The 126,299-nt window shown below is 36.7% G+C and overlaps 2 protein-coding genes across 3 annotated transcripts; one reads left to right on the forward strand and one right to left on the reverse strand.

Moving 5' to 3' along the window:
• Positions 1 to 35,764: 35,764 nt before the first annotated feature.
• Positions 35,765 to 120,974, forward strand: LOC134530892 (phosphoserine phosphatase). Of its 2 annotated transcripts, none has more exons than XM_063366171.1 (6): positions 35,765 to 35,855; positions 96,828 to 97,021; positions 98,415 to 98,549; positions 103,920 to 104,065; positions 106,568 to 106,729; positions 120,562 to 120,974. In XM_063366171.1, exons 2-6 carry the CDS (start codon positions 96,882 to 96,884, stop codon positions 120,648 to 120,650), a joined length of 672 nt encoding a protein of 223 aa, XP_063222241.1. In that variant the 5' UTR covers positions 35,765 to 35,855; positions 96,828 to 96,881; the 3' UTR covers positions 120,651 to 120,974. The 2 variants fall into 2 exon arrangements, with proteins under 2 accessions (XP_063222241.1, XP_063222240.1); XM_063366170.1 differs by lacking the exon at positions 35,765 to 35,855 and adding an exon at positions 87,941 to 88,124.
• Positions 85,246 to 88,118, reverse strand: LOC134530891 (uncharacterized). Its single transcript, XM_063366169.1, has 2 exons — positions 87,872 to 88,118; positions 85,246 to 87,560 (listed from the first exon to the last, which is right to left on the reverse strand). Exon 2 carries the CDS (start codon positions 87,555 to 87,557, stop codon positions 86,070 to 86,072), a length of 1,488 nt encoding a protein of 495 aa, XP_063222239.1. The 5' UTR covers positions 87,558 to 87,560; positions 87,872 to 88,118; the 3' UTR covers positions 85,246 to 86,069.
• Positions 120,975 to 126,299: the final 5,325 nt, after the last annotated feature.

Below are 126,299 nucleotides of genomic sequence, written 5' to 3' on the forward strand. Positions count from 1 at the left end.
TTTATTTATTTTTTGCCCTTACCGGGTTCGAACCGATGACTTCGAGCTCCATGTCGTAAATGTATGTTTTTTAAATATTTTTTATTTAAATTTTATTAATTAAATTTTTTATAAGTTTTATTTTTTTACTTAAAATCGGATAATGAATAAAGATTTTCAAGATGGCGGCCGTAACGGAAATTGCAACGGTGATGTCATATGCCATGATGACATAGTCCATGATGACGTCAGAGTCTTATCGGAGGCTGTAGACATGGATGCTTAAGCCTCTATATGGACAAGGTGTTCTTTCTAAGGCAACGTGACTTTGAGGTTTTTCGAAATCCTAATTTTTTTGAATTTTTGAGGAATAAAACGAGAAAGTTTTCCTCAAAACGGGAATTTTTGAGTTATGTGAGTTGTTTTTGAGGAATTTTGAGGAATTTTTGAGTCCAAGATGGCCGCCGTGACGTCACAATCCAAGATGGCGGAAAACACCACAATACCACCGCCTGGCGCCTGGTGCACGAGGAACTATTACATACTACTAGTGGTCTTTGTACCCGTAAATTTACGTAGATAACGAAACATTTATGTAAATCCCTGGATAATTTGTAACCAGAGTTCGTCATAAATATAGAAAAATCTTGAAAGTACAAATGGATGAATACACAAACACATAAAAAACAAGCCAAAAACAGTCGATGTCAAAATTTAAATGCTTTGATGGCACAGAGAACTTGAGTACTTGAGAGTAATTAATCTGAAGAAATATTACAGCACAACGACGAGACATCTACATACAACAATAACCGTAAAAACAGATTTAAAAAACGACCTTGGACAACACAGCTACAAACAGAGGATCTTAGCGCGCAGTGAACGGGAGCAGATGTTAGTTCCCGAGATTTCGTAGCTCTTTGGTTTTAGGACGTTTCTTTTTTCCAGCTGATGGTTCACGGCTTGTCTGCGGAACACCCAGAGCATTGGCTGAAGAGACGTGCTTGCATTGTGGAAACAGTTTCATATAATTGTATTTTATGAAAGTAACTGTGTTTAACGACGAAAATTCTAAACCTTACACTGTTAATATTGTTTGTACATGAAACAGAAATATTTATGTCAATTTACAGATATGTGGACATTTATACATTAGCATGAAAACAATTGTATCGCTACATAATTGTGTTCGCTGTAATAATGGGTTCGAATTCTTGCCCCGGGCATTTATGCTTTGTGTTGCCATAGTACCTCCAATAGTTAACCGTCCCCTGAATATCTTTCCAGTACTAACTGAGCACATGCATACGATTGATAAAACAAAATGAAATCCAATTATTGAATATTCGGTTATATTTGAACCATTAATTGAACCGGGTCTCTATTCACGGGCACCGAGCTTGTGTGTCCAGTGGTACGGAGCCCACTCCGATGGGGCACAAAAATATATTCTGTACTTTTACAAAAGATTCCTTTGAAAACCAGTTGCCAAGAAATAGTTTGTAAGATATTTTTACTTTGTACAACCCATAACTATGGTTAGTTTTGCATATGTGTAATAAGGGTTTCGAGATAATACTGAGTATTTCTTACGAAAATTGGTGGATAATTATATATTTCAATTGATGTTTCATACAAGCATTTTTTTGAAACAATGGAAAAGATAATCGATTATTCGATAATTAATTGTACTTTATTTTGGTTTATATCTATTATAAATGTGCGCAGATAATATATGAAAGCTATTCAGGGAAAGGTTTACAAATAACTTTATTTGGGTAAGAATCCGAACCCAGTAATATTGCGAACACAATTTTTTTTAGTTATACAGTTGTTTTAATGTACGTAAATGTACAAACTTATAAATATCTGTTATTTTACATGCATATCTCTGTTACGTTTACAGCAACTAGTAAGTACAGCGTGGGAGTACCGTCGCATTAAGGCTTCGTGGATAGTCGCGCTATGAATTACCCTTCGTTTCCCTTCGGCAGCGTCGAGGCGCTGGAGGTGACCGACGTTTGGTTGTTTCTTGCATCCAGCTGGAGGTGGCCCTAGTGCAGCTAGTGGCTCTTACTGTCGTCAGCGAGAGAAGGCCTCGTTTCCAACTATTTCTCGGTCGAAACGTCTGAACATAAAAATATACAAGATATATGCGGGATATACAGGAGCTATATAATTTTATCGGTGGTAGTCTAGAACATATTTGGCGCCATCTCTTCGCAACAGGTTATACAAACATAGACATTCTTTGGCTTCTAAGTATGGCTTAAAATAATGATTCCCTTCCTAAGCGTGAAGTAATGTGAAATTTCCTCATGTCCTAAATTTTTTTTATTTCTCTTTAAGACAACATAATGTTTTATGGTATTTATTTTTAATGCGCGCCATTTAAACTGAGCTGTTTTAGGTTTTATTTTCGAGTCATTCTTGGGAATTTTCTTGATGGGATTATTAGGTTTATTATGTCGCACTAATGCTGGAAAGTATTTTAACCCCGTACTTAGACTTCTGAAATATGACTTTTGCCTTTACAAAGTGAGTTACTTCGTCTAATAACGCTGGAAATATATTTTTTAAAAATTGTGTTTAAAACGTTTTCGCTCCTGTGACTTTCGAACAGCGATACAAAATCTTGCATAGCTAAGATAAATTTGAGTTTTACAAACATAATTCCGGGGGGTCAGTGTACCTGATTTATATCTGTGTGGGTTCATGGGTTTGAGAGAAACCTCGGGTATGATATTTTTTAAAATTAATTAATAGGCATATTAAAGTCAATTGACATGATGCATGTAAGCTGATATGAAATGAAGAAGAGGGAATCAAAAGAACCTGGTATCTTGCAATTAAAAAGTAGGTCCATTATTGAGGTCCACCGCATTGTTCCCTGCCATGCGATACGAGCGTTGATACCTTCTACTTCGGTCTGTGATTTGTGACTATCACGTGACCCTCCAGTGACAAATTTGTTTCACTGTTGCCTGCTTGTTCGAGCGCGTTCTATCTCGCACGGGCGAGATTGAGATACTGCCTCTCCTCACCGCCGGACGATGATGGAAGATAACTACAAAGTCGTGGTGCCAGACCACTTGGATGATTCACCTAGGACCACTTGGAAGATCCTTGGCTTAAAATAAACACTAATCATTTAGCCTACAAAATAAATTAACTTGTAAGGTAGGGTTCCGTTATCCAGTGCAAGCATTTAATTACTCTCTTCTGTCTTTATACAAGTTGATTACTTGACTAAGCTAGTGGCGGATGCAATTGGAGAGGGTTAAGGTTAACTCCCTTCCTCCTGAAGTTATGAAAAAAAATATGCCGGATCCTGGAATCATGAAATCCATGAATGTCAAGAATGATAATGCAACTGCCCAAACCCCTTTCTGTCGACGTAAGGTTTTGAATACAAAAAAAAAACAATATTATTTTATTTATTATTTAAAGTCTCCTCCCAATATAAATTCCTGTGTCCAACACTGAAATAAACCATTCGTCCTGTTCGGTTACAACTGTCGTCATAGATTTGCGTGTGGGTATGTCAAGTGAATCGTCAGTCGTTTTTGACGTTGTTTTAAACACTCTGTCATTTTTATAGTGCAACCTAAACTTATAACGTATTTTATACTGTGCATCACACCTCCAGTCACCATGTAGCATTGGCCCCAGCCCTGAACACACCTCTTGAACCATCAGTTGGTATAACTAATAAAATATTTAAAAAATATATTTTTGGCACTTCTCTTTAGAGATGTGATAAATTTAATACGATACATTTTTTTTTCATTTCAAGGAATTGTAGTAGTTTTCATTTTTTTTTATCTCCCCATTTCTATCCCCTTAATCCAATTCTGTCCATTAACAAACTTAACAGATGATTTTCCATCTCTATATATAATATATAATTACGATTATTATTAAAATGAAATAAATAATAATCGTAATGTGGAAAAACTACCGGGATCGTAAATGGATAGCCCAATCAAAGATTTTACTTCACAGATTTATTTATTGCCAATATTTACGTCACTAACAAATAATCTTCTAAAAATGCCTAATAATTAAACACACTTAAAACATGTTGCTTCCCCAGTCACACGTTTTTACACACCACACAACTCGCTGGGCCGCGCATCTGGCGCAACTCTCGCCGCAGCACCCCTCGCGGACCTCCGTCGCGGGACTCCGCCACCGCCGTCGCACTTCCCTTCGCCGAGGTTCCGCTCGACGCTTCGCTCGGGACTTCGCTCGGGACTCTCTCGCCCCGGAACTCCGCCGCACCAGCGACACTATCTCACCGGAACTGAACTCTCCGCCCTGAAACCTTCGCCGTTCCGCCGTCCCGAACAGGTAATGCATATCCTGATGGGTGTTCCCATGTTACTCGAAGTTTAGGCCTCCTTCCTTTCCTCCATAGCGGGCTGTACAGTCTCGCCAGATAACCCTCTCTCGCAGCAGATGTAGCTTCTCTTGTCACCCGGCGACACTTCTGCATCGCTGATGCCGCATGTCGTTCAGCCAGCTGCCCGAGCCGGACCGACCGTTGCCTTGGACGGGCCCGATACCCATGACAGCATTGCTTATTACTTCCCAATGGTTTGCTTGTTTCTTCCCTTGTTTCTTCCCTTTTTCTTTCTATTCCTTCACTCGCAGCTACTTGTTCACACAGCATTTCTTCCCGGCTCTTCTTCGCCTCTTCTTGGTTCCTCATTCCTTCTTGGTTCTTCTGAATCTCGTCTGGATTGCACTTAATTTCTTCTTGTAACATCTTCATTACTCCTTGTGTACTCATTGTCTCTTATCGGTCTTACTTCACCTCCTCTTGGTCTTTCTTCACCTCTTCTTGGTCTTTATTCACCTCTTCTTGGTCTTTCTTCGTTTCTTCATGGTCTTTCTTATCTTCTTTGCATTTCCCCAACTCTTCTTGACTCGTGGTCGTCATTTGTTAGCTTTTCTTCAGCTCTTCTTGGCATTTCCCCTCTCCCCTCTCTCTCTCTGGTTTATTCTCATTTCTTCTTGTTCATTATTCCTCACTTTGTGACCCATCTTCATCACTTTTGTGCTCTTCTTCAGCTCTTCTATCATATTCATGTCTGGCTCCTCTCCTTGGCTATTTTTCTCTTGATTGTTTTTCTCTTCGCGGTTCTTCTCTTTGCTGTTCTTCTCTTTGCTATTCTTCTCTTGGGTGGACTTCTCTTGGCTTGTCTTCTCTTCGCTGTTCTTCTCTTTGCTGTTCTCTTCGCTATTCTCCTCTTGTCTGGTCTCCTCTTGGCTGTATTTTCTCTTGGCTGTTCTTCTCTTGGCTGTTATGCTCTTGGCTTTTCTTCTCTTGGCTGGTCTTCACTTGGCTGGTGTTAAGTTCTGGGCTTATCTGCACTTCGGTCTTCATTTCATTCTTCAGTTCTTCCTGGCCATACTTATTTTCAACCTGACCCTTCTTCATTTCCTCTAGGTTATTATTTGACCCGCTCTTCGTTTCTTCATGATGGTCCTTACTCTCATTATTTTCACTTTTCACTTCTTTCGCAGAGTTCTTCGTACTGGTTCTCATTGCCCTCATGTTATTCAAAATTCAATAAAACTGTTTAGTAAATTCATTAATTGGGATATCCTTTTACGAACCCGGTCGTAAAATACTAAAAAGAAAACATACATTGTACTGTTTGGTTTGACCTACCATTAAAAACATGTGGAAAATAAATGTATTTTAAAATATGCGAACTGTGTTCGTGGTGGGAACCATTCCTTCGCCTAAGTGAATGCGTTGACGAAATATCTTCCCTTGTAAAATACCTGAAGCTTATTTCCTTCTGTTCTCACTCCGCAGCATTAAGTAAGTATGACGCCCGGTGGCGTAATCTGCAACGAAACCGCCGTGGCTTACACTGTAAAAATATACATTAAAAAAAATTTATGTGGTGGTAGCAGTGTTTTCGTCAACTTTATGTATTTTTACTCCTTAAAATTTTGGTGATTTTTTTAAAATTTGTTTTTAGGTAACTATGCTATCACAAGTGTAAAAGTACAATTGCTATAATTTGGTAAATGTACAAAAGCTGTTGTTTTATTTTTACTGCGTGGTATGTCAATTTAAGTATGTCATGCATGTGCAAATTTATCCTTTATTTCAGTTAATTTAACTACAATATTTAACAAATCTACACAAACTGTGTGTGGGTAAAATTATACTCCTCCCAAAAATATTTTTTTTTTGTAACCTGAGTGTGCATATCTACGATGTCTACTGCAAGTCTAGAATGAGTTTTATCTTTTTTTATTAATAACATAATAAATTCAATTCAACTGAGAAGAGGAGCGAATATATGACATTTTGGTACCCATGATATGACCTTTTCTTCATCGTTCACACTGATATAAGTATTACACTATAGGTAAAAGCAATAGCATAACGATGTGTTCAAAAGTGTTATACAGACAGGAAATGAGATTTTTTTTGTAATTCATACATAAAATTTAAAATATTTGGTTTTTGTAAATTTTCTTTGAAAATTATTATGTATGATCATTTTACAAAGCTATACATGTATACAAAAGCTACAATATATCATTGAAAAAAATAGGACATTAATTAATTTAACACTAAATGAATGTGTATTTCACTATACTTCAAATGTGCAATTCAAAATGTTAGCCTTAAAATATATCGTGTAATTTAGTCCTGACCTGTAGTGCAATTTTGTTTTTTCTAGAAATGTGTGTGTAAAGTTACACAATGCACTTTTTGACACAGGACAAAAATGTAAAATTATTAAACATCTGTACATGTTATTTTAAGAATATTTTTATAGTGTCGTTCACGTATAAAGAACCCCACCAGTAATTGCTTTCACCAGTGAGTACGGACGGCGGTCAAGATTAAAGCCCTAGTTTCATTGAAGGCTGTACTTCATTAGACTCTGTTTACTTTCCACACACCAGTATTACCTGTACGGAGTGGCTAATTTACGGAGTTATTTAATGACTTAAGAGCACAGGTGCGCGCCAGGAAGAGGCAGTGTTTAATTTCTCTCGACGTCGTTTGTTATTGGTTGTTTTTTTTTTTTTTTGGGAGAGGAAAGAGGAAGGGGATAGAAAATTAAAAAACTGACGTACGAGATTAGCGTGGCGCCTCGTAGCCCGCGGCCATCAAGGCTGTCGCGATGAAAAACAAAACATTCAAATAATTCCGTGGCGGTCTGAAACTTGGGTCCTGGGCGTTTCGGAGATACGATCTGTGAAATAATTCCACGTATCTGGTGTCTGACCGGCGGGACAGTCATCAACCTGGGGAGGACAATGGGTCGTTAAGTGCGCCGCGGGCTCCGGTTGTTCCCGTTCCAGCTTCCACTCGGGTGAACGATTTACCCTCGGTTCTCCAGCGACGTCGACAGGCTACACGGAAAAAATAAAATTATCTACTAATACTGTACAACACATGGCTGTAGTTATTTTTGCACATATGATATACGTTTTTTTTTCTACAGATAATACTGAGTATTTCTTAAGAATATCGGCACGTAATTTTATATTTTAAACGATGTTTCATTCAAGCTTTTTTTTAAATCATAGAAAATATAATCGACTATTAAATAATTGTACTGAAATTTTTTTTAATTATGCTTATTCATGTCCGCAGTTAATACTTGAAAGCTATTCAGGGAACGGTTTACAAATAACTTTAACTAATGCAGGTACTGGAACAACACAAAGCATGAATTATCGGGTAAGAATCCGAACCCAGTGTTAATGCAGACTTTTTTTTCGTGGAGTAATGTAAAAAATTACAAATACCTGTGATTCTACATGATAATTTCAGTTTAATTTACAAAATATATATTATATTATATTAATTATATTACATAATAAATATATATACATATATATTTAAGTTCGTGTTGTTATTAAGGGGATTGGTGCAGGACAAAAAACAGTCATTCGTCAGAATTTGTTGGAAATGAGCTTAAGTGTTTTATAAATGCTTGTTTATTACTACTGTACGGCCAGCCAGCACGTATATAAGCTAGCGGGTGAGATTTGGCAAGTTAGTGGCGAGAGAGCTTCTGTGAGGGGAGGTTGTCGAATGTTGCAGCTCTGAGGCCTGCCATCTAGCGGGAATCTTTCGAAGGTCTTCCACAATATCGCCTTTCTCTCTTTCTCTCTCTCTCTCCAACACGGACACCCAACCAGCTCTTATCTTCGCTTCCCATCTCGCCCTATCCTTCATTCTCGGATCAGGTAGCCGCCCTTCCCCGCGTAGACTTTCATGTTACTCCAGGAAACCAAGACAACCTGTGAAAAATTTGTCCAAAGCTGAATTTTTGTACTGTGGTAGAGTTGACTATGCTTGATAACATACCGAAAGTTTACCGCTGAAGACCTTGTGCGTTATCACCGAAAATTTGCATTTAAGTCCTAGGTGACAGCATCAGTCCATTAAAATACTACCCATTTATACAGTTTTTAATTTTGACTGTCCGTAAACTTACCAAAATAATCTAGAAACTGTAATACGCCCATTAATGTTAGAAAAAATTTAAATTTTTAATATTTAAGATATGATATAAAGCGATTAATTCACGACATATATTTATTTTATCTTTGCCACCCAGATAAAAATACGATTTACACCGATTTGAAGAGCCCAATAAGAAAAAATGTCTAAATAAATGTTTTTAATTATACTTTTAGCTTTAAGATAGTATATTTATAAAGAGTCTAGCATAATTAGTTGCCTCATTAAAGCTGCCCGAGCGTTGCAGTGTACTGCGGCCGTACTGATCTTTCACGGCCGGCGGGCTTTGAAACACGCTGCGTACTGCGACACTCAATAAACTTGGTCTTATTTAGGAATTACTTAAAATATATTTAATGCATATGATAGGGTGTATTCATGTTACATCTATTGAGATATACATATTCTTTTTTCTTATATGAATGATTTTTGATACAATAAAATTAACAATAAACAATTTCTGCTTGGAACTTGTAAATCAAAATTCTAGAGGACATCTATTTTTATATATGTGTGTTCGTATTTTGTTACAAAAATTTTATTATTAAAAAATATTTTAATACCAAAAAATATAATTATTTTTTATTTCTAATACATTATATTATTTTAGATCAGAACTGTGCAAAATTTTAATGTAGCCTATATTATAAAATACATATATATATTTAATTGTATGAAATTAGTTTACTATATAAAAATTGAAGAAAACGATACACCGTTAATGTGCTTATTGAGTTTTGTCCCTTTTATAACATAATTCGTATGATAATATTATTTTTTTCCAGAAAATAAATAAAACATAAGTTGTGTTTAAAATGTATTGATAGAATTACATATTTAGTATTTTTTTTCTAAGTTAATTCATTGGAGTGCTGCGCCTAGCTTACTTCGTTGAATTGCTAGTGGCAAAGAGCGGTGGTGGATGTTTTTGCAAGAGTTTGACCGTATTTTATGACCCCAGCTGTGAGAGGGTGTTCGTCCCAGAAATCTTAACGGTCAAGGAAAATAGCCTTTCTCTGTAGTCACGTACGGGTCTGCTACTCGCGTAATATCGTCAGTTTATCACAACTTTCCGGGAAGTTATATTGTTATTTATTTATAATTTAGAAATTAAAGAGTCGATAATACTAACATTTTTAACTAAGCAAATCGCATCCTGGAAGATTTTTATCTACGTAAGCAGCAAAAATCACCTGCAGTTAGGAAACTTTTATTCTTTCAGAGTAAAATTCAGTCTGGAATTACCATACATTAAAAACCTTAGTTTTCTGGAGCAAAAAACATCCCAGCACGAGCGACTTTAACACTGCTGCACACACACTACGCAGCTTGAAATACATCAGTGGTCAGACTATTGTACCAGACACTCAAAATATACACATTAAAACCTTAAAAAAAAAACACACAGACAATATTTATGAAGTGATTTTGACGCTACACTCAACATATTTATGTAACATGTAGTCAAATTTCTATAAAAAATATATTTTTCTTACCTTTTATGATTAAAATTACCAATTTAATAATAGGACGTTTAAACATTGAGGTGTTTATCACAGTTTCCATGTAGGACATTCTTTTATATTACTTTGGTGCCATAATGAGAACCGGCTTAAAAAAGTATTAAAGTTATTAAATTACGAAACATTTTTGTGGATCATTGTAGAAATTATCATTAAGGACTCAACTGCTCATTATTGGTGTGATCACAAGGTTTCATCAGTAAACTTTTGACGTGTTACTAAGAAATGTTCATTCTACTACTGTACAAAATTTTTGCTTTGGGATAATTTTCCATGTATTAAAAATGTTTGTTTCTTAACAGCGAAATTCGTCCCGACCCGAGCCTACTTCGACAACCTCGCAGTAGTATACACTACGCGGCTCGGATCGCTTTAGTGGTCAGACACATTGTACCAGGCTCTCAACAAATAAACTAATTTAAAATTTAAGAATTAAATCATGATCGTAAAATGGCTGCCATGGTGATTTGCGAATTTATGGAGAAATAAAAGCAGTTAAAATCTTATGTAGTTTCCAAGAGACATTATTACATCACCAATCATCTAAAGTAACAGGTTTACAAAATTTCAACATATTCAGTAACTAGTCAGTTTTTTTTTCAAATGTGTTAGTATTAACAATCTGGACCATATCTAGTCTGTGAGGTCTGTATTGTTACAGACTATCTGTATTCCGGTATTTGGATTTTGAAGCTACTTAATGATTCGCTTTCAATGTATATTAAAATATACCTAATGCTGATTGCAGGAATATTTCTACTCGATTTCAAAGTTATAATTCCTGAACATTTGTAGCAGACACATTTCAATGTAACACTTACTGATTTTCGAGTTGTGTTGAGGTTTCACATGCGTGGCCCCTGCTCTGGTAACAATGAGTCATCACAACCGGTGCCGTCTGTACGAGCGTCTACATAAGTTATCCTGAAATATGTTCTTAAATATTAATTCAAGTGAATTCTTAAAATCCTACACACCTTATCTTAAGTGTCGTAAATGAATCGTTATATTTTATAAATCCATGTAATATAGGAGCCATAATGGCGCGAAGCAATGGACGCGATACGAATAATATTTTTTTTACCAACCACTACATCAGTAAATATTTGTGGTTTCCATTCGCTATGAATTCAAGCATGTAACATGCTTCTTCAATTCGGCCACAGTTAAATGGGAGGCTCTGAATCACTGAAAACTCCTCAACAAAATCAACGATGAATCACAGGCATTTCAACAAACAGTTGTCACAAGTCAAGTAGGCAATGAGCAGGTGACATTTTTCGAGTTCGTAGAGGATTGTTGAGACTATCCTACAGGTCAATGGCAACGCGCCCTTACGCGCATGGTTAATACCCCGCATGAGTAGAGTGTAAAGGCGTAAGCCTGAGACACATCTAGGTCCTCATCTAACCGCGCACACTTAGATTTAACTCAGGATAGGGTGAAAAATATTTACTAATTTTGCAGTCCTAACAGTCACCAACGAATAGCCAGCATAATAAATAAATAAGCTCACGAATATTGTTCGTGAATGAAGGCGAAGCTGATACTTTGGAAACGTTACCAGCAGATATTAAATAATTTTTAACTATTATTTACGTAGCTTACTTCTTAAAACTGCATTCATGTAAACTGATTTTGTGTGAGACTATGTTGAGTGTTTTCTGCTACACTTAGTTTTCTGAAAAAAGTCTATTGTGGCTTAATAAACTTGTTAACATTGGTGCCTGTCATAAAAAAAAACTCAAACGTAATTATACGGATACATGTTGAGTATAGTTAATGAATGGTTCACGCATTGCTGAAAAAACAAAAAAAAAAACATGTTTAAAATTTTACACATCTTTTTGTTGTCGCATCGCGTCCATCGCGTTGTACATACGCAACTCTGAAAAATAAATATAAATGGTAAAAAAAGCTATAATAAAATAATCTCGTATCTTTCTTTATTCTTTTTTCTAAGCGCTCTAATGGTTTTCGATAGTTTTGTTCTTTTGTGTACGCTGCTTGGTGGAGGTTTCTTCTGCATTTTATTCCTGAATAAATCTCACGCTTACAACAAAAAACATCTAGCTAAATCACTGTGCTAAATAATAACAGAGAATAACCATTCAATTATACGCCGAGTTATACCAAACACGTTCTCTTATCTACTGAAAATGAGTACGTTGACCTTCATATCAGTTTCCCGCGAAATCCCGTCTCCCCTTCGTAAACAGCAGACAGCTGTGGCTGGGTGGGAACGAGCTGCAAAAAGTTTGGAAAACTGTCGCAAGGTGTCACTACTGTCCAGCGCGCTCCATAATTCCTCGTATCCGAGCTTGCACGCTGCTCAAATTTCTACAGCTACATTTTTACTTTAGGTCCGACTGCAATAAGCTAAAGACTAAAATAAAGTCAATCATTCAGCCGACATATATGTAGGCGTTTGAATTACAAATGAAAACGCGAATGTTATTAAATTCGCAAATGAATATCACGTAATTTCGTAGCAGCTTATTTATTAAAATTCAAATTGTAAATACGTTAAATTAATAATGATTACAGATAAAATAATGGTCACAGTTATATCTCCCGTGTCTGAAAATTTATCTGCGAAAGTTTTACCACTGAATTCTTTATAGTTTTTTAATAAAGCTTGAATTTAAAAAATTCCCGAAAATCAGCAATAACTTAATTAAAATAAAAAAATAAAAAAATAAATTTTACACCAGAATGGTTCAAATCTTCTCTAGCAGCTGAATCATTAACAAATATATTGTTTTTTTTAATACGATGCTGGTGCACCAATCCCCTTAAGTTCATATAGTAATTTTCGTAATGACTGCATCTTAAAAATGGTGATAGAAATTTTAAAACACATGATATCCAGCACCCCAATACTAATTTCATTATTGTTATTCAATTCATATATGCAGTCATTTTCGTAATGACTTTATCCTAAAAAATTTCGTAATGACTAAATCCTAAAATTTTTGTATTGACTATATACTAAAATTAGCAATAGAAAATGTATTAAAAATCATATTGTTATTACTGATAGAAAATTTAAGACAAATGAGATCTAGCCCCACGCTTAAGTTATGAGTTGTGAGCGAGTTTTTTAGTTTTTTAAACTATAAGTTTATTAAATTATTTTTAGTCTCAAAATACAATACAAATATTGAACAAATTTAAATGAGATGGAGACTTCAATGGCTGGTGATTCGTCAACAACTATCGAGCATCGATGTCGTTACTGTGACAAAATATTCTCGAACAACAGTACCTAATGCTAAACGACACGAGAAGAGAGAATTTGCTAAGAATCTTTCACGCAAAATGTTAACATGTAAATAGTGTCTTAAACAAATTTACAAGAAATGATACGTTAAAAAGACACTTGAAGATATATAAAGGTCCTGTTGCGCGGCAGAATGTAAATATTTCGCTATAACAGCGGCTGATTGATTCGCTTAAGAGTACATCGGGAATTGGAACAACTGCAGCATCATCAGTATCCGGTTAGGTTCAGAAAGGATCTTCTTCATCGGCTAGACATCCTTGTGGCTACTGCGATATGTCGTTTGCATTTTTCCATGATGCACGAAGACATGAGCGGAGTAAATGCATGAAGAATCCATCTCGTATGAATTTTCGCTACGATAAGTGTCATGTTTGATTTACTAATATTGACAATTTGAGATGTCATACGATAAACTGTAAAGGTGAAGTCCGTGTGCCTACTGTTGCAGACATTTCGAATCCTCGCTTTAGATTGGAGACTCGTATGCGTTAAGCACAAAAACAGATGATCAACAACCAATTGCGATAATGACTGGACATTAATCGAAACCAAAGACTGTGCTTGGTGCTTTACAGGTAAATGATAATGGATTACACTTGGCAAAATCTGTATTTCGTGGAATGTTGAAAGACTACCTACTATTATATATATACATTTACTGAGTCAAAAGACAGATGTACTTTTTTTTATGATATCAAGAAGAACGTAATCAATCAGCTTACAGATGAAGTATCAACGTATGAAATTTTAAAATATAACTTGTGGCTGGACTGTGTGTAAGGTAAATCGCATCCGTTTGAGGACAAAGTGAAGAAGTGCGCATTCAAGACAGTAGATACATCCATTTACAATTCCAACGATGTGAGGCAGTCTAAACACAGTATGGAGAAACTCTTTCGGGAAGAAAAAGACTATGTAGGAAATGGATCAGGCTGGTCTCTGTCTTCGGTAAACACCTTGACTCTGAGAATGTCAGTTTATGCCAATGCAAAACTAAATTATTATTAGTTTGCTAACTTTAGGATGTGTTCCTATAGTAGTGTAGGATTTATGTAATAAATTAAAGTTGTAAACATGTGACTTTTATGGTTAAATAAAGTGATATTTAATTAAATTTGTATTTTTCTACCAAGGCTCGAAACAAGGACAGTAGTCCATCGATTCTATCAGTAAATTAATGAGTGATTTTTTATGTCTTATGGAATTTTTTACGAATTTATAACTTAACTAGATGCAATCCCCGGCGTCACCCGGGCTGAACACAGGGTGATATATTGTCCGCGAGTTAAAGCCAAATGGGTAGCGCCATATGACGGTGTGGTGGGCATAGGCAAAATGACACGCAATATACTGTTCGTATGTCTATGACATATGATTTTCTGTTTACCCGTGGCGATCGGTTGAACGGTCCACTTGGTGTATTAACTTGCTTTTTGGTGTTATTTCGGTTACATCGCAATTCACCATATAATTTTGTCCCTACCAATGAATCAACAACACAGAATTTTCAATCAACCAAACTAAAAACCAAAATTGAGATCTAAAGCAGGGTTTTACACTCTTACTCCAGCCAATTCCACGACTCCTCTTTGTCCCATATGTATTATCTTCCTGACCCATTATCATCACTTATCTGGCACACATTACTTATCAAAAAACAAATCAACTCCATGTGAACAATTCTGCCTGTCAGAAAATGAAAACTAATAAAATTTATATATATATATAATATTATCATATTATATATATATATATCGCAGAGGCTACCGCCCCCTCGCCCCTCATGACCGCCCACCACATCATACATGCGCGTGCAATACTTAATACTTATTTGGCTACAACACAAATACTTACATTTTAAATAACGCTATATCTTTTGAATGAAACGTCCGAATTGAATAATTGAAAAAGTTCTAGAAAGGTATTCAATTCTTCTTGAATATGCAGTAATTTATTTTGATAAGGATTAATACCAAGGTACACAATAAAGAGTTTTTGAAGCGACAGCATTTTAATTATTTAAAAAATAAAAGAAAACACTAATTGTGGGATAACTACAATAGTTAGATATATGGTTACGCGATATTTTTTGAAGACAATTATATGTTATGCAAAGTGGTAGTACATTGTTTTGTTCTATAGTCAATAGGTTTCGCAGCGCACGCCGTGTAAGGATTTTTTCGGGTCATTTTTTTACACCTTGGGTTACCTTATTGGACTTTTAGTAAGGATCTCTAATGTTATTGATAATATAATATAGCCTATAGACTTCCTCGATAAATGTACTATCCAAAACTGAAAGAATTTTTCAAATCGGACAAGTGGTTCCTGAGATTAGCGCGTTCAAACAAACAAACAAACAAACAAACAAACTCTTCAGCTTTATAATATTAGTATAGATATTACAAAGTTCTAAGATGTAAGTCAATATATGTCATCATCGGTTTACTAGAGGCTCGTAAAATAGGAATTTAAGCTTATTTTGGGACTTTCCACCAAATTTATATTTATTACTAAAATTATTTTTTTTTAATCCTTCAATTACTAAACCAAGGACAGGAATTAATCAGTATATTAATGAGTGATTTGTTTATGAATTTGGGAATTTCTTCAAAATTTCTGGTTTAATTAATACAGATATCCAAGATGGCGAGCACTCTGGCAATACATAATTACTGCAATCTAGCGGATGAAAAATTAACATGGCAGTAGCGCTCTCTACTAGGCGAAAACATGATGGCGGCCTCCAGCAGACGAAAACAATGTGGCGGCCTCTAGCAGACTTTACAAAGATATCAGATGTGACATCATACCTTCCAGCGATATATATACCTTGGCATTAGTAGTGGGAGGTGAGTCTGTAAGTGGCTTCGATGGAGGAAGGATCTGTCGCCATTTTTATTTGGTCCTCACCAGGTTAGAATTGAAGACTTCGTGATGTTAGTTTATTAATAAAGTTTTATTAAAATTGGATTTAAATATTTTTTTATAAATTTTATAATTGTTCCCGATTTTTTTCCGATGCAAATACGAATTTTTAAGATGGCGACCATTTCGTCATAATCAAATATGGCGGAATGATTTTTATTAGTTTTTTTATTAATTTTGAACGATTTTTCCCAATACATAGCATAAACAATACGGATTTTCAAGATGGTGGTCCTAACTGAAAGTGTAACGGTGACGTTATAATTCAAAATGACGGCCATGGCTTCTTAATTGTCAAGGTCATGCATGACCTTGGTGACTTATGGAGGCTTGTGTAGAGGCGGACTTTAAGCCTTTTAGTGAGCTTTTCAATACGTCGGCATTTCAGAGGATTAAAACGGGAAATTATCCCTTTAAAACGGGAGTTTTTCCTTTGAAATAGAAAAAAAAAATTTCAAATTTGTTGATATTTTTGGCGGAAATTTTTTCCAAAAAACTGGAAATTTTGGCGGATTTTGGCGAATTTTTGGCAAATTTTGGAAAGTGTTGAAACAAATTTGGCAAATTTTGAAGGTCAAGGACAAGGTCATCCAATGTGGCCGTCTTGACGTCACAATACAAGCTGGCGTCGACAGTCCTCCAATCCTCAGCCTGAAGCCTGGCGCCGGAGGAACTGTCCGACACTCCATCCTCCGTCCGGCTCCAGAGGCGCGTCGTGTCTGATCGAGCCTAATTGAGCGATCGTCGGCCGACCGGACGGCCGGGGCGTGTAAATACCTGCTGGAGAGGCAGCGCATCCATCAGCGACGTCCCCGGGCAGCGCGGCCCGCGGCCCGCTCTGACGGCGGTCATCAACTACCCTCGCGTCTCCTGCCCGAGTGGTCCCTTCCCCGCGGCCACTCCTCCGAGCCCGGCCAGGACGGGGGTCACGCGATGCAACAAGCCGAACCAATATCTGAACAAAACCTATCCTGGGACTAGCAAATATCATCGCCTCAGGGCCGGCGCGTCCATACAGGCGAACTAGGCAACCGCCTAGGGCGCCAAGTAGCTGGGGGCGGCGCAGCACGACACATAACAGCTCATATCATATGTTTAACAATTATTGAAACTAGATGAAAATGGATTTTTGTAACAGTTTGGAATGTTTATATTGATATAAGTAATTATTTAAAGTCCACGGTGACCTGTTTATGATTTGTAATAAGTAAAAAAGTAAAAATAAAACACACACACAAGCCTGCTTACATTTGATTGTTGACAAAATCTTAGGCTTACGTGATGTATTTTGAGGCAAGGAAAAAAATTTTTTGGGGTGTCCGGCGGGGGAGGGGGGGGGGGGGTATTAAGGTTTTTCGCCTAGGGCGCCAATTTACCTTGCACCGGCCCTGCATCGCCTACACAGAAAACATGCACCTTTACGAAAGATTCCTTTGGAAACCAGTTGCCAAGAAATAATTTGTAATACTACAGGTAAACTACGGTGAATTTTTACAACACATTCCTATTGTTATTTTTGCATTTTTGAAATAAAATACTGAAGATATATATATATATATATATATATATATATATATATATAAACACATGTTTATTCGCACTTACAAAAATTTTTAAATATTGATGTTTATTACAATCATGATTTTTTTATAAACCATGAGAAAGATAAGCGAATATTCAACCATTGGTCTTTACTTTTTTATCATGCTTATCAGTGTGCGCAGTTAATACTCGAAAGCTATTCAGGGAACGGTTTGCAAATAAAATTAACTAAGGAAGAAACCAGGACACTTACAAACCATGAAAGCCACGGCAATAATCCGAACACATGTAACGAATTTCATTTCCATTTCGGAAGGGGGGAGGGAGGGAGGGAAGCGATATAACCACTTCACCCGCTGTTTATTTTCATATTATTTCCATGCGTTGGTGGCAAAGATATATAGCGCGAAATAAACCCGCGAATTTTCCTGGTGTCTACTAATTGGAAGTCACCCAGAAAGTTTGCGTATTCTTTTAATTACAAGGGAGATTGCAAACATTTATACCATAAGAAGGTTTTTTTTCTAATTGGATCCCATCTACGACTGCGGGCCAGTCAACTACCAAATAGCAGTAGAGCGACCGAATCACATTGGTTCGGATTCTTGCCATGGCATTTATGGTTTGTGTTGTCCCGGTTTCTTCCTTAGTTAAAGTTATTTCCCTTAATGGCTTTCTAGAATTAACTGCGCACAATAATAAGCATGATAATATGAGTTTAAATTATTTGTGACAGAACAACAAATGCAAGTGAGTTATCAAGTTAACATTTTATAAATACGTCATAAATAGCAGTAATGTCGAAAATAATGCAAAAAACCTACATGGTGTGTAAGAACGAGGTTTAAAAATAGCTGAGAATTATGGATAGCGGATAGAAGCCCTGAAGATTTTAACGAGTCAAGATGTGTGTTACGCTCAGCTGTGGGTGGTGTTAAGACGCGAATGAGTTATGAGCTGTTAAAGAAATGTTTTAGCCATTTGTGCTTGCAGTGTTTTTTTTTTTATTGTATTCATATGAGGTTACGGCCTGGGTTTAGTTGTTAAAGTTTTTTTTTTCTGGACAGTCAAAGGTCCCAAGTTCGATTCCCAGTCTTGACCGGGATTCCTCACTTGAACTGGCTACAACACCTGGTGTTGTGTATCCCTTTACCTGCATTCTGCGGAATGCATTGGCGCACCACTGCAGCCTCACCTCGGCTCGTACGCCTCAGTCATCCCATGGCCACCTTCCCGTACTGGGGTGCAACGCAGCCTCCCGTTCGGTCAACAGATCACATTCATCATCATCATCTGCCGTCCATCATCAATCATCCATCATCATCAACATCAGCAACAACATCTACCAATAATTACTCCTCAAGACCGTACAAAGGGAGCAGGGAGGGGAAGATGGAAAGGATTTACCCCCCCACCCTCCAACCCGAATTCCTATATATATATATATATATATATATATATATATATATATATATATATATGTATGCGGGAAAGCGGTTCTATTGCTCCCCCCCCCCCCCCAAATCAACCCCCATGGGCCCGCCATTAAAATGATATCCTGCGTGCGTGCTTGTCCATCCTCAATATCCATCATCATTATCATAATAAAAATATCCAAGTATCACCTCTGTAAGATGTGTGGATCGGATGATTCCCATTTGAAACATTAATTACAAGTTCAGTTTTTGCAGACCTCAAAATGCACTGCATCTTGACCAACTGCTGTGATTTTTTTTTATTCGGCTATGTTTAATGTACTTACTTAAACGTTCTTAAGTTTTGTGCAGTAAATAGGATAGTTCTAAGATTACGCCAATCTAATCAGGATAATGTAACAAAACAAAATAATTTTGCAGAACATGTTTTATTTGTTTATTTTTAAAGACTCATTTCAAATTTTATTAGTATTAAAATAACATTTGCGTAAATTTCAACCTACAACAAGGTTTAAATTTGGTCAACAATATATATATATATATATATGTATATAAATTTTTTAATTATTCTTTGAAGAATGAAACCCATATTTTGCAGTGGAATGAATATTAACTGCACTATACTCGACTAATAATTACTACTGTAGTACATTCGCTCTATTTCAGACACTAGGAGTGATCTTTTGAAATCGTCCCGGTCTACAATCATACAAGCTTGCCCCGTTGTTCAGCTGTGGACGTAACTTAATTCTATTTGTGCTGTGTGTTCAACCCAAACTTTACAACTTTGGGCGAAGGTATGGTTAGATAAGCAAGTTATAATTTGGTCCTAAGCTACGCTCACTGGAATAGGTTGTTTAGTTAAATATTTATTCATTTATTTTAGTGCTAGCCAACAGACTAATGTCCAAAATAGTTAGACGCTTTAAAAGTGCAATTAACAAAAACAAAAACAAAGAGAGATAACACATACAAAGACACAATATACGAAAATAATATACAAACAAAGAAAATAATATAATTGAATAAATAATAATTATCCCAGAAATGTCACGTAATAAACTGTAACTATCGCAATAATGTTAATAATAAAAGTAATGCTTTTGGACAGGGCCCTCGACAGAATTCAAGGGTCCTGGGACAAATAGTTATATCGGGCCCTTTCCCCATTACTTAGTGTAAAAAAATTTAAACCCCACAATTAAAAATTATCTTACGACTGCAAACGTTACAGTGGCTATTACTGCAAAAGGTACCTGAGCGTTTTGCATAACTTCTAGGTTTTCAATTATTTATAAAAGTAGGTAATATACTTGTAACTTCGTCCCTCTCCCAGGGTAAACTCATGCCTTAAAAATAATTTTGAAACTCAACTGGGTTCTCCTGGTGCCAGGGCCCCGGGGATTTTGTCCCCCTGCCCCTCCCTCTTGTAGGCCCTGCTCACAATGTAAATAAAAAGTTAAAGTAATATGATATATAGGCCAATTTTATAACTGTATTTGCACTAATGTGATAAATACCTTAGATAGAGTTTATGAGGTTTTTTGAAGGGATTGAAAGATTTACAACAAATATTATTTTATACAAACACATATAGTTACATATACATATATAATTATATACCGTCAGTTGGGGTAACATTGGCCCTTTGAGGGTAACTTTGGCCCAAGACAAAAAACATGTTAAACCATGTTACATATGTATCATCACATCTAATAAATATTTTGAAGAGTTGTAACATGGTTTAACGTGTTTTTTGTCTTGGGCCAAAGTTACCCTCAAAGGGCCAATGTTACCCCAACTGACGGTATACATATATATATATATATATATATATATATATATATATATATATATATATATATTATATAGATATATATAATCACACAAGTGCAACAGCCTGTCATAAATAGATACAACGATTACGGTACAAATGAAAATTTTTATAATTTTAATTTTATAATTGTTTTTACTTCATAAAGTGTTCATTTTATCGTGAAAAAACTGCATATCATTGCCATAATAATAGTAATAAAGTTGATACAATTCTTCATTAATCTCTTGACGTAAATAATTTGTTTTAAGTAGGTAAAATTTTGATTTACCATTCGCAATTAAAAAAACATATATTAATGAAAAACCGATGAATGTTTTGCAATATACTTGTTTGAAAAACGATAATTGTTTTATTATTCCTTGAAAAGCTTCCCTTTCAATTTAAAAGATGGCAGTGCAGTTAGCTGTCGTTTCTTCGATTATCTCGAAGCGCAGGTTAACCAACAGCTCGACAGTCGAAACCATGCAGCGCATTCGTGCGGCACATTGATTAACTAAGTCAACCCACTACAGAATGATGAATTTCTCATCACAAAATAAATTTTCTATCGTAGTACAGTGAAAGTACATAACGTCGGCATACAGCCAAAAGTGATCAAGTCAAAAAGTGGCAAAAATTATATTAAATTACTATCTGCCTAGTAAAGAGCAGCAGTATTATTGGAAGAAATGTTCGAGTCAGTACTTCAATAAAACCATAGAATATATATAAATAATTATATATATAATACCTATATATTCAATGATAAAACCAAGCTACATTCACATTTGAACGCAAACAGAACAGAAATAGCACGCTCGCACACGCTGAGCACAGAATTCGACTCTAAATTCGCACACAACACAGCGATTCGAAATATTCTAACATTTGTGTTCTTATTTATTTTTGTGTAAATATTCATTTTCAAGTGTATGAATTTTGTTATCTATTATTATATGGAGCACCTAAATTCAAACACTCGATTACGCCATTTAATTAGGAATGATTTACTACAAAACTTTGCCACGCAAATGAATACCAATTTTAAATTAGTTTCATTTGTTACCTTTTAAATATGCATATCAAAACAACCAGGGGCGAAACAACTAAATTTCCAAAGAAGGGGCAATATACCTTTTAATAAAGAATCATCGATCCCCCCTATTGAAGTGGGGGGTCCGGGGGTCCTCCCCCGGGAAAATTTGTATTTCAAGGTGGAAAATGGTGCTATTTAAGCAGTTTTATTATCTAAAAATTGATCACACAGTACTTTCTTTGCCCCCGTTTGCCCCCACTTTAAGGTTTCAGAGGGGGGGGGGGGGGCAAAATACCCTTGCCCCCCCCCCCCCCCTGTTGTTGCGCCCCTGAAAACAACCCTAGCGACTCCATGCCGCTGACGAAGTGTTTATATATGGCGTAATGTAATTTGAATGTCGCTATTCTGATCAAGTCTAAATAACTAATATTTTTTCATAAAGAATTTGACCTTATTCAGTTTTTCCACTTTTTGACTTAGTCATTTTTGGCAGTATGTAATTAATAAGATTTTGGTATACATAGGATAGCTATAATTAACTGTCAACTAAAAAAAAATCTATAACTAGTAGCTGTTTAGGTAAATTAGAGTTTAACTGGAATAAACAAATAATGTGTTAGAAACTGGTATTTTTTTTTACAGCTCATTGCAACAAGATAATTAGAGACGAAGACCTTTTTACAAGCCAAGACACTGGAATAGTCATCCAAACCAAAACCAGGTTTGGTGGACCGGGTACACCCACCACCACTTCGTATCAACGTGTTAGCCAGCACACAACGCGAAGATAAATGCGAACATAAATAAATTAAAATAAGTAATTATAAATAGGTAATGTAAAGAAAACTGCTCTATTAATGAGCAAATAGCAGCCCCTAATTTCATTACACTTGTTGTGAATACGATGTTTATAGTGTAGCATTGCACATAGTTACTATCACGAGCGTAACGGTTTTGGGGGAAATGGGGAAGGGTCCGAAGGAGGCTATCAGGCTATATTTTGTTGGCCTTTTTCGGTGCGGTCTGGGTGGTTGTGGTGGTGGGGGTTACGAAATACCTTTCAGGCAAGCATCCTCCGAAATGATTTTAAAAATTATGCTTGAAACCACGTATTTAGTCTATCTGAAACCCTTAGAACCTTTTTCAAAACCTTAAATTGTTAGATGAAAATTACCACTGATGAAAGGTAACTCACACCACCACTGCTTATGATTGTGCTCTAATATGTGTTTAAAGAGCAGAGGATAATCTATAATTTTGCATTTTCAGCGATCTCTAGCCAGGGGTGTATCTGTATTAGTGAGGCGGAATGATAAGTGCGACGCTCACTGGTGCTTCTAGCGCGGTATCGCCTCTAAGCGCAAGAATGTGGACTGACGCGCAGTCTTCTCGTGTGTATAGGACAACTATGGGCGGTAACAAAAAAATTTATATGGCGGAGAAATGAAGATAAAGGTGTAATGCAAGGACCTTGGGTGTTTTCAAGAATTAGTACCGGGCGTTTCATGCCCAAAAATTATTCTGAAAACCGCGTTTTAGACCTTTCCACTCTCCTAACAATACAGTTTAATAAGGAAATACGGAGGAAAAAAAAAACACTCCTCATTCACCCTCAGCGCATTCTTAAATGCTTTTCGTAAACAGACACCAACCACTCTGAAGCAATTTTTTTCTTCTATTTTTTTTTTCCTTCTAAAGCTCTGGACACCGTATGTGTGCCCAGATAGGCGGGGCCTTGTCATTTTAAACTGATGAATATGGTGTATTATTATTGGAAAATAATTCTGGTTATAGAGGGCCCCACCCTGCTCCTTCATGACTTTCTGTGTGATTAGCTAAACCCGAAATGACTGAAACACACAAAAAAAGAAGATAAATACTACGTAGCCTACTTTAAAATTTGATGCGCCGCAGAAAATAAGTTTAATTAATTATACCAATTTTACTCTGGTCAAATTTTTACCGATATATCAGATGAACGCACCCATTAAAATTATTATAATTATTACATATTTATTTATTTATCAAATTGTTACATGCCTACCGACGCGACGGCATAAGGCCATGGGTGGTAGGCACGATAAACATAAAAAAATTACATAGACAAAAACAACCACATGAAACAAAATTAAGAACATTGAGGACAATACTATAATAACACATACACAAGACAACACAGCAGGCAACTAACAGATAAATAAAAATAATTTTCATAATTATATAATAACAATAAAGATAATCAAGAACCTGTTTATAAAAAAATACATATGGTAGCATCATTAACCTTAAACATATTAAATTTAAATTAAGATAAGAGAAATTGTTTTATATTTAAATTATTTTTGATAGAGAGAAATAGCAACCATGTTTATTAAAATTTGATGTAATTCTGTATAATATATCATTTGTTTTGCCTAAGGAGCATAATAAAGGTGCATGTCGACTGTTATAGGTGGGTACTTTAATCCCAGTATTTTCTAGAATATAATTGCATTTTGTTTTATTAGAATAACAGTTATAGATAAAAAGGGCATCTAATAGCTCTCTTCTTAGAGCTAAAGATCTGAGAGAGGATAGACTATAAGAATTGTTGGTAATGTTGGTCTTTTGATTAATGATGTTGATTAATTTATTTGGTAATTTATCTAGTTTGTCACTATCTGTTTTTGTAAATTTGTTCCAGACCACAGAGGCATACTCAATCTTGGCTCTTACTAAAGCTGTATATAAAATAACAATAGAATCTAAATTAGTGGCATTGAAAGTAATATATTTAATCAACGCTAACAATCTATTACATTGTGATCTAAGAGATTCTATATGGTTATGAAAGAACAATTTATTATCTAGTAAAACACCTAAATCTCTAACACAAACTGACTTCAAGATAACATGATTACCAAGTTTATAATCAGAAGGAATGATATGATGTTTTCTGAAGAATGTTATAGATGTAGTTTTCTCATAATTAAGGTCAACCAGATTTGATGAAATGTAATTTTGAAAAAGTTTACAGTCTAGATGAAGAGATATTTTTCTGTAAATCTTAAGATCATCAGCAAAAGTAGGCAATTAGAGAATTTTAATACTTTGGTAATGTAGTCTATAAAAATGTTAAAGAGAAGAGGGGATAATGTTCCACCCTGGGGTACACCAGAACTAACTATATGTAGATCAGATATTTATATTATTAATTGAAACATAAAAGAATCTGCCTAATAAATAGCTATTGAACCATTTTAGATACTTATTGCTTAATCCTATATTAGATAGTTTTGTAAAATACAGTGGTTAACCATGTCAAAAGCCTTGGCTAATTCAAAGTAACATGCGTCAACTGGACCCCGCGTTATTACTTCTGAATAGATTGGGTTAACAAAACTAATTAAATTAGTAGTAGTAGATTTCCCATTTCTAAACCCATGTTGACAGTCAGAGAGTCTATTTTTAAGATTGAATTCAAGATCCTTACATATAATTTTGTCAAATATTTTAGCAAATCCATTTAAAAGCGATATCGGTCTGTAGTTTGCAACATTAAGTTTACTCTTTTTCTTATGTACAGGTAATACATTTGCAATTTTCCACTTTTTGGGGTAAATTCCACTATTTTTTACCAGTATTGAAAATAAAATTAAGTATAGGGGCCAGAATAAAAGCACATCCTTTTATAATAAAATTTGGAATACCATCAGGTCCAGTTGACATAGTGGATTTCAAGGATTTAATTCCTCAAAGTACAAGGCTCTCAGGTATGGTAGTCATAGGAATAAAGAACTTACTGTTTTCAGAAATTGAGTAGTTTAAATTATTTGTAGGAGTTACATAAATTCTAGAAAAATTATGTGCAAAACTGTTAGCAATAAGTACTGGGTCATTGGTAATGTTATCATTAATTTTAAGAGATAATTTCTGTCTGTATCCTTCTTTCATGATTTTTACATAGCGCCAAAACATTTTTGGACTTTTTTTTAACTTTATTGTTAAGATTTTGGAGCCAAAATTGTTTGTCCCGAAACATGAGATTTTTGGCCTCTCTACGATAATGAGAAAATAAATCATAATAATAGGGGTTCATATTTCTTTTATATAACTTATGGAAATGTTTTTTGGATTTTAATGTTTTAATAAGTTGTTTGGAATACCAATGCGGGTAACTGGATTTTTTATTTATTTTATTCGGGATGTAGTTCTTGATGTAATTAGTCAAAGAAGTAGTGAGAAAATCAACCATTAGATTAACATCATCAGATTTCTACAGTGTAGCCCAGTAATGTTCTTTAATGGCCATAAATATACTTAAATAATCACTTTTTATGTAGTCCAGATAAGAAGACGTAGTATTAACGTCCCTTGTTAATATATCCATTCTGATATTAACTATGATAGCAGGATGATAAATATCTTTCGTAACAAGGGGTTCTAATGATTTTCTGACAAGACAATATTGCAAATGAGAAAAACAAAGATCTAAAAGATGGATGGGCTGCTGAGTATAATTGAATTCAGACAAGCCTAAACCTGTTGTGAAATTGCATATAGCCATAGCGTTGGCTGATAAGCCTCTATAACTTATATCATCAGACTGAGAATTTAGCCAGTGTATTCCAGGCACATTGAAATCACCAAGTATAATAACGTTATCTAGACAATTTGCAAATTTTTCTTCGAGATCTTCAAAGTAGGACTGGTAGATTGCCTTAGAAGTATCAGGAGGAATATAAATATTGCCAAGTATTAAAAAGTTGGTAGGTGACGTTTTGACCTTAACCCAAATAGATTCAATTTCATGATGCTCAGTTATCTTAATCGAGAAAGCAGAATTGAATTTCTGCTTGTTGATAGCAATTAAAACCCCACCACCTCTATTTTTGTATGTTAATTGTGCGTTTCTATCATTTCTAAAAATCAAATATCTATCATCAAAGTAATGCGAATTAATACAATTATTATTAAACCAAGTTTCAGTTAAGCAAATAATGTCCAAATTATTAATAGCTAAATTATTATAAAATTCTATTGATTTAGTTATCAGTCCTCTCACATTTTGGTAAAGAATTTCCCACTCACACAAGTCCAGTATGCGCAACACGGGTTTCAAAGTGCTCCTCCAAGCACGGGAATGTGATCTTGGACAGAAGAATTCAATGCAGAGTTGTTTGTTTCATGGTTATTGATGTTATTGTCAGCTTTCTTGAATATTTGATCTGGGAGTAGCTTACCATAAAACGGGCTGATAAGGCAACCGCTCGGCCAGAAAACTGTATTGTGTATCATGTCAAAGTCTTTTTCTAATACTGATACATGGAAAGATGCATAGGTGTCATATTTGGATCGTAGTTTAACGACTTTCAGTTGTGATGGGTTAAGATCACTGGTTATAATCAAAGACTTCTTTTTCTTCCACTGATGGGTCAAAACGGGTTACAAATAATGTTTTTTTTTTTTTGAAGCTGGTTTTGAAATTTTTTAAGAGATGAGATGTTCCGAATCCCAACTTGTATTTTTGATTTCTTTTTGTTGACAAACTCAGGCTGGTTTTCGTGGCTACCGTTGGATTTGTTCTTACGTGAATAATGCACGGTGGTAAAACCTTGCTCATCTGTAGTCCGCTTGATAGGAGAAGTGCTTACGGAGTTGCTTGCATCAGCGTTGCTTGCAACACGGGGTAAAGTACGTTCAACCAGCGCGGCGACAGATGTTTCAACTTTCCTTTTATGTTAAATCTTCTTATGTTCTGTAACTTGACTATAAGTTTTATTGGTTTTCTTTGGCTCATTTTGAGGATTTTTTCATTTTTGATCTTGAAGACTTCTTCACTTATCTTCACAATCTCATTTCTGGAGTCGTCCAGTAAAGTTTTTAATACCTGGTTTTCATTTTTAAGGTCATCAATTTTAGTATTATAGTTTTAACAGGATCATATAATTCAATAAGTTTGCTCATTTCCATGGAAACAGGTGACATTACTATATTACCAGATGCATCTGAATCCTTTTGGGATGATGATGATTTAGAAAGCTTGTTTGAAGTCGCGTCCTCTTCTGGGATAAGTGTTACTTTCAGAGCATTAAAATTAGTCGGAATTCCGCTCTCAGTTTGAAACTGATTTGGCTCAGTTTTCACATTCGTTTTTTTTTTGTCGGAGACCGGAACACGTTCAAGTTTACTATATGGTCTGATTCACAAATAGTTATTTCATTCGTTGCATCACTAGAGGATAGAGAAAATCCCTCAAAATCCGACTGACTGAGTCGTGAGGAATTAATAATGATTATCTCGTTCCACTAGTAAAGAACAATAAAGATTATCCGTCCGCTTGGGACACACGGCCGCGACTGACCGCTTGGGACACACGACCGCGACTTAAATTAATATTTGTCGCAGGAATGTCCTAATTCATGCTAATTTATTTTATTGTGTGTGTTTTATTTATCGCACTGGTTATATTTTGTCAACTAATTGGTCTAAGACAACAGAAAGTTATTGAGTACACAAAAAAGTGCCGACTATAAACGTTTTTATTGCTAAGTATGGATTTTGCCGCTAAAACTTTTGTTCACGTGAATCACCATGTTACTGAATAAGTAGCTATCGCAGAAGGTTTTATGAATGGTACATTTTTGCACAAACCTTCAAGCCCATAATCACTTTTGAAGTTATGTTATGAATGTTAAAAAACATAACGTGGAAAAGGCAATACAATAGCTGACCACGTAATATTTATATATGTTTTTTTAAAGACTCTGCACTAGTTTTTCAAGTAAAAACATTCACAAATTAAATTTTACAATATGCTGAGATGGGAGTGGCACTTGCTTTGTGAGACAACCAACCTCCAAAATAAAATCCTGGCTATGGCACTGAAACCTCTACGTGATGTATACTAATATCATAAAGATAGAATGAGAATTTATTTTATTTGTTTGTAAGAAGTAAACTCGAACACCACTTAACCTTCTTCGAAAATTCTTTCAGCGATATAAGGCTACAATATTCCAATGGATATACGCTACCATTAATTTTATTTATTTAATAAAATCATTTTGTTTCAATAAGATATATCAATATTTTGTTACTGAAACCACAGAGAAAGTCCACACTGACTGTTTTTGGCAAGCTCATGTCGAGTACAACGTTAAATACTTATATAACGTGTTTATTTAACTTAGACTGTACACTAGAATGCAAGCGAAATGTTTATTGAAAGTTTAAACACAAGCAGTAGGTTACTTCCTATTCCTGTCGCTATTGTAGGTAATGTCCCCGTGTATTTTTATTTTTAGGTAAGTGTGTTTTTATACATAACTGATAAAAAAAGCGGCGAATACAGGTATTAAAAAAAATATTTTGTATTAAAAAACTTCCTTCAACAACAAGGGGTTTCGACAGTTACATTATCATTCCCAACGAGCTTCACTGCCAATGTGGTTTGTGATTCCAGTTGTTGTAACAGCTCCCTTTGCATCACTCAAAATTACATACTGCCTACACCGAGATATCGCATATTTTACCCCCTCCCGCCTCCTTGCGTGCGCCTCTGGAAAATTACCCTATGATATCATCTACATATTATTTGATGACCTGTGCGGAGCCGGTCATTTGGTTCTAGAAATGAGATAAACGAGGGATTTCAACTACTACGATGTGCAATTTTATGCAAGCCATGGGATGCTTGCGAACCTATGGAGCATCGCGCTGAATCTGAACGTCCGCATGCAAATAACATTTGCGCGCTGATGGATCTCGCAGGCACGCAAAGAACACAGCTCTGTCTTGTCTGCGAGATCGTTTCTGTGGCGTGCCGACGAGCCGGCACGTGCGACGTCCCCAGCTGCACGTGAAGCCGGACTCGCAGTGGTCCGTCTCGTCCGTCCGTCAATCACGTGGCATGCGGCCAATCAGATGGCACGAATATTTCCAAATTGAAGCACCGAGATTGTGCAATCTACGGGACTTAAAACTAAAAAATTTCCCGTTTTTCATGTGTTTGTCCTACAGACTTGATGTTCCGTGTATTATTATATGTTTAGCCTTGGCAACTCCGGGTACTTCAGCTAGTACAGATATAAGTAGACGCGTGTGTCCGTGTATTTCACCTTGCAGCCACAACTACCCACCGGAGAGCATTGGTGTTTTTGTGTGGCAGTAACCTCACGGCTCCCATGCTGCCAATCGTCGACGGAGGGACGGATTAAATTATAACTTCAAAAATGTCTGATAGGGTTTGTCTTTATTTTAAAAGTTTTTTTTTTTTTTTTTGCTAAGCTGCTTTCGTACCTATTATGTTGTTGTTTTTTTTAATTTGCTTAAACACGTTTTAAGTTTGATGCTTGAAACAAAAATTTTCTTAGACTCCAAATTAATTAATAATGCATGGTGATAAATTATATTTATATAAATATTTTAGAGTTGGTTTTATATTATATTAAGTTCTTGGCGTGTTTTATAGTCAAACTGGTAAACCTTTGCAAGATAAAGTTCCTCAAAAATATAAGCCTTAATTGTTGTTTCCAGTATCAAAGTATAAAAAAAATTATGACGGTCGTGCGGATCATTGTGAATCGATCGGCTTGTTGACGGACGGACGAGTGACGGACGGATAATTGTGAGTCAAGCTGGTCGCATTAAACTTAATCAGTGACTGAGTAATTATAAGTTAAGTAGTGACTTCTTTCAATTGACGGACGTAGCGGCACACACGACACAAGATCTGCAGTGGATTTGGACCCTTCCTTTTCCCCAGGCATATTGAATTTTTTTTAAATTTTATACAATAATAAATTTGGTGTTATTTGTCCACATGTTTGTCATGGCAGGGTTTAAAAAAACACCCTTCCAATATTGTATGCCTTGGTACAGTCTGTTATTAATCAACAGACTCCAACCTCTAAACACTGAGAGGAAATTTCTGATTGTCAAGCGACTTCAAGAGTCATAATGAATATACTACTCCATGGGTACCGACTTCAACAAGAGTAGAAATATAGGTCTTATGTCTCGTGAAGTCATAAATAAATATAAATTTATTAAAGTGGAAGCAGTAGGTACTGAAAGCTGCTGTGGCTTAATATTTGAAAAAAGGGGCGGGGGGGGGGGGACCCCTAGTAAGGGTATTATGATTCACACCCAGAAAGGCGAGATTAAACGGCCATTAACTACGTGTTTTTGTCTTAATGTAGGTACATAACTTTTTATTTATTACTATAGCCCGTCCCACTCTTAGATTGCAGTACACGGCTTATGGCGCGCGCTGTTGCCAAATCTCTAACACATTACGAATTTCAGGAGATGCGTGTCTTTGTAATTTGGATAGAACAAGAAGCATTTTAAGAAATCATATCGTAATTTATAATATTTTATACTATTACACATATAAATTTGTAATAATGCCACTTTTATGTAAATTTCAAATAAAAACTACCTATTGCAGACGAAATTTTCTTATAGTTTTCTTTTCTGTTCTAAAAATCCCATATATATACCTATATAATTATATATATATCACATTTTCATGGGCCCGATAAATGCCGTATTTTTGGACAAGTCATGTCCAAAATGATAAATAAAATACGGTAATGGAAATTCTCGGTCGAGTAAGTTATGGGAAAAATCCGAAAAATTGGTTCGAAATGGGGAAGATTTTTTGAAAAACAGAAAAATCGCAACAACTCCCATAATATGAATAATATCGAATCCGTTTTAACGTATGATAACTCGGATTACCTAATGCCGAAAAATGTTTTCTAAATACATTTTTGATACGACCAGCCATAACTGCATGGGTTCGAAAAAAATTTTCACCGGACAAAAAAAACGTAACTGCCTTAGTAGACACATTATCAAATCTGTTTAAATTGTTTGTAATAATATCATAATTATTTTCCAAAACTTTGTCTAAAACAATGTTTGATTAGATGCTTGGTGAGAAGGATAGAAAAATAATTCAAAATTTTGTACCATGATCGCTATTAAATTCCTTCGTATTTATTTCATACATTTTAAATATTATGTTCAAGAATCGATTATAATATTTTTTGTTGACTAAGGAAGCCATGTATTTGAAATTGCTTGTAGGACAGAACCCCACTTATCTAAACACACGGCCCTGTTTCCTCTTACGACGGCAGCGCGCGCTCTTGTACTGATAAGACACATCTTTAACAGCTATTTTCACGGAAACTGTAGAAGCAATTGAGATGGCGCTGCTTTTAAAAACTAATTTAATTCATTGTGAACATTTTTCTCGCTTTCGTCCCCCATCTATCTTTAATAGAAAAAAAAATTTCCGCGGGTCAACTTTTTGATGTGTCAGTTTGTGAGAAAATGCATTTCAATATATTAAAAAAATTATTTAAGTGAAACCTGTACAGTTTTTGTCTTAACATTTGTTCGGTGGCGTCCTAAGGCATTAATTTACTAATAAAAAAAATCTGAATGAAATACACATGTAGGTATTTTTTTTTTGATGTGAAACATATCGGAATACTTCAAAACAGTTCGCAGCGAATAAGTTATGTTTTTTAATTTTTTCGGACACTTAAAATATTGTTAAGTATTCAAAACAAGCATTGCCTGATGCGTATTTTGATTCTATACAATATGAAAAAAAGCTTAGTCCAAAAATTAAAATTTTAAATTTCGTTTGATATTTGGCAACAACGCACGAAGAAACAAGGACAGTACTAACGGCAATCGGCGTGTGTTAGAGAGAGAGAGAGAATGCGCCCATTTACTTCCATACTGCAATCTAAGAGTGGGATGCTCTATAGTTGATGACAACACGCTTCGGATTTTTTTATTTTATTTTTTTGCTTTACAAAAATTACATACTTTAACCATTCTCCCAATTACTACAATTGGATGTTCATTATAATCTTTATTTGAGTCTTGATGAAAAGCTTCGTGTTCTGGACTGTACAGTTATGTTCGATAGTTGAACCTCCGCCCGCTCTTACTAAGGGAAGGTTACTAATTATATCTCTATTCTGTTAATTTCTTTCATCCGCCTGTGCATCTGTTTCTCTTTCTCTACTCATTCGTTGTCTTATTCTAGTTGTTTTACTGACATTTTCGCGTTGCTATTTCGTCTGATTATCTCTGCTCAGTTGATAATATTGTCGTAGCAATTTTAGACGTGCTTCCTTTCTTCTTTGATTTCATTTCTCCGCACCATCTTTTGTTTTTGCAATAGGATGCGGGATCACGAAAATTCTTTCTTACGCTTTGGATTTTTTTTCTCTTTGCATTTTCACTTTTCAGACTCCACTACTCATTTTTCACTTTATAACTTTTCAATCTTTCTCTTTTTCTCTTATCCGTTCCCTTTGTTTGTAAAATGGGAACTGATGCATGTTCGCACCGCTTCGCCTTATGTAGAGTCAGAATGCATCCCCGCCACCCACACATAACTGTCCTCGAACATTCCAGAACCAAACTGTTATAAGCGCCTTTAGTTCGCTAGCAGTCGCGATCTTCACTAAGCGGATGGGTTTCGCCAAGGAGACGGATAAAAAGTTTACAGACCTTACTATATGACAGTGAGCGGACATTGAGAAATAACACAAACTCACTGTTTGTATGTCTATAACCTAACTCGTATGATTATCTATTATAAAACTGAATTTTCCCCTTTTTTACTCCCTTAGGGACTGAATTTCATAATTATAAGTAATATATGTCACTCTTTTCTGCCCATAAACTAATTATATGCGAAAAATCGTGTCGATCTGTTGCTACTTTACTCCGTGATAGAAGGACAAACAGACAAACACACTTTCGCATTATGTTATTAGTAGGGATTTAATGAAGTAAATTAATAAATAATATTATGCAAATACTTAACATTTATATCGGGTATCTGTAGCTAGCTATCTCCCAATGTCAGCTGAAACTTACCATGCATGTAACATTGGAAAGGAATTAGAATTTTAAAATATTATGCCAAAGTTGCTGTTCAAACCTTGTATTACATTCTGCGACTTGACAGGACATTAGGAATATTGTTAAACATTTTTTTCTTATTTTACTAGTGTTAATATTATTGCATTGTAATGCATAATGGAACAAATTATTTCATACCAGAAATTATTGGCTTTAAACAGATCGTTTTTACCGTTGAATGAATAATTTTCATTTGTTTATTTAACGTAAAAAGCGACCGCAGACACTTAAAAAAAAAGACTGGGAAACTACTTTCCCTGCTCTGATATGCAAACAATGATGAGAAATAATACAAAATAGGCATTTTAGGGGAAAATATTTGAAAGTAGAAAGAAAATAGATTAATTATCTTAATTTATTTTTGTTTTATTTATAAACACCGTTCAGTGCCAACGGCATTTATGTTTTCCCTGGCCCCATAAAGGAGCAAGAGTTGAGAGTTGTGGGGTTATGGGAAGTGTCCCGATACCCAGTTACAATGATTATAGTTTTGAAAATACCTACTAAAAAAGTATGTCTTGATTTGCCGTACTTGTGTTTTATTACAGCAGTAACATTGACAAGCGCAAGTGCTAAACGCATCAACTAGCTGGACTGTTGACCGTTAATCAGGTAGAAACGGACGCGAACTGTTCTTCCAAATATTATGTGAAGCGACTTGAAAATATACGAGAAACATTGATTCGTAGATATTATGAAGTATTTAAAAATATGGTTAAAAATGTATTGTAATTTTTAAGACCGGTGACTTCATCAAATTTTTCAGTTGACAGGTAAACATTTTTCCATGATTTCTGAGAAAAAAATCTGTAAATGTTTGGTTACCCTAATTCTTTGTAAAACAAATTTATTTATTTCATTTAATGAAAAAAAAAAATCTTTTGGGGAATGACAGCTTAATGCCTCACACGAATCTGTCAAAAGTTCACTCGTTCAGGATAGACTATAATTGAGAGAGAGATAGAGAGAGAGAGAGAGAGAGAGAGAGAGAGAGAGAGAGAGAGAGAGAGAGAGCTACTGAAGGGCTAATTATTTTACGGTATGACTACATAGACATTAACAGGCGATGCTCTCTTGCGTACGATTTTTGAATTTTGTAATAACCTTTACTGATAACAAATATTTTCATTGCATTAAATTTTGAAATAACTATTGTAAACGACTATGAGAATTATTTGTGTAAAATATGTTTGTGAAAATCTTTTAATTCTGCCTGTTCTATGGTATCTGTAGCTAATGTTGTTCACCTCAAGCCTCGAGTAATCTGGTTGTATTAAAGTTTCGACCTCAAATACAAAAGATGTCATAACGTATAAATTGAAAATTGTCACATGGCAGTCATCCCATAGGTAATCAAGTTTGTTTTCCATTAAGATTTACGTGACAGCTGGATTTCAAATTTTTTTTTCAACCTGGCCAGTCTTGAAGCAGGTTATGAAAATGTTCATCTTACACGTGTAATCAACGTGCGTCCTCCTATAGACTTCGCTCACTTTTATGAACTCCATAAATAAAAACTTCAGTTGCTGCAAATATAACTAGGGTAACTTTTTAAATTCACGGTGAAATGAAAAAGCCAAGCTTCCTTTGTCGCGAGGTTAAACACGACCCGCTCCCGCCCCGCGAGGTTGGCAGCGCCGGTGGCCGCACGAGTTAGTTCCCGCGCCCGCCGCTACGGGGCCAAGGTCGCTGCCGCATGACGTCAGGAGCGCTTGGTTTGAAATGTTCAAACAGCGGGCGTCACGCAGCAGTCAAGCGAGCGCGCCGCAGCTGTTGTTATTGGAGTGTTCGAGCCCTCGGCGCTTCGCCGTCTGCCCGAGAGTAATCTAGGAACATCGCGGCGCTTCTAAGGTAAGCGTGGATCATTTAAAAACATTTTTTTTTCTATAAATTATTTTCCAGTTGACTTGCTACACAGTAAAATATTTTCCGTACTTTAAAGAAAAATTCATTTGCAAACCAGTTGCTAAGAAATATTTTGTAATACTACAATAAATAAATTTTTAAATTTATATAACACATGGCTATTATTTTGGCATACATAAAATAAGTTTTTCGAGAAAATACTGAGTTCTTATTACGAAAATTGGCACCTAATTTTATATTTTAATTTCTGTTTCTTTCAAGCATTTTTTTTTCAAACCATGGAAACTATAAACGAACATTCAACCATTTGACTTTTTTTGTTGTTTTACCATGCTTACTATGTGTGAAGTTAATACTAGAAAGCTATTCAGGGAACAGTTCACAAATAACGTTAACTGTTGGACGTACTGGGACAACACAGAGCATGAATGCCCGGGTAAGAATCCGAACCCGGTATTACTGCGAAAACTAACGTGTAGTAATGTAAATGTACAAATTTACAAATATCTGTAATTTTATATAAATAATTATGCACAAGTTACAAAAAAAGTACAGTGTAGCATAGTACTGTGTGTTAGGTTATTTAGATAGCATATCTGATCGTATTCATGAAATTGGGGGTACCATTCTATGCTGAGGCTGTTTTTTTTTTCACACACACTCTAACTATGAATGAGAAAAAATTGTTAAAATAAGTAAAATTTCTATCAAAAACGAACGAAAAACGCTTCACAGAAATCGGGAAAACCCTACTTGCTTAATTCAGTGACCTTGTTAAAATTAATTTTATAATTATTCCCATTCAATCTGAGCGAATTATGCAACCACGGACTCTCAATAACAGTGTATTTCAACAATTCGCCAATCGTATCAGTATTTTGACTAACTTCACCTATTACCATACCTGAATCAGCTTAAAGAGTTCATTTTAATATTCTCACCATGAGCAAATGCAGTAAGGGGCGTAGCCAAAATTGGGAATCAGATGACATTTTTCCTTATGAAATCTGTAACAAACAAAATTGAGCCTGGTATAAATATTTTTATAGATGCAAATTTGCGAAATGTTTATGATATTGCGCGTATGGCATGTTTACTTTTATTGCTACTTGCTGGTGTGTGTTATTTAAAGTATAATGTAAAAGTGCCTCGTCTAAGCTGCCTACACATAACACAAAAAAATAGACGAGACTAATTTATACAAATCATTGTAGTAATGTCAAATGTGGTCTAAAAAATATTCTTGTTAGGGCCCTTAATGCCTTCCAATGTGTATCCTTCTAAACCATGTCATAATTTAAGTTGCATGGCCAAATTAATTGATAACTTTCCTTGATAATATATGTGTAATTATTATAACAGTAAAATGTATCAATAACACACTAAATGTGTGTAATTGTTTTTCAGGAATGGGTTCCTGACATATCCTTTCTTTTAACCAGCGGAATTAGTGGGAGACGGCTTGCACACTAAAGCACTTGTCAAATTTAAGCTACAACAATTATTACGAAAACAGGTTTTAAAATATTTCTGTTCCCCGGGGAGAAAAGAACTTAAGCCCTTTTGATTAGCGTGCGGACCAGCACACTCCTTTTTTATTTTTATTTTTAAAAAAGGGAGGAGGGGCTTTTCAGCACACTCGATCGTAGAAAAACACAATTAACAACTTACGTTTTCAAAATATTTTGTAGCAAGTAACTCTGTAATTCTTCTTACCCTTGTGATCGGCGAAAAAATAGTATTTTAAGTGACTTAGTTACACTGTATTTTTTTTTGTAAATGGAATAGAAATATTCATGCAAAATTACAAGAAATTTAAATTTGCGCATTTATATTAAAATAACACTACACAATTGTGTTACCCGGTTGTGTTCTCCCAGTACCTCCAATAGTTAGAGTTATTTGTAAACCGTTCAATGAATAACTTTCCAGAATTAACTATGCACATTAATTAGCACGGTAAAAGAAAATAAAGTTCAGTTATTGAATATTCGCTTATCTTTTCCATGTTTTAAAATATATACTTGAATGAAAGTTCAAATAAAATATAAAATTAGGCACGAATTTTCGTAAAAAGTACTCAGTATTTTCTCGAATAACGTATTTCATACACGCAAAAATAACATTAGCCATGTGTTGCACAAGATTGAAATATCTTTCATTTAGTATTACAAACTATTTCTTGGGAAATGTTTTCCAAAGTAAAAATTCAGAAAAATCTTTTCAGTGTATTTTATTGTGAGTCACGGACGTTCTGTATTGCAGTGTGTGTTTCCTCATTGGCTGAGATAAGTGCGAAAAGAGCCAATAGGGGAAGATACATGGCAAATGCGGACTGGCTGTATTTTAGCCTATCTAGCGTTTAAATTTTTCCGCGATATATCGTCATCTCTATTCACAAACCATTCGCACAACTATTCACATACAAACATACATTCACAAATCAGAGTAAACAAATTAATCCACATGAATTCAATTGAAATACTACACGTCATAAAAATAACTAAATGCAAAACAATACGGACACAAGAATTTCTTGGATTCATTCGGCAGCTAGGTCCAATTGGAGCGCGTGTCAAGTCGGTCAAGAGTCATTCAAATAAACTGCTGCACAATCACTGAAGCAACAAAAATGCAAACGTTTTATGTAAATTTCAAAGAAATACTATTTATGGTGCGACTTCCGGAAAATATTTATATGTTTTTTTTTTTTTTTTTTTTTTTTTTTTTGTTGCTGTTTCATGCTCCATAGACTCCAAAAACATCGTCAACTCAAAATTGTGCGTGTGTATGCAGTGGCGGATCCAGGATTTTGGTTTGGGAGGGGCTTGACCCAGCTGAGGCTAGGCTTTATCAAGGCAAACACTAAAACAATAGTGGATCCAGATGCTTTTGGAGGGGGCTTGAGCCCCTTAGCCCCCCCTCTGGATCCGCTACTGTGTGTATGTGTATATGTATATATATAATCACAATTTTTTGCGCCATTTTCACAAATCACTTCCATACTGATACATAAAATCTAGAAATGGAAAATCAGGGTCAGTTCGTTAATGGATAATATTCAACCAAAGGGGTAGAAACGGGGAAGGTTTTATGAAAAAACAGTAAAATCACTGTAACTCTCATAATATGGAAAATATCACATCCGTATGAAAGTATTATAGGTAACTCGTAGGAGTAATACCAAAATCTTTTGTTTTTGATACGACCAACCATAAGTGTAAGGGGTTGAAAAAATAAGGTTTGGAGGACAAAAAAAAATCATAACTCCCTTCGTAGGCACAACATCGAATTCGTTCGCATGTTTTTAAATCTTATAATGTTTATATAAAACTTTTGTCTGAAATAATATTTGATCTGACGAACCATTGCTGCTAGGGGTTGGGAACAAAAGAGAAGAGTAGTAAAATTTAAAAAAAAAAAATCCTCACTCCCTTAGAAGAAACACTATCAAATCCGTCCAAATTATTTGTAAATCCTATAACTTTTATTTTAAACTTTTTTATGAAACAATATTTGATGAGACGAACCATTGTTGCAGGGGGTTAAAATTATAAAGGGTATAATTTAAAAAAAAATCACATATATTCCCTACCATGTACACTATTAAAACAGTCCTGTTTTTATTGTAACACCTTAAATTGTTGTCTAAAACTTTCGTCTGAAATAATTTTTCTTACGACCAACTGTTACTGCAAGGGATGGAATAAACAAGAGTTGGAGCACAAAAAAAATTTCATCTCTCTCGTCGTAGGGACACCATCAAATTTGTTGGATTCTTTGTAAATCTTATTATTTTTATCTAAAACTTTGTCTGAAACAATTTTTGGTTAGAAGAGCCTATGCTGCAAGGAGTTGAAAAAAAAAATAAGGAATAGAATTTAAGACAAATCCTTAACTCCCTTAATAGTTACTCTACAAAATCCGTTGAAATTGTTTGTAAAACTTATAATTTTTATTTGTATTCTAGCCTATCGCGAAATGAGGTTCGAGAATATTTTTCAGGTCTCTAGTCATTGGGTGTGGTCGGGGGGCGGGGTTTTCCTGCACTCGATGGGGCCAATGAGAATGTGGGTAACGTTCTGCTGCACGTCTAACGATTCGCCAACACTAAAATAAAAAGCTACAGTGTTTCGTGAAATACCTTGACACGAAATGTAATCGCGAAATAAAGGTGTCCCTAGCCATAGTCCTCTTGAACCGCCATTAGTTGCTTAGTGCGCGATATTCCCCGGTGCTAGGTTGTGCTCCACAGGCGTGTGCAGAATCAAGGTCGATGTGCTTCCTAGTCACATCACCTCTTATCTCAGGGTCGCGCGTGATTCGCGTGTTTGTCACTGGCTTCTGCACAGAAAAAGAAAAGAAATAGAATTCGGTACGTTTACAAATAATTCATTTGGAAACCAGTTGCCAATTAATAGTTTGTGATACTACAAGAGAGCTTTTGCAACTTTGTACAACACATGGCTATGGTTATTTTTGCATCAATGGAATACTTTCTTTTAGAAATAATACTGAGTATTTCTTACCAAATTTTATAATTTAAGTGATTTTTCATTCAAGTAATATTTTTTTTTTTCAAATCATGGAAAAGATAATCGAATATTAAACTATTTGAATTTATTAGTATGCTTATTAATAAGCGCAGTTAATATTGGGAAGCAAATTTGAAAATTTAGAAGTCTAGTCTTTCGGGTTTACTGTAATCGTATAACTAACTGTATATGGATCAGTTGAGTCTGTCCAGGAGAGTAAATAATCCGCGAAATAACCGTGGCTCCACTGATAGACATTTAAGATAGCATGCGCTCTTAAGATGTGACCATGCCACGGCAGCACAAAATTTCATGTTCATGTCTCACTTTTCATAGCGGTACTGGAAACAATCAATCAATTTTTAATCCTCAAAACCTCACCTCAGTCAAAAAATAATTATTACGTAAAAATGGTTGATTGAAATCCAATATTTTCATTATGTCGTTTTATCTTTTAAGTATTTTAATTTCATTATATCTAAACATTAACTGCCAAGAAAATAAAAAAAGTTAATATTGCCCTAAAGGTTTAAACAAACCTTATATCTCATATGCATATACTTAATAAGATTCTCTTGTAAAATACTTCCATCTTTCCCTTTAAAAATAAGTAGTTTGACTTGTCTGTATGAATGGACTAGGTAATAAAATCTTTCCATTTAATTTTTATCCACTTTCGACGTCCGAATGTGTTGAAATTTTGCATACATATAAAGAACCTCTGACAATAAAATATTTTGATGATTTAAGATCTTGGTGTTAAGGGGGAGTGGGGAGGGAGGTCAGTGGGTCAGAAAAATCTAATTTTGAGCTATGGGTAATAACTATGTATTATGTGTATCCATGAGGTTGGGGCATGGTGGGGTTTTACCCCGGGGTCGACTGTGCCCCTGGAAAGGGGTGGTTAAAGACCCAAAATTTCGAAAATTTTATAAATCAATGCTTTTTAGATTTTGAGTGTTTCCGATCCAAAAGGTCGGGTTATGGGGGAAAATGTGCCCGGGATTCGAGTTTCTCCCCCTCGCAGGGGGAGGGATTAATGACCTTGAATTTCGATGCTGTGTAGAACACTGGGACTGATTTTAGGACAAACCCGTACTCAGTTAATGTGTATGTAATATAAAGAATATCCCTGCCGAGTTTCAAGCCTGTAGACATATGCTTGAAAGACGGTCAAGAGCTTTCATTTTACCTTGAACTCACATCTCTAGATCAGTCTTCCTTTAAGTTAGCTTTTCAAAACCATAAACGTTTGTTTTTTAATTTCATAAAAATTTTTAATTGGCAAGCTAAAACCGTTGTTGACTTAATTTTTATTAATTAATGTATGCAGTTCTGTGGTAGTGAATATTTATGACTCATTTTAAGTTCATTCTAACAAATAAAGACTTACCTCACTCATATTTAAATGTTTTATTTGTTTCAATTACTCATAGTCAATATTTTTATTTTATTTTGAGACTAAAAATAAAAAATATATACTTATAGTTTAAAAAACACTTTTATATTTAAATGAACTAAAAATAAAATACAAAATAAATTTAATTTTTTTTGTTCAAAAGCCAAATAATGCACCATAACTTTGAATAACTAAAAGCGTGGGGTGCTTGATATTATTTGTCATAAATTTTCTATCAGTAATAACAACATGATTTGTAACAGATTTTCAATCTCTAATATGGCCAATACGAATTTTTTTTGGATATATAGTCATTACGGAAATGACTATATGAACTTAATAACAATAATAAACTTAAAATTAGTAATGGGGTGCTGAATATAATTTGTCTTAAATTTTCCTTCTCTAATTTTAAGACATAGTCATTACGAAAATGAAAGAAGAGAGCGACCCACGCTTTTAATTACTTATACAGAGTTGTGGTCATTATTCGGCTGTTGGACAAAACGTTAAATTAAATTTTATATTTTTAATTTTTAGTTAATTTAACGATAAAAGCGGTTTTTTTTTTAAGTTTTTAACTATAAGTTTATTAATTTTGGTTGCGCTCGGTACAGGAAAATTTTAAAGTTGAGCTTCTTCACTTTGCCGTAATGGAAGAATGTCAGTAACCCATTTTCTAAATAAAAAAAAAATTGCACACATTGTTACATTTTACGGTTAGCATAATTACACATAGGGCCTACATTATCAAGGCGAGTTATAAATTGATTTGGCCACGAAACTTAAATTATGACATGGTTTAGAAGGATACATATCGAGGGGCATTAGAGGCCCTAACAATTTTTTTAAGGTCGTGAATAACCGTACTGCAAATTATTTGTAGAATCTAGTGTCGTCTGTTCCGTGTGTGCTTTTTACCTGCCCATGCGGCACGTGGCCATGTGGCAAGCCGTGGGTTCTATTCCAACTTCCCGGCATGATTCAAATTTATGAATATGAAGGTCGACATCGTGAAAACGTATCATTGAAAAGGAATAGGTGGGGGAAATGTGATTGCCCCAAGAAAACCCAAGGGCTAAAGGCAACGATTGCCAAGTTTCCCACTTGCGAAAATATCCTGGTTTGATCCCGCCAGGAATTGAATCCTGATCAATCCAATTACCATATCTCTAAGCGTATAAGTAGCCTCTGCTGGGTCGTCTGGAGCACGCTAGAGAGTCAGATTTCCCGTCAGCCTCTGCGCACGACGGCGCGACGCAAAGTAAAGTCAAGGCGTCACGATCATGTAGTTAGAAGTTTGTTAAACCCAGGCGTGCATCGTAATGAGCGGGCGATAGTTCGGCGCGCATGTGGTCATGCACCCACGGGTCAGAATCCTTTCAGGACACGACAACGCAATCTGAAACTTCAAAATTATGAAAGCTTTCAAGATATGTCCGAGTTAATTTACTTAAAGTCGTTAAAATTTTGCATCTATGCGATTTATACGCTGAATAAACAATGTAAGCATTTTTAACCTTTATTATGTTTTAAATAATGATTGGAATGGCAAGCAACTTGGAGACAAAATAAATCATTAAAAAAAAAAAAAAAACAACTTTAGTTAGCAAAGACGCACGATGAAATATAAATTTCAAAATGAATAATTTAATTCGTTTGCTTCTATCCATTAACCCAGTAAAATATTTTTTAACCTTTTTAAAAAAAATATCTTAGTTAATTGGTTGTGGTTTGCTTTTAATGTAACAATTTCGATTATGTTAACCTGATGATTACTTAATACGTTAAAAATACAACTATTTTTGTTTACAAATTTGCAAAATCAGTATCTAGGTCATATATGTCTTAATATTAAATGCTTTGTTATATTTTAATTTAGAATACAAAAATTATAAAATGAATTATATTATGTTCATACAGTTATATTATTTGAGATTCATAATTTATTGCAAAATAAATTATGTTAGAACCTTTTTTTGTAACCATAAACAATTATATTTCCTTTTTTCGTCACATAAGTCACGAAGGTTTCGTTAACAGCTGTTTGGCTGTTATCTGCTCCTTGTCTTAGCCTTGTGTTGATACATTCCGTTACGATATCATGTGTTGTTTAAAAAAACATACACTTATCTTATCTCTTTTAACTGTTTATAAATGAGCTAAGTCCACATGTTTCCTTTACGATGAATATATTGCTACACTACCTACAGCAGATAAACCTCTGACACAAAAATAACAGGTCACTCGTGTCCTTACAGACAAATATTGCCACAATATGTTTTTGAAGTGAAACTACTTGAGCTGGTAGGTTGCTTGAAATATTTTATTTATGTTGCATCATTTTCATGTTACGACGGGATTGTAATTTACCACTTATCCACAAATTTTACCCGGACTTAAATCACGAGAAAACGAATACAGATTTACCGCAGAAGTGGAATGTGGTAAACGTCATAAACGAGTATATACTAAGAATACTATTATTCATACATAAGGAGAAACGCTATTTACAAAAAAAAATCTAGATATTCATTTATACAACACAAGAAACTCCAATAAATTGAGGATAACAGGTCATAATACCAGTCAGTATGAAAAGGGCACAAATTACATAGGCATAAAAATCTACAACTTATTGCCACAAAATGTCACAAATATAACTGATTTACCTATATTCAAAAGAACAATCAAACAAGTTCTGTTAGAACATCCTTCCTACTCTCTGATAGAATTCTTTGACCTAATAACAGATAAGAAAACTAAACTCTGGTAAATTTTATTTAAATACATCACAAAACGAGAAAAATATTGATTTTTGTAAACTAACTCTTCACTCTGAGGTTTAGACTTCAGTTTATACAATTTCTTGTGTACCCATGTTCTTTTTTATGTACCCATGTATTTTTTTTTAAATTTTAATCTCTCTTTCTTACTTTTGAAATGTAAAAGTACTGTGTAATATTTAGTTTTTGTGGTTGTAAAGTTTGTTTGTATATATGTATATATTTGTATTAATTGACTTGTTCTGTATCCCGGAGTACTTACCTTCATATGGGATCTACAGAACCAAAATTGAATAAATAAATAAATAAATAAATAAATAAATAAACGTCGCTGTTGATTATTCTCATTTCTCTCACCAAATACCTCCCGTCAAAGATCATTAGTCAGAAATAAATTTTTATCGTTTATTATTAAAATTTTAACTCCGTTAGGGCATACCACATTATTTAGTGGAATAACTGAAAAATAATAATAACCTTTAACTAAAATAATACTAACGTCATGCTCTAACAGGCATTACGCCCCAACGAAGACATATCTTCGAATATAAATGGCAAAAATAATTATATCGAATAACGTATTGACTCAAAATATCTACCTCTCTCTTCCTCCCCCTTTTTTCTCTCATTCTCCTTCCCCTATTCCTCGACTTACAAACAAGTTTAAGGGAAAATATTTATACAGGAGATCCGAAGCGCAGTCAATGTAATGTTCGCCAGTTTGCAACACTAGCCTCAACTTTCATCTTGTATTTACAATACTATCCGTAACTTGGTATTCATAAGCACTGTTGTTAACGAAATATAAGTTGAAGTCATATGACTTGGCAACACAGCATTTTGGCCTCCTTTGCACACAACATATGTATTAAAATAACCACAGATTATAAAACAAGTTCGGTTATGAAAGAAGTAAAACGGCATCTTCTTTATTCTCGGCCACAGTTATTTTTTCGCAGTTTTCTTAGTTCAATGAAAGCCACGTTTGTTTTGAAACACTGCAATACAAAAAAAAACTAAACATATTTTGAAGTCCAGGTACCTAGGTTAAAAACTTAATATTTATTTTGCGAAGACTTCGAAGGTTACGTTCAGTTCTTAAGATATGTTTTACAATGTTATTTCTAGTAATTCTCTGCTAAATATAAATAAATACATAAAAAGTTTCTAAAATAATTTGAAAGCAAAGTTAACCAAATTGTAAGTATTTAAACACTTATATAGCCTTTAACACATAAACACATGAATAGAATAAATATATCAGTGAATTTTCTCACGTGATAAAATATAAAGTAGCTTAGGTGCGCTAAATAAAATTTAATTATAAAATTTAATTACAAAATGTCTGTTACCATGAGTTATTACTCAGTTTAGCTCTTTTTTCTTTAACTTAATCTTCTAAGAACAATATCATTAACTCCTGAAGGATGTTTCAGTAACATTTTCTTATTATTTTATATTTCACGTTTCACTTAATCTCACTTTCGTACATATTATTTCATAAGTCCACCATTCTGCCTTGATAGTTATGGTCAGTAGCAAGTTAACGTCACCATAGAGCATTGTGAATAGATCCAAATATATTTAACAACAGTAGCATGACTACTAACCTTAACAACGAGATAAGGCCACCCTAAAAAGTTAGTGATAGACCCACAGGTCCACCCAGGCTATGCCGGCTCAAATTCATCGAACTTCGCAGGTTCAATGACCTATAGGTAGAGACCGGAAAAATTCGCGGATTCATTTCACAATATGATAGGATCCAAACAACTGTACCTTTATATTGCTTCTCTGATTGGCTTACAGTTTATCTGAATGACTTTGAGCCAATGAAAAACCTTTAACCAAAAAAGTATCGAATCGCAAGCGTCCCAATTGACACGTGTCACGAGTCGGTAGCCAATGAGCAGGTGGCATTTGCCTGAGTATGTAGGGGATTGTGAAGTCTATCCTAGAGATCATCCAAAGCTCGAATTTTTGGTCTCTACCTATAGGATATTCTCCACAGGCACAAACGGGCAAATTACACATGTTCTTTGAAGCCTCAACTGGGAAACCTGTGACTCGATACTTCTTTGGTTGAGTGTCTCTCGCTGGCCCAAAGTCCTCCAGGTAAACTGTGAGCTACACGCAAGTAGTATAGGAATGGGCATACTGGGACTGGGTTCTGGGTGTGGATTGTGATTGTCGGTCCGCCATCTTGGATTTGTGACGTCACGGCGGCAAAAATTCCTCAAAATTCCTCAAAAATGACTCAAAATGACTCAAAAATTCCCGTTTTAAGAAAAAAATTCCCGTTTTCGAGGGAAAAATTCCCATTTCGAGGGAAAATTTCCCGTTTTATTCCTCAAAAATCCCAACGGCTAGAAATGTCCTGATAGAGGCTTAAGCATCCTTAACTCAAGCCTCAGTTAAGCCTCTATCAGGATGTGACCTTGACCTTTGACCTTGACCCCGACGGCCATCTTGGATCCACCATCTTGGATGACATCATTTCGTTTTCTCGAACATTCCGGCATTGTGTTATCCGCCATTTTGAATTATGACGTCACCGTTGCAATTTACGTTACGGCCGCCATCTTTAACTTTTTTATTCATTATCCGATTTTAACGAAATTTTTTTTTAAAATTATAAAAAAATTTAAATAATAAAATTTTAATAAATTTTTTTTAAAAATCACACATTAACGACACGGAGTTTGGAGTCCTCGGTTCGAACCCGGTGAGGGCAAAGAAAAATTAAAAATGGCGACCGATCCTTCCCCTACGGTGGACGCAGGCATACTGACTCCCTCCACTTTTTTCAAAGCATAAATATATCGTCAGGTAGTATGACGTCATGTCCGCCATCTTGTCCTCGTCTGCTGGAAGCCATCATCAGTGTATCGTCGGCGAGAGTGCGCTGACGCCATGTTAGTTTAATTCTTATCCGCTAGAGTGCAGTAATCATTTATTATTGCTGTGACACCCGACATCTTGTCATTTGGCTGCCATCTTGAAAATCCATAATTATTTAGCTAGAAATTCGGGAAAAATTCCAAAATGCATTAAATAAATTTGTAATCTATATACTGATCGATTAGGTCGACTAAGGTCCTTGGTACGATCTAGGACGATGCAAAAAAATTAAATATAACATCAATTTAACATAATAGTAACAGGTTCGAGGAATTAAACACCACAAGTTCTTTTACAAACATAATATTTATTACATAATGTCTATTCTACTACAGGATCATTTGCGAAAGCCAGCAATCTTATAATCATTTAGTTCCGCAGCGGTGTGAAATGACTAATTCTTAGCTCCAATCGGTTTATACTAGACAGAGTCCAGCCAGAACCTTTACAGACATAGTCCACCTCTTCTTGACAGAGTTTCTGGATACCGTTTTTAACAGTTTGCTTCACATCGTTAGAACTGTAAATTACTGCAGCCGATGTCTTGAATGCACACTTCTTCACTTTGTCATCGAACGGATATGGCTTTCCATATATACAGTCCAACCACAAGTTATATTTCAAAGGTCCGTTTGTTGCTACATCATCAGTAAGCTGATTGATTATCTTCTGTCTGATATCGTCAAGAAAATTACAAATGTCTTTCGACTCACCTAACGTATTTAAATAATAGTAGTCCTTCAATGTTCCACGAAATGCAGACTGCGCCAAGTAGAAACCATTATCGTTCACTTGTAATGCGCCGAACACAGTCTTAGGTTTATTTTCCTGTTCAGACGTCATACCAATCGGTTGCTGCACATCGGTTTTCTTGCTTGTACGCTCACGAGCCTTCAACCTAAACCGAGGAGTCGAAATTTCTGCAGGTAGTTCAGCAGTAGGCACACGGACTTCACCTTTACAGTTTTTCGCATGTCGACGCAAATTATCAATTCTAGTAAACCATTCATGACACTCATCACATCGAAACTTCATGCGAGATGGATTCTTCGTGCATTTGCTCCGCTCATGTCTTCGTGCATCATGGGAAAATGCGAACGACGTATCACAGTAGCTGCAAGGATACCGTGGTGATGAAGACGATCCTTTCAGACCCGATCCAGATACAGACGTTGCAACAGTAGTACCATTTCCAGGCATCCTCTTATACACATCGATGCATCGTTGTTGCGACGAAACCTTTACTTTCTGCCGCACAGCAGGACCTTTGCATGCCTTCATGTGCGTTTTCATATTATCTTTTCTGGCAAACTGCTTATGACATTTCTCACAAACAAACATTTTACGATATAGGTTCTTGGCACATTCGCTCCTCTCGTGTCGTCGAGCATTGCTGCTGTTTGAGAAAATCTTGTCACAGTAACAACACCGATGTTCGTTAGTTGTTGTCGATTCGGCATCCATTGAAGCCTCCATCGAGGGCGAAACGAAGTTCGTCGAGTTTTCCTGCACAGCCAGCACTACCGGCATTAAAGTCTCTTCTGCTGGTGGTATCGCGTCTGATGAAGTCTCCTCCAGTGTTGTCGCCGTGGTTGTCAACGGAATCTGCTCCTTCTCCGTCGTAGATGTCGTCAAGGTTCCCGTAGTCGACGGTACAACCTCCATCGAGTTCGACGTTAAAGACGGTAAAGACGCCATCGAGGTCTCAAGAACAGATAATTGACACGACTTATGCACCAGAAGAAACAAACTAGACGATCCTTACACCGCCGACGTCAGTAACAAACTGAGCGATCTACTGTCTAGGACTCGCTTATATACATGCACCGTATGGAATAATACGCTAGTCAAATCAAGAACCATGTACAATAATACTAGAGTCAAATCTACAAAATTAAAAAAGAGGATCATTTGATCGAAAAAAAATTCGATCTCTCCAATATACGCCAGGCTCCAAGAGCTACAATTCACGTCATCAGATCCATCTACATTTTGCTCCTATGCTTCAATTGACCATTAGCTGCAAGTTCTCCAACAGCTCCATCAGCTCCAACACGTAATGTACGTAATGTACGCGCAATACATGCAATTTACGTACAATAAATGTAATGATTACACAGTACACACAGGAAACGGAACGTACACACAGTACACACAGGAAACGGAAACGTACACACAGTACACACACAGGAAACTGAACGTACACACAGTACACACAGGAAACAGAACGTACACACAGTACACACAGGAAACGGAATGTACACACAGTACACACAGGAAACGGAACGTACACGCAATTTACGCAAAGTACACGCAATGTACGCAATGTACGCAATGTACACAATATATATGCAATGTACACACAATGACTACGCTTCGTTCGCGCAGGACAAGCATTTAATGAAAACGAAGCACGTTTGGACGGAAATTCTATAAAACGAAAGCTCATTTAACGAAAAGGAGGCACATTCTCTCGTTCATTCAACTTGGTAGGATACGATCGTCAATGATAAGTTAGGATATAATCTCTCCAACAGTCTATGAATCCAACAGTTTATATTTCCATTAGCCATCGACTCCAACAGTCATTGACTCCAACAGTCATTGGCTCCAACAGTCATTGCCTCCAACAGTCATTGGCTCCAACGACCTTTTGGTTCATCAGCTCCAATGATATTTGGTTAGAATGCTACGACTCTAAGAGACTATGAGACTACAATTCTACGAGTGTACAAGACTCCTCCAACTACCTTCAAGTGTACAAAGCTCCAACTACTTCAGCAGCATTATGTTATAAGATTACATGACTGCTTGTTTACATAGCTACAAGTCAACGAGGTTACTTGGCTACGTAGCTACAAGTATACGAGGCTCCAAGCCATCATGACTACGCGACTACGAGCCATGAGGTAACGAGACTACGAGACTACGGGTATTCAAGCTTACGAGACTGCGAGGCTACAGAGATACGAAGCTTCTAGAACATACGTTTACGAGACTGCGAGAATACAGGACTACAAGTGTACACGAGTACTTGACTACTTCTTAGCTTCATCAGCTCCAAATGGCTCCAACAGGTCCAACAGCCTCCAAATGGCTCCAACAGCTCCAACAGCCTCCAAATGCTTAACACAGCTCCAAATGGCTCCAAATGCTCCAAACGACCTCCAAATGCTTGACATCTCCAAATGTCTCCAAATGCTTAACACAGCTCCAAATGGCTCCAAATGCTCCAAACGGCCTCCAAATGGCTCCAACAGCTCCAACAGCCTCCAAATGCTTAACACAGCTCCAAATGGCTCCAAATGCTCCAAACGGCCTCCAAATGCTTGACAGCTCCAAAAGGCTCCAAATGCTTCAAAAGGCTCCAATTATCGCATCTGTCTTCGTCGGCATTTTCTCTTTTGCTCACACTGCTCCAACAGCATTATGTTATATGATTCCATGGATACTTTGTTACGTAGCTACAGGTCTACGAGGTTCCAATGCATCATGTTTACGAAGCTTCCAGAACACAGGGTTACGAGACTGCGAGGCTACAGGACTACGAAGCTTCCAGGACACGAGGCTACATGGCTACGAGACTACATGACTCTAACTGATTACAATAGCACCACTCAGTGGTGAGAGTTAGGTTATCTAATGCAAAGCAAATTGATGCAAGTAGTTCTGGCTGTCATCAACAGATGTAGCCACGTGTCCTGGAAGCTTCGTAGTCCTGTAGCCTCGCAGTCTCGTAACCCTGTGTTCTGGAAGCTTCGTAAACATGATGCATTGGAACCTCGTAGACCTGTAGCTACGTAACAAAGTATCCATGGAATCATATAACATAATGCTGTTGGAGCAGTGTGAGCAAAAGAGAAAATGCCGACGAAGACAGATGCGATAATTGGAGCCTTTTGAAGCATTTGGAGCCTTTTGGAGCTGTCAAGCATTTGGAGGCCGTTTGGAGCATTTGGAGCCATTTGGAGCTGTGTTAAGCATTTGGAGGCTGTTGGAGCTGTCAAGCATTTGGAGGCCGTTTGGAGCATTTGGAGCCATTTGGAGCTGTGTTAAGCATTTGGAGGCTGTTGGAGCTGTTGGAGCCATTTGGAGGCCGTTTGGAGCATTTGGAGCCATTTGGAGCTGTGTTAAGCATTTGGAGACATTTGGAGCTGTCAAGCATTTGGAGGTCGTTTGGAGCATTTGGAGCCATTTGGAGCTGTGTTAAGCATTTGGAGGCTGTTGGAGCTGTTGGAGCCATTTGGAGGCTGTTGGACCTGTTGGAGCCATTTGGAGCTGATGAAGCTAAGAAGTAGTCAAGTACTCGTGTACACTTGTAGTCCTGTATTCTCGCAGTCTCGTAAACGTATGTTCTAGAAGCTTCGTATCTCTGTAGCCTCGCAGTCTCGTAAGCTTGAATACCCGTAGTCTCGTAGTCTCGTTACCTCATGGCTCGTAGTCGCGTAGTCATGATGGCTTGGAGCCTCGTATACTTGTAGCTACGTAGCCAAGTAACCTCGTTGACTTGTAGCTATGTAAACAAGCAGTCATGTAATCTTATAACATAATGCTGCTGAAGTAGTTGGAGCTTTGTACACTTGAAGGTAGTTGGAGGAGTCTTGTACACTCGTAGAATTGTAGTCTCATAGTCTCTTAGAGTCGTAGCATTCTAACCAAATATCATTGGAGCTGATGAACCAAAAGGTCGTTGGAGCCAATGACTGTTGGAGGCAATGACTGTTGGAGCCAATGACTGTTGGAGTCAATGACTGTTGGAGTCGATGGCTAATGGAAATATAAACTGTTGGATTCATAGACTGTTGGAGAGATTATATCCTAACTTATCATTGACGATCGTATCCTACCAAGTTGAATGAACGAGAGAATGTGCCTCCTTTTCGTTAAATGAGCTTTCGTTTTATAGAATTTCCGTCCAAACGTGCTTCGTTTTCATTAAATGCTTGTCCTGCGCGAACGAAGCGTAGTCATTGTGTGTACATTGCATATATATTGTGTACATTGCGTACATTGCGTACATTGCGTGTACTTTGCGTAAATTGCGTGTACGTTCCGTTTCCTGTGTGTACTGTGTGTACATTCCGTTTCCTGTGTGTACTGTGTGTACGTTCTGTTTCCTGTGTGTACTGTGTGTACGTTCAGTTTCCTGTGTGTGTACTGTGTGTACGTTTCCGTTTCCTGTGTGTACTGTGTGTACGTTCCGTTTCCTGTGTGTACTGTGTAATCATTACATTTATTGTACGTAAATTGCATGTATTGCGCGTACATTACGTACATTACGTGTTGGAGCTGATGGAGCTGTTGGAGAACTTGCAGCTAATGGTCAATTGAAGCATAGGAGCAAAATGTAGATGGATCTGATGACGTGAATTGTAGCTCTTGGAGCCTGGCGTATATTGGAGAGATCGAATTTTTTTTCGATCAAATGATCCTCTTTTTTAATTTTGTAGATTTGACTCTAGTATTATTGTACATGGTTCTTGATTTGACTAGCGTATTATTCCATACGGTGCATGTATATAAGCGAGTCCTAGACAGTAGATCGCTCAGTTTGTTACTGACGTCGGCGGTGTAAGGATCGTCTAGTTTGTTTCTTCTGGTGCATAAGTCGTGTCAATTATCTGTTCTTGAGACCTCGATGGCGTCTTTACCGTCTTTAACGTCGAACTCGATGGAGGTTGTACCGTCGACTACGGGAACCTTGACGACATCTACGACGGAGAAGGAGCAGATTCCGTTGACAACCACGGCGACAACACTGGAGGAGACTTCATCAGACGCGATACCACCAGCAGAAGAGACTTTAATGCCGGTAGTGCTGGCTGTGCAGGAAAACTCGACGAACTTCGTTTCGCCCTCGATGGAGGCTTCAATGGATGCCGAATCGACAACAACTAACGAACATCGGTGTTGTTACTGTGACAAGATTTTCTCAAACAGCAGCAATGCTCGACGACACGAGAGGAGCGAATGTGCCAAGAACCTATATCGTAAAATGTTTGTTTGTGAGAAATGTCATAAGCAGTTTGCCAGAAAAGATAATATGAAAACGCACATGAAGGCATGCAAAGGTCCTGCTGTGCGGCAGAAAGTAAAGGTTTCGTCGCAACAACGATGCATCGATGTGTATAAGAGGATGCCTGGAAATGGTACTACTGTTGCAACGTCTGTATCTGGATCGGGTCTGAAAGGATCGTCTTCATCACCACGGTATCCTTGCAGCTACTGTGATACGTCGTTCGCATTTTCCCATGATGCACGAAGACATGAGCGGAGCAAATGCACGAAGAATCCATCTCGCATGAAGTTTCGATGTGATGAGTGTCATGAATGGTTTACTAGAATTGATAATTTGCGTCGACATGCGAAAAACTGTAAAGGTGAAGTCCGTGTGCCTACTGCTGAACTACCTGCAGAAATTTCGACTCCTCGGTTTAGGTTGAAGGCTCGTGAGCGTACAAGCAAGAAAACCGATGTGCAGCAACCGATTGGTATGACGTCTGAACAGGAAAATAAACCTAAGACTGTGTTCGGCGCATTACAAGTGAACGATAATGGTTTCTACTTGGCGCAGTCTGCATTTCGTGGAACATTGAAGGACTACTATTATTTAAATACGTTAGGTGAGTCGAAAGACATTTGTAATTTTCTTGACGATATCAGACAGAAGATAATCAATCAGCTTACTGATGATGTAGCAACAAACGGACCTTTGAAATATAACTTGTGGTTGGACTGTATATATGGAAAGCCATATCCGTTCGATGACAAAGTGAAGAAGTGTGCATTCAAGACATCGGCTGCAGTAATTTACAGTTCTAACGATGTGAAGCAAACTGTTAAAAACGGTATCCAGAAACTCTGTCAAGAAGAGGTGGACTATGTCTGTAAAGGTTCTGGCTGGACTCTGTCTAGTATAAACCGATTGGAGCTAAGAATTAGTCATTTCACACCGCTGCGGAACTAAATGATTATAAGATTGCTGGCTTTCGCAAATGATCCTGTAGTAGAATAGACATTATGTAATAAATATTATGTTTGTAAAAGAACTTGTGGTGTTTAATTCCTCGAACCTGTTACTATTATGTTAAATTGATGTTATATTTAATTTTTTTGCATCGTCCTAGATCGTACCAAGGACCTTAGTCGACCTAATCGATCAGTATATAGATTACAAATTTATTTAATGCATTTTGGAATTTTTCCCGAATTTCTAGCTAAATAATTATGGATTTTCAAGATGGCAGCCAAATGACAAGATGTCGGGTGTCACAGCAATAATAAATGATTACTGCACTCTAGCGGATAAGAATTAAACTAACATGGCGTCAGCGCACTCTCGCCGACGATACACTGATGATGGCTTCCAGCAGACGAGGACAAGATGGCGGACATGACGTCATACTACCTGACGATATATTTATGCTTTGAAAAAAGTGGAGGGAGTCAGTATGCCTGCGTCCACCGTAGGGGAAGGATCGGTCGCCATTTTTAATTTTTCTTTGCCCTCACCGGGTTCGAACCGAGGACTCCAAACTCCGTGTCGTTAATGTATGATTTTTAAAAAATTTTTATTAAAATTTTATTATTTAAATTTTTTTATAATTTTAAAAAAAATTTTCGTTAAAATCGGATAATGAATAAAAAAGTTAAAGATGGCGGCCGTAACGGAAATTGCAACGGTGACGTCATAATTCAAAATGGCGGATAACACAATGCCGGAATGTTCGAGAAAACGAAATGATGTCATCCAAGATGGTGGATCCAAGATGGCCGTCGGGGTCAAGGTCAAAGGTCAAGGTCACATCCTGATAGAGGCTTAACTGAGGCTTGAGTTAAGGATGCTTAAGCCTCTATCAGGACATTTCTAGCCGTTGGGATTTTTGAGGAATAAAACGGGAAATTTTCCCTCGAAATGGGAATTTTTCCCTCGAAAACGGGAAATTTTTTCTTAAAACGGGAATTTTTGAGTCATTTTGAGTCATTTTTGAGGAATTTTGAGGAATTTTTGCCGCCGTGACGTCACAAATCCAAGATGGCGGACCGACAATCACAATCCACACCCAGAACCCAGTCCCAGTATGCCCATTCCTATACTACTCACGCAGAATTAGAGAAAAGGCGTAATCACGAGTATTTGAATTCTAGCCTATCGCGAAAAGAATCCGCGAATTTTTCCGATCTGTAAGTAATCGTGCAAGTGAACACCAAACCGCGCATTGCATCCCACCAAGATTCGAGTGCCATACCTCATCGTGCACAATTAATGTTGTATAGTGTGGGCTGAACGTCTTGCGAGCGGTCAGCGCGGGGGTGAATAGCGTGCGAGTGGTAAGCGGGAAGGAAGGGGAAGTAAGGAAAGGAATTACGTATCACGTATTAGTGCACGGGAAAAAAAATCTGTATTTTACAAGATTCCTTTGGAAACAAGTTGCCATAAAATAGTTTGTAATACTACAAGAAAGATATTGCATATTTGTACATCACATGACTATGGTTATTTTTGCATATAAGAAAAAAAAATTCGAGATAATACTGAGTATTTCTTCCGAAAATTGGCGCATTATTTAATATTTTAGTTGATGTTTCATTGAAGCATAATTGTTTTAATTGTTTAAAACATGGAATAGATAATCGAATATTAGAAATTTTGACTTTATTTTCTTTTATTGTGCTTTATTAATGTGTGCAGTTAATGCTGAAAAGCTGTTCAGGGAACGTTTTATAAATAACTTTGACTATTGGAGACTCTGAGATATCACAACGCATAAATTCCAGGGTAAGAATCTGAATGTAGTATAACAGAAAAAACTCTTTTGTTGTGAATGTACAAATTTTGTAGTAAATGTAAAATTTGCAAATATCGTAAATATTACGTGAATATTTCTGTTCCATTTTACCTAGGCAAACTACGGAACTGTGAACTGTCGGTTATCCCTACAAGATCATCAACTTGAGAAACATGAAAGTGGTTTTATCATGAATTTAAAGTACGATAAACACAACGTTAGTCAATAAAAAAGGTAAGCTATTAATTAATATTATGTCTATGTCTATGAAGGTATGCGATAAAAACCTAAAATGTGTTTTAAATGTGTATGGAAAAAAATTGGAAATGTCACGTTACCATGTGGAGTAGCAACAATGGATTATGTTTGAATCTCACAGCGTTTCACATAGCTAATATAACGATGGGACATTGAAGAAAAGCGTATCAGTGTTACTTAATTATCTGTACTTCTGGTATAAGGCACAGTACTTGTATGAAATATGTTGCATAGTTCATCAAAAATTCCGACCACTGAATGAAATTTCTTGCAGCAAGCACGCCCTGTTGTCTTCTTCGTCTTACCTAGATTCAGCATGTAAACAAGCGATAGAAAATAATAATAAAAATTTAGCGCTCGTATTTATAAGTAATAACAGTTCGAGAGATTAGTGAATTTAAAATTAATTAAAATGAAATAATATATGTGTAGAGATACGAAAATTTCGCGCATTTATTTAATCGCAAGTTGGAATGCAAACCTTCACAATCTCGCACTGTGTTCATGATTGGACCGCAGTTATTTGGACACGCCCCTTTACGACCGTGAGCTACAATGCCCAGCACATGTAGTTTCCTTTCCCGCAGCTAGAATTCGCTGTCGGAGCAGCTACGTCGACTATCGAATCATATCATTTGTAGACATTAATTTTACACTATATAGGAAACGGCTCTGATGAAAGCGAAAAAGACTTTAAAAGTTACTAAACTCCGGATTTGGACCTGAATTTCGACAACGAATTTTAATAAAACACTGCCCATTTTGTTCAAATTTATGAAACAGTTAAAACTCTAAGGTTTCCCTTTGGCTTTGTAAACTTTTTATTCACGCCATCCGCCACGGACGGCAGCACCGTGGTAACATATTTCCGTCCCATGCGACTGCAGTTCCATTCACGAAATTACTCCTTCCAAACGCCGAGAGCTAAGATGTCATACATTAAAAATTCCTGGCTCGATGCTGCCTGCAGAGTGTAACCCTGTGTGTGTGTGTGTGTGTGTGTGTGTTCTTGTGTGTGTGTGCTCTGTGGTTTACGCCTGTGCGCTAACAGGGCCTGCCGACACGGCACTATTGTCGCGACTGGCTTTCTCCGTCAGTAACAATGAGCAATGTTCCGAGACTGTTTTTGTTCCGCTGCTCCGAGGGAAAAAAATCATAGAGTTGGGAATTGTCAGGAGATGGCATGCTGCGAGTGTTTAATGTCGTTTTCATACCTGACCGTCACCGTTTTGCATGTCAAGGGCGGATCCAGAATGTTGGTCAGGGGAGGGCCAAATTAAATTTTCAAATACAATTTTAGTACATTTAGAATTTAAAATATTTAGTGAATTTTATTTGTGGTTCATAAACGTCCTATTATCTATAGCACTGCAGTAAAATAATACTTTAGTAAGTTTGGTAAACTATGTTAAGGAATTAGGAGAATATATTTAAAAATTATTCAGTGGCATGCCGTTATGACTAAACACCCCCCCCCCCCCCTTTTTTTTCCCCATAGATCCGCCAGTGATTGTAACACCCGAAACATTGCTTGACCACTTCTGACGATGGTTAAAAATTTACGAATAAGGGTTTACGTCGTTAGATAGCCACTGCCTTTAAAACTGATTCTACGATGCAAACACTACACTTCACTCAATGTTTTGGTTGATCCCGATATCATGGCGCAAAACACCAAGGCCGTAGCCAGGATTTTGTAAATAAGGGGGGGTCCAGTTTAACCATTATATCATTATTTTAATGAGTAGATTTTTTATAGTTGAAATTGAAAAGAAAATTGACACAATTAAAATGTCAGGGAATATCATCTAGTAGAATTTTTAGAACTCAAACGTTAACTCATATAAATTTAACTAATGATTTTTTTTTGTGGAAAGAAAACTGAACTTGTACATTTTGGTTTCTATTATTTTTTACTTTGTTCTTAATTCAAATATTTGATTTCGTTCAAATAAAGATATAAATACATAGTACATAGATATTATTTAATACATTAAACACACGTATTTCAAATTTGTGTGAAAAACATTCTTAGAGAAACATGAGTTGCATACGGGCATTAAATACAGACTACTAGGAAACACACTTTGCCGCTCCTACGTATGAGGCATGTCAGGCTGTAATGGGGAGGAAATACATTATTGTAACCCACTAAGGATTACCATAACAATTCTAAAATAATCTCTGAGTAAACTTATGTAGATAAGTTGCTATAATTTTCCTATTCTGTGCCCCCCGCCCCAACGACTACGACTTGTTACCATCTGGAAAAAAATTGAGCTTCACGAAGTATACATTCATGCATGGCCTCCCACTGAAATACATGTATGGTGGCCGGAACCTAACGACAATTAATAGAGGCCCGGAAATTACGCGGATTAATTTAGTGTCAGGCTAAATTTCACAGTCCGATGGACTGGCCCACAGTGGTGAAGGCAAGTGTCAAGAGAATTATTCTAATCCAGTCATTAGGGACATGCATTTCTGGCGAAAAGATCAGATCGCTCATTAGACTGCGCTAGTGATTGTCCCCTTATGATTGGCGGCCTTCTGCGAGAGAAGGCACAGCCCTGTTTGGCCGGACCATTCAGGATGCGTTTGCTCTCGCATTGGATGGCTATGATTTGTGTGCTGACAGTAGATATGTACCTGAAATGAGTCATTCTACACAGTTTTAAAGCTGGAGTTGTCATGCCACGACAAACACGACACGACAAACCCTGACAAACCGTCGTACAGCGTCCCAGCACGACAGATTTAATAGCGCAGGGGCACAATACCACGACTACATTAACCCGGCGGTTTCTGATTTGGCTTTCGGCAAATCGAGCCAAATACTTCCATAAAGTGCAGTATAGAATGCGCTAAAAACAGCGTAGAAGAGAAAAAGAATATATCTCAGCCCATACTTCTTTTTTTTTTTTTGGCAGATTTCTGTAGTCCTTCAACCCTATGTCATACAGAATATCACGAGCCTGAAATTTATTAATTAAAAGTTCTTCGTTAAACTCGTCCATTCTTAAAATTAAATCTTCACCAATCTACAGTAACAACATTGGCCATAAACACGAATATATCAGTTTGTATAAACAGATAAACGGCAGCTACAAATATTAAAATGTGCCCAATCGTAAAACGAAATTTCATTTTTCAGCATTGATATTTTCCAAGTAGATAAATATTTTGGAGTTTAGTTCTGAAAGGTTTCCGTTTCCGTTTCTGTTTTGATTTCTGTCGGGCAGCACAACACGACGAAATAAGAAATATAGAATCGATTCCATGCGGGCCGTCGGGGCGCGTATTTTGTCGGGGTGACGTCACGTCAACCTTGTATTTCATTGGCTGCTGAGCGTGTCGTTTCCGAAGTGGCATTGTGACGCCAGCTTAACACACATTCCTGCCCTAGCATTTGGAGCGAGCGGACCTGTCCCTCTGCTACCATGCCTCGAAGAACTAGTTTTCAAGATCGCTACGAGAGCGGAATCTCCTCCGACTTCAAGGGCCCGATTTTCGCCGCGGAACTTCACGCACCAAGTGGATTCCCGGCGGACCTAGGCGCGCAGCTCTCGCAGCATCCATCACTGTGCAAGGCCCACTTCTCGCCCTACCTGGAGGACAGCAATAGGGCGAGAATCTACATGTGGAACTCACAGCAATTGTACAGTCTGCAGATTCTTGTGACGCTCTCGCAACCTCCGCTGCAAATCGACATCGAGGAGCAGGCGGTGCGCGTGTGCTCAGGTCCCACCAAATATGTCTCGTGGATCACATACCAGAGCATGCTGGCGGTCGAGCTGGACACGGCGCCGCGCGGCCAATACAGCCCCCTAGTAGTAACACCGAAACCAAAGATCGAAGTCTGGACGCAGTGCTCGCTAGCCGAGCCTGCCCCAGAGCTGCGCCACAGCAGCTGCCAGACGGACCCAGCTGTGCGGAGTGGGCACCAGTGGTGCCAGACGCCCGCCCCAGCCAAGTGCCAGGAAACTGGCACCCAAGCAGCTGTTGTAACAGCTCAGAAGAGCACCACTGCAGCTCTTCACGTGGCACAAGATTACTCTCCACTGCTGCCGCCGCCGGTAGCTTCTGCAGCTACACAGACCGCCCCCAAGGCGGCCTCGGTTGCGGGGAAATCGGCGCGGCAGCCAGCACAGGAGCAGCCCAGTCAGCGCCCACAAGATCACCGCGCGCCCTGGAACTTTGTCGTCCTCAGGGGCGGCAGAGGAGCTGGGGCACCTGCCGAAGAAGTCGATGCAGCCTTGCGCTCGGCCGGCCACAAGCCGACCAAGTGCTGGCGTGTCTGCAGCAGGGCAACAGGGCGCCTCACCGGCCTCTACAGAGTGGCCTTCGCCACTGTTCAGGAGGCCACTCGCCTGCTGGAGGCCGGCCTCACCATCAGAGGCGCCCACTGCGCAGCTGAACCAGCCCACACCAGACAGCAGCTTCCCAGGGCCTGGGGCCGCACCGAGCTGCAGTCTGCTCCGCGCGGCGCAGTGCTGCAGTTGGCAGAAATGTTAACTGCGGTGCTGAGCCGCGCTAGGTACACACCGAGCCAGCCGTGGGCAGAGGGGACTCGTCCCCTCCGCCGGCCTAGCCCCTCTTCCCGTTAAAGGGAGGGGGTCAGCAGCCCACGGTCTAGGAACCTCGCCACACACACAACACACTAGCTAACAGTAAATCAGTCCAGCCTTTGCCCACACGCAAATAAATAAATCAACACGTTTTTAATAACAACATATAAATCAAAACAACTGAGCAGCCAAGGCCAACTGCTCAGCTTAAATTAATATTCACCCCCCTTCCCCCCCCCTTTGAATTTAAATTTTAAACTTAAAGGGAGGGCTGGACAACACACGAGTTTAAAGTAGAGTCACCACACGAAATTAAAGTAGATTATACCAGGTCATTTGCAACAAAACACAGCTTCGCAGCTTATTTAGAAAGTCATTCACAAAAAGTCAAAACCGAATTCACAGTAGGCAAAACAGGAGGTTATGGGTCGGCAGGAAGCCACCTGGTACTCCTAAAGGGTCGCGGAGTTCGATGCCAAGTTGCGGCATTCGGGCCCCGCGGCCCTCATCGGCGATGATGTTATCCCTTTATCAGTCAGACGAGAGTCTGCTGAGGGGGTGCTTCATTAAGCACTTGATACTGAGCTTAACACACAGCTGGTCTGGAAACCTTTTCGTGAGAAATTCGTGTCCATACCTATCGTTAGGGACCGGAAAAATTCGCGGGTTCAATGACCTCTAGGATGAACTCCATAGTTCTACGTACACTCGGTCAAATGTCACCCACTCATTGGCTGCTGTCTTGTGAGACGTCCCATTGTAGCAGCCTGTGATTCGATAAAGCTTTGGTCGGGTGTTTCTCATTGGCCCAGAGTCATCCAGGTGAGTTGTGAGCCAATATCAGAGGAGACACTGAGGTATAACTATTTGTATTTTAGCCTATCGCGAAATGAATTCGCGAATTTTTCCGGTCTCAACCTATCGTCAAAGTTATTCATAGGTACGCACGTTTGCAGTGAACATTGCGACAGGAAGAATCCGCGACATTTCCGTTTGTCTAGACGTAACGGTAAACCTATTTGGAAATACAGTATTTGTAACTGATCCTTCTAACACATTGGCCTGTTATAAACTATGATTTAGTATGTTAAGTGTACGGATAATTCTGTTAGTACTTCTTTATAAACCTGTAACACAACTGTTCTGTTGGCGTTTATTTATCAGCTCGTGTTTTTGAGCATATGGCAGCGGTAACTGGGTTCGAAATAAGTATAGCTCAATAATAATGGCTACATAATAATATTTTTTTGCTGATAAAAGTTAATACCATCTCGTACTTACATATATTTGTTATTACATTCCATAATTTCCAGTTTTAAAGTGGATCTAAAGATAAGTTACAGGAACCTACGTTCAATTGTAGCACGTATTCCCACTAGTCAGTTTTAAGTAGGTATATTTGCTGTGCCATGCCTTTCACGCAAAAATTTCTTGGACGGCGTGTAATTCAGTGTTGACACTGATCAAAGCCTTTTTTATTTCTTATTTCTTTTATTTTTTACAATTTTGGCTCGGAGGTAATTTTGGTTACCAACGAGTCGGCCATCCACTTCCCCATTTTCAATGACTTATTATCGACTGGTTGACACACAAATCTCATCTGACGATTCATTGCATATGCGACAGATTTTTTGACTATTTAAGGCGGAAACACACTTACGCCCCTGGCTTGCGCGGGACTCGAACCCAGAACCCCTGGAACCGAACGTCGGCGTGGCCCCGGCAATCCGCTTCCGCTTCACCGATGACACCCCTCCACCCGGGGGGGGGGGGGGTGTATCTGTACTTTTACCAGTGATTCCTTTGGAAACCAGTTGCCAATAAATAGTTTGTAATACTGCAAGAAATATATTTTAACTTTTTGCAATACATGGCTAAGGTTATTTATACATAAATTAAATACATTTTTCAAGATAATACTGAGTTATTTTCTACGAAAATTGGCCCATAATTTTATCATTTAGTTAATGTTTCATTCAAGACTAATTTGTTTTAAACCATGGAAAAGATAATCAAATATTCTACCATGTGACTTTATTCTGTTGTATCATGCTTATTGTGTGCGCAGTTGATAATGGAAAGTTATTCAGGCAATGGTTTATAAACAAATGAAACCATTGGTTTATACAAAACATAAATGCCTGGGTAAGAATACGAATCCAGTATTACTGTGAGCACTATTTTGTAGTGATACAGATGTTTTTATGTAAATGCAAAAATTTACAAATATCTATATGTTTACATTAATATTTCTGTTCCATTCCAAAAAAAAATGATCGTGTGAGCTGCCTCGTATCACGTGGACTAATGTGAGTCTCGCCTCCAGGGGGGGGGGGGGGAAGGGGGTGGAATTTCCAGATTATTAGCAGAATTCATACGAAACCTTACAGGCTACGTTATAGAGGCAAATCACATTTACAGTTATGGCAATAGAAACGTTTGCGTGTTTTTATATATCCTTTTATTTAATTGCGGAAATTGAAAAATTGTACATTAAGGAATGGGTAGGGGGTCCGACTGAATTGAAGAGCTTTCGGCAAACACAACCACAGACCTAGAATGAAAATATTTCAGGAGAAGCAAAAAAAAAGTTCCTCCTTTTCTCGTTGATACTTAAGTGATGTGAAACCTATAAAGTAACATAAGTAACACTTCCTTACTCCTCTTGTAAGTTTTAATCAACATTGCTATGCAAATATAGTTATACAATTATGCTTATAACTTTCTTGGCTATGGGCTAAGGTTGTTTTTGCTGAAACAAATTGGAATAAAAATTTTAAAAAAAAAGTTGATAAATTTTTTTGATTCAGGAAAGCAACTGTTAATAAATAAGTAAACAACATAAGTGTCAAAAAGACTCGTTTTCAACATGTATAGGATAATCAATATATAAATGATATTGTTACCAATAAACACAATGATTATTTTTGCTTAAAATACTGTGGAATTTGGACAATGGTTATTTTGACTTAAAATGCTGTGGTAAATGGTTATTTTTGTTGAAAATATGTGTAAAATGGTTATTTTGGCCGAAAGCACTATGTTTCAGAGCATCGTATCGCACCGACTACGGGTGGTACTGCTTTAACGGTTCTATGCATGTTCACAAATGGGATCACCACAGGATCGACCAAAAAACCGCAAAATTGAATTTTTTGGACTATAGTTGTTTTTTCCAAAAGCTCTTCTGCAGTATGGATGCAGTGATGCCAACCGCATTGTCATCACAATAGTAAGCATTGCATTCCGAGGGATTTCACCCCCTCCCCCCACAAGCTTCAACTACGTCTAGAATAATTATCATGAAAATGTCGTGAACAAAAATAGCAACATTTAATTTTGCCGCTCTTATTTCCAAAAATCATCGAATGGACGTATGATTAAGAGTTGCCTTGCAATTGAGCTCCACGGAAACTACTTTCATACTTTATATCTCACGTGATCAGTTAGGATAAAAAAAAAACTTTTGTTCATTCTTCTTCTATACAATTTCTGTTCCTTCTTTTTTACGAAATATAGCAGTTATAAAATACATAACACAATGTTTCATTTTGTTTCTAAATTCTATTTGAATAAAACTAACCACTGTAAAATACAAGTTACGATACTTTAATTTAAAACATTGTATTTTTTGTTCTCATAGTTAATAATGCTAAGATCCGCACAAAGTTCCAAGCGACAAGAGTTTCACCCACTACCACTGATGAAGTAAATGCCGTATTAAAGTCTTGATTGCTTAGAAAAAAAATAAGTTTAAAAATACAAAACAAAAAGTATGTTATGTATCTTGCCTCAGATTTGACAATTCTCGAAAGATCCGACCACTGGTACACTTCTGACACATTTGTTCCGTCAACAGTTTTGTCAAAAGTTTGTTATCAGGGGTCGTGAACAAACATCAAGAATGATGCAGAGCATGCGACTGTTTGGGAAGAGAGTCTCAATGGTGCAGCCACTGCTGAGAACTGTCGAGTCACTTGACACACACTTCAGTCACTGCGCGGAGCAGCGCGTGTTGGTGCCAACACAGGAAAATAAAATTTCTGTACGTTTACAAAACATTCCTTTGGAAACCAGTTGACAAGAAATATTTCGTAATAATAGAAGACAAATATTGTAACTTGGTACAACAAATGACTATGGTGATTTTTGTATATATAAAATAAATTTTTCGAGGTGCTGAATATTTCTTACGAAAATTGGCGAATTGTGATATATTTTTATTGATGATTCATTCAAGCATTTTTTTTTCAAACCACGGGAAAGATAATAGAATATTAGTTTATTGGACGATATTTAGATTTATTGTGCTTTTTAATGTGCGCAGTTAATACTGGAAAGCTATTCAGGGAACGGTTTACTAGTTGGAGGTACTGGGACAACACAAAGCATCCCAGGTTCGAATTGCGGTTCGTCCATATCGATTTCGGTTTCCATGCTTTCCCCGAAACCACCTGAGGTGACAGTTTCTTTCCGTATGGCAGACCTTTGGGGTAGCAATCACTTCAGCTTGTCTCGCGCTCAGACTGAAGTACAGAGATAATTTAAAAACAACTAAAATGTTTTACATACATTATAAATAATCCATCACATTATAAAGGTGTATCTAAAACTGTAGTAATCTTTGTGTATATCTGGCAACAGTGCGCACCGAAATAAGGACAGCGCTAATAGATATCTTGCGTTGGAAAGAAGGCGAGAGAAAATACCCATTTAAATGAATACTGCAACCTGAGGATAAGGCACGCTATAGACGGAAAATTATTTGACCGAAATGCCGGAGAAATAACTATCGGTCAAATGACTTTTCGGTTGAATGACTCGGTTTACTGCATGTCGTTTAAAAAACTTTCAACGAAATAAGAAACGAATGTTTTTCTACTGCAAGTCGATCAAAAGATTTTTGGTCTACTGCCGCAGTTCGGTTTTTTGCTGACAACTGGCGGCCCGCGGGCCACAATCGGCTCGCAACATCTGTACGCAAGGCTCTTTTTAAAGCATCTTTCTACAAAGAAATACTATCATGGTATACTGTTGTGTGTTAGTCGTCTTTGTTTGCATATACGTAGAGTAAATTGTCAGTAGAAGTGTTCATCAACCACAGTATTCTCACAGTAATACTAGAAAGTATAATTTATATTTAAATAATATTTATGTTGTTTCATGGCAATTATTTTTTTATTTTTTTTGTTTTACTTTTTTAGAGAATTGTTATTTTTAAAATTTTCACAAGACCCATATTATACTTAATGGTCGCTGTAAATAACTCAATAAATATTATCAAGTAAACTGCACTCTTATTAGTTTCAAAAATTATATCTAACCACGAGAACCGAGTAAGACATAAAACCACCAAAAATAATCAAATACATCTGGGGTAGTCTAAAAAGTTGTTAAGTTCCAGATTCTAAAATCTGCGGGTGTTTTGGGGTAGCCAAGAACAGAGAGAATGGTTACAGTGCCCAGAAGAAGCCAGAAAGTGGGCAACATAAATTCTTAAGAATTTTTCAGACATAAAAAAAATTGGCAATTACAATTTTGTCTAATATTTTACAGCAAAGCACTTGTATATATCACAGAGAAAAAGGTTTGTTCGATATATCAAATAATAAAATTGTTAGCACATGGCGAAAAAAAATTTTAGTTACTGTAACATATTTTGTTGGCTTAGCAAAATTTTACGTGCACCAAAATTGATTTTGTGCACCCAACGAAATATACAGTTCAGTTGCTGAAACCATTTTGTTGGTCAACAAAATCTTTTGCACTACAAAATATATTTTTTAATCAACTGTATACTAAACTACAGTTGATAAGCCAATTAATTAAGGTTTTCAATAAAAAGAATTCAAAAAGTGTCATTAATTTCCAGTTGTAGGAATTTTAACAAACTGTTTTTAATCAACCATGATATTAGATAATGTGAAAAAAAATTTGCTACGCAAACATAAATATATTATTTATAATAATTCAAAATAATTAAAAATGAATATATATTTTGGGAAAATAATTTTGCACGACTTATGCGGCAACAATTTTTAATCAGGTAACTTTAACTACATACACTGTAAAAAGAATTACTTCTCTAACATAGCAAGTTAGTTTCTTTAATTAGCCATATTTTCAAGAAACTTGCTAATTTAGCAAAGTATTTTTTTTTTTTACTTCAATGTATGACCAGTAAAATTTACATGATTAAAACTTTTTGGCAGATAAGTTTTCCAAATTTGAATTATTAGCAGTTGTAGAGTCATTTATGACTGCTTAACAAATTAATGTTTTTAGTCACAGTATCTAATAATTTGGCGGTGATTGGGTATTTAAAATATTTTGAAGAAAAAAAATGCCTGTTACTCTTAAACTGCGATTTTTTTATTTAGAACCTTAATTAATTGGCCCATACACTGTTCTCGGCATGACTTTTAAGTTTTTGGGACACCCATACATTTGTTTCGCCATGTACAGACAAATACATATTGTTCAGGCAAACAAGCCGTCCTCTCGGCGTCTTTATTCCCCCCCGCGACCCCGCGAAATATAAATAATATCGTCGCGGACAGTGGCGTGTGTGGAAGCGCGGAAGGGAGGGTTCGAGGGGACGGTAGGAGGCACGAAGGAGTGATGACCCTAGCTGACGGGACAACGCCGGGAGTATTGACCAAGCCACAGCGACGACTGCACGTAACCCTGGAAGGACGTAGGAGAGAGGGGGTGGGGTACCCAGCAGACAAGACATACTTTCACGACACACATGCACGAATGCAGACTGGCAATTCTTCGCCAATGTCTCCGAGAAAGGGGGAGGTCGACTCGACAAAGTTATATCATCTGCAAGATTTCCATCGCGGGTGACTTTCACGAGACATGCCTTACAGCTCGTTTGCTATCAACATCAGAAACACGTCCCGAAACTATTATTTCATCAAAAATATTTACTCAACAATTGGAATATTTACTCAATTTTATCATTAACATGACGTACACCTCTTTTTTGATTTCAATTAATAAATAAGGAAACATGTTATTATCTTATTTTAGGTCGAAACTAAACGCTCATCACATGCTTCCTATTTGAGAATAATTAAAATACAATACTTTTTGATTGCAATTCAAGTGTTATAATAATCAATATTAAAAAAGTATGGTATCTAACAAATTTTACAAACAAATTAACGTAACTCTATTCATGGCTCGGATCGAAGTTAGTTTAATTTACTGGCCTATGTCTCCTAATTTATACTGCATCGATGCAGTTACTAAATATGTTTTTTTTTTACAATTAAAACAGCAAGTTTTTGAATGTGATTCAGATGCATCACTCTATCTGTTCATGCTTATACTAGGCCACAAGTAATAACATGTGATGATGATGTTGATGAATGAATTAGGGTTTAAAGCTCGGTTTCACTCGCTGAGTTAAATATTGAACTTTATTTTCATTAGAATTAATCAAGAGATTTTCTTATAAATGTACTAGCTGCCCGACCCGGCTTCGCACGGCTATACTAATGGAAAAAAATAAAGCCACATCTCCCATTTACAGTAATGGTAAATAAAAAAAATTCAGTGAAAATTTATTACAATGCTGTATAATGTACCGATGGTTTCCCGACTCGTGCACGCAACGTACAACTGATGTACCCGTACTTCACTACGGCAGTCTACAGGCAGATCACTCTTGCGCCGCTCATTATACATGCTCCTCCTTGTGGGTACGCCACTGCCGCGCGATGCCCGTTGCCATGGAGACGCAGAAGGCATGAACAATGCAAAATCCTGTTCTCATGCAGACAAAGTACCCACTGTTGCCTGGTTTTAACCACCCATGGGATCTAATTTTCGGAAAATGTCATCCTGCGTAACATAAGGAACATTACTGTGAAGTTTCAAGTCTGTAAAATATATATACTTGAAAAAAAAAAAAGGGGGCAATTTTTGATATTTAAAGTACCCGCAAAATTTCAACGGTGATGAGGACTGCACTATCAATGAAATAGTCGTTGCCATAGAAACGAATGAAGCATCAACAAAGCAACAGCCGTTGCCATGGTGATTTCCTACCAAAAATTTTGTCTAAAAAATAAAAAATTTAGGGGTGGACTACCCCTAACATTTAGGGGGATGAAAAATAGATGTTGGCCGATTCTCATAGATACCGGATAAGCACAAAAAATTTCATCAAAATCGGTCAAGCCGTTTCGGAGGAGTATGGCAACGAAAACTGTGACACGAGAATTTTATATATTAGATGTATTCCCTTAACTGCTTGTATTTATTGTCGGGTCGTAAATTTTCTCATCGGGTATTTACTAAAAGTTATTTTCGAACTGTACAAGATCACACAAGTGATCAAAACTATATTAACAATTCCGATGATGTTTACAGATATTTAGTAACGATCTGATGAGAGAATCTGATACGAAACACAAAATTTAAGAGAGAGATATCGTGATGAATTCACAGGAAAAAAACCTCAAGTAATGGCAATGACGATAAAATTGCCGACATCGAAGTCGTCAGAAACGAATGAGGGGTAGGATGGTGAGATTGAGCAGTGAATGAATTCATTGGTGGGATGAACTGAAACACCCAGGTTGAAGAGTGTACTATGTAATATTATGTTTTTATTATATTATTAATATTAAAGAATATAATTTAGTCAATATCTAAGCTACATTAAAATTGTATTATATTATAAATTAAATTATTAAATTATTCTAATTATAACACAGGTTAATATAATATAATAAAATTACTGGATGTGTATAATGAATAAAATTATTAATACAAAATAAATAATACCCTCACTTTTCCACCATGTTTCAACCAGGCGCGATTCTGTTTGGCCGATTCATAAAGCCGTCCTATACAAAAAAAAATATATTTTTTTTACCAAAACTCAAGTCATACAACTTCTCTAAAAAAACATGGTTGCACTTGTGCCATTTTTGGTGTCGTCATAACCCTCCAACAATGTTTGGCTAGCTTTATTGGAAGCTAAAGTTTGATAGAGCGACAGGGCCTACAGTAAGGAGCGAACAAATAAATACATTTTGAACAGTATCAAGAACTATCAGGTACAACAACCACCCCGTAAAAACACAACCAAAAAATAAAGCTTAGGATTGAATACGTAGTTACGCACTGAGACTCAAGACAACGGAACTTTAAAGAATGAGCAGGTGGGCTTAATGTTTGAAATGCCAACGATTAGAATCGAACATTTACAAAAGCATGACTCTCCAGAGATCATTTCTAAAGAACATGCAAAAAAAAGTCTAGATCCCTGCGAAGGTTTATGGTTATTTTCTTTTTGATTGTGGATTGTTATTACATATTTACAACTACAGTAAGTCAAACTGCAAAAAAAAAAAAAAAATAGTATGGTAAAAATTAACGCAACTCTACTCATAGCTTTGATCGAAGTTAGTTAATTTTACTGGGCTAAGTCTCCTAATTTATATTGCATCGAAGCAGTTACTAAAGCTACTTTCGTTTTAAATTAAAACAGCAAGTTTTTGAATGTGATTCAAATGAATCACTCTATCTGTTCATACTGATACTAGGCCACAAGTAATAACTAGGTTTTCCGAAAAAATTTGTTTGTGCTATCACATGATAAATGGTATTCGGAGATCAGTTAATGGGGTACCCTTGATCAAATGCACGAAGTGGATGGAGACTCGAGAGAAGCGATCGAAGGGACTGGGAAACACCCAGCAGAGAGCGCTGGGAAAGCATAGGAGATTCGCGGGGTCAAGTGCCAATCAACGCCACTGGAGCGAGGCAGATACAGTTCTGAGATTCAAACAGAGAGCGACGAGTTGACACGAGTCCAGTCGCTGCTGGGATGCGCAGCCAAAGCCACTTCACTGGACGGGTATCAGTCAGTAACGGATATCAGTTTGACCGAAGTGTCGGAGAAACGGATGTCAGTAAAATGTATTTTCTGTTAAATTAATTTCGCCAATATGACTTTCGGTCTAGCGCCTGTCAGTCAACTGCCTGTTGCCATCATGAATATATCCCCCCCCTCCCCCAACCCAGAAACATAAAGATTCTGGCTATCGGTCAAATGCCTGTCGGTCAAATGATTTTCGATCTGCTGCCTGTCGGTTAGATGCATTTAGGCAAAACGACTGTCGGCCTATCTCTTGTCGCTCGATAACGATTTTCAGTTCTGCTCTCTTTTAAATGATTTTAGGCAAAAATACTGTCTTTCTACTGTCTGTCAGTCGAAAATAATTTTTGGTCTGCTGCCTGTCGGTTAAATAACTTTAGACAAAACAATTGTTAGTCTACTGCCTGTCTGTCAAATTATTATTAGTCCGCTGGCTGTCGGTTGGATGTATTTAGACAAAACGACTATTGGTCTACTGCCTGTTGGTCAAACAATTTTCGATCTGCTTCCTGCCGGTTAGATGGCTTTATGAAAAACGACGGTTCTTTTCATCTTTATTCTTTAAGCCTGACAAATTTATGAAATGTTGAAATCTTCGAATCCATCTAAGCCAATATGAAGGCTCTTTGAAATTAAACACTTCAGGAGGAGAGATTTGGTAATACTTGCTGGGTGTATCTTCAATTATTTGGATTATCCCACTTCTGACACCATGTAATGTTCAGTCTTATAGTCTAATTAGGTACTATTGCTTGATAACCAGCACTTTATTAATCGGGACTATCGACATGTCGCATTCCTTACCTTACTTCCAAACAAACTCGCCACAGATAAGATATTTCATATGTGGGATGCGGGATGCTCTCTCATGGTCGCATGAGGACTTCACTAGAATTCAAGGAGAAGGGAAATCATCTTGCATGGTAGTGTTTCTCAGCCTTTTCAAAGCATAGTAATCGTCTGTGTAATAAATATTTTATTTACTGTGTTGTGCAGGCAGTCGCTCTTCCATGTGGGATGCGGGATGCTCACACACGTTCTCAAGAGAAGGAAGGCTTCGCTAGATATCAAGGAGAAGGAAATTCATTTTGTATGATAGTGTTTCTCAACCGTCTCAAGGCGGAGTAATCGAATCAGTAATGAATCTCTTTTGTTTGAATTCCACAAAATAATATATATAAATATAGGTATATAAAGTGCTGATTTGGTAACAATCAAACGAAACTCTAAATAAAATGGTTTGTCTTATTTAGAAGAAAAAATTACATGCAAGGATTGTTTTCTCAGGAATAACTAGAAGGATATGTGGAGCACCAATAGAAATATTGCCAAAAAAAATCGGTAGCATATGGAGAAAACGAACAGAAGTCTTTAAAATCCAGTTCAGTGAATGCTACGTTTAGACGATATATATAATGACTTGCATAGTAATATTCTTAGCATATCTGTTACAAATATGCATATGCATAAAATGTATATAGCTATGGTAGGCATATTAAAATATTAAATATGTATGCATACATCTAACGATCAACGTCCAATGGGTGGAGCTGTGATACTGCTTGCCAATGATTTCTGTTAATCTTTGCTCTTCATTCCAAGATCAACACCAGCAAACGAGCTGAGCGCGTGAAGAATTCGAATCTCTGGAGACATGAGAATAGCAACTAATGGACATTGGGCGACGACAAACTACCGGCTGAGCCTACAATACAGGAGATATCTTTTCCACCGAACTTCTGTCATCTTCAGTCATCAATAGAATATCTAGAAAATAAAGTTTTCCCGAACATCACCAACAACTTCAGAAATCATGATTGGCTTTGTGAGCGTGCTAACTTAGCTCCAAAGAATGATGATGTCAATCGAATCGTAATTAAGATTCAATTGAAAATTCCCGGTGCCGTTACAGAATACAAATCCATTGACACAGTTATAGAAAAGGATAAATTATCCAGTCGTATTTATCAATCAATTGGAGCCATCTGGAATCCCACCACAAACTGACAAAATTGGCTCATCAATACTGCTCCTTCGGAATCTGAACACGCCAAAGTTATGCAACGTAACCAGACTTTCCGTGTCAAAACTGATGCCAAATGTGATTGAAGCAACAATAATAAACGGCAAATGTAAAGGAGAAGCTGTCCTATTATTCCCACTGATTTGCCCTTCACGTTCAAACGTCTGCAATTTCCTGTGCGTCTTGAGTTCGCGATGACAATAAACAAAGCTCAAGGGCAGTCGTTGCTTGTTGCCGGATTAAATTTAACAAATCCATGTTTTTCGCATGGTCAGCTATAATATGTTACTTGCTCCACAGTAGAAACTCCAATAACTCTATACATCTACACACGAGATCGGAAAACCAAAAATATTGTTTATCAACTTGCGTTACGTTAGATGTTTGTATTAGTTTAAATTGCTTTTAATTAGTTAATTACATAAATAGAATAGTCTTAAAATATTGTTCATTGAAATGTATTATTGTTTAAAAAAAATTTTGTAGTTTATACCAATAAATGTAATGAAATCTTATCACTATAAGTTATCTTATATTTTTCCAATTTTTTTATAATGCACTATAGTTTATATTTAAAATACAAACCATTCATTTTTAGATAGTAAAATATAAAATTGTGCGCCGATGTTAGTAATAAATACTCAGTATTATCTCGAGAAATGTATTTATTGTATGAAAAAATAACCGCAGCGACGTGTTGGACAAAATTACAATATCTTACTCGGCGACTGGTTTACAAAGGAATATTTTGTACAAGCACAGAAATATTTTTCCTCTGTGTAGGGACAGTCTGTGGTAGGCTGAAAGGAAAAAGGAGGGGGGGGGGGGCGACGTGCGCTAATGGAGGTTTTTACTTCGCGCAATCGATGTGGCGGTGCCAGGTGGCGACCAGCCCGGTGTTTCTTCGCCCCCGTCGGGAGGGGTGGAGGGGGGAGGAAGGGAGGATGGTGTTCGTAATGCGGCGGGCAGGTGTCTCGGCGCTGCAGTGCAATCGGATACGCCCCCGGCTGGCACGGCCCGGCTCCCGCGGGGAGGGAAGTAGGGGTGGAAGAAGAGGTGGAGGGGCCACGGCCCGTCGTCTTGGCCTCCAGCTCCAGTGAACACGTCCAGCTGAACCGCACGGCTTCTTAACCGATGAATAGAGACATGCAAAATTCGCGGATTCATTTCGCGATAGGCTAGCATCAAAACAACCATACCTTCGTAACCGCTTCTGCGATTGGCCCACATTTTATCCGGGGAACTGTGAGCCAATGGAAAACACTAAACCAAGAAAGTGCCGAATTACGGACAGCCTAGTTGAGACGTCTCACGCGTCAGTAGCCAATGAACAGGTGACATTTCCGCGAGTATTTAAAGGACTGTGGAGTCTATCCTAGAGGACAATGAATCCGCGGATTTGCAGGTCTCTACCGATGAATATACGGACATTTTCAAACACTCAATCAGCCGCAAGTTAGAATGCAAACCTTCACGCTCTCGCACTGTGTTCACGATCGAACTGCAGTTATTTGTACGCGCCCCTCTACGATCGTGAGCCAACGATGCCCAGCTAGAAGAGAAGTAAGCGAATCAGGCAGTGCCTATTGACAAGGATAAAAATTTTCTCGCTAACAAATCAACCAATGGGAAAGTAATCACGTGTTGAGCATACCTGTGACTTTTAATCCTACCCTGAGGCCAGATAATTCCGCGAAAATTCCGAGTATCTACATAGGGGCATGTATTGCAAAACCGATTTCGAGACTAGCTGGGAGTCAAAACACTTTAGCATCGTATGTGTTATGTGATTGTACGAATTTTTTAAAGGTTATTTAGATTTTTTTTTTTAATATGCAGGTTCGGCCCCATCTGGGCAAGCAAGTGTGTACCTTGTGATTTGATAAACGAGCAGTGCTTGCAGTGAGTGTTTGGGACCAGATGGGACCGGCCTCAAGGGAAACTGCAGAGGTTGGGTTCGAGGATGTGTGAGTCAAACGAGGGCATCGCACCAATGGACTTCTCATGGGAAATCGACGAAGCAGCTGGGCATCGAGTGCATTTTAATATATCATAAAAGAAAATAAAAATATATTTATAGTAGGTATTTTATACATGAAGGCAGACCAAATTTTGGGATTCGATGACCCCCTAGGGGACTCCGCGATCGTTAAAACATACCTATATGATGCAACCGTTATCATTTTTCGATACTTCTTTGATTGAGAATTTTTCATTGGTTCGGAGTGCTGCAGATAAACTGTATGCCAATAGCAGAAACAGCCAAAGGTTTGAATTTTAGACTATTGTGAAATGAAGCAGCGAATGCTACTTATCTCTGGTATAGTGTTATTTAATTGGCACTAAAGGTGGTAGTTTCCCAAATGATTTTGTAGTCCCTATGATGGCTGTGTGTTATTTTTGGTGATTATTTAAATTTAAAAAAAAATTAAACAAAGATATTCGGAAAAAAATTAATAATTCGTAAACAAAATTACTTGTTAAAATAATGGTTGATTCGATCATCTTGGTGCAATCCTTGACTGATGCAAAAAAGTTAATTTTAGGTAAAACACTTATTATTTAATTAATATTACAAAAAAGTGTCAGGTTCGATAAATAAAAACCCCACAAAATTAAAAAAAAAAAAATTATATAATATCTACTCTACTACAAGAACGGAAAAAAAAATCACAAGCATATCTCGATTTCTACAGTCTTCTTAGAGTGCAAAGCAAGTCCTTTACGTGTTTTGGCATATCTTTTCAGAGCAGTTCCACACGATAGTTGATTACCACACCTGAAAAATTCGCGGATTCATTTCGTGACAGGCTAGAATCCAAATGCTTTTACATTTTTGTTGGTTCAGACAAGGGCCACATTTTATTTGAAGGACTCTGGACCAATTAAAATCCTTAAAAAAAAAGAAGCATCGAATCACGAGCATCTTATTTAATAGGTGTCATGAGTCAGTAGCCAATAATCAGATGTAATTTGTCCGCGTGCATAGAGGATCATGGAGGATAACCTTTAGGTCATTGAAAGCGCGAATTTTTCCTGTCTCTATTTATTATTGTTATAATGGTTTGACAACTTTAAAGATCAATTTTTATTTTCAACACTAGCAATTAACTGTTTGTATATGGTCCTGGTCGCAAAACAAATTAGTTTTAGCATATCATTCATAAACAAAACAAAAAAGGCTTCCTAAACCATCTTGGAAAAATTATTTAAATATATTTTTTAAACATTTTTCACGTTTTGAAATTAAAATTAGTTACAGCCAGAAGAGTAAGTCGAGGCGATGAGTCATCTGAACGTAACGAGCAACGCTCAGGAGTGGAGAACTCGATGGCATCGTGAAGGAGGGAGAAGGGGGGGGAAAAAGAATAAAGTAGAGCGTCAGACAACTGTCTTTGCAGATTTCTCGTCGTTCTGTTTGTTACAACGGTAAATCCTCAGTGTGAACCACCATTGTTTAGTTTTATCATTCAAATAAATATTTAATATTCTTTTTATCATTCAAGTGGATTGTTGAAGTGTGGTGGTTTCACTTCTAAACCACTTGGCAGCCACGCCCCCAATTATTTTCATGGTAGATGTTAGCAATAAAAGTCAAGATCAATTGTGAGATGTTATTGTTACGAACAGCTCTACTCAGGAAAATTTTCTGTACTTTTACAAACGATTCCTTTAGAAACCAGTTGCCAAGAAATAGTTTGTATTACAACAAAAAAGATATTGTAACTTTGTACAGCAGGTGTTATGGATATTTTTGTTTAAATTAAATCCTTTTTTTTCTCTCGAGATTATACTGAGTAACTCGTACGAAAATCGGCGCATAATTTTATATTTTATTTGATGTTTCATTCAAGCATATTTTTTTAAACCAGAAAAAAGATAATCGAATATTAAACCTTTTGACATTATTTTGTTGTATAATGATTATTATGTGCGTAGTGTGTTTAGGGAACGGTTTACAAATAACTTTAACTAATGGGGATACTGGGACAACATCATGATTATTATGTGCGTAGTGTGTTTAGGGAATGGTTTACAAATAACTTTAACTAATGGGGATACTGGGACAACGAAAAGCATAAATTCCTGTGTAAGAATCTAAACCCAGTATTACTGCGAACACTATTATGTAGTGATACATTTGTTTTCATATAAATGTACAAATTTTAAATATCTGTAATCTTACAAGAATATTTCTGTTCCATTTAATCTAATTTAATATTCTGTGTACGGAGACCAGTTACTAATATAAAAATTTTAGCGACTGAGGACCATTGTCTGGGCTTCTTATCACATGGTTCAAGATTATCAAACACATTTTGCGTAATTATACTTGCAACTTGCATTGGCCTGTAGATTCATTTTGGCCTATGGTAAATCCTCTAGTAACGAAGGTCAGAATGATGTCAATGACCAGTGATGACATAAAAAACTAGTAATCTCGCATTCGCTACTCGGCGCGTCAAAATGTTGCAACTACAAGATTATACTCAGGGAACAGCGCTGATGCAATAATGGTAGGATGCTTTAGGGGCATGTTTTAAAAACATGTTTACACATTAGACCTAACTTTTAAAACATGATGACGCATTTGTAAGTCTAATTGGCTAATATGATTACTTTGCGTGGGTAAAATGTTACGTAATAAGACTGGCATTGTTTATTCTGCATACAGTTACGATTTGTTTGATCTAGAGGTGGGTCGAAAAGTATCAACATGATACTTTGTCACTGATACGCGCCTGTATCAGGAACGGCAAACGAGTACACTTGAAAAGTATCAGAGACTTTAGTATCAGTTCAGAATTCACCTGGAACAACACCACGGCCAATGAGCGCAGTACCCGATCGCAGATGACGGTCACTTGGGCGGAGCTTGTGAAAGGGGAGGGAGCAGGAACGACGAATAAGGGATAAAGAAGGGAAAGAATGTAGGGGAGGAAGCGCAGGGGAAGGCGTTGAAGCCTTGAAGGAGAGGCGCAAAGCGATATTGTTACAAGCAGGGCTGCCACTCATGGGTTTTTCCACCCAGATCTGGGTTTTTCCAATGGTGTTTGGGTTTCTGGGTTTTTAAATAATGAATTCCAACAATTCTAGGTTTTTTATAATTTTAATTATTTTTATACCTAAAACAATAATAAAGGTAGTAGCTACTGTATCTGTTGCAATATCTGTTTGATAAATGCAAACAAGTCTATGTGTTTCACACACAAAAATACATATAAACACAAAACTAGTTTTCAAGAAGCTAAGTCGAATATTAAATTAGACACATTCTTCAAAGAGGCTTGCAGAACACAAAACCAATGCAATAATTAACCTTCAAACCAATCTTGTAGAATCAGACTCTGAATAAAGACTAACGTACATGATGCAGTTTTATAAAAACATTTACCGGTTTAAAGAATGCAGTGATGGTGTTTGTTTTGTCATGTATATATTTGTAGGTTTTTTTATGATTTGTGCTGGTCCAAGAATTACTTATACAGCCATTTTGCTGCAGTGTAATTTTCTTGTATTGGTTGTATTTAACCGTTTTCAGTCTTGTAAGGTAATTAATTGTTTTATATTAAAACCAGTTATGTTTATATTTTTGAATTAGTATGCAAACATTTTCAACAATAACATTTTAGACGCATCTGGGTTTTTTACCCATGCGTCTGGTTTTTTTTTTTTAGGTTATCTAGGTTTTTCATGAATATCAGAGTGGCAGCCCTGGTTACAAGTCGTTTTGTTTATTGTCCTACTTCAAAGTACGCTCAGTGCGCAGTGCGTGCACCGTCTCGTTCAATAATAAAACTAATGAAATTTTAATATTAAAAAGTACATTAATACAAGATATAATATTTATATTTGTGCACCTAACAGCTATGAAAATGCAAATAAATTCTCAGTTGACACTAATAACAGATGTAATCAACATATGGACTTTCTTTTTTCGAAAACAATTAGTAACTAGTGTTTTTATACATTAAAAATTCACGATTTTATCAAAAATAAAAAATAAAAAAACAGATAGGTACATTAGTGAGCATACTATATCAATGTTTACGTTTCAAATGTTTCTTCAGATTAGTCGATGATTTATAACTCAGTTTTTGTTTACACAAATTACAATTAGCAAACTCATTATTTTCCGTGAAAAAATTCCACACAAATGAAGTCTTTTTCGTGCACTTATCCATTCCTTATTTCACTATAAAAATACTAACTACAAAGCATGACAGCCCGCAACATGGTGATACACGGCCAGGACGAACTGAATGTTGAACTGATTGATACTGGTTGTATCAGGCGGGCATGAGAGTATCAGAGGTAGAGAATTACCAGGCGTGATAAATAATGTATCAGATTCTCCTTCCGGTCGCACGGTCTGCGTACGCGGAGCTTTGTTGCCTCCTGGGACCGTCTGATACAGAAGTATCAGAGACTTGTAATATGGTACAATGCTGTATCAGTATCAGGTTGGGACAGATACCGAAAATTGCTGTAACAACCCACCTCTAGTTTGATCATTATTCATTTCATACTCAATGGAATTCGATGCACAACTGTTTCTTTGAAGAAGGGCATTTTATTTATTGGTTTTATATGATAAGCGAGAACTTTTTTTTCCGTTGAGATTTGGTAAAATTAAGTTTTAATCATCTTCGACATCAGAAAATACAATATTCAGTACCTGAGTTATAAATTAGGAATGCGTTTTTATTTAATTGGCAGTTTTGCACAATAAGGCAATCGCATATTACATAAATGTTAACGCACACATTGTCGCTCAGAAGTAAGAAGTAAGGGAGTTGGTATGCGTAACATTTGCCCTGTTTGGTCATAATTAAGTTTATTAATTCCTTGCAGATATTTTGTTATCAAGTTTGTTTAGCAACATTCTCACTTCATGATGATATTTTTAATTATTATGTATAGTTCCTTTCAAGCTTTTAAAAAAACTTCTAGCAAATTATCTTTGATACAGCTTCGATTTGTTTCGCCAACCATTTGCTAACCAGTTGATTTTAACTTCAGAACAGACACCTAATCCATTGACTAATACCTCTATGTTATAGCTAGTTAAAATGAAACTTTAGAATGGTACCTAAATACTATTCAGTTCGTAGAGATATTAGTCTACCTAGCCTTCTTCTTAATTCTAAAATTCATGTTCCCTGATTCAGGTTTTTTTTATATTTATGAGTAGGTATACTTCAAAGTTCAGATGCTTGTGAGAAAAAGTTAAACATGATCATGTCTTTTAATAATAAATGTCTTAAGGAAAAGAAAAAGAATAAATAGATTATAATATAATTCTTTAAAGGTTTTCCTTATTAAGTTGTTAGCTTCACGAGACAGTGACAAAATAATAATAATAACAATAATCCACTGAGTTTTCTTGTAACCTACAAAATTGTATTATAATGTAACATGTCTGTGTACTACCTAAGGTAAGCATTAATATAAAGTATATCCACTTAAGCCCACCGCACACGGTACAATATTTTCTACTAGTTTGCTTACTAGAATGCTTACTGGTTTCTGTACTGTGTAGGCTACAAGCTGAAACACTAGGTGCGCTACAAGTTTCTGCTGCACACGATTCTAGCTGGCTTACTAGTTTTGTTAAGAGAATATTCTCCACAACAAATTGTTATTATGATAATTCACATTCTTTACTGCATACAAATAAGGCTCTTCTTTGTATGCATTTATTAAAACGAGGAGTTGGTCACTATTCCGCTTATTTCCGTCCATTTTTATCACGACATGCGCGCTTAAAAGTGTAAACAACCCCTCGTGCTGTTTTCGTGAGTTCTGATTGGCCACTCCTTAAATATTGGAACACAGCAAGCAACGAAAATATGACGCAGTTTATTACGCAAAACCAGTAGCCCAGATAGTACAGCTACTAGTATCCAGTTTGAATTCGAGTGAAGAAACTAGTAGTAGAGCCAGTACGACTCCTAGCTTACAATATTGTAAGGGATATTGTACCGTGTGCGGCGGGCTTTACTTGCATGATATCACACGCGTGGGAATAGCACTGGGCAGTGGTAGACTAGTGAAGGGTAGACTGATGGTAGACCTGGGACTTATTGTATACGACTAAATGGCATTTGCACCCGCGCAGTGCCCCGCATAGCCGACTGCACTGCACTTCCGTCTATCAATGTCTCATTTATTTACTTTTAGATTTATGGCTTTGTGGCATTGTTCTGCGTACTTTGCAAAGCGCGCAACTTACCTGCATTTCCATGTTTGCACGGCGGAGACATCTTGCGACCACCACGTAGCCAATCGCAACTCTGAGTTATACTGTAAAAAAATGCGCAGCAACAGTGTTCTACGTGGTGCATTATGATATAATCGCCAAACTTATATTAATAATAGTGATGGGTCAAATCCCAATTTTCTCATTTCGAATCCTAAGAGTACCTACTTTGAATCTGTCTCTTAAACCCGGATCTAGGTCTCAAGTGTCCAAAGTGAAATATATTTCAAGAACTGAAAAATATTATCTATGGTGTTAAAACATTTAACCCATAAAATGTTTTATTCATGAAATAAGTTTCCAGAATAAATACAAATTTAATTTTATTTATATAATTACAAGTTAAAAAAAAAACAATATCTTGGGAAATGGTAAAAGGAAAGGCATCAAGAAACAAATTGACCTAGAACATTTAAGGTTCTCAGTTTTTTTAAATTTACTTTATTCCCTCTATTTTTACCATCCATTTCCTATTAGCTTGACCTGTATGTATGAATGAATGGAATGAATGGACTATGTAATAAAATCGTTCCATTCAATTTTCACCCACTTTTCGATGTCTGAATGTGTTGAAATTATGCATGCATATAAAGAACATCTGACAATACAATATTTTGATAACTTAAGACCTTAGTGTTAAGGGGGAATGGGGGTTCAGAAGGTCAGAAAACATAATTTCGAGCTATGGGTAATAACTATGCTTTATGTGTATTCATGAGGTCGGGGTATGGTGGGAATTTGCCCCGGGGTCGACTGTGCCCCTAGGGGGGGGGGGGGGGGGGGGGTAGATGGTTAAGAACACAAAATTTTGTAAATTTTAAAAATCAATTATTTTTGAATTTGGAGTGTTTCCGATTCAAAAGGTCGGGTCATTGTGGAAAATGTGCCCGGAGAGAGAGGATAAGTCCCTTAAATTTCGAAAATTTTAAATTATATTATTTTCGATTTAGTGTGTTTCTGAGGTCGGGTTATGGTGGAAAATGTTACCGGGTTTCGACTTTCTCCCCCTCGGAGGCAGGAGAGGTTAATGACCCCAAATTTCGGGGAAAAAAAAAAAGGTATATATTCTTTTTTATTTAGAGTGTTTCCGAGGTCGATTTATGGTGAAAAATGTGTCCGGGGTTCAACTTTCTTCCCTTTGGAGGGGGGGGGGGGGGGGAATTTTTAAAAATATATTCTTTTTTTTTTGTTAGGAGTATTTCTGATCCAATAGGTCTGGTTATGGTGGAAAATGTGCCAGGGGGAGGTGTTAAAGCCCTAAAATCTCTAACGTTCCTGTAACCCGTCTTGAAGGCTGATTTTAGGAAAACCCCCGAGCTCAGTTAATGTGTACGTAATATAAATAATATCCCTGCCTAGTTTCAAGCCTGTAGATATAGGTATACTTGAAAGACGGTTAAGAGCTTTCATTTTACCTAGAACTCACAAAATATGATTAGTCTTTCTTTAAATTATGTTTTCAAATCCATAAAAGTCTGTTATTTAATTTCATAATTATTTGTAACTGGCAAGCTGAAACATTGTTTTCCTAATCTTAATTAATGTCTGCAATTCTGTGGTAGTGCTGTAGTGCTAATGTGCTGTAGTAAACAACGAAGTACAAAATGGGCAGTGTCAACTGTATCAAAAATGACAATTATTTTAAGAATAAAAAAACCTTATATTTTCAAAAAACTAAATAAAAACGCTTTTATCGTTGAATGAACTAAAAATAAAAAAATCAAATTTAAAATTAAGGTTTTTGTCCAACGGCCGAATATTGCACCACAACTCTGTAGGTAAAGGTATAACTATGGCTGTATCCGAATACTGGCCTAATGGATCCCTTAGCTAAGGGATCCACTAAAAGTGCATCGTAGTGGACGCGGCCATCTTTGTGTTGAATCCGAATTCTCACAAGGGATGCCGATGCATCCCTTCACGCATCCACTAATTCGAGATTTCTAGGGATGCGACACTCGCATCCACTAACGCGTCCCTACATCCATTAGCTTCGGAATCGGGTTTTATTTTGTTTGTGTATAATATTACTTCAGATTTTCAGCATAAGATTTGTTTAAAGCATTATAAGCGAAAGTGATAACTTAAACATAGACAAATGAAGACGTTAATAAATATAATAAAAATACGAATTTAAACTTAAAGGATAATTCAAAACTCATAAGTATTTTTAAAGTTAACAATTTATAAAATGTATTTTATTTGGATCGCTAACATGTATAACATACACGTTACATTATTTTTTTAATTGGTAGGTATTTATTATTTACGTTTTGCTGAATATTCTAGATATCCCTACACAAAATGGCTGTGTGAACATTAGTACGACTGACAGTCAACAGGTGGTGCGAGCAGTAAAAGTATTCGGATACTATCCATCCATTAGAAATGCGTCCTCTACATTGTGGCTGCATTTGCTAAGGGATGTAGGGATGTGTGTGCTAAGGACGCATCCCTATGTATTCGGATACAGCCTATAAGAGTAGGGTGCTTCATATCATTAGTCTTAAAATTTTGTCACTGTTTTTAGGATATAGTCATTACGAAAATGATTTTATAAAATTAATTTCAGTATTAACTTTAAAAATTAGGTGCTTGATATCATTTGCCTTAATTTTTTTATCAGTAATATCAAAATTATTTGTAAGATAATTTCTAACATTAATTTTATGATACCTATACCTAGTCATTTCTAAAATTTTGGATGTAGTCATTACCAAAATTTCTATATAAAATTAATAACAATAATGAACTTAAAATTAATAATAGGATGTTGGATATAATTTGTCTTAAATATTCTATTACTAATTTTAGGATATAGTCGTTACGAAAATGAAAGCAGAGAGCACCCCACGCATTTAGTTATACAGATTTGTGGTGCATTATTCGGCTGTCGGACAAAAACTTAATTTAAATTTTATTTTTTATTTTTTAGTTCATTTAACGATAAAATTTTTTTTGAATACAAGTTTATTTTAAAATCTTTTCCTTCCGAATTGAATCCTTCGAATACCTACTAAAGATTTTTTTATTATTTTAATTGGCCCATCCCTAAGACACAATGGTTGAATCTTTGTTTGTAGGTAAATCCAAGGATATTCTTGAACGTCATCAAAATCAAACAACAAAGGTTTACTTTCCAACAAAATCGCGCAAATCACCACGTACTTATCTTCCTGAAGCAAATTTAGATTTTTTAATGATAATTTTTGACTGATATTTTTCGGTCTCGTGAAGATGCATTTCATGCGCAAAATTGACCAGGAATATTAGAGTAGAAAACTTGTCCTCATTTTGCGCAGTTAATATGACATAAAGAAACACGGCTGACCGGTGGCTTCTGCAATTTTGAGAGAGTAAAGACTCTAGTCGGTTCTTTCTATAATGTTGAACGGGGGGGGGGGGGGGGGGGGGGGGGGGGAGGGGGGGAATTGGTTTCGAAAAGGGTGCCGGAGGGGCTTATTGACCTTGCTTGACGATGCCATGACGTAACGAGGTCATTGCCTTCGGTCCTTCGGTCGGTGTTACGTGTTGGGGGAGAGATGGTTGACGCACACAGAGATCCCGATGTTGTGATGTGGTGTATGTGCCGGTTAGAAGTGAGTGTGCACTGCCATTTTAATTTTTCCGGGCAGTGCATTACGCAATCGTCAAATGTGATGAAGCAACGGAGGATCGCCATGAGTGAGAATGCCCTCAAAATGATGTCAAGAGTTTCACCTTCACAAGGTTATCGTCTTCCTACAATGCCACAACCACTCGCAGCTTCGTAAGCTTTCGGTCGCGGTTTCAGAACAGTATTATGCATGTGTGTTTACAGCTTGACGAAGATTAAAACTACAGCTGACGTAGGTAAAATAACCTTAACTTATTCATTGTTAGAATTAACTGTCATTGTCGAATTAAAAATAAGCTAAGATAGGTACATATGTAAACAATTACGTACCGTAAACTGGGGATACTTTGAACACTTTTTGACTTTTTTATTAAATATAATTTATATTTACAATGTATTAATTGAAATTTTTTTCACCAAAATAGGAGGACCATGAAGCCAAAATGATACCATAGTTTAGTTGGTCAGATAAAAAAAAATTACTATTAAAATTAAATAAAAATGCAGTGTTCAATGTTTCCCTGCAATTGGGGTAACATTGAACAACCATTATTTTATACTGGCATTCAAACTAATATTGCTAACAATCAACTTTGAACACCTGCTAGGTTTCACAAACTAAGTAAATTAATAAATTATGTTTTTTATGTCATAACATTAAATTTAAAGCACAACAACACACAAATTTTGTTTGTAAATTTTTAGAAACTACTTATTTTTATATCAGATTATCTTAGTCCAGAAATTTCAACTTTGCAGAGTTTGAAATCACATAACTGCATCTAATGAAGTGTTTTTAGATACAAATCTAGCTCATTCTCACTGAAAATTAGAAATCCTCGTCTATCAACCCTTGGAGCACTCAATGACCTCACTATGTCTTCCTTGCAAACTGTTCCTTCATCAGCTACATTGGGCCAATAAAACTTCAGTGCCATTTTATGACTGTGCCGAAGAAACTTTACATCACATGTTGATCCAACATTATCTTGAGACACATTTATAATCTTACCAACATAATGTTTTACGGATTTCTTCACTTGAAACTTGACCAAACAAAAAGCCTCTTCTACTAGAACATGGTCTGAGGAACCATTCAAAATTTCCATCCCATACTCATGCTCATCATCTTCATGTTCACTATGATTGTGTTCACTATTTTATTGTAATGCACACACATCTTCATCGCTGCTTGTACCATTGTCATCTTCCTCTACAATACTCTTCTGGCTTTGTTGCTGTTGGGTAGAACTACTTGCTAATAATAGGTCAAATGCAGAGATACTTTTTCCTGGCACAACATTAATTCTTCTTTTCCTCTGTCTTCTCACTGGCTCATCAACTCCTCTCATTTCCTTGAGCATGCTGACGACTGCCTCTGACACAACTGCATTGGGTGCAAGTTCCTTTTCTGTAGACTGGTCACAAATTCCATCAGGTAGTCTTGCCATTACCATGGTAGGATTCAGAGGGTATATTCCACATTTTCTTAACCCTGCAGTCAAATTATTACTAGTATCAGCCACACTAGAGTATAGTTTCTCATACAGTTTGGTAAGTAATCGTGGAAACTGATCTTTACTGAGTGTTTGGGATTTCTTTTTTGATGATGACTTCCAAAAGTCCAGCACATTTCTCCAGTACCGCTTCAATGGGCCATAAAATGCAATATCCAGAGGTTGCAGCAGGTGAGTACCATTTGCTGGTAAACAGGTGAAGGCGATGTCATTTTCTTGTGCCAGCTTCAGAACACGTTCGCTGAAATGGCTGCTCAGGTTGTCACCTATCAAGACTTTTTTCCCAGGAATGTTCTTCACATGTGGAACGAACACTGTCTCAAACCAGTCACTGAAAGTAACAATATCGAACCATCCACTCTTGCTGCGATTATATCGAGTGTTTGGTGGACCACCTTCTGTCCAAGTGGACCATATGTGCTCTGCCTTATAGACAACATATGCAGACAACATAGAACCACATGCTGAACCACAGAACATAATGGATATTGAGCTTTTGGTACTGCTTCGAACTCTATCTGTATATTTGACCCCTCTCTTAAAAATGCATTTCTTTTGGCCAGGGTCATCAGACAAATTAGTCTCGTCATAGTTGAATATGGTTGTTGGCGAGACTTCAGTACCATCATCATTTAACAGTGTAGCAGTCAGATTGTCAAAGTACTGCTTTACTGTTTCAGCAGATAAGGAAGCCCTACTTATGCTGATGTTTCGACCCATACGTCTGGATATTTTGGCTCTGTGCCTGTTCAGAAAGGCTAAGGCCCAATCACTACTCGGAATGTTATTCTTAAAACAGGGTACTGTGCGGCCTCTAATGTTTAAATATGCACTAGCCATCATTCTCAGGTCTAATGTGTTGAACGGAAATCCCCATTCAGCAACCTTTATCAAGTGGTCAACAAAACTATTTTCTTCATCGGCAGAAAATACTAATGGTCGTCCAATGCTATTTGTGCGTTTATTTCTTAACTTATGGCTTAGGGTTCCCAATGGAATAGAAAATTGCTTACTAGCTTTTCTTAATGTCATTTTCCCTTGCAACACATTTTTCAGAGCTTGATCCAGATTTTGTGTGGTATAATTCTGGTATGCACGTGCATCTATCCTACGAAAATGTTTTCTTGGCATTATCTGTCAAACAAAACAAATACAGACTCATATAACACAACACAAATAACATTTTAACAACAAAGTACCATAACTGAATAGTAAAACAGCATAAATAGCGAAGAGGGAATGAATGAAATAATTTATTCGGCTTGGGGGAACTTTGAACAATGTTCAAAGTTACCCCATTTTAGATTAGAAAATTTCAAATTTGTAGTTATTGAACATAACATGCAAATATTCCAAATCAATGCACTGTTCATGAGTAAAATATATTACCAACATCTTTGTAAACTAGAAAACCAGTAAATAAAGTGGTTAACTTAAATACTAACCTTTTTAGAGATTAAAGTTGTCCCAGATAATAATTTTAGTGAAAATTAGCAACCATTTTGAATATCCACCAAAGAGATATGAGTAAAACCTCTGTAGGCCAGTTGCACCAAAACGCTTAAATATAGTACAAAAAACATACCAACATAAGTTTTACCTGTGAAATTAGACAGGAAAACTTTCTATAGACGTCAATATCAATTTCTGAAAAAGTGTTCAAAGTTTCCCCCGTGTTCAAAGTATCCCCAGTTTACGGTATGTAATTAGTCTTATTTCTTTCATCATAACGCAACTGTTAAGAAACATTTTACTATTTTCTGTTGGAAACTTTTGACCACTTTTATTTCCTCCAGGAACCATAATTGACAATCATCTCATAAACTGGAAATTAAGCATGTTTTATGTTATCTTATTAGAGTTATGCGAAATAATGTCACACATTTAACACTTAACATTTTAGGCCTACTACAGGTTTTTTTCTTGTGTTTGCTAATTCCACCAGTATGGTATATTTATAATAGCATGAAATGTAGTCCTTTAACTGCAGTATCTCCCGGAAATTGGGGTGGTTTGGGGGAGGAACTGAAGTTGCAGGTTTTGCAACCCAACATTTTATCAAGCAGTACCTCTCAGTGCAGATAATAAATGTTACAACTATCTATGTAAAAAAATTTTTATTCTTAAGCTGCCTAGGCCTATTTGAAGATTAGTTTCAGAAATTTTCCATACACGAGAAACTAATTGTTCCTTATTGAGTAATTTTCCTTTATAGGGGATTTTTAGAACGGAATGAAAAAAATCTGCAAACATTGTTTTCACACACTACACATGTCCCTAAATTTACCCTGAAGGGATGGTTTCTTAATGTCTACTGGTTTGTGAAAAAATAACAGTTTAAAGCTTACTTTACAATACCTGTGTTTTCACACTGCCGCCACCATTCATTTTTTACCTGCTATTGTGTATCTCTTTGTTTAACATAACTGTGGCCAACTAAGTATGGAGAATTACAAATATGCTAATTTTTTTGTTTCATATATTGAAGTTTATCCCTGAATCCCGAAGGCTTGATCCTGTGGTACATGATGCTCGCTGTTTTAATTCATTATGTTGGAAGATCGTTTACTTAAAAATATATATATTGTCATATATTAATGATTTATGATAATAAATTGAATAAAAAGGATTTTTTTTCAACCTACAATCATATTTTTTTCTTATTTCACAATTTCTTTCATGTGCAGGATCTTACGATGTACTGAACTAAAACAGCAAGCATCATGTACCACAGGATCAAGCCTTCAGGATCTAGGGATGAACTGGGATACGTGAAACACCTGCCATATCAAACACAGAATATACGATGGCTGTAATCAAAGAATTCCTTGCAGATACTGCAAAATTCAACGTGTCGGCTACTTCAGTATTCCACACAGAAAATCAATGACATTAAGTAACAATTCTATTCAAATTTTTCCTCCCTTTAGACTCGTCCGTTCATGACTCAAAACAGGATGTACTGTAAATGCAATGTATCAAACAAACACTTTGTAATACAATTACTTATTCTAATAAAACAACAAACATGGAATATAAGCATTGAAAATTCCTTATAGTGCAATACAGTTGTTATTTAAACAAATTTCATTATTACATCTACATTAAAATTCTCGAAAAAAAAAATTAAAACCCACACAGGTAAACAATGAATGTCGGTGCTGGCATGAATACACAGGTATTGGAATATAAGATATGAAAATATAATTTTTTTACAAACTAGGAGGAATTATGAAATCATCCCTTCGGAGTAAATTTAGGGATGAATGTAGTGTGTGAAAACCATGTTTTCCAATTTTTTTTCTTTCCGGTCTAAAAAGCCCTGATATCCGAGCATTACCCCTTATTGTGTACTATAGATTTGTATTTTTTAATTCAATGTTAAAATAAAGGAATTGTTTGTGTTTGTTATACAAAGCTGTAGAATTACCAAATTATATTTGTTTTTTCAAATATGTATTAAACTTTAAGGAACATTGTTCCCGGGAGAAATTGTTCTGTGTAACATATCTAAATGTATTTTAACGTAAATTATTAAAATAATGTACCTAAGTGGTTGATCATGTTTGTGATTTGAAATTATACAATTGCCAACATATATTTTTATTTTGAAGATAGACATTATAGGCCTAATGCTTTGATAAAAACTGGAGGTGTGATAAGGAACATTGTCCCCAGGAGGAATTTTTCCGAGAAATTTATCCAATTGTATTTTAATATAAAATGTTAAAATAAAGTAGGTAAGCCGTTAAATGTGTTCGTGAGGCAAAACTGAACCATAACCGAAATTTTTTTTTTTGAGTATATGAATAACAACACTTTGGATATAAATTGGTTACCTAGTAAGGAACAATTACCGGAAACACATTCCAACAGTGGTGAGTCCAAGGCAGGGCAGGAGCTACTTGGGAAGCACAAGTATCCTAAAAACAAGACCCTCCCATCATGAGCTTCTGGATCCGCCACTGGGCAAGGCCGTCGCCACGATATTGTGAAGGAGGCGATTCGATATGACCACTGCATAATTTTAAATGAGTATATTTTCTTTTTATTTAGATTTCAAAAGAAAATTAATGGTCACACTAAACCTTACAGAATCATATGCTTTTAGAACTTTAACGTTTATATACTCATGGAAACTTAAGTTATGATTTGGCTTGGGAAAAGAATACTAAACATTTTACAATTATATTTTTATTTAATTGTTTTTAATACTTAGTTCTTAAGTCAATTGTTTGATTATTTCGTTAAAACAAGTCATAAATACATAAAAATATTGATGTTATCAAATACAAGAAACGCACATGTCAAGTCTGTATGAAAGACTTCCTTACTGTAACACGTGTGCAAACCGGCAATACCGCTTCTGTGTACGAGGCATGTGTCATGCTATAATGGGGAGGAAAGACATTATTGTAGCCCACTAAGGATTACAATAATCCTCCCAAAATAATCTCTTCGTAACCTGTTGCTGTGTGGCTGAATTGTTGTGTATTGGCTTGTTTTCTTCTTCTTTGAGATCCTGGAAGGGAGGGATCCAGACCACCCCCACCCCCCACCCCCTCCCGGACAGACCTCCTCCCTAGCTATGCCCCTGCACCGGATTACAGTGCCCGGGGGAAGGAAGAAGGATCAAGGAGCCCTCGCAGTGTCATGTTTTGCAGAAATCCTGTGTAGATGTGATCATCGTCAAAATTTTACTTTAAAAATCTATCGTTGAAAGGTCTTTAAACTGGCATTCTGTGGTTGGGCTTACTCTGTAATCCGGCTATAGTCAAGCTTCTCTCGTCCAGATTATTCAGGTGGATTCCGGCTGTTTACCTTGTTTACCAGGTTGTGTTACTGCGCTGCCAGCATTTTTAGTTCCCTCAGAGTTAATCGTTACTGTCGGTTTTCATTTTTGTACAGTGTTTCTGGTTTTCATGTTTCACATTCCCATAAACAAGGGCACCCATATGATAGTTTGTAAGAGGGGCCGAGACTTTTTGGGATATGGAGTGTTTTTAATATTTTGGAAGACAAATGGTGGCTTGTAAATAGTCATAAAAAAGTTCCAGTTCCGACCCTGTTAAAAACTTTGACCTGTTACTAAAATACTAGGCCATGATACTCATACTCTATAAAATAGAATGACACATTATTTTAACTAAGTTACATCATTGAAACCAGTGAATATTTAGAAACACAAATGCAGGAGCAGAGTCCTTGTACTTTAATACAGAAAACAAATTTATTATGCTTGGATTAGTTCATGGATTTGACACTAATATTTATCTTAAAAACCAACTGTAAATTTCTTTTCTTCTTGCTGAACAAGCGGTGTCGAATCCTCAGCCGAAGTAACACCCAACCCAAGATTAAACACATTCATATTTCTGTCTGAAATTCATGTCAAAAATGAAGTATATATGTAAAAACTCCTATATAAAAATATTTTAGTGTTGAACGACTTCTATGTAATACCGAATTTTGTATCATTTTCTTGAAAGAAAAACACCTGACTACACTAAAAATATTTACTTTCTGTGAGAGCTTGGGGGGGGGGGGGGGGGGGGGTCACGGATCCGCCTTGTTCCAGGGCAAGGGCACTCATGCCCGTAAAAACTATATTTACTTTTGAACTGGCATTGGCCTGGTCCCTGTACGAACAAAAATATTTACTGAAATTTAATAATTGATTTAATTAGGTATTTTGATTTAGGTATTATGATACATTCCAGTTTTTTTTTATCATATTGTAAATGTTTTAGGTACATCATTTGGTAAAGCAATTCAAATTTTAATCTAAATCAAGGTTCTTGTGATGTAAATTAAATTAGTGCTGCAGGAGTGTTTGCAATGCTGCAAAATGAAAGGAAAAAAAAACATGGTCAGAGAAATCTTCAATAAGCATGTGGAATCACAGTGATGAAAGCTCAGGCTACATGTTTTTTTTTGTTTGCAGATGAACTTGAATGATATGTGACTTATGTCAGCAATTACTTTTTTCATTGAGGCTTAGTTTATCAGCAAGGTCTTTACTTGAAGACTGTCGCCACAACAACACTATCAGAGATACTAGGGCAGGAATCTTGCAGTGAAGTTTAAGAACCAGATAAAATAAAATAATAGTACTTATGTTTTCAGGTTGCACTGTTGTCTATTTGTAAATTGCGAAGCATTTGGGGCACACGGGAGCTGTATTCGCGATGAGTGGGTCTGGCATGGGGGATTCTGAGGACCAATCTCTTTGAAGCTTCATTCACTTACAAGCTCATGTGATGCGCACCACAGATAAAATATATGCACACAATATTTATTTACTTACAAGCTCATGTTGTGCTATGCACAACAGGTAAAATATATGCATATGGTTCCAGTTTCTTGGATGGATTCATTTCTGCAAAACATTTAATAACGACAGTATTTGCTGATTATTTTAAAAATTACTGTATTAGGGTCAATATTATGTGGTGAATTGCGATAAAACCGAAATAACACCAAAAAGCATGTCAAAACACCTCATAACACCGAAATGCAAGTTATGTAATGTAACTAAGTAGCATTTAACCAAAACTTAATTCAAAACATAAAAAAAGTAATCCTGTTATGTTTCAAATTCAAATAATGTTGTTATTTCCAGACAAATAAACATTGTGTCAAAAGTGCATGGATCTGAAAATTTAATTTAATTGGTTTTATTGTGCATCTCTTATTGAATTACTGTTAAACCACAAATGCTTGCTAATTTAATTTTATTGTTTGAATTTATCTGTTTTGGACCAATTTATTATAAATTATTTTATCGTAAAAATGCAAAATATAAATTTAACAAAACCCTGTTTTAAAATTGAAATTGAACTAAAAATAAAACCATAAAATCTTGTCTCTGTGTACGAGGGGACCAAAAAAAAACAACAGATTTTTGTCATAATAATTTATTTATTACCCTTTTTACAAAATTCCTTGTCACCTACAAAGTACTCTCCATTAGATGCGATGCACTTGTCAATTTTTTTTTTCCCCACTGTTTGAAGCATCTCTGGAACTCTTCAACTTTGATATCCTCTAGCGCCCTTTGCGAAGTTGTTTTTTTTACCGCCTCCACATAATCAAAACGCTTCCCTTTTAGATTTTTCTTCATTCTCTGGAAAATGAAAAAGTCGCATGGGGCTAGTTCTGGCGAATACGGAGGATGGGGAACGACAGACCACCCCTAAGAGGCCAAATAGCGGGTCACTCGTAAGGCCGTGTGTATGGGGGTGTTGTCATGATGAAGGAACCAGTCACCTGATAGCCAAAGTTGCGGGTGTTTGCACATCCTCTCGCAAAAAACGTCTTAAAACTTCCAAATATAAAAGTGCTGGTTAACAGTCTGGCCAGAGGGAACAAATTCCTGGTGCACAATTCCACGAACATAAAAAAAAAAAATGATCATTGTCTTAACATTCAATCTCACTTGTCTTGCTTTTTTTGGTCTGAGGGAGTTGAGAGTCATTCACTGTCTTGACACTTGCTTGGTTTCTGGTTTCATACCTGTAACACCAACTCTCATCACTTGTAATGATTTTGGTCAAAAAGTTTGGAACACTTTTAATCTCTTTTTTTCAAGTCCTGGCTCAAATTCAATCAAATTTTTTTTTGGTCCTGTTTGAGAAGGTGAACAAATTTAGCGACAATATGTTTCATTTTCAAATCCTTAGTCAAAATCCGCTGGCATGAGCTCCAACTCACTCCTGTCTCTGCTGAAATTTCATTGATCGTAAAACGACTGTCCTCGTTGATTTTTTGAACGTTTTCAACGTTTCAAGATGTTTAATGGCACTCAGAACGATCATGGTTTTCAACACTCATCTCACCACGTTTAAAGTGCCCAAACCACCAAAAACTTGTGTGTGGCCCATAGCATCCTCCTTGAAAAAGTCTGTTGAAACATTTGGTAAGCTTCCGTTGCCAATTTTTCAAGCAGGTAACAAAACTTCAAACAAACTCTTTGTTTGTTTAAATATTTCATAACGACTCTTTGTTTGTTTAAATATTTCATAACGACTCGAAGGTAGAACATGAGAACAGTAAGAGAAAAACAATACTACGATCAAATGTTAACCTACAAACTGACGCTGTCTGTACAGCTGTTTATTGAAGGTATCTACTAACCCAATCTAGTGGGAGAACTCTCTGCTACATCTACGAATGGCAGCGCACTCTCAGTCCAATTATTTTTGGGTCCCCCTTCTTATAGTTATATCTCATATCTTGGCAGTAGTTAGTTGGCAGCAAGTAAAAGTTAGGCGATCTGGTGCCTGGTGTTTGTAGAGCTCTGCCTATTCGTAGGATGATCAGCCTGAGATTAGAACTCAGGTCCTTTTGAATGCGAGTCCAGCGGCCCAGCGTCTTACCACTCTTAACCTTCGCCACCTCACTTCATGTCTTAGGTATTAAAGTAGGGATACTAAGAGTTAAAATGTAAAGAAAATCGTGATCATAATGACTGAAGTTGTTGAGTTATAAGCAAACTAATAGTGTAGTTAGACAGTTAATCTTTTATTCCAATGTTAAATATTTTGTCTATCTTTCAATAATAAAAACTATCTGATAAGGAATTTGGCAAAAAAGTGAAACATCCGAAACTATACTTGATAGAAAAGTTTTTATTTTCAACAGTTTTATTTCATTTTCAAATTAATGATTTGAAATAGGACCGAAAAAATTCATTTTTTAAATGGCATTGCATTTTTTGAATAATTTTTTTTCACATTTTGCTATTGGTAGGAACAGTGGCCGTTCAAGAGGGAACATCCACAGTTGGCCCTCTTTGTGTCATTGAGGGCCTAACAGCTCTTATATTGCTGTGTCAAAACAAAATGTGCTTGCTGCTGTTCTGACTTGCGTAGTGAACAAGCATTGAGCCAAGTACACACCTAGGTCTTTCTTGTATACTAGAAGGTCCACACCTTGTACACGTCGACTCGTGGTGAACTTGCGTTGTGTGAATGGATGCTGAGAATATGACTTGTATAGCTTCTTGCAAGTGTGCTGTAGGGATGGTTCTATTTTTCTTTACCTTTGGTGCACAAGTTAATTTTGATTGCGTTGAATTGTAAACTTAAAGAAATAAATACAGATATTAATTTTAAATGTGCTTATGGGTATAACCCATAAAATTTCAGAAAGTCCTGATATAGTTGATGATTAACTTTGTAGTGTTCAATATCTGTACTGTATAAAGTTGGCTAGTATTAGTCTAAATCCAATATTGTTCTATATATTGCATTACTGCATGTATGTTTTGAGATTTCACTGTTCCATTAGTATCACTATTCCATTAGTAAGAATAATGTGTGACTGGTTTTTTTTTAGTACCTTGTCATTAATCATATGATTCTCGCTTTTCATTTTTTATGAAGTGTAGCTGTACAAATCATTTTTGTAGGCTCTCAAGAAGAGATTCTCTTAAATATACTTTCGAAAACTCTCAAGTTAAGAGATGTGTTGTTAATACAATGCAATTTAGTGAAAGTGTTGGCTGTGTAATTAAGACAGTATATTCTTAGAACTATGACTTGTGAAGAAGTTTTGAAGGAGCATGTAGATCAGCGAACTACTTAACCATTAGCATCTATTGAAGATGTTTGCTGTCTAATTTTTATGCAAGTTAGGTATTGTGTTGAAAATTTCAGGATAAGTTTATGGTAGTACTACTTTAAAACAGTGCTTTGTTTGCAGTTATTCAACATCATAACTCAGTAACTTAGTAGGCTCAAGGACACAACATATAGAGATGATAAGATGATATTTTCTTATCATGCACATATCAACTCTGTGTACACCTACAATACACCAGAAATGTGCACTGTGTTATTTTTGTCACATATTCACGCTAATGTTTCCATGTTGTAACAACTAAGAACAGTGTGACAAAGTTCTGTGTTAATACCCACACAATGGCATGGGTTGTTTGTTTCCATTTGCAGACTTGCTAATTCGAATTTTAAGTTTGCCCCGTATGTAACTTAAACAGCGCCAAAGATTCACAGACAAATTTGGAAAGTTTTTCATTAGGGCGACAGTGTTCGAAGTACAGTGTGTGGGACTAAACCTGCTGTAACTGTGTCTAATACAAAACTGCCACGGAGGACGAGCCATGTAGCTTATGGTTATCTACTATGCACATATTTTAAAAGAACTGAAAACAAAAAGACTTGATAAGGATTATTTCTGTTTTAACTGCACTACAGCGTAAGTAGTTCACCAACTCAAGCCATCCATTTTTGCTTGTGTTGTTTCTTGAGCTGTAATGTTTAAACAGAAATGATCTATACAATCTAATTCCTAGTTTCATGTGTACCACTCAGTTGACTGACATGTTACTCACATTCTTGATGACTTTTACTGATAACGGGGTGTAACGTTTGTGTGCAGCTGCTGAGTTTGGATTTGATCGCTCGAGCAAGAACTGTTCCTGCTGTCGCTGCCATGGCCACGAAGGAGGATGTCATGAGGGTGTGGAAGTGCGCGGACGCTGTGTGTTTCGACGTGGACTCAACGGTGACCCAAGAAGAAGCAATCGATGAGCTGGCCAAGTTCTGTGGCAGGGGCTACGAGGTGTCTGCCATGTGAGTGCTACGAGGGTGGTTCTATAAATAAATTGTTTTGCATACTAAATAGCTAGCTCTAGCTCTAACTAATTACATTTTCATCCTATGAATAAATAATCTGTGGTCTCAAGTTGTTTTGAAAAAGTTCATTGTTATGCAGTTGTTGGGACACAAGTGTGAGAATGGCCCGAAGAAAAAGGCAATATTTCACCATGACAATGTGCCGGTGCATTCAAGCAGTGCAGCTCAGCAAAAATAGGTCGAGCTGTGATTTGAACTACTTCTGCTTCCTGGCTCTTCACCAGATCTAGTTCCCTCGGACTGCCATTTATTTCCGAACTCAAAACTTTTCTGGCAGGACCAAAATTTCGGTCAAATAAAGTGGTCATACAAGAAGTAAAATAGTATTTTGCAAGTCTCGAAAAAATTTATTTCCGAAAATTAAGTGCGAAGCTGGTGAAATGTTGGGGCAAGTGCATTGAACTTCGAGAGGACTGTGTTAAAAATAAAGTATAAGATACTCAAATTGTTTTCCTTAATATCAAACCAAGTAACTTATCAAACCACCCTTGTATGATTAGGCCCCGTTTAGTCATGGAAGGGTGCAGTTGGGGCTGGCTGTAGTAAAAGAGGGATGGATAATTCTCATTGCTTATTTGGTTTGGGTTCTACGTTATACTTTAATGCACAGTGGCTTAAGGGGACTGGACCTTCAAGGTATTTTTTATAATTTTGTGTAATCACATATAAACTGACACAAACTAGCAAAAGTCTGCATGTATTTTCTATTGCTGCCTTGGCAAAATAGTTTGTATAAATTCTTCAGGCCTATTTTGAAAAATGGAGTCTTGTTCAATAATCATATCAGTGTTTAAACTTTTGGTATCCTTAGGTGTTTAAAAAAAAGTTTCAATCAGAAGCAACACAGAAATACAGTACAGTATAGTCTCTTATCCGACCTTCGCTCTCCCGACCATCATCCTACAAAAAAAAATCTAAAACAAGATATACAAGTTGTGATAGTGAACGTAGTCTATTTTTTTTATTTATCCCAACTCACTGCAACTAATTAGTTACTCAGACTTGTTAGTTAATTTTTTCAGTTGTTTCATTCTAAAACATGATTCTTAGGTTTATTATTTTGTGTGAAATCATAAGAGAGTTTGGAGTTTAATAGGCTTTTTTTTAATACCTCCCTATTATTCAAAATTTTTACTTATCCAACATCTGCCGGCCTGCTTTTGTTGGATAAGCCAGACACTACTGTACAGCAAAAATTGAGTTTTGTGACTGTATCTACAATTCATGACATTTTTTTCCGGGGACTAGAGTGAGTCCTGAGACTCGGAGAACACCCAGAGGTGTGTGGGCAGTTTATTAGAGTGCCTGTTGCTGGCCGTGTTTGTTCCAGAACGAAAGAAGCCATGCGGGGGAACCTCAACTTCAAGCAGGCGCTCACCCGTCGCCTGGACATCATCCAGCCGTCCATGAGCCAGCTGCGTGAGTTCATACGCACCCGACCCTCCAAGCTGTCCCCAGGAATAAAGTGAGTCACGGGGCTCGCCTCAGACAACGCTCGTGCAGTTCAACTGTATGCTGTTGTCCTTGTTGTCGCTTCAGTTTATTATTGCAGATAAGATTTTATGATTTTGTATTAGGTCAATTTTGCTTTTAAAACAGAAGATTTTTTTGAAGTGAAAACTTCTTTAGCAGCGTTGAGCAATTTTTGGTAGGGGCATAACTAATGGGTTTGTGTCACCGATATACTAGTGACATGTTGCACGGACTGGCGACGCGCAGTGGCCTGTGTACATGGGTAAAATCTTGTGAGTTCGCATCACCGACATGCTGTAGTAGCAGTATGTGAAATTAAATTGACCGCGTTCAGCGATTTTCTTTTGTTTATTTATTTATGCAGTGAATGTTGATTATTTGTGGATTTAAGTTCTTTTGAAGTGAAAACTTCTGTAGTCGCGTTGAGCGATTTTTGGTAGGGTCAAAACTTACGGGTTCGCGTTAAACATGCTAGTGACGTGTTGCGCCAGACTGGCAAATTGCAGCGGCCTGTGTGCATGTATACGCACATATACACTAATACATTGTATTAGTGATGGCCCAATATCCAAAAACCCGATACCGATACCGATTCCGATATTTCCAAATTTTCTGATCCGATACCCGATACCCGATATTCCGATAATAGGCCTATCTCATTTCTAACACTGATTCTATAAAATTGTGGTTTTGGAGTATTGTTAGAGACACTAATGAAAAATGTTAAATACTAATAAAACATACTTATGTGAATGTATATTATTTTTATTAATTGTAAAATATTGTAAATTCTCATTAAATGAAAGCTAATAATGAAATTATCATAATAGCCTACAAATAAGCTCTCTAAATTCAAGGTCTTAAAAAATTAAATAATTTTTCAAGGCCAGATAAAGCAGTATTCTGTTGTAGGTATTACCTACAGTATGCAAAAAACATATTGTAACTACAAGGAAACAAATTTCAGATTTTTGTGGAGAAATGTTAGTATTTGAATGTGTTCAGGTGAAAGGCAATTCCATTTTTTGGTACAAATTCCACCTGCAGAGCTAAACAATCTTTCAGAATGAATTGAGGCAGGTGGAAAGCCAAGATATATTCTGGCTAACAATTTCAGTCTCGGAAAGGTAGAATTTGCCTTCCAGTACGCCAGTGGGCTGTCATTCAATGGTATGTTTGGTTCTGATAGATACTGTGCAACTTCATTTGATAAACTATTTTCAGTTTTTGAGGCTGTCGGTGAATCTTCAATCAACTGTGAACAAATAACTTGAAGAGCTGATTTAAATTTCTCTGTATCACTTTTCGGCGGCATTGCGCATTGTACTGACAAAACAATAATGCTTATAACCCGGACAGCTCTATACTAACAACACAGGTGGGAGTGTGAAAAATAACCTAGCGTAAAGAGGCATGCCGTCTGCCATCTATTGGACTGAGGTGAAAACAACGCCACGTTTTCACACAAAAATCTTGTAGCTGGTCCGGTATTAGTCTCTAGTGTATTTGCTTATAATGTATGAATCACGAGTCACTGCATGTACTTAGTCCAGTGTCTCAACTGTAATTTACGAAAAATATCATCCGAAAAACATCAAACTTTTGTACCCTTTGTAAAATTTCATCATGGTAAACAACATGCTAGAAAGGAAGGTCATCAATTAGCAAATTTTATGACCATTGTTTAAGTGTATCACTCCATTTATTGGTGCAAAAACAAGTTAAAAATATGTGAAAAGTAATTTCAATACAACTTTGGAACGTACTGCAGAGTTTATAAAACCACACATTTTTATTTATGTTGTTGGCAATGCACTCAATGTGGCCAACATAATACCTGTGCTGCAACTTGCCCTACTTAAACACGTTTCATATTTTAGCTTTTGCAAAACTTACGTAACGTCTTTGTATAGAACAGCAGTTGGCAACCATGAAACGACACGGAAAGAAAATGCCTGTTGTATCAAGGAGCAACTTTATTCTTCTTCATGTGTACTTATAGCTACACAACTTATTAAATTAAATATTGTAATTATTTTTGTTTATGTTTTCAATTTATGTACACTTAGTGAACTTCGAAAATTGATCAAGCGAAAACACTTTGTGAATATCTGAAACAAATAAATATGCACCAATGACTGGGATTTGTGTACACATGGAAGAATTGTACTGTTCAGATGCATTGCATATCAGAAAGAAGAAATAGGCTTGAAATTGTTTCATTGGAATATATGCTTGGAATTACTAGGTAATACGGTGACGTGAAGAAAGATAAATTACGCCCGCGGAAAATAAGCTTGGAATTACGGTTAAGGTTATGTCAGAAGTATTATTGGCGAGAGCAAACATTGGTTATCAAAATATCGCAAGTATTTACCGATGTCCGATATTGAAAAATGTGCCGATATTACCGATCTCCGATATTGAATATCGGGCCATCACTACATTGTATATACTCGACTGTATCATGTGCGTGTTGGACTCTTTTTTGGATGAGTAAAATCTTGTGAGTTCGCATCACAGACATGCTGTAGTAGCAGTAAGTGAAGTTAATTTGAACACGTGAATACATGACCTAGGTCTGACATAACTGGTAAGTCATAGCTAGGAAATGAATTTTTACTTAAAAAGGATAAATTATATCATGCTGACATCATACTGATATAATACCAAAATCATTTTCTTACATACATTTGACGTAGAAATGATGTCATATTACACATTTAAAAACAAATTTTTAAGTTTTCACTTCTGTTGACAGTCCCCATGACTGGCTATTTTTTTTTTTTATTTTTTTTTTATATTTTAATGATTTCTGTTTTTGTTTTTTCCCCCCATAAATATAGCACATTATTCAACAAATATGACACTTAAATGTTTCAAGATATTATTTCACCAAAATGAGTCATTTTGGCTAATACATAATGCACTTTTTACTATATAATGATTTTAATAAACATGTCTAAATACTCGGAACAATAAAAATAAATATGCAAGTATTTGTGTGCTTGAAAAATGTACCAGTGTTGTAATGTAAAAAAGAGTTATTAATAACGGTTACAAGCTTAAAAAAGTTAAAAAAAAAAAAAAAATCCATATTACTATTAAGTAAATAAATTTTGGTACAAACTTCATGCCTAATAAATTACATTTATTGAACTTTATCTATTAAAAGATTATACATTTGTAAGTTTTGATTTAAAATGCTGATTAATTTAATGATTTTAAATGCTTTTTGTTGTTATATGATGTTTTGACTTTAATTTCTCTATACTATGGTGTTTTGACATGCTTTTCTGTGTTATTTAGCTTTTATCGCAATTCTCCATATAATCTCATATTTATGCATTATATATCAGGATGTCTCCATTCTGGAAAGTCAGGGAAGTTGAAATTGTCAGGGAAAGTATGATAATTTACTTAATATCCTGAAAAAGTCATGAAAATTTCCCAGTGGTAAAGTAATTTTAAGGTAAAATTTCATACTCCAGTCGGCCATCACCTAGACTTTAAAATAATTTTTATATATGGTGTGTTTTCGCATAGCCATACACACTACAAAATGGCATATGCAAGGTTCTGTTTGAATTGTTCTTCTTGTTACATTGTTCTAGGTCAGCTATGGGAGTGTTGAAGGCTGTATATTCATTATTTCTTTCAGAAAAATGCAAAATATTAAAATAATTTAACAAAATAGTCAGGAAAATTTTAAATTTTGGTCATGAAAGGTGAGGGAAATTTTATTGCAGATTTCTGAGTACAGCTTGTATATACACTCAGCGCTCTTTAATCCAGTATTCTTTGGTTTGGCACATTCTGTAGTGTGGCACCAATCAAGCAAAGCTATAACTTTTTTACAGTAAATCATGGATTTGTGTATAATCCATTGTGATTTGAAGAGAGCGCTGAATTACGGACACTACATGATATCAGAGACTTTTTTAAAAACAAATGCTCGTGTTTTTTTTTTATATACATCAGCTTATTACTTGTTTCATATAACATTGAACTGTATTTTAAATTATCTTTGGTATTAGTATTAAAACTATTTGAACGTTTTATAATCCGCAAATGACTAATCTGGGACAGCCATGGTCTGAACTTGCCAGATTGAGGGCCCTGCCTACCTGGGTATACATTCAGTGTGCAGAGTTTCAGAAGAAACCACACAATTTAAGACCTGCTCAAGATATTCTAGTGTTATCTTTTTATGAAAAGCATTTATGAATGAATAGTTATGTTTATGTATTTAGTTTTTAAACTGCATTTTTAGGAGAGTGAAAAGGACTGAAATGTGTGTTTTCAGCATTATTTTTAGGCATGCAATCCCTGGTACAGATTCTTGAAAGCACTCAAGTGACTTGATGTAATCCTATCTTCATTTCTTTGTCATGTAATGTTATGGTTACTGCTGAAATTTTGTAGTTGTCTATGCATGACAAGAACACTGTGTGCCAGTTCAGAGCCTTGTGCGTAGAGGCGATAACATTCTAGAAACATCAGGGAGCATCACACATATCATCCCGTCTCAATAATACAGATACATCCCCTGACTAGGCAGGCCCCTTTAAAAAGCCTTTACTGTACTTACAAAAAAAAAACAGTTTTGGTTCTTATAGGGAAACAAGTACATATTACTTTATACTGAAATCTGAATAAATATTAAACATCTTCTAGGCATCTAAAATTTCTATTGTGCTTTAAAGTGAAAATTCCTACTATGTGTAAGACTTGAGTTAGCTCGAAAGGTCGTATCGATCTGCAAAGGCGGAAAAGTGCTTTGTGAAAGTGTGTTAGTCAATTTTGTAGTTCTCTATGGTAATCCAGGTCATTTCACACTTTTAAGTGCGTAGGTTTTGTTAATTTCTGTAAACATCAGCTCATTTAGCAACAAATTAACCTTTTCAGAAACTTATAATATTGTCTTTTGGTTTACATAGGTTTTTTAAAATTCATATTAATAGATTAAATTTACGCGGTTAATCCATGAGTTAATTCATCTGTAAAAAACTAAACATTGACCATGTAGTTGGTGGTGGGTGAGAGAGAGGGTTATCAACTTGTCAGGCACGGAGTGAATGTACACTGGCTTGCCCACATGTGTAGTTGAAACCAGGAGCGTACACAAAATTTTATTTTTGGAATGGGGAGGGAAGGTCATACCACTTTACCCACTGTTTGCTACCAAATTCTTTCCATTTGTTGGTGGTAATGAAATATATTTTTTACATTTGTGAGGTAAGGTGGAAAAGAGAAATTATCCCCTCCCATCTCACCACCTGTGTACACCCCTGGTTGGGACACCCGAACACTTCGACTCGCTGTACTAAAAGTTCCATCTCACGCGACCTCTTCCCTGCAGGTCACTGGTGGACGTACTGCACAGGAAGTGCATCCCTGTCTACCTGGTGTCTGGCGGCATCCGGGGGATAATCACTCCTGTGGCCCTCGAACTGGGAGTTCCCCTGCAGAACGTGTTCGCGAACAGGCTCAAGTTCTTCCTCAACGGTCAGTCATTGTTCCTGTACGTTATCGCTGAGCGATGTCACTTTCTTTCAGAGTTTTTAAGGTTTTGTAAGTGTGTTTTTACCAAACTCAAAATGAATGACATTATTAATTATTTTATGATAGTTACAACATATAAAGATATGTTGTAGTTATCTTTATCATCCTTAACCAGAAATAAATTATTATACAGATAATGAGATCATAATATTTACACATAAATGATAAAAAAAATTTATGATTATGTTTTAGTTTACATGTTTTTTTGAATGTTGGACTTATGGGACTTCTCAGCTTATGACATATACTCATATTTTATGTATAAAACAAGAAACGATGCTATTGGAATTACATAACTTTATTAGCAGTGGGATAGAATATTTATGATTGATTGGTTTCAATATCTTTCTGTGCTGACATAAATTGTAATCTTAATTGTACTATTTGTCACTTTATTACGTATTGGTATTAGATACTGTTATTATGTTTTTAAAAATCTCTCTCTCTCTCTCTCTCTCTCTATATATATATATATATATATATATATATATATATATATATATATATATATATATATATATATATTGATAGCCCATGTTTCCCCTAAGGTAAACTACCTGTATGTGGGACCAGATATTGACTGTTTTAATTTACGTAACAGTCCCACTACGGATGTGTCCTGTTTGCTCATTGTACGGATGCGTGGCCTCTATCTTCATGCTCATTGTACGCATGCGTGGCATCTCTCTTCCACTCTATTGGAACAACCATCGATTTGACGTTTCAATCATATTTTCGTCGTTTGAATTATTAATATTATGTAATTTAACGATCGTCCACCGATTTTCATCACAATCGGTACGGTTATTTAAAAGTAATGTTGAATATTCAAATACGTTTTGAACCAACAATGGTGTTTTACAGTTACACATAATAATTCAAATTACACCTGGAACCTTTTGCACAATGTTTTAAAAAAATATTGTAACACATTATACATAAGTTAGGTGTATTTGGGATGCGTATTTGTTATAAAATCGTGTTATAAAAACGAAATAATATTATTCCCCTCCCGTGAACAAAATTGTTATAAATATGTATATAACATCTGAAATTGTTATTATAATTATGACCTCGTGGCTGTGCGGTCAGCGTAGCTAACTTCCATTCCAAAGTTTGTCGATTCGAATACCGACAGTTGCGAATATTTTTTTACTTGTAAAAATAAATACAGTGCACGCAACATTTAAAAAGTAATAAATATATTTGAATTAATGAGTGCAAATAAAAGTAAGTTTATTAATTAAATTGTACATTTAATTTCACTCCTTTGTATCCATACAAAATAGTGATAATTCAATAAAAATGATTCAATTTTATTCATAAAAGTATGCAGAGGTTTATTTTATTATACGAAAGATAGAAAAATTAAAAAAAAAATTTCTTCCTCGAAGAATATAATATTTTTAATGCCTAAATGGTTTGGTTGCAAAAACCTATTACGGCTCAGTCTCAGGCCGAATATATTTCCTTTTCTTCTGGATCAATCATTTCATCAATGTTTTGTTATGACATCACGTTAAACTATCGTCCGTAAACCGACTTTACAGACAACCATTTTTTTTATTTTTCCATTATATTTAGAAAAAACATTCACTAGATACTACATAATTTTTTTTTAAGATAGAACCTAGTCATTAATTTTTTTTAGATAAAATTTTAAAGATTTATTAATAAATTATGTTTTAGTAGAAAAGGGAACCACACATAACTTAAAAACACACAACTTACAGTCATAACTTAGAAAGCTCCAAAAAATTCACGTAACCTAGAACTGTCATAAGTTAGAACGATCATAACTTAGAAACACGTAACTTAGAAACACACAACGCAGAATCACACAACTTAGAAATGCCGTAATGTAGAAAGTCATAACTTAGAACTATCACAACTTAGAAACACACAACTTAGAACTGTCATAACTTAGAAACAAGCAATGATTAATCACAACTTAGAACTATCATAACTTAGAAACACGCAATGCAGAATCACACAACTTAGAAACGTCGTAATGTAGAAAGTTATAACTTAGAAACACGTAACTAAGAAACACACAATCCGAACCACATAACATAGAACTATCATAACTGAGAACAGGTATAACTTAGAAGATTCTATCTTGTGTGTTTCTAAGTTGTGACAGCACCCCAGTAGAAAATATAAGGCTATTCAGGTGAGTTTGGTTGCATTTTGTGTTTTACTTAGACTTCCAGTGTTAGGTGGGGTGTTAACTTTCATCTTGGTGTTATCTAAGTTTTACCACTATTTGCCATATTAATTAGCCTCTATACCAAAGCAATTATAGCTACCGAAGACCCCCAGAATTCTATGGTCTTTGAGTGATACCCCTTATTTGGTTGAAGATTGGCCTGGACTTAAATCATGTCTTTTACAGCAACCTGCAGACCAGAGTCCAAGGGGTGAGGTGGTGATGCTTGCCTGCAGGAGACTACGCCGGCTTCGACGAGACGGAGCCGACCTGCAACAGCGGCGGGAAGGCAGAGGTGATCCGGCGCCTGAAGGAGAAGCATGGCTACTCCAACTTGGTGCTTGTGGGTGATGGGGCCACCGACGCAGAGGCCTGCCCGCCGGCGGATGCATTCATAGGCGAGTCCCTTCAACCAAGTGTCTGCAGGTCTTCCTTGAGGCCTTAGTGAGAGGCTACACAATTTATATTCTAAAAATGCTGGTCGATATTAGTCTAGTTCTTATTGACCTTCTGCTATTGGTTTTTGTTATGTATTGAGACTGTTAGCTTTAAGTAGGGTATTTATGTATTCACAAGTTGGTAGCTAGGGAACTTCAAGGTAGTGTGCATATGTGTTAACACTGCGATCAACCTTCGTGTACGTTTTGGGCGAGAACAGACAATGGATCTGTTGGGATGGTGATGGTTACCACGATAAATTGGTATAAGAATAGTCATGAGCATGGTTATGGACAGTACGAAACAGTTTTATTTATGGATGGGTCAATCAAATCCTTAAATACCATAAAATCCATGGTATTTTAGGATTCGTTATTTGAGGAAAAAGATTTGAAGAAGAATATGTATTAGAGAAAGTAAATAAAAAAATTAAACACCGGTCTGAAGTTTACTAAGTCAATTTTTTTTCTTCATACCTGTTATGTTACCATTCCCCAAGATATATTTAATGTTTCAACATCATAATAATGTTTTACATTTCTTGTACATTATTTTATTTTGAACCCTTTGACACCTAGATTTGGATTCGAATTACTGTTTGGGATTTGGATTTGAGAAAATTGTGGTTTGACCCACCATTAGTTATATTAAATAAACATGATCAAGGAAACTGTTATTTTTTTTCAGAAAGGAACTTAACTGTACTTACAAGTACTTAGTAAGTACTAGAAGAGACTTAATTTTAATGCCCATATCTTTGTAAATAGGCAATTATTCTCGCAAATACATATAATTAATATAGCTACATGAGCACAGTTTCTCACCATTATAGCAAAATCATGCATTCCTAACATAATATATTTAACTACTAATTGAAGTACTTAGTGTTGCCTGGGTTTTATGCAGAAGGAAGAGATTTCATTTAGGGAGAAGAGAGCAATTTTTTTTTTAAATATGTATTGGGTAGACAGTAAGTAACCTTCCTCTTGCTTTGGTTAAGGTTGCAAAATCTCATCAAGCTGGGATCATCAAGCTGTATAAACGTAAACCAACAGATGCAATTTTCAGCCATGTGATATTGATTTATCTTTAACATTAACTAGCAAGAAACAAGTGGTTTCCTTGCAAAATAGACACACAAAATTGTTTATTGATTATTGAATGCATAATGTGCAGGTATGTTTGTTTTTATTAAAAGTAACTTAAGTTTTGAGGGTATTGAGCTGAAAATATTATGAAGTATTGAGTATCCAAATTATGGTGTTGTCTAAAATCCATGACAAAAATTTCCATGACTTATTGTTATTGAAAATGAAAGAATAAGTCCATCTGGGACTACTCATCCCAGGTCATCAGAAAATCCAGGACATGCCTGGTGCTAAAAAGACCCTCTTTAAACTAAACAAGCATCTTACCGTGTATCCAAGCTTACTATAACACTTTAGGAAAAACAGTGGAAAAATCTCACTGCCTGTATCTGTGTTTAATCTAATTTAACATGAGTACTCCTAGGAGACCATGGTGGTTCAGTAGTCAGATTACATAAATGCTTTCTTCAAGGTGTCCTGCCGGGCAAGCATGACGCGTCATCGGTATGACTTTTCGCTACTAAAAGCGAGCATGGATCTTTTTTTGCCTTCTGGAAGACTCCTTAGCTATGACATGCCCGTCATACGTAAGGCGCAATGGCTTGTCAGTTGTAGACCCGTCATAGCCGTCATAACCCCGTCATACAGCTGACTACGTGTGTAACTTTCATTTAATACTGGGAAATAATTCTTTCAAATGAGTTAAATAATATATTTTCGTGAAATTTAAGGTTTTGCCTTAATTCTATTTACTCAGAAATTAAGTATGTGAGTTATACGATGTATCTAAAAAAAGGTTATGTTTTTCTCTGAACAAACTTCGAAACAACTTGTTTCCGATAATAATCACGCCGCATAAATAAATAGTTTCTATGTTTCGTGTGAATAAGACACATTGATTCTTTTTTCTCGATATTTTTAACTGCACAATACTCAGTTTACCAAAATATATCATACTAAGAAAACTGCCAATCTGCCTACTTTTGCCATATAACTTAATAATAAAATAAAGGTCAGGACAAAATAACGTAATATTTCAACTAGATAGAAGATAACATCACATTAGTTAGTTATTCTGTATAAAAGTTAAGCGTAAAACGCCTATAAGCGTGTGGCTTATTAAACTTCTAGAAACAACTAATTTCCCCTTCAGCTTCCATACGTGTAATAAAAAAAAATCACTTGTAAAAATAAAATACACGCATTGGTAAGGTTGAAAATACACAAGAATGCCGCTGATAAATACATAGTAGTCTGATGGTTAGAATTCACCTGGAACAACACCACGGCCAATGTGCGCAGAACCCGATCGCAGATGAAGGTCACTTGGGCGGAGCTTGTGAAAGGGGTGGGAGCGACACGACGAATAAGGGATTAAGAAGGGAAAAATTGTAGGGGAGGGGGAAGCCTAAGATGTACATCAAGTTCTGTCCCTGCCCGAACACGCCCGAATATTCACCTTCGGCCAACCTCGGGTTTATTTATTTATATATACGTATTTATATTTCTCTGTTTATTTTAATGTAGCTATACTAACCTAACTAACTGTCCATAGTGTTCTAAAGTGTTTTAATGTAGCTAACCTAACTGACCACTTTTAATATTTGAATTCATTTTTCTTGCGCAAAAAAAAACAAATCCCGAGGTTGGCCGAAGGTGAATATTTGGGCGTTTTCGGACAGGGACAGAGCTTGATGTACATCTTAGGCTTCTCATCAAAGTACGCTCAGTGCGCAGTGCGTGCTCCTTGAAAAGATTGAAGACTCAGATTATGAAAGGCGTGGAAAGAGAACACCGATACCTTTTTTAGACTACGAAGAATGAAAAATGAGAAAACTGATACCTTTTTACGACTACGAAGAATGTAGAATGAGAAAACTGATACCTTTTTACGAAGAACGTGGAAAGAGAAAACTGATACCTTTTTACACTGGTGATGACGGCACGGAGGATGTGTAACCTGTAACGAGAATGCTGATACCTTGTTGCTTCCTGGGACCGCTACTGCTGTAGCTGATACAGTAGTATCAGCTACTTGTAACCAGTACATTACTGTTTCAGGAACTGGTTGGAACAGATACCAAAAATTGTTGTAACAACCCACCTCTAGTGTGAATAAAACTTACAGTGCACTAGAAAATATGCTATAATAAACAAGTCTAATGATAATGTAATTAAATATAACAGTAGTAGTATTTTTTGAACAGTCTTTAAGGGACGTATAGCACACCGAGTTGATTTGGTGCCTTCAAATCGGCAAATTAACTTAAACGGTGACGAAAATTACCAAATAATGATTAAATCAGGTCTAGTATTGTAATGTTTCACGTCGAGTCACAAAAGTGTTTTTAAATTTTTTTTTTCATCATAAGTAATAAAAACTGACCATTGAAAACAAAATTAATAATAACGGGCAACACGTTTCACAAGATCGCTAAATAATATTTTCATATTAAAAATTACAAACTTTCACAGTTTCTAATGCACTCCTTAACCTTCTTATATACTATTTAATAATCATAAAAGACTTTGCTATGTAAAATAATTTTATTATATTTTGAGACTGAGACGTGACGGGTGTTTTACTGGGCCAAAAATAGTCTGTAAAACTTATATTTACAGAAAACCAACAGGCGTACAATGAAAAATGATATAAATATTGAATATAGTTGTGGAAAATATATAATTCGATAGACACATCATGCCTAAGTTTTATGAATGTCCACAAACTTGTTTTTGTGTAGGTAGTTTTCTATTGGCTGTAAATTGCTAGCAGATACACCAACTGCCAAATAAAACACCTCCTTTCTGTAAATTCACTGCCAACCTCTGCATATAATCGATTGCCAAGCCTTCGTAGGTAAGGCGCCATAGCGATGATGGGAGAGATATGACGATGGGATCCGTGCTCGCATTTTCAAGCGGCCGTCACAACTCAGCCGTCATACCGGCGACGCATCGTCGCTATGACGGTAGCAACCGAAAGAACCATGCTCGACCCACTGGGTTAGATTCTTGGAGTCAAACTCACTTTCAGCAAGTGGGAGATGCAGCTGACATTAATTTATTTTATTTTATATAAAAAAAATGGGTGCGTGTACTTATGTACACGTGTGAGAAGTTATACTTCTTTGGCATCATTAAAAAATAGTTTTTAATTGCATGCAAATAATTAATTACAATAAAATAATAAAAGGGCTGGAAAAAGATAGTCAACACAGTCAATAAAGTTCAGTTTAAATTTGAAAAATTAAATAAATAAAATTTAGAGAATAATAAATATATATTACACAATTTGTACTAAATATTATAAGATTCTTAATGTTAAATATTTATTATTGATTATTTAATATTTTAAGAGAAAATAAATAAATTTAATAATAAATTCAAAAATTTAATTTAAGTTTAATTATTTTTTAAATATTTATTATTTTCTTCATTTAATATTCACTTTTAATTTTTATCAAAAAGTTTTCATGTATTCATAAATATTTATTATTTATTCAATTTAATAATAAAAATTAAAAATTAATATTTTAATTTGATGTTTGATTTTAATTTTTATCACAAATTTTTAATTACATATTTTATTAAATTTATTTCTTTATTTTGTAAATATTAAATAACCAATTATAAATATTTAACATTAATAATTTAATAATATTTAGTGTTAATTATATTAAATAATAATATTTTAATTTATATCAATAAATAATACATATGGATAGTTAACCTCAATTATATTGGAGCACTTGAAAAAGTATAAAGGCACAATTTTTTTACTAATATTTACGAATAGTAAATAATATTAATCAAAATATTCAATTTAAATCACAACTGAATATAATTTATTAGCACAGATATGATTCACACTTATATGAAACTAAAACACGTGTTGTGAATGTAGAAACTAGAAACATGAGGATAAATATTATAAATATGAAAACAGTGATCAGAAGTGACGAGCGTGCCAACATGCGCGACTAATAGAGGTTCTATTTCTATTTGTTGGTAGCTTTTTTTCGAGACTTATTGAGCGGTTTAGCGGGCAGCTTCAACCTGTTAATTTTGTGTTACAGTGATGCACGCGCATCTTAAAATTAAACTCTCATCTTTTTTTCATAACGCGCCTAAAGTATAACTTCAAAAAAAGAAAACAATAGTTCTATGGTGTTTTTATTTTTCAATTAAAACTACACTAAATTTATTTTTATATTATAAAGGTTTTTTTTGACTTATGGTAATGGACAATGATTTTAGTTTCATATAAATTTTTTCTTGCAATGAAAAAAAAAAGAAACTGCCTATTAATCATGATTTAATTAATCATCTTCACAGATGGCTTCTATGTAAATAAACATTCTGTTGTTTTAAAAACATTAAAATGTTTTAGTCTTCCTATACATATATAATAGTGACTAGCTGCCCGACCCGGCTTCGCACGGCTATACTAATGGAAAAAAATTAAGGCACATCTCCCATTTACAGTAATGGTAAATAAAAAAAATTCAGTGAAAATTTATTACAATGCTGTATAATGTACCAGAGAGAAAATGAATAGCACCGATGGTTTCCCGACTTGTGCACACAACGTACAACTGATGTACCCGTACTTCGCTACAGCAGTCTACAGGCAGATCACTCTTGCGCCGCTCATTATATATGCCCCTCCTTGTGGGTACGCCACTGCCGCGTGATGCCCGTTGCCATGGAGACGCAGAAGGCATGAACAATGCAAAATCTTGTTGCCTGGTTTTAACCACCCATGGGATCTAATTTTTGGAAAATGTCATCCTGCGTAACATAAGGAACATTACTGTGAAGTTTCAAGTCTGTAAAATATATATACTTGAAAAAAAGGGCAATTTTTTATATTTAAAGTACCCGCAAAATTTCAATGGTGATGAGGACTGCACTAGCAATGAAATAGTCGTTAACTTCTAGCGCCTGCGGCATCGTCAACACACACATAGTTCGTGTACTGCATGTTATATCTAACCCCCTCCAACGCATTTGATTCTAAATTGGACTTTTAGTAAGGATCCCTAATGTTATTGATAATATAATATAGCCTATAGCCTTCCTCGATAAATTTACTATCCAACACTGAAAGAATTTTTCAAATCGGACCAGTGGTTCCTTAGATTAGCGCGTTTGTTCCGTGACAACGGGAACGAAAACTTCCAACAAACTTATTCGATAAAATTGAAGCAGCGCCTAGCACCGACATGTGCTTAGGCGGCCATCTTGAGTAGACTGTCTTTTGTTTTTTCCGGTGTCTGGAGCACAGCTTGCTATGAGAAATTCTTCCGCAACGCAGCACACACAGCAAGAAAAATAGCCCAAATATACTTAGATATGTCCAAGCTCAAACAACAACAAATGTCAAGATATACACAATATAAAGTTACCGAACATCCCGCCCACCTTGAAAGAACAATTTCAACAGTCTTGGGGTAAGGGGCACAGCTTTGTTATAGGTCGGGTAATCAGTCCTTGGAGCGTACGAAGTTGGGCTACACGGACCACTCCATCAGATCCTGGAAAGGTTTTCACAACTCGTCCAAGTCTCCAGCGACGTGGAGGCAAGTTGGGATCTTGAACCAGAACAAGTGTGTCTGGTTGCACATTTACTCCAACTTGAGTCCACTTTCCCCGCACCTGCAGCTGATGCAAATAATCCCTATGCCATCGCTGCCAGAAACATTGGTGGGCTTGCTGCAACAGACTCCATCTTGACAGGCGATTCATAGGCACCGAGGTCACATCCTCCTCGGGTAAGATTTGGGAAGGGCCCAACGTGAGGAAGTGACTTGGTGTCAGTGCTGTCAGATCACTTGGGTCATTTGACAGTGGTGTCAGTGGCCGTGAATTCAATATTGCCTCGATTTGGGTGAGGACTGTATAGAACTCCTCATGTCAGTAATTGGCTGCCAATCACCTTACTCAAATGAGCCTTGACGGACTTCACTCCGGCCTCCCATAGGCCTCCAAAATGAGGTGCCCCAGGTGGATTGAAATGCCAGGTGATTCCATGGTTGCCCAAGTCATGAATGATGGCAGCGTTGGTGGTCTTATCCTCAAGGAATGATTGCAAAGCTTTCAACTGATTGTTGGCACCAACAAAGTTGGTTCCACAGTCACTGAAGATGTCTGAGCAAGAGCCACGTCTGGCCACAAATCTACGAAATGCAGCTAGAAAAGCATCTGTAGATAAATCAGACACCAATTCAAGGTGTAGCGCCTTGGTGGTAAAACAAACAAATAAACAAATATATGCACGATATGTTCGCGGCTTTCGGGCCCGAGCCATTGTGATGGTAAATGGCCCAGCATAGTCAACTCCAGTTTTCAGGAATGGTTTGGCCTGTGTTATTCGTTCAGCAGGCAGGTTACCCATTTTAGGGACTACTGGACTTGGCCTGACACGAAAGCAGATCATACACTTGCGCAGTTGTTGCCTAATGGCATCCTTGCCATTCACGACCCAAAAGTCTTGTTGCAGGACAGCAAGCAAATGTTGAGGGCCTGGGTGCAGCAAGTCCTTATGTAGCTGATCGATGATCAGTTCCGTCAAGCGACACCTTTTCGGAAGCAAGATTGGGTGTTTTTGGTTATATGGCAAGCACGAGGCCTGGAGTCTACCACCTACTCTGAGGATTCCATTGGAATCTACGAAGGGGTTTAATTTCTTCAAGGAACTTGGGCATTGTTCCCTTTTCACAGAAACGAGTTCACTGGCAAATTCAACAGACTGGGTCCTTTTGACCCACACCCTGAGTGCGGCTTGGAGCTCGCTCACCTGAAGAGCATCACTCCTTTTCTCCTTGTCAGAACTGCGAATTTTGATAAACCGCAAACAGTAGGCGGTTATCCGTTTGATTTTCGTGAGGGATAAAAATCGATGAAGTAGCGACAAATCTCCCACTGTGAGAGTGCCGACAAAGGGTTCAGCAGGCTGATTTCGCTGTTCCCTGAGCATTTCTGCATTAGTGGGAGGCGACGTCCAGTTGAGGCGTGGCCATGTGGTTTGTTCTTCACGCAGCCATGGTGGGCCTGTCCACCACAACACATGGTTGACCAGCTGGGAGGGCAAGAGACCTCTGGAGGCGCAGTCAGCAGGATTATCTGCTGAAGGAACATGGTGCCACCACTCAGGTGAAGTGTTTGTTTGGATTTCTCCAACACGATTTGCCACGAACGATTTCCATCGATGAGATGATGAACGTATCCAAGATAGGGTAACAGTTGAATCTGTCCAAGCAAAAATGTTCTTCAAATTCAAAAATGAAAAAACATCCAAAATATAACGCAAAAGTTTTGAGAGTAATACCGCTCCACAAAGTTCGAGACGAGGTAAGGTAACCCTTTTGGTTGGCGCTACCTTGGACCGACCCATCAGCAGATGCACTTTCGCTGGACCCTCACGTGGTACCTCTCGAAGATAGACTACAGCAGCATATCCTAACTCTGAACTGTCAGAGAAACCATGAAGTTCGAGCAATGTGTCATGTGCACTCACAAGAGGTCCCCTAGGTATGGTAACTTCCTCCAACAACGACAGCTCCACCTTGAAACGGATCCACTTCCCTCCTAACCTGACAGGCAGGTTGTCATCCCAATCCACACCCTCTAACCACATCTCTTGTATCATTGACTTTGCTAATAACAACAGAGGCGATAGCCAACCTAATGGGTCGAATATTCTTGCCACATCGGACAGAATGCCCCTCTTAGTGCAACTGCTGTTCCTAGAGTGTACATGGTACGAAAAATGGTCTAACCTAGCATTCCAGTGAAGACCCAGTACCTTCAAACTTGACTGCCCATCAGCATCAAACAAATGAGTAATAGGTTGTTGTAGTTGAGATGGTGGCAATTGGGCAAGAAACTCTGGACTGTTGCTGGCAAACTTGCGGAGGTTGAAGCCACCGGACTTGAGAAGACCCACCAGTTCGTGTTGCAATTGTACGGCCTCCTGTACTGTATCTGCGCCTGACACTACGTCATCCACGTATGTGTCGGCAACAAGAACCCCGGCTGCGGGAGGGTACTTCGATTTCTCATCTTCTGCCAATTGGTGAAGTGTTCGAATGGCAAGGAACGGTGCCGCAGACACACCGTATGTTACAGTCTTCAGCCGATATTCCTGGATTGGATCCTGTAAGTTGAAACGCCAAAGGATTCGGTGATAGTCCTGGTGCTTTGGATCCAGCAAAATTTGTCTGTACATTTGCTGAACGTCAGCAGTGAATGCAATCTTGTGGAGTCGCAAACGAAGAATCAGATTACTTATGTCACACTGTAACTTCTTTCCTGATAGCAACGTGTCATTTAGGGACAATCCAGATGAAGTTTTTGCCGAAGCATCAAAAACAACCCGAAGTTTTGTGGTGGTGCTGTCAGGTTTCAGTACACAGTGATGGGGTATGTAATAACCCAGACTTACATTGTGTTCTGCTTCATCCACTAGTTCCATGTGGCCTTCTGTAATGTAATCCTTCATGAAGTTTTGATACTGAACCTTGAGCTCTGATTGCCGATAAAGTCTCTGTTCTAAGTTCCGCAACCGCCTAAGTGCTTGAGATTTCGACTCTCCCAGTTCCGAGGCCGTAGTTCTGAATGGTAAAGTTACTGTATAGCGACCACCAGACCCTCTTTCGTGAGTAGTTCGGAAAATGTCTTCACACTGAATTTCGTCTGGGGTTTCAGGAATCACGTGAGGAATTTCTTCCAGTTCCCAAAACTTCTTCATGGTCTCTTTCAGTGGCACCAGTGAAGCCTGAAGACAAGTCGATAATCCAGACACTAGAGAAACTGACTTCGATTCAATTTTTCCCATGACCAACCACCCAAAAATGGAATCCAATGCTGTTGGCGAGCCAGGGATGCCTTCAATACGACCACCAGTTAACAGAAGAGGGAAAAGCTCAGCTCCCAGTAGCATCTCAATTGTACCAGGTATTCCAAAGTCGGGGTCTGCCTTTTTAAGATTTGAGAGATGGTTCCACTGCCCAGAAGCGATATAGGCATTAGGCAACTTTTCACTTATTTTGTTCAAAACCAGTGTGTCAATGGTGAACGATTGAGCATCATCACCAACAGGTTGCAGTTGACAAGAGACAGTTCCTTTCACGGATGTAACAGACACACCTGAGAGGCCCTGAATCAGCTGTGAACATTTGCGTCGAGGTAAACCTAACCTCTGAAGACACTGGCTTGTGATTAAAGTTTGCTTGACTACCAGAGTCTAGGAGCACTCTACATTTTTGAATGTTGCCACTAATATCCCTAGCACCCACAATTGCTGTTGCCAATAGCACAAATGATGAAGGACCAGTACTGGTCAAAGTTGTGGTGGACAGTTGCTCATTACTGTCATCAGTCAAGGGTGCCTCCGTGATTTGTTCCTGATTGGTGTCTAAGGTGTGGCTGGATGGTATGGAATTGTCAAAATGTAGCAATGTATGGTGGCGTGATCCACAGGTTCTGCAGTTGGTCTTAGAATAGCAGTCTCTTGCCTTATGGAACTGCCGAAGGCAATTTATGCAAACCTTCAGCTGTTTGGCTAATTCAAATCGCTGTGTCGGGGAGGTTTCCACAAATTTGGAACATTGAGATAAGGAGTGAGAGCCCTCACACAGCATACAATGTTGAGACTTATTTGCTCCTGAATGACCCAGAAATGACTGTGTAGAAGGACGACCATAAGACCGCCAAGACGCAGCCTGAGTTTGTTGTTGACTTGGCTTTTGACCAGCGTTCAGCCTTTGACCATTCCCTAAGGATTCCAGCACCCGTTGTCGACCTTCCAAAAATACAATAAATTGTTCCACTGTTGGTATGTGGGTTGGATCTGTGATGCTCAGCTCCCAGTCTCGTCTCAGGTTTGCATCCAATTTCCTCTCCAATAAATATACTAGCAACGGGTCCCACGTATTCACCGAGATGCTCAACACCTTAAGGGCAGCCACGTTTTCTTGGATAGCTGACAATAACTGCAGTAATGTGGAAGAATTCCCTGTGGCAGATGGTGCACTCACCAGTGCCGCAATATGGTGATTAACAATCAATCTCTTATTATTATATCGCCGTTGAAGGAGCTTCCACGCAACATCAAAGTTCTCCTCTGTAAGTGGGAGAGACTGTACTAGAGACAAGGGCTCTGCCTCCAAAGACAATTTTAAATAGGACAGTCGCTCCACATTGGTGAGTTGTTTCTGCTTAGCAACTAATGTCTCAAATAAGTTGGAGAAGTTTTGCCATGACTTTATTTCACCTCTGAATGATGGTAGTTTGATGGCTGGAAGATGCACTTTTGGCGAATCCTGAGCAATGGTTGATGAAACATGTGTTGAGCTGGGTAGGGTTAGCTTGGTGAAACAATCAGAAATCGATCTTATTTTATAGTACAAATCATCGAAGGTATCCAACCTTTTATTGTGGGCCTCTTCGTCAAAGTCGGCGATTTGTCCTGAACTGGTAGCAATTATAAGATGATCCTCCTCAAAACCCTTCCGTATCTGGTCCAGGTCCCTGCAGGTGGCTTCCAGTAGCCTGTGCTGAGATGGGTCAGCAGAAGCCTTATCTGCGAGAGTTGACGCTCTATGCTGACGCTCTATGCAAACGATTTTCCGCTCGCGTCAACCTGAAGTGGACAGCTGTCAGCTGTCTTGCTGTCAGCGTTGCAACCTAGAAGTCCGCAAACCAACAACAACTTCTTTCTTACGCGGCGCGGGCTCTTTCACGCTTCCCGCACTGTGCCGCGTGACCCGTTCGTCGCGAACGAACCGATTCGTTCACTCGCACCCCCAAAAAAAGGTAATCGTGACCCGAACAGTTCAAGCAGGTGACCGAGTCTCGAGACCCGTTCACATGACGTCACCAGAACAAAGGATCACTGCATCTGACCAAGACAAAGACGCGCCCGACAGAGTAACGCTTATTGTTCCGCTTTTTCACGTATCAAGAATTGTTTCTCACAAATGTCCGTAACGCTGCTGTGGGGACTGTTAACAGCACGCAGTTACGTTTCTGCACCAAAGTTTTCTTCCACAAACCGAGACGCACACGCACGTGCCGCGGACGTTTATGGCTTCTAAACACAACTGTAACCGAACCGACCCGCCGTAATTATCACGAAATGCGTGACCGATCCGGCCCGGAGGACCAAAATGTTCCGTGACAACGGGAACGAAAACTTCCAACAAACTTATTCGATAAAATTGAAGCAGCGCCTAGCACCGACATGTGCTTAGGCGGCCATCTTGAGTAGACTGTCTTTTGTTTTTTCCGGTGTCTGGAGCACAGCTTGCTATGAGAAATTCTTCCGCAACGCAGCACACACAGCAAGAAAAATAGCCCAAATATACTTAGATATGTCCAAGCTCAAACAACAACAAATGTCAAGATATACACAATATAAAGTTACCGAACAGCGTTCAAACAAACAAACTCTTCAGCTTTATAATATTAGTATAGATTCACTTTTAGATTAATACAAGTGGCTGATTTCATTGCTTATGGATGCGATACTGAATTTAATTTAGTGTTTTCATGAAATGAACCACTGGATTTGCGGTTTATGAAAATTTCCTGTTCCTAATATACAATATTCCGTTATAGAAAAGGGACAGTATTATGTATAGGGTGCATTGTTATAAACCAAAAATAACACTGCAAAGCATATCAATACAACATGTGACACCAGAATGCAAGTTAATACATTATTTAGCACCAAAATGTAACTCAAAAGTTAAAACATAATCAGCAATTTGAATTAACTTGTCTCAAGCCACAATTTTTTTTAGAATAGTAAATTTATTGATTGTAAATGTAATTTATTAAGCATAAATTTTGTAGCAAAATGTTTAAACTAAACAGATTGGAAAAACTTAATATTACCTTGTTTCATCTTGAATCTCTTATTGGTAAAACCTTTTAATGATGTTAGTACATTTTTCAAACACACAAAAATTTGCCTATTTTTTTATTTTTTTTTTAATAGTCCCGATTTAGTCATAATTATTATTAATGATTAGAGCCACTATTATTTCACAGATTCGTTTCTATTTAGGCTGGACTCAACTTGCATGTACATAATCAAGCATGTTTAGAGAGCTCTTTGGTTTATTACAAGGTTACAACCTATGGCGGGCTACACACATTTGGATAACCGCTTCTTCTCCTTGTTTATAATTGTCTCATAGTCATCAAGGGTGTGTCAAGAGCACTGTAGTCCAATCATCGTGAAGCAGATGTATATGTGCTTTAAGTATACTTTTTCACCCCATGAATCCACAAAAAAATTATTGTGACTACTAATGATTATACTGTATAAGTGCATCATGAGTCTGTCAAAATGAGATTGTGTTGGTGAAATAAGTGCTAAGAAATATTATAGTTATATATTTGTTCATTATTACACTATTTTTATGAATAAACACAATGTATGAAGAAAAAAAAACAGTGACACTGATAGCTCATGTTTTCAAAACGAAACTGACCTAAAAATAAAACCAAAAAATCTATTTCCTATTTATATACAATTTAAATTGTAACTTTTTAACATTTCGGGCAGTTGTAGTTTTTTTCAAGTAATGCTGCAAGTTTGTATTGCAAAGTGTATACACACAGGGCCTTCCCGTCTACTTCCTTTGTAAGAGGTGTTGGAAGCGCAGGCTGAGGTCAGTGATTGTGTGCAGGGTATGGCGGGAACGTGGTGCGTGAAGAAGTTCGAGCTAAAGCCAAATGGTACGTGAGCAACTTTAAGGAGCTGCAGGATGCGCTGTGAGCACACTCGAGGCTACTTCTACAACTCACGGTTTGATGGCGCCACGCTGCCTGCCACACAAGTATTACATGCATGCAAGTGTGCATTTGTAACCCCTGTTTCTTGATCTCCCGTTGCTTGTTGTTTGTGAGCGTCACTGTACTCGTGCCACCAACGCTCCAGCTCCAGGAATCTTTTCCCAGCGAACGGCAGGACCGATGGGATTTTTTGGTTGTGGCGTAGGGGATGGTTTCTCTGTTAAATTGTCTTGTGTCATTGGATAGCTAAACTGTTGAAAGTAAATGTGTTGTTACCTGTTTAAATAAAGGTTGTGTAATATTGTGATGGTTTTGTGGAGGAATTAGGAGTAATTAGGAGTAATTAGCTTCAGAAGTTGAGGGGTGTATTCTCGTTGCATCACAGCAACATATTAAAATACTTTTTGATGGAATAAATAGCCACATGTAGTGACATGAACTTCAAAAATAAGACTAGTAAATATGCACTGTGAATCAAATTTCTACTTACAACTATTGTAATTTTTTTTTTTCGTACAAAGTTGAACTTTTAATTTTGTAGAACTTGACTTTGCTTTCAATTGGCATTGGGCGGATATTTTTTTTCTCTCTATTAAAGGAAATTTTGCAATGCTTTTTTAGCTGAGTTCCTTGTAACAAGAGAGTTGTGTTGCAGCTTTTTCTGCAATGATATGTAAAGGGTCAGGTCAAAATTTACTGACATTTTTCGTACATTTTTTCAGTAGAATTCTTTAATGATTCAAGAAGATCAGATAACTAGTCTTGATTTAGCCTAGGTATTTATTATACATCAAATGAACTAGTAGGCATAGATTTTTGTGTGTACAGCTTCATAGAAATAATTGTTAAGACCACTGAAGGTCTGGGGTACTGTGGTAATAATCATCCTGTGTGTTAGGAACTTGGTCAGTGGGCATGGGCATATCCAGGAAAGGGCTGCTATCCCTCCCCTTTTCCAAAGTGACAGAATAAATAAAACAAGGAGCAAGGCCCTGATGTTAGAGAAAATTTGTAACTAATCCTCACAAACTGTTGTTCAAAATATATATTTTTTAATTAATAATATTTTTTCCCTTGGACCTCCCCCCCCCATCCCCCCCCCCCCCTTCCCCCTCCCCTTCCCTTCCCTTTTTTCTGTTTTGAGCTGGATGCATCATTGTCAATGTTTCAGAGTTTATCATTTTTCATTTTTGTCTTTCATTTTAGTTCAGCGTTGATCATTTTTGTCTTTCATTTTAGTTCAGCGTTTACTGTTTTCTAGCGGTTACATTTAAAGGGTACATTTCCAGTGATGTTTTTTTGAAGAAGACCGACACTCTTTAATTTTTTTCTTCTTTGGTATTCCTGTTAAAACTATGTTGACATTTGATAATCCTACAAAATCACTAATCTGGCATGACCATGGCCCCAGTTGTGCTGTGTTAAAGACATTTCAATTTATCATTCGTGATAGAAAAGCAGTATTTAATACTACTTGAAAATTATACAGAAATCCACTTGCAAATTGTGTGAAATTATGTATTGATTATAAAAGTTCACAAAAAAGTGAAATAAATTCATAACTTATTCCTCATGTTTTAAAGTGTTATTTGAATAATTTAGCAACATTTTTTGACACTCTGTAACAAAATTAGGAAATAAAAAATTGAAGACAGTTGTAACCAACTTCGAAGTAGACACTCCCAGTTGTGAAGTGTATTTTCTGTAGTGGCTCAACACACATTTTTATCATTGGTTCCATGAAACAAAATTTCACGCCAAGTTTCAAGAAACCAATTTTTGCAGGACGATGCTTGAACAATTACCATTAAATTTTTTAGAGTTCCTCTTATAAAGTACCTATGTATACTGAAAGGTATAAGTAAACAATAATCATTTCAACCATTTTAAGTAGTATTTCCTGTTAATAATTCCAATTTAAATCCCTTGAGAAATTTCTAAACTTTTTTTTTTACCAGATTCATCACTTAGTAATACGTAGATATTTAATGTTTTATACACATATAATAATATTTCTTACCTAGTCCAAATGCAGTATGGAGTGTTGAAAGTTTATTTATTATTATTATTTTTCTCTATAAGTTTTCCCGTTTCTAATGATGTATATTTGTATTTTAAGCCTACATAATTTTATATTCATTGAAATCCTAACAGAAAATAATGAAAGGTTAATTTTTGTATACTGTTGTGTGTATTGAAAAAGCACTTTTCATACTTTTTAAAATTATTTTAAAACAATATATCAGAAAAAGTACAGATTTTATTTTATCTCCTCAACAGGATTGATTTTAAATGACTAAAATTTTATGGAACTTCAATACTTCATAAACAGCAATTGTCACACTCTTGGGTTTGTGGTGGATTCACACCCATAAATTTTGGTTTTTGGTTATTTCCGTAGGCTTTCAATGCTTTACGTTTAAGCTGTTATTGTGATAAATGTTGCATTTACATGCCATTGACTGTTGCATTGTATGTGTACAGCTACTGTTTAAAAATATTTTTAATAGTTGACTTTTGTTAATATGCATGTGGTATGAAATAGATTATATGAAATTTATAATTGTCATGGTATAGCTGTACTACTATTGTTAAAATATTATTTTTATATTTTATTCTTGTTGAGATGTACAATGATTTATTTAATAAACCATGTGAGATTACGAGTTTATTAAATGTACAGAGTTGATAATTTACCTTTTTTATGTGTCATAGATAGCTCAAAATGTATTTACATACATAATGTTAAAAATATTTATATGCTAATGTTTCAAAACACTGCAGAATAATGTAAAGGAGTAATTGGGGAATAAAAGAACTCATTTTACAATAATTTTTTTTTTCTTTCTGTTCTTGATGTAGGTTTACCTATATAAAAATACTTAAGAAGATTCTCTCCTTAAATAGGTAAGTGTTACTATACAAGGTGATACACATTATCATACCTTTCAAATCAAATATCTTCTTTCATATTTACACCTATGCGTTACCTGGGACTAACACCCAAACTAGAACTCCTCACATCTTAAGCCGGTGCACATCCAAATATGCCACGAAGGTCCGAAAGTCAGCTGTATGTAGTACTGGTTCTGGGTTTAACTAAAGTTATATAGGTGAAATTAATGAAATAGTGTTAAAATTATTTTAGATGTGTCGTCGTCCAGGTTGAGCCCCTGTGGCGTACTAGGTGCTCCGGCTGCTCTGGGGTAGAGGGGTTCAAGCCATGTGGCCGTGTCCTCCCAACTCCGCCTCGCACACTCACACAACTACTCGCTCGCTCGCTCGCGGCCGACTGCTGCGCCACACGCCCGCTCCTTGCCTGCCCCTCCCCCCCTCCATGGCTACACTGCCCCTCCCCCCCTCCATGGCTACACTGCCCCCCACACGCGAAACTGGCAGGAGGGGCATCGGCACATCATAACGGCCTGTAGGAAGCCAGGGCGGCACTTGGGTCGACGTCAAATGCCCCCCCTCCCGCGAGGCCGCTATGTGCACCGACATCTCTCAGTAAGGCATAACACGCCGCACGTGGGTACTCGTCGAACACTGTGGGAGTCGGATCTGGGGGGCCTACTTCACACTCCTCCCAGGAAGGTAGCAAGTTCATAACACTGCACCTGGGTCTCGGCTTGTCGTGGCATACTGGCATGGTTAGGGTGGGACACACATAATCACTCAGGTAGTAGGGGATCCTACGTGACCTTAAGGGACGTCCTGAAGGGTCGGGTTCGCTCCCCGCTGACCTTGTGGGTGCTGCCTGCGAGTTGAGGACCATAGACGGCGGCCGCGCCCTAGGGGTGGGCGTCGCCTGCGGATACAAGTCAAACAGTGTGCGGGTCGGGTCGTCAGCGATGCACTCACTTAAGGCCTGCTGCCTCTCTGGCTTCGGGTAGTACCCCTCCTCGTCCCTTGATTTGTCTCGCCATCCGACAGGTGGCACTCTGAGATGTCGACGCCATTCTCAGAGATTGGACGGGAGAGGCCCTGTCCTTCCTCGGACTCCTCCCCTTCGTCCTCCAAGTCCGGCTCCACGACAGTCACCCAGGACTGTTCGTTCCCGTCCAGGGACTCTGAAGGCGAAGACGCACCTCAGCTACCCGCCCCTCATACTCACTGTCCCTGGGCTCCGCCACTGATGGCTCCCTATACTCCCGCCGCCCCCCGTCGCTGGCGGCCCCTCCTCTCCATCCCGTCTCCAGGTAGTCCAGGGTCGCTTCTAGGCCCTGGACGATATAATACATCCTTTGGAATTAGTGGTGGAAGGTCAGTCTACCGATGGTTTCCGTGGAGGAAGGATCCGTGGCCATTTTAAATAGGTTGCCGTCGCCGGGTTCGAAGTTAGTGCCTTTTTACAAATTTTATTATCAAAATTTAACAAATTTGTATAATTTTAAAAAATTTCCCGATTTTCTAACTTAAAAATTAAGGATTTTCAAGATGGTGGCTGCAACGAAAAGTCCAATGTTCTATAATTCAAAATGGTGGGTGTGATGTAAGCAAAAATTTTATTAAAATTTTATTTAAATTTTGATTAAGAATATTTTAAAATACTTTTATTAATAAAATACAAGTTTACTATCGCCGGTAATCGAACCGAGAACTGAAATGGATTAATTAACTAAATGTTTGAAGTAAACAATTTTTTAAAAATATTTTGAGAATTTGTTTATAAGTTTTTGGTCAAAAATTAAAGAATTTCAAATTTACGGTCAAGGTCAAGGTCCTGACCTCGGCGGCTTAGGGCGGCTTGCTTTTAGGAGTCTTAAGCCACCTTTAGGACATTTGGTTTTTTTAAAAGCAAAAATCTTTTGAGGCATTCCGAATTTCGAATTTTTGAATTTTTTGAAGAATAAAACGGGAAATTTAGCCTCAAAACGAGAATTTACCTCGAAATAGGGAAGTTTGTAGGAATTTTGATAAATTTTGAAACATTTGTATGAATTTTTAGTCCAAGATGGCCTCCGTGACGTCACAGTAAAAAATGGCGTTTGTCACCAAGCACCTCACCCCTACTTCTGTCTCAGTAGCCCCAATTATATGCTACTAGGGGAGATATCTGACAAGAGCTATATTTCTTCTCGCATGTATGTGATATAGCTATAGTAATTTTCTGTAAATGAGGACACTTCAATCCTTTAATATGCCATATTCGAAATATCATCCTGTTCGAGTTTGCTGTTTGTAGTATATTTGTTACTAGTTATAATTTGCGGGCTATGCTAGTTGCTTTAGGTTGCGGCAAATGCTAGTTACTAAACAAGGCCTTGCCGTCCGCGTGACAGTGGAATCTGTACTGCAGTCTGTGCGAAGGTTTAGGCATATCGTGGATGTAAATATTATGTGAAAGTGGCCCTAATATGCTGCATTTTGGGACTCCAACTTTAATTATTAGGTCCGGATTTTGCTCCTTTTGTAGTGACTATAAAATTTTGTTAGTCTTAATACGAGGAAAGTAATATAATAAATAACTCTGAGAAGCCAGTCTTGTATATTTAATAAATTTAACCTAAATGGAAAACACGACCAATGTTTCCTTTTAATTTTTTTCTCTACATTCATAACCGCTGCGAGATATAATTATTCTAATAGAAAGTAATTAATAATTGGTTAGTAATTCAAACCAATTGATAAG

Source organism: Bacillus rossius, chromosome 3 (genome assembly GCF_032445375.1).
Source record: "Bacillus rossius redtenbacheri isolate Brsri chromosome 3, Brsri_v3, whole genome shotgun sequence".
Lineage (NCBI taxonomy): Eukaryota > Metazoa > Arthropoda > Insecta > Phasmatodea > Bacillidae > Bacillus > Bacillus rossius.

Coding starts and splice junctions, on each gene's coding strand:
- LOC134530892 (XM_063366171.1), top strand. CDS start 96,882: ATGGCCACGAAGGAGGATGTCATGAGGGTGTGGAAGTGCGCGGACGCT. Junction 104,066..106,567: donor GCTCAAGTTCTTCCTCAACG/GTCAGTCATTGT, acceptor GCTTGCCTGCAG/GAGACTACGCCGGCTTCGAC. Junction 106,730..120,561: donor GCCGGCGGATGCATTCATAG/GCGAGTCCCTTC, acceptor GATTGTGTGCAG/GGTATGGCGGGAACGTGGTG.
- LOC134530891 (XM_063366169.1), bottom strand. CDS start 87,557: ATGCCAAGAAAACATTTTCGTAGGATAGATGCACGTGCATACCAGAAT.